Source organism: Mauremys reevesii, unplaced genomic scaffold (genome assembly GCF_016161935.1).
Source record: "Mauremys reevesii isolate NIE-2019 unplaced genomic scaffold, ASM1616193v1 Contig105, whole genome shotgun sequence".
NCBI lineage: Eukaryota > Metazoa > Chordata > Testudines > Geoemydidae > Mauremys > Mauremys reevesii.
This window is the reverse complement of record NW_024100722.1, coordinates 103,504-247,682: the sequence shown is the minus strand read 5'-3', so window position 1 is coordinate 247,682 and position 144,179 is coordinate 103,504. Positions and strand designations below refer to the sequence as shown.

Here is a 144,179-nt window from a genome sequence, read left to right as displayed (position 1 = left end):
AAGGGTGATATGCACTGGTGAGGCGTTCCTAGCTCGGGCATGGCCTCCCTCCTCAGCCCAGACTTTGGTATTAATTCCCGGCAGGTGATCCTCCCTAACCTCTTTGCATGGCAGGGGGGTTTTGTAGCAGCATTTAGTAGGGCCATTTGATAATTAGAAACTTGCTGTTTCGGAAGCCTAACCTCCATAGTCCCATTATCGAACGAGATCTCCGCCTGTAATTTAGTGAGGATATCTCGTCTTAGCAGCGCAATGGGACAGGACGGGCTACAAACAAATTGATGGGAAATTTGGTGGTCCCCTACTTTCACTAGGAGGGGAAGGGTTTTCTTCAATATGATGTGTTGCCCCTCTATCCCTTGGACCGTGACGCACCCTTGGGCTCTAGCTTGTGGTGCCATATTGAGGGGAAGTAAACTAAGAGTAGCCCCTGTATCAATAAGGGCTTTAATTGGACGGCCCTCTACCTTAATTTTCACCGTGGGATCCAGACTGGCGGGTTGTGCTGCCAGGAGGGGCCGTTGGGTCCCCCGGCCTCCCTATAGGGTGGATCCTTCCCCCGTGCCACTGTAGAAAACGGGCACGGGTGAAGTTTTATCCTTGCGTCCTTCTCCCTTAGCACGTCGCTGGGGGCAGTCATTTTTCCAGTGTCCCTCCTCCTTACAGTATGCACACTGATTCTGACCCAACCGGAGGCCCGTTCCCCTGCCCAGCGATCCTGGTCGTCCCTTCGCTTTGCCCCCCTTTTCCTCATTCCCTTCCCATAGGGCCATCGCCAACATGCAAGCCCCTTTCTTTTGTTCCTTATCGTCTCGGCGATCATAAACCTTCATCGCAATCCCCAGCAATTCCTCTATATTTTTACCCGATGCCCTGTCCAATTTTTACAACTTCCTTCTGATATCCTGTCCAATGAAGAGGGGAATCAATACCTGCTTTCCATTGTCATCCTCTGGATCAAGGTCAGTATATCTCTTACAGGTGTTACACAGGCGCTCATAAAAAGCGGCTGGATTCTCATTCTTTTCCTGTCTAACATTATACAATTTGGCCCAATTTGGGATTTTTCGGATACAGCGTTTCATTCCCTGAACTGCGGCCACGGCATATTCATGATGCTTTCGCTGATCCTCCTCGGAACTGTGCCCCCACGAGGGCGGTGCATCAGGGAGCCGAATGGCCATTTGAGGACTGGTTACTTCCCTTTCTTACGGGCCTGGGAGAGGACTAAACGCCTCTCCTCTGCTGTGAGGAGGGTGTTTAGGGCAACCCTCATATCACTCCAAGTAGGCTTATGGGCTATGATCAAAGTCTCAAATACGGCAGTCAGTGGGGCAGGATCCTCCGAAAACGGGGGATTCTGATGCTTCCAATTATACAGATTGCTGGTGGTGAAGGGGACATATACCATAGTTAGGACACTGCGACCATCTTCACCACCAGGAACTACAGTCTCCCTTAAGGGCATTTTGTGTACTGATCTACCTTGGGCAGTAGCATTTCCAAAAGGGGCAACAAATGTTGAGCTCCCTTCCCCCTCAGTATCCTTAAGGTCAGCCTTAGCCTTCCTCTGTATTCTGGTACGGCTAGCTACCGGGTCATCATCCTGGTCAGAGGATCCGAATTCTGGGCTAGGTGGTTCATCGTCCCTTGGCTCCCTAGCTGGGGCATCATTCTCCAGAGAAGAAGGACCATTGGTCGGGGCCGCCAGGGCTGGGAGACCAGGATACAAAGGAGGAGGGGGCATAGAGTCAGGGGCAGAAGGAATCACGGCTGGCGGACGGGGGGTATCATAAGGGGGACAGGGCTTTTTGACGGGAGCGCGGGCCAGTAAGGCTCTGATAGCCTGCGCTCTACACTCCCGTAACCATGGGGGGGGGGATTGGCCACAAGATCTTGCCAAATATCTATATAGGGGTACTGATCCCAATGCCCGTCCCGAGTGACAGTATTATGAACAGCTTGTACAGTTTCTAACTTAAGCGTTCCCCCTGCGGGCCATTCCACCCCAAATGTCGGCCATTCCAAAGTACAGAATTTCTCTAAATCATCTTTAGATAATACCATCCCATAATCAGCCTGGCGTCTAAACGCCGGCCAATTTTCCAGCATGCATCCTAAGGGTGTCCGGGAAGACATACTTTGTCCGGACCCCATTACACCTATATTCTTAATCAACCTGGTCACGGGTTCGACTGACCCCCCTTGCGTTCAAGATATTCTGGTCACGGGGGAATTCCCCTCGCGGAAGTCTTGGTGCGGCTGGGATCGGATTAAGTCCTAGACCAGGTTATTGCAAGCGCGGCTACCAATATGCCAATACAGTATAAACAAAAGCACCCCTATCAAGAACAAACACAACAGCGTAGTAGTCACATTCCCATAGTCGTTCGGCACGGCCCCCGAACTAGTGGAGTTAACAGAATTATTCATTAGCCGTGACTGTACCTAGGTATCTGAACCAAAAACCTGTTAGGGGCCCAAGGTCCAACCCGCACTTCAGGGGCGTTATTCCTCAAAACCCAGGAGGTAACGCACTTACCACGCCCGGAGAGGCTGCGTCCGGCAGGTGGACTCCCCTCTTCTGGTACCGTCTTGTCTCCGTGTCGGTTGGAGTTCTCTATAGAGGGGGCACAGCCGTCCCGGTCGATTGCGGCGACTCGGAGCTCGAGCAAACCAACAGCTCGAGGTGGCCACTCTCCAGAGTCGTCCTCGACCGCCGGTCAGCGCCCCCTACAGGGAGAGAAGTCCCGGCGGAGTCACCATTTGTTAGCCAAAAGGGCTCGTTTCTCCCCGGAGCTTACCTAATTACACCAAGGAGGCACGGAGACAGGAAGACAAGTACCACACCCTTTATTGATCAGTCAGCTGAGTGGTTGCTCCTCTCGGCTAGTGCCAGAGAAAGAGACACACCCTATGGCCAAACCGGCCCATCTTTATACCCAGCAACAAACAACTTTGTTGACGTCTTATTTACGTTATTTGGCTGACCTATAGACCCTGTAAATGTACCTATAGGGAATAATGGAGTACATATCATGCATATATCAATCAAAAAGGAACTTGATACATAGAACTGTCACGGATACATTTATCATGATAAGAGTACAGCTGTGGCGGATACACTTATCATTGTAAGGAAGACATAAGATATCCCTTTTGACCCATTATACTAAATACTTTTGGCTACAAGCATAAGAAGACAACTGCATTCATTTTATGCCAAGCGTAGGCCGACTGATAAGCGTCAGCTAACACAGGCCAAGCGTAAGCTGATAATAGCTGACACAGGCCTTTCTCCTTACTTATGTTCCAAGGCCTGTGTCTTACTTGTGTTCCAAGGCCTGTGTCTTACTTGTGTTCCAAGGCCTGTGTTTTACTTATGTTCGGGGGCCTGTGTCTTGCTCACAGGCCTCTATCCTGCCTATTTTCTAACAGTACCGTGTCATAGATTTATTCCCCACTTTGAACTTTAGCATCCACAAGATGGGGACCTGCATGGACTCCTCTAAACTAAAATCCTAGTTTAGATCTGGTAAAGCTGCCACCAACTAGAGATTCCAGTGTCTAGCACACTCCCGGTTCCCCCAAACTTTCCCTGAGAAACACAGATCCCAACATCCTTGGATCTTAACAGAAAGGGAAATAATCCATTCCCCCACCTTCTTCCCCTTCCCCTAGTCCTTGGGAGAGATCTTGATTCAAACTCCTTGAATCAAAACAAAGAGGGATTCACTTTTCCCCCTCCCCTTCCCCTGAAAATCCAAAAAAGGGAAGAAATCAATCAGTTTCTCAAAAGAAAAGGATTTTATTAAAAGAAAGAAAGAAAGTACGCTATTGCTGTAATACCAGGGTAAAAAAATATACAGGGTCTAGCTTATAAACCTGGAGAGGCTTTCCCCCCCCCTCCTTTCTCAGAATAATCAAAGTAACAGCAAACAGCAATAAACATATTTCTCCAGCAACACACAATTGCAAATGCAGAAATTAATTAGAAGACTAATTCGCCTTTCTAATAGTCACTATACTGAATAGTAGAAAATACTTCAGGCGAACTTGGAGAGCTTGGAAATACGTCTGGTCTCTCTTAGATCCAAAAAGAGAACAAAGAACACAGACAAAGACTTCCCTCCACAGAGATTTGAAATGATCTTGTCCCTTGATTGGTCCTCTGGTCAGGTGTTTGTCAGGTTACTGAGCTTGTTAACCCTTTACAGGTAAAAGAGACCTAACCCGTAACTATCTGTTTATGACAAACCCGATGCCCTAAGATTATGGGAAAAGAGGCACTAAGGGATAGTATTGCAAAAAATTACCCAGAAGTTTAATATTAGATCATAAAAACGCCGTTAAAGCACGCTTGTCTCAGACATGTGTCTTAATCACAGGTTACGGGTTGTTCTTCAATTGTAATGAGAATAACGGGAACTTATCCAACCTATAGAAGATTGGGGTCCCTTAAGTTTACAGGGCACATAGACCAATAAGAGAAAAGAGGGTGGACACTTTTAGGGACATGCGCAGAATGTAGGTATAGACAGAATCCCAGTATAAAAAGGGGATGCCCAGCGTGGGAAATTCAGCCCCTATGGGAGACTCCAGCAGGAACCACCTGTCTACTGATGATCGAGCTCTGAGAGACCCATCAGAGCCTAACACTATTGTTAAGGATGGGAATAGAACTAGATTTGTAACTGGTGCAGAGGTGTGTATAGAATTGCTATAGGCTTGGGTAATTGTAACGTTAATAAAACTTATCAAGTAGCTTAGCCCTTGTACGGATGAATGTATGTGTGGTCACTGCCTTTGGTCTTTACGTGTTCCTAGGGACTCTAAATTTGAAGCAAGACTGAAACTGTCACCAGAGCCGAAGTCACAGTGGAGTAACACCAGATTACAAAATTTACTTTAAATAAAATAAAAGGCTACAAAATCAATGTTCTGTCTTGTTTTTTTCCTAGCCATTTGCAGAATGAATTTTGTTATTTGCACCAATATCAAGGAAATGTGCGGATGTGCACCACCAGTAGAAACAGCAAGGTAAATATATATATATATATATACAGACACCTCTACATTAACACCACCTGATATAACACAGATTTGGATATAATGCGGTAAAGCAGTGCTCCGGGGAGGGGACTGCGTGCTCTAGTGGATCACTCACTACTCAAAGAATTAAATTTAAGCGTAAGAGAGAAATAAATTTTGAAATGCACCAACCACTCAAAACCCTAAAATAACAGCACTTGGGAAGAATAAAATTACAGAGCGTAGATGTGCACGTGCTTGAAGTAAGAACAACAACAACACATGTATGTATTGGGAAATGACTGTGAAAGGGAGAGAATGTGTGTGCATGTGACACTGAGACAGTGTGTGTGTGTGAGAAAGAGAGAGAGTGAGTGACAGAGATACACAGACACACATATGTACACACACACACACACATGTAAACACATGGATGCACATGCACACACACATTCCCAATCTGCAAGGACCCATCCAGGAGGTGTGGTCTGAGAACCCTAAACAGATCAGCCCTGCTGAGGAGATGAGGGGGCACACACCTCATTGGAGAAACCCACCAGAATGGAGGCCTGAGCGAAGACTCTGAGGAGCTCGTTAGCTGTGCAGGTTGCTTTGTGCAGGCTACTGACTGAGCCCTAGGCTCCCGCTGGGTCAGGCAGGAGATGAGCCGGGTTTGAGCAAGGCAGAGGTGCCTAAGTTCAGTATTTCCCTGAGTGCTTTCTGGATCTAGCCCTGGACACCTTTCTGGAAGATGCTTTAGTCAAACACAAGTTAAGGTTGCTCAAAGCCGGGGGGCTGGCTGGGGACACTTGGAGGAAACAGCCATTTCCTGGACATCCAGCTCTCCCTTTTAAAGACCCCTTTCCTCCTATCTTTGTACAAGGAGCAGGCTCCCTGGAGGAAAACAGGTTTTTATATGCTCTTCCCATCCTCCAGTGTTCCAGCTGCTTCCTCTGCAAGAGCCCTGGCAATGCCCCTTCCCTATGTGGCTTGCAGCTGTAGCACCATCTTTAATAACTGGAGATAGAATCATAGATTATTAGGGTTGGAAGGAACCTCAGGAGATCATCTAGTCCAACCCCCTGCTCAAAGCAAGACCAATCCCCAAATGGCCTCCTCAGGGACTGAACTCACAACCCTGGCTTTAGCAGGTCAATTCTCAAACCACTGGTGTGATGGTGAATTTTTAAATATGGCCATTTTTTATTATTATTCCATGTCTCATGGCCCCTGCCTGTTCCATGGCTTGCGTCTTTCCCTGACTCATGCCTGTTCCATGGCTTGTGGCTGTTCCACGGCGTGTGTCTGTCCCATGGCTCATGGTTTGTGCCTGTTGAGAGGCTTGTGGCTGTTCCGCAGCACACGTCTGTTCTGTGGCTCATGGTCCATGCTTCTTCCACTGCGGTTCCATGGATTACTCCGTGCCTGTTCAGTGGCTTGTGCCTGTTCCATGGCTCATAGCCCATACCTCTTCCATGGGGGCTCACTGCTGTTCCATGGGTCACAGCTGTTCTGTGTCCTGTGTCTGTTCAGTGGCTCGTGACTGTTCTGTGGGTGGTGGTTCCATGTCCCACACCTGTTCCGTGGTTCGTGGCTGTTCCATGGGGGTTGGTTCTGTGTCCCACACTTATTCAGTGGCTCATGGCTGTTCTGAGGCCTGAAGCTGTTCCATGGCTCGTGGCTCACACCTGTTCCGGTGGGCCATGGGTGAAACTGGCACCAGCCCTGGGAGCCCAGCTGGGTGCATCTCACGGGGAGCATAGAGCCACAGGGCAGGCTCCCTCCCTCAGCCTGTTGGGGAGCTGGCAGACTGGGCCTGCACTGGGCTGTCTGGAACCAGGTCAGAGCTTTCCCTGAGCTTGGGACAGTCAGAGCATGGGGTGGGGCCGGGCCCATCTGTGCTCGTTGCGTGGCTTTGGGCTGTCCTCTCTGGGAGGCTCATTCTCCCCCACCCCCGAGTTCCACACAGACTCCCGGCAGGTCCTGACCCCCAGCATGGGCAGAGCCGGTGGGACCATTAACTCTCCCTGCTCCCCTGCGTCTGCAGACACGGAGCTGGGGAGGGACGCTCAGGGGTGATCTAGGGCTGGAGAGTTTAGCTATGGGAATCCAAGCGCCCTCCAGCCGGGGCACTCATAATAGCATAAGAATGGCCATACTGGGTCAGACCAAAGGTCCATCTAGCCCAGTATCCTGTCCTCTGGCAGTGGCCAATGCCGGGTGCCCCCAAGGGAAAGAACAGACAGGTTATCATCAACTGATCCATGGCCTGTCACCCAATCTCAGCTTCTGTCAAACAGAGGCTAGGGACACCATTCCTGCCCATCCTGGCTAATAGCCATTGATGGACCTATCGTTCATGAATCTATCTAGCTCCCTTTTGAACCCCGTTATAATATTGGCCTTCACAACACCCTTTGGCAAGGAGTTCCAGAGGTTGACAGTGTGTTGTGTGAAAAAAATGCTTTCTTGTGTTTATTTTAAATCTACTCCCTATTAATTTCATTTGGTGGCCCCTTGTTCTTGTGTTAGCAGAGTGAGGATGAGCTCTACCCTGACATCTGGTGGTGAATTATGGGGAGTGTGGAAAGGAATTTCAGGTATTAGCATTGGCTCACCCACCCCACCTAGCATAGCCCACGGCAGCCTGGGATGGTTATTTTGACAGCTCTGGGATCCCCAATTTCTTTGTTATTGGGGCAGGAGGAATAAAATGTTGTCATCCTGATTATGTGAATGAGGAACTATGAGACTGCTTTATGACAGAGATGTCTCAACATCAATTAAGTAGCACTTGCTAGACAAGGAACATGGGTGACAAAACCCAGTGAAATGAGAGAGGTTGGGGACTGGTGTGTGTACTTGATGGTATGGGCTTAAAACCAAAAGGGGGAAAGGACATTGCCAAACATATTTGGAGGTGGGTTTTTTTTTGCTTATGGTTTATGTTATAATCCTGTTTGTGGTGTTTCTCCAACGTGATGCCGCATTGTTTTCCTCCTTAATTAAAAGGACTTTGCTACTCTCAGATTCTGCTTCCAAGTGGGGAAGTATTGACTCTTAGAGGTGCCCTGGGGGGTGGTATGTAATTGTCTCAGGTCACTGGGTGGGGGCTCGAGCAGGTTTTGCATTGTGTATTGAAACGGAACCCCTGGATACTGAACCCGGCCCTTGTTGCTGCCCACTCAGAGGGGCAGAAGGGTTACACTTGTATTATGAGAAGGAGTCAATAACACTTCCTTATTTACTTTCTCCACACCAGCCATCACTTTATAAATCTCAATAATATCCCTCTTTAGATGTCTCTTTTCCAAACTGAAAAGTCCCAGTCTTATTAATCTCTCCTCATACAGATTTATACAGAGGCACTATATTTTCTGTCTTATTATCTATCCCTTTCTTAATGATTCCCAACATTCTGTTTGCTTTTTGGACTGCCGCTGCACATGGAGTGGATGATTTCAGAGAACTATCCACAATGACTCCAAGATCTCTTTCTTGAGTGATAACAGCTAATTTAGACCTCATCATTGTATATGTATAGTTGGGATTATGTTTTCCAGTGTTGATTATGTTTTCCACTCCTGGAAAGTCTGACTCAGCCTGGAACATTCAACTTCAATTCCACCTGGGAGAGAGTGGGGGGAAATGAACTGAGAAGGAGAGAACAAATCCAACACAAAAACTAATCCAGTCTCTGTCCTGCCTATAGCCCCACCCCCCTCCGCCTTGTTCCAAGGAAGCTTTCGGGGGAGGGAAAGGTCTCTGTGCCCAGGCCAGAGCCCCGGCTACACTCCACCCACAGGTACAGGTACGGAGGGTTTTTATGCTACCCTTGGTTGTATATTTATGACAGATGTGTTGCCAGGTCTCTGAGTGGGAGCAGAAGTGGAGTCCCAGAATTCACACCTCAGAGGAGTGGGGAGCTCACAAACTGAAGCTAGTTCTGAAAACCTCAGATTCACCTTCAGAGGATGGCGAAGGCTCAGGGTCCCTCCTCCAGCCTTTCCTCTGCATCGCACCCAATGAACAGTCCCTCCCAGAGAAGGAGTCCATTTCCCTCTTGGTGTGACAGAGACCATGATTACAGAACGGGTTTCAGGACTCCTGGGTTCTGTCTGTCATCCTGCCACTTATATTCTCTTTGGCCTTGCCCAAGTCACTTCTCCCTGTGCCTCATTTTGCCTATCTGTATAATGGGGATATGTTCACAGTGACTTTGCTTTTCTAGGACTTTTCAAGATCTTTCATTGAACGGTGCTGCACAGTATGAGGATAGTTATGGAGGAGAATTACTGATCTCTGATCCCTTTGCAACAGCCCCGTGTACCTGCAGAATGTTCGTGTCTCCCTTCAGTCACCTTTCTCCAGATCCGCCTGTCTACAATCTACCTGGGCATTTACAGTGTATCAGACGCTATGGAGACCTAGGCATTATCTCTAGTTTTTGTTTTTTCCCTAATAAACTATAATTGTTCAATATACACAAATGCACAGAGCAGCCAACTCTTCTCAGACTCAGCACAGATCCCCAGAGTTCTCAACTCCCTTTGGGAAGGTCCCTTAATTACTGTTTACTCCTAAAGCTGGATAAAGAGCACAGACACCCAGACAGGCTGGTGTGCAAACTGTTTACATCCAGATGCTGCTTCTCCCCTAGAGGTTGAGAGAACCCCACTGGGATTGCTCAGAGCTATATTATAAACAGTGCACGCCCCTGTCAGCTCTCGGCGTGCAATGCTGCTGCAGATGCTGGGGTGAGAGAGGTGTGTGACACGGCTACCTGAGAGGGATTCCCAGGGAAGATGCTTCCATCTCAGGATTCACAGGTACCGTCTCTTGCTGAGGAGCTCACCTGCTTGACAAACCCAGTGCAACATGGACATGATGGGATAGAGAATAGTCTGAGGTCCTTTCTGCTCTGTGCTGCCATTAAACATCCCAAGGACCTTGTGTGACGTTATTGATATAAACTGGGACTGTATAGAACACGGTTTGCAACCAAGGTCCTGTAGTGGCACCAAATCGTAGGTAAAGGGGATCATCTAAGGTGTCTAAGACCAGGTTATGGGTCTAAAGGATTGGCAAGAGCGTGATTTGTGGATAAAATCTGATGTGTATATTGACCTGGGTCTGGGGCTTGATTCTTTGGGATCGAGAGAACCTTTTTCTTTTATTGGGGTGTTGTTTTTCATAACCATTCATCGCCAGGACAAGTGGAACTGGTGGGGATACTGGGAGAGTGGAGTGTCTAAGGAAATTGCTTGTGTGACTTGTGGTTAGCCAGTGGGGTGAGACAAAAGTCCTTTTTGTCTGGCTGGTTTGGTTTACCTTAGAGGTGGAAAAAGCCCAGCCTTGGGCTCTGACTGCCCTGTTTGAGCAATTGGTCCTGAATTGGCACTCACAGTTGGGTCCCGCCAGAACCGCATCGTCACACCTTGTCACAGGGAATGAGTTTACTCTGGTATCATGGGCCAAAAAGTCCCTCTTTTCTGTGCGTCTCTGCCCACTCCACACCAAGGTGGCTGCATTTCAGTGGCACAGGGGATCCTTCAGGAGGAAAGGCCGTAGTAGGTGCACAACAGAAGGCAAATTTTGATGCCCTGGCCCACAGTTTGCTTAGGCCACACTGAGGCAAAACTCCCCTTGGAGTAAGAAGTGAGTAAAGAGCAGACAATCCAGCTGTGTGTTAATGCACAGACATGGTCACCTCCTCCTCTTGCATTTCAGGGCTCTGGCTGTGAAGTGGGGGGCGGATGTTTTACCTGACTTTTACCTGGTCGAAATCACAAAGGTGGAAGGACTTCTTATTTGAACAACATAGGCAAGACATGTATTTTCCTAGCTTCATTGAAGAAGTCAGCTGAGCTGTTATGCTCAGTTTAAAGTTTGCTTAAAGTTTGGCAAATGTATAAAGAACTGAAAATGAAAACCAGGTCCCCTAACTGAAGGTGTCAGACAGCCTTAACTAAAGGTGGTGCCTTAATGGCCAACCCATTTGTGAATCCCATTCAGCTAAGCTCTGTGCTCCAGTAGTGTCGGTGGCAAGGAGTTCCACAGCCAAATATGGATTATGGAGACAATTTTCTTTTCTCAGTGTTATATGTTCAGACTTTCAATAGAATTGGATGTTCCCTTGTTTGTGTGTTGTGAGACACAGTGAATACAAATGTCTGTTCTACTCCCTTTATCGATGGGTGCAGAGGGATAAGGTGAGAAGGGACCATCCAGTCTGACCTACTGCATAACACAGGCCATTACATTTCACCAGTTACCCCTACACTGAACCCCTTGACTTGTGTGTCTCCAAGGCCTGGTCCGCACCAGGATTTGACATTGGAGAACCATAGAGCCACAGGGTGGGACGGAACCAAAGGTCAGCTAGCCTGACCTCCTGCCATGATGCAGGATGTGTCAGGCTCAACCATCCCAGCAGATGGTTTCCTGCCTCATTTGAAAAGCTTCCTGTAAAGGAGCTTCCAGAACCTCCCAAGTTGTCTGTTCCATTGTCCCGGTATTACAGTTAGGAAGCTTTTCCTGAGAGTTCATCTAAATCTGCTGTTCTGGAGTTTGACTCCACTGACTCTTTGTGATGGAGCAGGGTGGGGGGATGATTGACCTGGCGATGCTGCAGGGGAGTTTTACTGGGTCTGCCTGCATGGGAGATAGGAGAGCAGGGGGTGACTTCACTTGAGGGATGATACCTGAGCCCAATGATGAGCTGCCAAAATATTAACAACCGGTTCCCTCCTCCTCACCCCATGAGGGGGTCGTGCCCCCCCGCCCCCCCGGGACTCCTGCCCCGCCCCCAGGACCCCTGCCCCATCCACCCCCCTTCCCTGTCCCCTAACTGCCCCCCTGCTGCTCCATCCAACCCCTTCTCTTATTCGTGATACCCCCCTGGAATCCGTGCTCCTGACTGCCTCCCACCGCCCCATCCAACCCCGGTCCTTCCTGACTGCCCAGGCCCATTGCCACCATTCAATTCCCCTGTTCCCTGCTCTCTGACCGCCCCCAGTCCCGACCCTAATCCACCCCCCGACCTCTATCCAACACCGTCTCCCTGCTCCCTGCCCCCCTTACCGCGCTGCCTGGAGATGGGGGCCGTTGCACCCAGAGTTGCGGCTGGGAGCCGCGAGCGCTGGGCTGGAGTTCAGGACTGGGCCAGAGCCACTGGTCAGGACAGAGTTGAGGGTCGGTCCAGAGTCGGGGATCGGGGGATGGCCCAAAGCTGGGGCCTAGCCCAGAACTGGGGGCCGGAGCCGCACCGCCCGGCCGGAGTCGGGGTCCGGGTCCGGCCCGGGGGCCGTCCCGGCACCGCACCAACCGGCCGGAGTTGGGCTCGGGGCCTGGGCCGGGGCCAGGGCTGGCCCGGATCCGCGCCGCCCGGCCAGAGACAGGTTCGGGGTCAGGGCTGGGCCTGGGGCCAGGGACGCACAGCACCTGGAGCCCTCCTTGTGCCCCCCACCCCAGCTCACCTGCAGGAAGCTGCTGCTTCCTTCTAAGCCCTCCCAGGCTTCCCTCGCTAACAGCTGATTGGCGGGAAGCCCGGAGGGGGAGCCTTCAGAGTTGGAGGCAGAACTGGAGCCAGGTGAGCTGGGGCCGGGGACAGGACAGGGCAGGGAGCTGCTGGAGCTTTTCTTAAATTTAAAAGCCCTTTAGAACCGGTTCTAAAAGGGTTTCTAAATTTAACAACTGGTTCTCGCAAACTGGTGCAAACTGGCTGCAGCTCACCACTGCCTGAGCCTGTAACCTGAGCCAGGAAGGGGGTTGGTCTAGGTGACATCTTTGCCCGGGAAAGGCTGGGGGAGGAGCCGGGGGGTGGCTGGGTGAGACGTCTGGAGGGGGTTTCAGTTTTGGAGCTGGCTGGAGAAATAGAGGGAATCCCCCAGGACTTGGGGTCTAAGATTCCTGTGAATGAGCAGCTGTTTCTGTGGAGCTGCTATCCTTTCCCTGAGGTGTGTTCTAGTTGGATTGTTTGCCCCTGGCATGTCTTGGAAAAGGTTTGTTCTTTTTCCACTCTCAGATCTCCCTAGGCATGTGCACGCAGTTTCTCCTACTGACTTTATCTCTCCATCCAGATATTTGTCCTGCGACCAACACCCTAGACGCTGGGCACATTGAGGAAGTCAGGGGAACGTACAGTATATACAGGAGACACCGTTCTGCCCTAGAGTTGGACACCTTCTCCCCTACTCCATGCCCGATTCCAACACAACTGATTTCACCAACCCCTCCACCTTCATCCTGATGGGCATTCCTGGCCTGGAGGCTGCCCATGTCTGGATCTCCATCCCCTTCTCCGCCATGTACGCCATAGCCATCTTGGGGAGCTTCACCATCCTTTTCATTGTGAAGATTGAGCCGAGCCTCCATGAGCCCATGTACTATTTCCTCAGCATGCTGGCAGTCACCGACCTGGTCATGTCCACGTCCATCATGCCCAAAATGCTGAGCATCTTCTGGTTCAATTCCAGGGAGATCGATTTCAGTGCCTGCCTCACCCAGATGTACTTCATTCATTGTGCCTCAGCGATGGAGTCTGGGATCTGCGTGGCCATGGCTTTTGATCGCTATGTGGCCATCTGCCATCCCCTGAGACATTCCACCATCCTGACAAACCCCGTGGTGGCCAAGATTGGCCTGGCCGTGGTGCTGCGCAATGGTTTGCTTGTATTGCCCTTGCCCGTCCTGATAAGGCAGTGGCCATATTGCAGAACAAACATCATTCCTGAGTCGTTTTGCTCACACATAGCCATGGTGAAGCTGGCCTGCGGCGATACCCGCGCCAGTAGTTACTACGGCCTCTTTGTGCTATTCTGTGTGATGGGTCTGGATGTGATTCTTATCGCTGTGTCCTATACCCAGATCCTCAGGGCCATCTTCAGCCTCCCCATGAAGGACGCCCGGCTCAAGACTTTGCGGACCTGTGGCTCCCACCTCTGTTCCATCTCAAGCTTTTACATCCCAGGTCTCTTCTCCTCCCTCATGTACCGGTTTGGGCAGAATATGCCCCTGTACTTCCACGTTCTCATTTCCAACATGTGTTTCTTGCTGCCCCCCATGCTGAATCCCATAATCTACGGGGTGGGGACCAAACAGATCCGGGACAGGCTGCTCCGGCTCTTTACTCATAAAGGACCCTAAAGTTTTCTCCTGGTGCTCTGGCTCTCAGACCGAGCTCTGTGCAGAGCTGGCTGGTGACACGGTGCTGGGCCCCCTTCCCTGAGTCACTCACTGGGCAGCCAGAGAGACATTAGACCTTCCCTGACCTTACTGTGCTGTGTCAGTATGAGAAACTGGGGAATCAGTCTGTGTACAACTCATTAACTCATTGGGTTGCACCTTTTTAACTGCTGGTAACTGGACCCCGTGACTTCACCCTCTGCCCCACATTCCCTTAAGACCCTGACCTCTGCCCCACATATTTCCCCTAGGCCCCTTCCCATGCCCCACCTAGTCCATCGAGACCCAGCAGCCCCCTTCTCCATTTCTTCCACCATTGCCCTGCCCTTGTCCCTGGCTTCTCTACACCCCTCCCCGCATCACTCGCTGGATCTTCTCCACCTCCATCTCTGCCACAGCTGGGCTCCCTCTTCTCTGGGACTGGTTGGAGCTGCTGAAGCCGGAATAAGGGCCCTGCCTGTTGGTATGATGTGGCCCCGGCTGAGCAGGGGCAGGCGTGGGTTAATGACCCAATGCCTCCGCCCTGCCCTGCAGGAACCAGACACAGCCAGATCCCTTTCTTGGCTGCACTTTCTAGTTCAAAACCAGGCACTTGACAACCGTGCATGGCACCCAGACACAGAAGCCAAAAAACGGAGCGTCCGGATAGAACCTAGATGGGTGGAAACCCCATTAACTCACCCTTTGTTATAGAAATTGTCTGTATCCCCTATGTCTTTTGGCTTCTCCTGTACTCTGCTCTCACCCACCTTGTATGAAGGGGGTGAAGGCTGAGGCAGATACATCTCTCTGTGAATAGGTTGGTCATTGGCTCTCAGCCCCAGTGAGAGCTCGCCCAGTAGAAGGAGGGAGTAACTGAATTCTAGATAAAAGCAGATTTCTCCAGCTTCTCTTCAGAGGGGCGGATGTGGAAGGACTGGAAACTCCCCAGAAGCGGGAACAGAGAGAGGAAGTGTTGTTCCAGCCCTTCAAAAACACAGAGACTGGATGAGCCAGAAGAAGCTGGGGTAGGAGAGAGGCACCAGGGCATCAGAGGAGACTCTTTGGTTGCAGGGCTCTGGCTGCAGCAGAGACGGGTTCCAGCTGGAGGAGAAGGCCAGGAGTTCCAGGTCCCTGAACGCCCTGGAGAGCTCCGACCAATCCCAAAGATGCTCCAGGATGATGTGGACAGAGTAATACACATTGGAAAACATCATCCCAACCAGACATATAAAGTGATGGGGTCTAAATTGTAGCCAATAATTTTAGTTCATTATTCATTTATTTTATTGTGCTATGATTAATCAATATGTTATACTATATTTTCACTGTATGTTAATTAGGGTTAAATTGTGGAATTATAGAGGTGTGGGACTGATCTGTATTTAGAGGAACCAAGTACTAGACGTGTGTAAGACAGGCTGGAAAGCAAGAACTTGTAGGCTGAGGCCTGGGAGAGTTTAGTTTAGCTATTGTAGGCTTTGGGGACAAGAAATGATGACGTAAGTGACTGGAAAATAACCCGATGCCCTAAGATTATGGGAAAAGAGGCACTAAGGGATAGTATTGCACAAAATTACCCAGAACTTTAATATTAGATCATAAAAAGACCTTTAATGTACGCCTGTCTCAGACATGTGTCTTAATCACAGGATACAGGTTGTGTGTCAATGGTAATGAGAATAACAGGAACTTACCCAACCTATAGAAGATTGGCATCCCTTAAGTTTCCAGGGGACACAGACCAATAAGAGAAAAGAGGGTGGATACTTTTAGGGACATGCGCAGAATGTAGGTATAGACAGAATCCCAGTATAAAAAGGGGATGCCCAGCGTGGGAAATTCAGCCCCTATGGGAGACTCCAGCAGGAACCACCAGTCTACTGATGATCGAGCTCTGAGAGACCCATCAGACCCTAACACTATTGTTAAGGATGGGAATAGAACTAGATTTGTAACTGGTGCAGAGGTGTGTATAGAATTGCTATAGGCTTGGGTAATTGTAATTTTAATAAAACTTATCAAGTAGCCTATGCCTTGTATGGATGATTGTATGTGTGGTCACTATCTTTGGTCTTTACGTGTTCCTAAAGACTCTAAATTTGAAGCAAGACTGAAACTGTCACCAGAGCCGAAGCCACAGTGGAGTAACACCAGATTACAAAATTTACTTTAAATAAAATGAAAGGCTACAAAATCAATTTTCCATCTTGTTTTTTTCCTATTCATAGGTCTCACCCCCACTTGGAGCTGTTGGTTCCAATATGGGGACCTGCACTGGTTTCCCTCTAAACTAAAATCCTAGTTTAGATCTAGTAAAAGCTGCCACCACTCAATCAGGAAATGTGGATTGAAACACAGTCCTTCCCCAAATCCTAGGGGATTTCAAGAGCCCCAAATCCATTCAGTTCTTACACCCAGGAGAAATAAACCATTCCCCCCTGCTTCCTCCCCCCTCCCTTTTCCTAGGAGAGACACCGGGATTTAACTACAGACGGATCCCTCCCCCTCCCCTTTCCCTGAGAATCCACCCAAAGAAAGATCAACCAAGTCCTTAATAGAAAAGAATTTATTAAAGAATAAAAAGAAAAGTCACTGTCTCTGTAATCCAAGATGGAACAATACAGGGTCTAAACTTATCAATCTCTGGAGAGAATCCCCCCTCCCCCTTTCTTTCTCAGTGAAAGCAAAGTAACAGCAAACAGGAATAAAGAATTTCCTTTAGCAAACACACAATTGCAAATATAGAAAGCAACTCAAAAGACTAATCCGCCTTTCTAATTAATACTCACTATTAACTAGTAGAAACTACTCCAGGAGAACTTGGAGACATGACTGTCCTCTCTTAGATCCAAAAAGAGCTCTGAGCAAACAAGGAACACAGACAAAGGCTTCCCTCCACAGAGATTTGAAATTAATCTGTCTCGGATTGGTCCTCTGGTCAGGTGGTCATCAGGTACTGCATGTTAACCCTTTACAGGTAAAAGAGACTTTAACCCTTAACTGTTTATTTATGACACCTATGCAGAATGAATTTTGTTATTTGCACCAATATCAAGGAAATGTGAGGATGTGTGCCACCAGTAGAAACAGCAAGGTAAATATATATATACAAACACACACACCCCTCTACCCTGATATAACACAAATTTGGATATAACGCAGTAAAGCAGTGCTCTGGGGAGGGGAATGCGTGCTCCAGTGGATCACTCACTACTCAAAGAATTAAATTTAAGCGTAAGAGAGAAATAAATTTTGAAATGCACCAACCACTCAAAACCCTAAAATAACAGCACTTGGGAAGAATAAAATTACAGAGCGTAGATGTGCACTACAGGCAGTATGAAGTAAGAACAACAACACATGTATGTATTGGGAAATGACTGTGAAAGGGAGAGAATGTGTGTGCATGTGAGACTGAGACAGTGTGTGTGTGTGAGAAAGAGAGAGAGAGAGTGACAGAGACACACAGACACACATATGTACACACACACACACACATGTAAACACATGGATGCACATGCACACACACATTCCCAATCTGTAAGGCCCCATCCAGGAGGTGTGGTCTGAGAACCCTGAACAGATCAGTCCTGCTGGGGAGATGAGGGGGCGCAAACCTCACTGGAGAATCCCACCAGAATGGAGGCCTGAGCGAAGACTCTGAGGAACTCGTTAGCTGTGGAGCAGCGTCAGTACTCAGGTTGGTTTGTGCAGGCTACTGACGGAGCCCTAGGCTCCCGCTGGGTCAGGCAGGAGATGAGCCGGGTTTGAGAAAGGAAGCGGCATCTAAGTTCAGTATTTCCCTGAGTGCCTTTGTGGATCTAGCCCTGGACGCCTTTCTGGAAGATGCTTTAGTCAAACACAAGTTAAGGTTCTTCAAAGCCAGGGGGCTGGCTGGCGACACTTGGAGGAAACAGCCAAGTTCCTGGACATCCAGCTCTCCCTTTTAAAGACCCCTTTCCTCCTATCTTTGTACGAGGAGCTGGATCACTGGAGGAAAACAGGTTTTTATCTACTCTTCCCGTCCTCCAGTGTTCCAGCTGCTTCCTCTGCAAGAGCCCTGGCAATGCCCCTTCCCTATGTGGCTTGCAGCTGTAGCACCATCTTTAATAATTGGAGATAGAATCATAGATTATTAGGGTTGGAAGGGACCTCAGGAGGTCATCTAGTCCAACCCCCTGCTCAAAGCAAGACCAATCCCCAAATGGCCCCCTCAAGGATTGAGCTCATAATTCTGGGTTTAGCAGGCCAATGCTCAAAGCACTGAGCAATCCCTCTCTATCTCCTAAAACTGGAAGGGAGCTTGAAAAGTCATCCAGTCCACCGCCCTGCCTTCACTAGCAGGACCAAGTACCGATTTTTGCCCCAGATCCCTAAGTGGCCCCTTTAAGGATTGAACTCACAACCCTGGGTTTAGCAGCCAATGCTCAAACCACTGGTGTGATGATGAATTTTTAAATATGGCCATTTTTATCATTGTTCCATGACTCGTGGCCCATACCTGTTCCATGGCTTGCGTCTTTCCGTGACTCATGCCTGTTTCATGGCTTGTGGCTGTTCCACGGCGTGTGCCTGTCCCATGGCTCATGGTTTGTGCCTGTTGAGAGGCTTGTGGCTGTTCCGCAGCCCACGTCTGTTCTATGGCTCATGGTCCATGCCTCTTCCACTGCGGTTCCATGGATTACTCCGTGCCTGTTCTGCGGCTTGCGCCTGTTCCATGTTTTGTGGCTCATGCCTCTTCCATGGGGGCTCACTGCTTTTCCGTGGGTCACAGCTGCTCTGTGTCCTGTGTCTGTTCGGTGGCTCGTGGCTGTTCTGTGGGTGGTGGTTCCGTGTTCCACACCTGTTCCGTGGTTCATGGCTGTTCCGTGGGGGTTGGTTCCGTGTCCCACACTTATTCAGTTGCTCGTGGCTATTCTGAGGCTTGCAGTTGTTCCATGGCTTGTGGCTCACACCTGTTCCAGTGGGCCATGGGTGAAACTGGCACCAGCCCTGGGATCCCAGCTGGGTGCTCTCACGGGGAGCACAGGGCCACGGGGCGGGCTCCCTCCCTCAGCCTGTCGGGGACCTGGCAGACTGGGCCCTCACTGGGCTGTCTGGAACCAGGTCAGAGCTTTCCCTGAGCTTGGGGCAGTCAGCGCGTGGGGTGGGGCCGGGCCCATCTGTGCTCGTTGCCTGTTTTTGGGCTGTCCTCTCTGGGAGGCTCATTCTCCCCCCCCCCGAGCTCCGCACAGACTCCCGGCAGGTCCTGACCCCCAGCGTGGGCAGAGCCGGTGGGACCATTAACTCTCCCTGCTCCCCTGCGTCTGCAGACACGGAGCTGGGGAGGGATGCTCAGGGGTGATCTAGGGCTGGAGAGGTTTTTCTGCTCAGGTCGCTGGGGGTCAGGCAGGGAGGCTGCTCCATGGGGGTTCCTGGGATATGTTACTAACACTCCCGGGTTCCCAGCTGTGCAGTCGTGGCTCTTGGCCATTCCACGGCGTGCCAGGATCCCGAAGCTCCCGGACAATCCTCGCTCTGCTCTTGGGGTGAGTTTGCTGCCTGCCATATCCCAGCCCAGGCTGAGCTGCGCAAGGCTTCAGGGCAGTGACAAGGGGGTCTGAGTGGCTCAGAGAGGGAGGTGCCGGCATAGGTGGTTTGCTGGCAGGTGGTCCGATTCCACTGCCCTGGGTTTGGGAGGCAGGTTTTCTTCCCAGACCATAAACTTCAGCAGAGGAGGCCGGGCAGGGAGTGAGAACTCAGGGCCAGGTGGCCTGGCTGTGCTCGGCCTGGGCCTCACGCTAACAGCTCTCGCTCAGCCGCGGCATTTCCTCCCGAGTGGCTTTATCTGTGAACTCCTGAGCTCTGCAGACAGCCGGGTCCGCAGCGCTGGCAGGCAGCACAGGGTACGCGACCCTGCAGTCCCGGCCGAGCCCGCCCCTGGCCTGGAGACCCCTCCGCAAGGGGGCAGCGACTGCGGTGAAGATCAGAAAAGTGACTCCAGGGGCTACTTAGCACCTGATACTTCGTTTCTTCATCGGCGTAGTCTGTGTGGAAGCAGGGAAAGAATTAACAAGGATTTGAAGGGGATTTTAATGCATGTCAGTCAGTTAGCAAGAGTTAGGCCAGCTGTAACCCTAATGACGTGAGACTTCTAGAAGCAAGGATAGTGTGAGGCAAGAGGAAAAGAACTGTGTAAAAAGTTATTACGACTTTGTAACTGATAACCAAATATGCAGACTGGTGTCTTTTAGGAGTGAGAAAAATAAGATAGCAGGATGGCTTATGTATAAACAAAATGCAGCTGTTGCTCATTATTGTCTGTATTATTGCTAGTTATTGTCTGTAACAAAGGTATAAATGCTTGCTGTAATTGTTTACCAGTTGAGAGACCTGTCTGGGACTGGGGCGACCCTGTGTCCTAGGGCACTCTCTCCCTCCATTGTAATTACTGGAGAAATAATAAAGTATTTGATTTTGCTGCACCCAAAGAAAAAGCGAGAACTGAGTTTTTCTCCGACAATTTGGGGGCTCGTCCGGGATGGCAACGCCCACGGACCCACAGATGGCTACTACGGATCATTCCCCTTCGAACCCCATGGCACCACATGGGAGGTATGAGACCTTTTGAAATCTCTATTGGGGTATTGGAGGAGGACTGTCCGTGGGGACATCTGTCTCTGTTGGGCTCACGCCATCTGAACTTATTGACTCTGCAGCAAGATCAGATGCAGAGTGGTATTGGGGAAAGGCCTCAACAAGGTTAGTTTATAGCAGTATTGGGGAACGGCTGAGTTGGCCAACAAGGTAATACATAGGTAAATGCATTAGGTAATGCATAGGTAAATGCATTAGAATGCACCGGTGCTGAGGGGTTTTTACCGCCTCAAGAGGGGTTGTCATACCGCCTCATGGTATTGGGTCCGGACCAGGTAAAGATGCATTGTGGTTTAAAGAAAAAAAAAAAAAAGGAAAAAAAGAAAAAAAAAAGAGGCCTTGGTGTGTGTGTGTGTACACCAGTGTGAGTGACTGTTACCGGAAGACGCCCAGAGTACCCTGTTAAGCGAAAGCTCATGACCAGGACTACTCTAACGCAAGCCCGGTAACTAGTGGATCTTTAGGAGATCCGACCCACGGTGGGCTGACTCGGCCTGGCATCGTCCGGCGAGGAAGCTACCTGGGTCTAGGAGTGTGTGAACCCATCTTCCCTCCCCCCTTCCTTTCCGTGTGGACTACTGACAGTCTGATCATCTCACTGGACGCAATCAGAGTAAGCGGCGCCATCTCCCAGAGACTAGCCGACGCTCTTTGCTGAAGGGAGGTGTAGGAGAGTCATGGTCATCCTCATTAATCTCTCCTGTGTGAGTGCCCTGTAGGGAGAGATCCTTAGTTTATGTGCCGCTAGCGTGGACAGGGCACCCTGTGTGTGTAAGTGGAAAATGGGGGAGGGACAGTCTAAACATTCCACCTCACCCCCTAAGGGTACCCCAGCATATTACATGTACGTACATTATGGTCCTAAAACCTGTAGGTATTTAGAGTATTGGAATCTTCACACGCGTGAAGATCCATCTAAACAATGCCCATTAGAAGGTACCTTCAATCTAGATAAGATCATACATCTCAGAGGAGCTTTTAATCACCAAAAAGCCTCTGACACAGTGTGAGCAATTTGTCTAGGAACGGGTTAATTTGAAATTCAGCTTGGCTTAGAGATAAAGAGAAAGTTGCTCTATGTTCAAGGTCAAGAATCAACGCAGACTATGCTAAGTACAAAGAAAAACTGCTTTCGGCCCCAGCTGGCTGTGAGAAAAAATATAGACAGAGGCAAACCAGAGGCAATACAAGTTACAGAACTGAGATTGCATTTGCAAAGCTTAACTGTTCAGTGAGATCCAACAGTCTTTGCGACCCCGGAGCCGGTGTGGCTTGGTGACACTGGAGAAGCCACAGGCAGCCGACCTGGACTGGAATCTCTAAAAGAGACACCTCAGGAGAGTCCAGGGTGTAAAAGAACAGCTGTCCCAAGAGCGGAAGCATGTTGGAAATTCTGGACAAGCTGTATACAGGATAATCTCCCATCCACCTATTCCCCTTCTTTGAACGTTATACACAGACGTGGCCAGTCTGGACATGTGTGAGTATTAAAGTGGCTTAAGGCTTGGGGCATTCATGTTTTTCCTGAGTAATGTGAGAGCATTCCCAACACTCTCCATTGTTGTTTTATTGTTTTTAATGAAGCTTTAAAATTCGGTTATATGGTGTGTTTTATCTTCCCCCAAGGTCCTGCAATGTCAGCCTGATCACCTGACGTGAGAGAGGGATTGGTAACAGAAATTTGTCACAGTTTGGTGAGCAATTGAGAATGGGGGAGCCCTGCAGAATTTACACCATCTATCTGTTTTACCCTTGTTATTTTATGTTTGCTTTGTTTGGTATTGTTGGTGTTATATGTTAAGGATTGCATGATTAATGGTGAGCCCTAATAGAATAAGGAAACACTCTCTGGTTCTGTTCTGTTTAACCGGTTACTATTGTTTTTCTGCTCTGTTCATTTGGGCGTTAGCTGTGTGGGCGGAACTGAACTTCTCGTTCGTAATTCCGCAGAGTGGAAGCCATGTGTGCGATGAAGCTCTGAGGTTTTATTGAGATCCTTCTGTCCCGCCCCCTGTAACAGACAGTGTAATAGAAGTAGAAAAATCTGGCTTAGACCGTAATTCCCTCTGCTCTCTGTGTAATTTTCTTTTCTGTTTAAGTGTCAGCAGACAAATGGGTGGGTCTCTGGATAAACCCCCTAAAGTGGTTTGGATTATATGTTAAGTAAATGGCCTTTACCCAATGGCCATGTATTTTTGCCAGGTGGCAAGCCTCATGAGGGAGGACTCGGGTAGTCTTGTGAGTAAAAATGTTTTAGGGAAAAGACCAGAAGGGTGGGGGCTAGTTGAGAAGCTCACCCTCCTAGCTAAACTGGTAGTGGAACAAGTTGGTGCCCATGGAAGGGACGGTTCAGCAAGAAAAGCAGGATCGGGCCCAGGCGGGCAGGCAACAGACAGAGAGATTGGAAAACAGCTTGGAAACTTTTGAGGGTGTAGTGGAAGGAAGGAGTAAGTCAGTATAAGCATGGGAATTTCAAATACTCAGGAGGATATTTGGAATGGTGGGAAGCTATTGGACTAGAGGTTATATTAAGTGAACTCCTCAAAGTGGGTGTGCTTGTCCTGGCTTGTTGCTCCAAAGCTCTGTAATAAAGTTATTTTAGTGAAAGGGTATATGTGGCATACATTGAATACTAAGACTAATGTACTGTATAACAGCAATATTTATGTGTTCATGGTATGGAGGAAGGTGTATGAGTGAAGAGTGGAAGTTTCCTTTGTAGGTTAAAAGAAGCCAAGAAGGGAAGAAAAAAGAATAGCTAACATGCTCAGTCTAAGGATAAGGTGCTGGCCCCAGTCAAGGACACCGCTCACAGCTAAGACTTGGCTGACAACCAAGGAAAGGGGGGGATGGTTGCTGCAGTTAAACGAGATTGGTGTGCACCCAGTTTCCCTTCTGTAGCACATTCCTACTGTCAACACTGTGTGATCTGTCAACAGCACAACATTGGTAAAGCTGTTAAAGCTAAGCGGGCAGCCCACCCTCCTCCTTGGGGACCTTTTGTAAATATTCAGATTGATTTTATTCAAATGTCTAAATGTTGTGGTTCTGAATATGTATTGATTTTAGTAGATGTATTTACCAATTGGGTTGAAGCTTTTCCCTGCAGGAAAGCAGATGCCAGGACTGTTGTGAAACTTCTGCTTAAAGATTTTGTACCACGTTTTGGCATCCCTGTGAGTATCAACAGTGATCGTGGAACTCATTTTACTGGACAGATTGTAAAGGAGTTATGTGCAGCTTTGCAGATCCAGCACAACCTTCACTGCCCTCACCACCCACAGTCTGCTGGGACAGTGGAATACCAGAATGGGATTTTAAAAAAAATAAACTGGCCAAGATTTGTGCTGAGACAAACTCAGAGTGGCCAGATGCCCTTCCTTTGGCACTGATGAGGATGAAAGCCATTCCCAATCGAAAGACTGGACTCAGCCCTCATGAAATTTTGACAGGACGCCCTATGCGACTACCAGATGCACCCCTACTAACCCTAGCTCAGATGGACATTCATTTGATGGATAACTACCTGCCTGGACCCATGATTCTTACTGCAAAAAGACCCCTCCACCTTGGGAGGATTCTCCTACTGATGATTAGCCTATTCCTTCTTCTAGCTCTACTGTGCCTTCTGGACAGCAGGAGAAAAGGACAAGGTGACGTGCTAGTTAACCTCTCCCTTGTCCACTGACAGATCTACTGTGCCTTTAAACTTTTCTAGAAAAAAGCAAAACCATTACAGGGTGATGTGCTGGCAACCTCTCCCCTGTAGAACGCTGAACCACAACTGTTTTGGGAAAGAAGAAGAAACACTAACTCCACTGACATTGCCAAAGTCCAGGAATTCCTGACCAAAAAAGGACATTAAGAACTGACCCTGGTGAAGAAACAAAGAATTATACACTGGCAGGAAGAGATTTGTGGGACCCCTGCTTGGGAATGTGGTATTCATTGGATTTTGGGGTTTATTCTACAGGCTGCGCCCTGTGTTCTGGATAAATCCTTCAGCATGTATTGCCCTCCCTAATTGGATTTTAAATGACATTGCCCTTATCCAGTTTTCAGATCACTTTTACATACCCAAATTGCTCACCAGGGGCTGCCATTAGATTAGCACAACAGAGAGCCTGGGTTATTTCTTCTGGAAAAAGGGGGAATTGAGCAGATCCCTGTGGGCTGGGGCCAATAGTGTAGCAGCCATTTGGAATATTCTTAAAAGCCAAGATGTAGCAGGGTGCTGCTGCAGAAGCACCTAATCAGCCCCTGCTCAGCCAGCCTCAATCAGAGGAAATGGATTGGGGCTGGGGAGAAGGCTGGTGCCTGGCCCCAGAAACTGGCTGCACCTGTGGGCCTGCTCAGGAAGGAGCTATAAAGCCTGGCTGGCAGCCAGTGCAGGGGGGAATGGCCAGGGAAGGGTTAGTATCCAGACAGAAGGGAGAAACCCTGTAAAGAGGAGAAAAGCCTGTAAAGTTTGTATATAGTATTGCTGGTGGTGGGAACTATTCTGTGAATAAACCACGGGTGCTGCAAAGGAGAAGCCTGACGGAGCTTTATTAAAGGAGCCCAGAGCACCAGGGGGGCAGGCCAGGCAAGGACCCGGTTACACAAGAACATGATGAGAAATTGGGCCAACTAGAAAAGGCCACTAGCCTTATTTCTGGAGCTCAACTAACCCAAGTACAGGCTGGAGTTTGTGAGTTACATGTCATTTCCACCCTTAGTTCTATGACCCAGAAGTTACTGACAGAGATGGTATTGAATATCACTGAGGCTGGGAAGGCATTGCAGTGGGATCTAGTATGTTTAAAAATTCAGGATTTCCTGGATGACCAGCTGATGGCCATTCCGAGTGATCTTGAGCACCAGACTTGGCCCACTGACCTTACAGACACATCAGGAATCATCTGATCTATGGTCATGGAAACATACTTGGACACTTTCTGGATGAAAGTGTGGACATTCACAGTGCTCCTTCCAAGCATATGGACCGGTTAGGGGGGTGTGGGCTCCTACATACCGAATCCTGCCGGGTCCATGGAGAGGATGCATATGGGACTGAATTATTTACCGAGACATCTGGGAAATTAGACCACCTGGTATACCTAACTGATTTATAGACAGTGCCCCTAGAATAACACCTGACATTTTGGATAAGAATAGGGAGTCAATGGACATTTTGGCTGTTGGAACCCCTACAGCTTCAGGTTTCAGAGTAGCAGCCGTGTTAGTCTGTATCCGCAAAAAAAACAGGAGTACTTGTGGCACCTTAAAGACTAACAAATTTATTTAAGCATGAGCTTTCGTGAGCTAAAGCTCACTTCTTCGGATGCATAGAATGGAACACACAGACAGGAGATATTTATACATACAGAGAACATGAAAAGGTGGAAGTATGCATACCAACAGGCAGAGTCTAATCATCTCAATTGATTAGACTCTGCCTGTTGGTATGCATACTTCCACCTTTTCATGTTCTCTGTATGTATAAATATCTCCTGTCTGTGTGTTCCATTCTATGCATCCGAAGAAGTGAGCTTTAGCTCACGAAAGCTCATGCTTAAATAAATTTGTTAGTCTTTAAGGTGCCACAAGTACTCCTGTTTTTTTTTCCTACAGCTTCAGTGTATCCGTAACTGAAGCCAGGGGAAGTTGTCACTGTTCATGATAACATTTGCTGGAAGGGTAGAGGACAAGGAACTACCCTGACAGAACACCTACTTTTTTCAAGCTAATGATAGCTGTGTGTACGTTAAAGCCATCAGATTGCAAGATATACATATTAATCTTACCACTGCTGCAGGCAATCATATTGTTTACTGCCCTGCAGATAAAATTTTGCAAGTAGCCTTAGGTTCCAGATATTTTTTAATTGGACTAGTTTAGTACCTAAAAGGTTTTAAGATTTGCTTTCATTGTTACCAGAGGTTCAAAGAATCTCTGAAATACAAGGGCAAATTCATATGCTTCAGAATATATATCAAGTTGAAAAGTGTGCCTTTCATACAGCTTATAGGATGTTTACTTATGTACTAACTATGATGTATTGTGCTTTGTGACCAAAATTGTATAACAACCCCATTATATTATTGCTATGGGAATGTTATTGCTTGTATTGATATTAGATAGCTTAGGATTATGTTGTTGTTGTAAAGGATGTACTAAAAGTAATACCTTTCATGTCCATACTAATCATGCATTGTCATTACATCCAATGAAAACTCCTAAGGTTGAAACATCTGATGTAGAATCTGGAATCCTTGGTTTAATGCAAATAGAGATTTGAAAATATCTGTTGGACTGGAAGTACAAAAGGGGGGAGTGTGGAAGCAGGGAAAGAATTAACAAGGATTTGAAGGGGATTTTAATGCATGTCAGTCAGTTAGCAAGAGTTAGGCCAGCTGTAACCCTAATGACGTGAGACTTGTAGAAGCAAGGATAGTGTGAGGCGAGAGGAAAAGAACTGTGTAAAAAGTTATTACGACCTTGTAACTGATAACCAAATATGCAGACTGGTGACTTTTAGGAGTGAGAAAAATAACATAGCAGGCTGGCTTATGTATAAACAAAATGCAGTTGTTGCTCATTATTGTCTGTATTATTGCTAGTTATTGTCTGTAACAAAGGTATAAAGGCTTGCTGTAATTGTTTACCAGTTGAGAGACCTGTCTGGGACTGGGGCGACCCTGTGTCCTAGGCTAGGGCACTCTCTCCCTCCATTGTAATTACTGGAGAAATAATAAAGTATTTGATTTCGCTGCACCCAAAGAAAAAGCGAGAACTGAGTTTTTCTCCGACATCTGACTTCTACATCTGGGGGGACAGCGCTCCCCTCAACCAGCCACCCCAACTGCCTGGGATGGGGGGAGGGAGGAGCAGCCAAAAATAATAGCTCAAGGGGGGGCTCAGCTCCAAAAGTCTCAAAAACACCGTGGGCGCGGCTGGGGATTGCTCGGGGCTGGGGGGGGGCAGGGGTAGCTCAGGGTGCAGGCAGGGGGTCGCTAGGGGCTGTGTGGGGGCAGGGGTAGCTCAGGGTGCAGGGAGGGGTCGCTAGGGGCTGTGTGGAGGGTGGGGGCAGCTCAGGGTGCAGGGAGGGGGTCGCTAGGGGCTGTGTGGGGGCAGGGGGGAACTCAGGGTGCAGGAAGGGGGTAACTGGGAGTCACTGGAACCTCCTTTTCTCACATCGCCCACAGCTACCTGCTAGAGTGACCAGACAGCAACTGTGAAAAAACGGGACAGGGGTGGGGGGTAATAGGCACCTAAATAAGAAAACGTCCCAAAACACAGGACTTGCCCTTTAAAAATGGGACATACGGTCACCGTACTACGTCCTGACTACACCCTGAGATACACCCTGCCCGCATACAGCCCCGAGCTACCCCGTCCTCCACGCTAAGCTACCCCCTTCCTGCACACTGCCCCAGCCACCCCCTCTCTTCACCCTGCCCTACCTGTGCCCACGCCCTGCCCCAGCCACCCCTCTCTCCACCCTGCCCTACCTCCTGCCTGCACACAGCCCGAGTCACCCCCTACCTGCACCCCGAACGCAGTTTTCAAACTTCTGGAGCTGAGCCCCCTGCCTCTGCGTTCCCCTTCCAACTCCCCTGATATCCTGCTGCCCCTGTACAGTCCGAAGCCAGAAGGGGCCATTGTGATTACCTCGTCTGACCCCCTGCACAGCCCAGGCCAGAGCTCTGCCCCCAAACAATCCTCGAGCACAGCTGTTAGAACGACGTCCAGTTTGGGTTTAACAATTGTCAGTGATGGAAAATCCACCAGGACCCTTGGGAAATTGTTCCCATGGTTAATTACTGCCCCTGTTAAACACATATTCATTATTTCCAATCTGAATTTGTCAATCTTCAAATTCTACCAGTGGATCATGGCAACCCTTTTTTGGCTAGACTGAAGAGCCCTTTCTTAAATATTGGTCCCCCATGTTGATACTTATAGACCGTGATCAAGTCACCCCTCAACCTTCTCTTTGGTAAGCTAAAGAGTTTGAGTCCTTGAGTCTGTCCCCATCTTGAAGGGTGGGTCTTGGAACTGGACACAGGATTCCAGCAGCGGGTGCACCAGTGTCAGATACAGCAGGAAAATCACCTCTTTACCCCTCATGCAGATTGGATATCAGGACACACTATTTCACTAGGAGGATGGAAAAGCACTGGGATGGGTTACCTAGGGAGATGGTGGAATCTCCATCCTTAGAGGTTTTTAAGGCCCAGCTTGACAAAGCCCTGGTTGGGAGGATTTAGTTGGGGTTGGTCTAGATGACCTCCTGAAGTCACTTCATATATGTAGAGATAGTAGTAAATAGTAAATATGGCAGGTGACCAGCTTGGCTTAAGAGTGAAATCCTTGCTGATCTTAAATGCAAAAAAGAAGCTTACAAGAAGTGGAAGCTTGGACAAATGACCAGGGAGGAGTATAAAAATATTGCTCAGGCATGCAGGAGTGCAATCAGAAAGGCCAAATCACACTTGGAGTTGCAGCTAGCAAGAGATGTTAAGAGTAACAAGAAGAGTTTCTTCAGGTATGTTAGCAACAAGAAGAAAGTCAAGGAAAGTGTGGGCCCCTTGCTGAGTGAGGGAGGCAACCTAGTGACAGAGGATGTGGAAAAAGCTAATGTACTCAATGATTTTTTGCCTCTGTCTTCACGAACAAGGTCAGTTCCCAGACTGCTGCACTGGGCAGCATAGCATGGGGAGGAGGTGACCAGCCCTCTGTGGAGAAATAAGTGGTTCAAGACTATTTAGAAAAGCTGGACGAGCACAAGTCCATGGGGTCGGATGCACTGCATCCGAGGGTGCTAAAGGAGTTGGCGGATGTGATTGCAGAGCCATTGGCCATTATCTTTGAAAACTCATGGCGATCGGGGGAGGTCCCAGACGACCGGAAAAAGGCTAATGTAGTGCCTATCTTTAAAAAAGGGGAGAAGGGGGATCCAGGGAACTATAAGCCACTCAGCCTCATCTCAGTCCCTTGAAAAATCATGGAGCAGGTCCTCAAGGAATCAATTCTGAAGCACTTAGAGGAGAGGAAAGTGATCAGGAACAGTCAGCATGGATTCACCAAGGGCAAGTCATGCCTGACTAACCTAATTGCCATCTATGAGGAGATAACTGGCTCTATGGATGAGGGGAAAGCAGTGGATGTGCTATTTCTGGAATTTAGCAAAGCTTTTGATATGGTCTCCCACAGTATTCTTGTCAGCAAGTTAAAGAAGTATGGGCTGGATGAATGGACTATAAGGTGGATAGAAAGCTGGCTAGATCGTTGGGCTCAATGGGTAGTGATCAATGGCTCCATGTCTAGTTGGTAGCCAGTTTCAAGCAGAGTGTCCCAAGGGTCGATCCTGGGGCCGGTTTTGTTCCATATCTTCATTAATGATCTGGAGGATGGCATGGACTGCACTTTCAGCAACTTTGCAGATGACACTAAACTGGGAGGAGCGGTAGATATGCTGGAGGGTAGGGATAGGATACAGAGGGACCTAGACAAATAAGAGGATTGGGCCAAAAGAAACCAGATGAGGTACAAGAAGGAAAAGTGCAGAGTCCTGCACTCAGGACAGAAGAATCCCATGCACTGTTACAGACTAGGGACCGAATGGCTAGGCAGCAGTTCTGCAGAAAAGGACCTAGGGGTTACAGTGGACGAGAAGCTGGATATGAGTCAACAGTGTGCCCTTGTTGCCAAGAAGGCTAACGGCATTTTGGGCTGTATAAGTAGGGGCATTGCCAGCAGGTCGAGGGACGTGATCATTCCCCTCTATTCAACATTGGTGAGGCCTCATCTGGAGTACTGTGTCCAGTTTTGGGTCCCACACTACAAGGATGTGGAAAAATTGGAAAGAGACCAGCGGAGGGCAACGAAAATTATTAGTGAGCTGGAGCACATGACTTATGAGGAGAGGTTGAAGTAAGTGGGTTTATTTCGTCTGCAGAAGAGAAGAGTGAGGGGAGATTTGATAGAAGCCTTCCCCCCAACTGAAGGGAAGTCCAAAGAGAATGGAGCTCGGCTGTTCTCAGTGGTGGCAGATGACAGAACAAGGAGCAATGGTCTCAAGTTGCAATGTGGCAGGTCTAAGTTGGATATTAGGAAACACTATTTCACTAGGAGGGTGGAGAAGCACTGGGATGGGTTACCTAGGGAGGTGGTGGATTCTCCATTCTTAGAGGTTTTTAAGGTCCAGATTGACAAAGCCCTGGCTGGGATGGTTTAATTGGAGTTGGTCTTGCTTTGAGCAGGGGATTGGACTGGATAGCCTCCTGATGTCATTATTCTATGATTCTATGATTTGATGATCACCTGTTCAGTTCTTTCCCTCTGAAGCACCTGGAATTGGCCACTGTTGGAAGATAGGGTACTGGGAGAGATGGACCATTGGTGTTACCCACTATGGCCATTCTGATGTTCTTATCTAGATTGCAGATGTATCGCCTCCTGCTGTAATCTATTAGTCCCGTCTCCTTCCTAGAGCTGAGCTAGAACCCCGGAGTCCTCATGGGGCCTCTCTCTCTGCTGAGTTAATAACAAAGTAAGAATATACATTCACATTTTAAAACTCACCAGTGTTCCCTAAGTTACTTGATGTAAGATGTAAGAAAATGTTAGTGCCAAAGCTGAGTTGGTCTAATATTTTATTTTTCTTTCTTTTAGACAGGAATTAGATAAATTGTTCTCGTAGCTAATTGCTAATTTATCAGCCAAAAAACTAGCATTTTCAGATGTCCAATTAAGTAGAGACCCCCTCGAGACTGTCACTCGATGCACTGGGGTACCACTGATGATAACCCTCCTGCCAGAACGGGCGCCCTCCATTCTTGTCTTGCTGAGCCAGACACTCCAGTCAGCTTCAGCACAGACCCAGATGTTGGACCACACCCCTCTGCAGTTCTCAGTAACTGAGATTCACTCAGCCCAGGGGCTTCTCAATTAACAGGGACTTTCCCAGTGCCCAGTGTTCAGCCTTTCTGAGAGCCTGAACCCCAAATAAATCTATTTTACTTTGTATAAACTTTAAACAGGGTAAATTCATAAAATGTCCGCCCTCTATGTCACTGATAGAGAGATATGACTTACTCTGGGCTTATTAATAAACAAAAGTGATTCTATTAGTATACAAAGTAGGATTTATCTGGTTTCAAGTAATAACAGACAGAACAACGTAATTCACAAAGCAAAATAAAACAAAACAGGCAAGTCTAAGCCGAATGCATTAAGAAACTGATTACAGGTAATATCTTACCCTCAGAGACATTCCAATAAGTTTCTTTCACAGACTAGTCTCCTTCCTAGACTGGGCCCGATCCTTTCCCCTGGTACAGCCCTTGTTAGTCCCAGCAGACATCTCAGGCAGTAAGCAGAGGTTTCCTCATCACTGGCACCCCCTTTGTCCTGCTCCACCCTCTTTTGTAGCTTTGGCTCAAGGTGGGAGTCTTTTGTCGGTGCTTGGCCCAAACCCCTCCTGAATGGGAAAGTACAAGATTTAAGATGGATTTCAGTGTCAGGTGACATGGTCACATGTCCCTGTGAGACCCCATTCTTCATTGCCCATGCGCTGGCCGACAGGTACACAGGAAGGCTTACAGGTAAACGAGCCATTTACAACTCGTTGTTTCTGAAGCAGCCTCAATGGTCTCCACTTGATCTGACTACATTAGTTGTACAAGTTTAGACCTTATATTTCTAACTTCAGGTATAAGAATGATACCTGCATACGAATAGGAAAATCAAATTCAGCACATTATAACTTTTCCAATGATATGGTACAAGAGACCTTTCGCATAAAGCACATTCCAGCCATGTCATTTTCAGATTCATAAGCCTATTTCATAAAGCATATGAATTGGAACGTCACTGTAATTGTTAGGATATAGATATTCAGGCCTGTCTGCAAAGGTCTAGACTTTAAGGAATTTAGATGCTTATCACTTAGCTAGTTACAGAGATATAAAAGAAAGAATCAAAATCACTGTCTGTGGAATGACCTTCTCTTACTGTGACAGGCTAAGGCTTTCAGCTAAGCAGCAGAGGCAGCCATAAACTGGGATGTGTATGGTCACATCCTCACATCGCAAACCAGTCACATTGAAATAAGTTGCTATTGGGCTGTTAGGAAGATGATCCTGTCCTGATAGTACCCATCACCTCCAGAGAAAGGGAAGAGGCTAGAAGATGTAAAAGAAAACTTAGTTTGATAGCATCCTGACTGGCAAGAACTCACTTATCAATAGACAGAGCTGGAAAACCCTTCTGTCTGTATAGATGTAGTTGTGAAATCCTCACTTCTGTATTGTTTTGTATGTTTATTTGCATGGTCTCTGTCTGGTTCTGTAATTGTTTCTGGCTGCTGTATAATTAATTTTGTTGGGTGTAAACCAGTGAAGGTGGTGGAATATAATTGGTTAAATAACCATGTTACAGTATGTTAGGATTGGTTAGTTAAATTTCAGTAAAATGGTTGGTTAGGGTCTAGCTAAGCAGAACTCAGGTTTTACTATATAGTCTGCAGTCAATCAGGAAGTCGCGGGTGGGGGGGAATGGGAACAGGGACTGGGGATGGGGGAATTGGGATCATGTTTTGCTAAAGGGGGAATGGGAACAGGGGATGGGAACAGGAACAGGGACACAGGCCAGGCTCTGTGGTGTCAGAGCTGGGAAGGGGACACTAAAGAAGGAAACTGGAATCCTGCTTGCTGGAAGTTCATCCCAATAAACATTGAATTGTTTGTGCCTTTGGACTTCGGGTATTGTTGCTCTCTGTTCATGCGAGAAGGACCAGAGAAGTGGGGGGTGAAGGAATAAGCCCTGTAACAGTAATGAACTATAATTTTTAAACATACACAGATAAAGAGAGCAGCCAATTCCTCTCGGCCTCAGCACAGAGCCCCAGAGTTCTCACCTCCCTTTGGGAAGGTCCCATAATTGCTGTTTACTCCTAAAGCTGGATGAATAACACAGACGTGCAGACATGGAAGAAGAGACATTACCTAGAGTGTCTCCAGTCTCCAGCCTGTTTGCATCCAGATGCTGTTTCTCCCCTAGAGGCTGAGCAAACCCCACTGGGATTGCACAGAGCTGTATTATAATGGTGCACACCCCTGTGTCAGCTCTTGTCATGAAATGTTGCTGCAGATGCTGGAGTAGAGGTGTGGGACACGGCTACCTGAGGGGGATTCCCAGGGAAGACGGTTCCATCTCAGGATTCACAGGTACCATCTCTTGCTGCAGAGCTCACCTGCTCGACAAATCCGGTGCAACGTGGGCGTGATGGGACAGAGAGTAAGACTGTGCTCCTTTCCGCTCTGAGCAGCCATTGTATTTTCTTTTATCAGTGTTATCTGTTTAGACTTTCAGTGCAACTGAAAGTCCCCTTGTTCGTGCGTGGTGAGACAGAGTCAATATAAATACTTGATCTAGTTTCTTTATCAATAGATTCATAGGGTTCATGGTCAGAAGGCACCAGGAGATCATCCCGTATTACCTCCTGTATAATACAGGGTGTTACATTTCACCCAGTTTCCCCTGTATTGAGGCCAAAGACTTGTGTTTATCGAAGACCTGGTCTACGGTACGATTTCAGATACATAGTGTTTTTATCTGCATGTTTTCCCCGATTACATCAAATGCCTCAGAGACATCGAAGTCTATTGTACATGTGCAGTTCCCTTGGTCAACCAAACGTGTACAGCCATTAAAGGATGAAAACTTATTTGGCAAGACCTGTTTCCATAAACCCTGTTGGTGACTCACATTAATTATATCCCTAGACTTTTTCTTAACTAATCCCATGCCAGATTTTCCATTTTTTCCTAATCTTGTCAAATCTTTTTTTAAAAATCTTTCCCTTTAATTTTTAATAGTTGATGTTTCTGGTTTTCGTAACTCTCAGGTTCTACTGTAGATGCTGCTTAACATCCTCCTTGACTGCTAATGGACTAGAAAGTATTCCATCACCTCATCTGATATGAGTTCTCCACTTTCTGACTGTGGAATTGTGGCTTGTTAGCTATGTAATAAGCTCTTCTTAAAAGAACTCCCAATTTTCATTCCCATTTTTCTTAATAATTTTTTCCTCCCAATTGGTGTTGTGGATAATTTGTCATTTTTGATAAATTGTACGGGGAGACTTTGGCAAACCATAAAGTGCCTGAAACCACTATGGCTTATTGTTAAAGACAGCCTAGTCAGCAAGCTGTTAAAAGCAAGTCTCAGCTTGACCAAGGCAGGTGGGGAGGGGGATTTAGGGTGCCACCGAAAGGGCAGCTTGACCCTGCTTCCTTCCTGATAAGAATTGTGTTCAATTTGCTGATACATGCGTTTGAAAAGAGTAGGATATACGGCTCAGGAATGTCTATTGGGATCTCAAGGCTGCAGGTTCTGGAAAGACCCACACCTGGTTAATCAATAAATAGAATGAACCTCTTGCTCAATCATTAAAACTGCTTACTTAACAAGGTTTCTTTAATTCCTAAAGTATAAATAAGGGGAAAAAGCTTGAGATAGGTGGGACTCGTTTCACGACTGGCCTTTCCCTCTGGATGCATCTTGTGTTCCCCAGCGGCAGATAGGCTGCCACTGTATCACTTGAAAACCACACTCAGCTTTGGTAATTATCAAGGACTGGGGGTGTTTTACTAACTTGTTGCGGACATGTGTAAGTGCTTGGGTAAAGTTTGCTTTAACTGAAAGAGCTCTTGTGTTGTCCTGTCTGTGCCAGCCATCGATCGGTTGGACGGCCGTGTCTCCCCTGATTTATTTCCTGACACCTCCTCGCACAGAGTAAAGTTACCAAGAGCTTTGGTTTGAAGAACCCCAGGTAACAGAATTAGACCTTTTGAAGCACTAAGTGTCTATAGAAATTACTGGCTGGGAACTGTTTTCTGTTTGTCCATTGGAATGTAATCAGTTCGATTCTTTATTTTCCTCTACTCTATCATATGTCCCCTTCTTTGTGGCTTCTTTAATCTAAACAGTCCCAGACTTTTCAGTCTGTCGGCATATGGCAGCCTCCCCAATTCTCAAAGCCTGTTTTAGAACATAAGAACATAAGAACAGCCGTACTGGGTCAGACCAAAGGTCCATCTAGCCCAGTATCTGTCTACCGACAGTGGCCAATGCCAGGTGCCCCAGAGGGAGTGAACCTAACAGGCAATGATCAAGTGATCTCTCTCCTGCCATCCATCTCCATCTTCTGACGAACAGATGCCAGGGACACCATTCTTACCCATCCTGGCTAATAAGCCATTTATGGACTTAGCCACCATGAATTTATCCAGTTCCCTTTTAAACATTGTTATAGTCCTAGCCTTCACAACCTCCTCAGGTAAGGAGCTCCACAAGTTGACTGTGCACTGTGTGAAGAAGCACTTCCTTTTATTTCTTTTAAACCTGCTGCCTGTTAAACAGAACATTACATAAGATCATAAAAACGGCCGTACTGGGTCAGACCAAAGGTCCATCTAGCCCAGTATCTGTCTACCGAGAGTGGCCAATGCCAGGTACCCCAGAGAGAGTGAACATAACAGGCAATGATCAAGTGATCACTCTCCTGCCATACATCTCCATCCTCTGACAAACAGAGGCTAGGGACACCATTCCTAACATCCTGTTTGCTTTTTTGACCGCCTCTGCACACTGTGTGGACATCTTCAGAGAACTGTCCACGATAACTCCAAGATCTTTTTCCTGACTAATTGTAGCTAAATTAGCCCCATCATATTGTATGTATAGTTGGGGTTATTTTTTCTGATGTGCATTATTTACATTTATCCACATTACATTTCATTTGCCATTTTGTTGCCCAATCACTTAGTTTTGTGAGATCTTTTTGAAGTTCTTCACAATCTGATTTGGTCTTAACTATCTTGAGCAGTTTAGTATCATCTGCAAACTTTGCCACCTCACTGTTTACCCCTTTCTCCAGATCATTTATGAATAAATTGAATAGGATTGGTCCTAGGACTGACCTTTGTGGAACACCACTAGTTACCCGTCTCCATTCTGAGAATTTACCATTATTTCCTGCCCTTTGTTCCCTATCTTTTAACCAGTTCTCAGTTCATGAAAGGACCTTCCCTTTTATCCCATGACAGCTTAATTTACATAAGAGCCTTTGGTGAGGGACCTTGTCAAAGGCTTTCTGGAAATCTAAGTATACTATGTCCACTGGATCCTCCTTGTCCACATGTTTGTTGATCCCTTCAAAGAACTCTAATAGATGAGTAAGACACAATTTCCCTTTACAGAAACCATGTTGACTATTGCTCAACAGTTTATGTTTTTCTATGTGTCCGACAATTTTATTCTTAACTATTGTTTCGATTAATTTGCCCGGTACCGACGTTAGACTTACCGGTCTGTAATTGCCGGGATCACCCCTAGAGCCCTTTTTAAATATTGGCGTTACATTAGCTAACTTCCAGTCATTGGGTACCGAAGCCGATTTAAAGGACAGGTTATAAATCTTAGTTAATAGTTCCGCATCTTCACATTTGAGTTCTTTCAGAACTCTTGGGTGAATGCCATCTGGTCCCGGTGACTTGTTTATGTTGAGTTTATCAATTAATTAAAAAACCTCCTTTAGTGACACTTTAATCTGTGACAGTTCCTCAGATTTGTCACCTACAAAAGCCGGCTCAGCTTTGGGAATCTCCCTAACATCCTCAGCCGTGAAGACTGAAGCAAAGAATCTATTTAGTTTCTCTGCAATGACTATATCGTCTTTAAGCGCTCCTTTTCTATCTTGATCATCAAGGGGCCCCACTGGTTGTTTAGCAGGCTTCCTGCTTCTGATGTACTTCAAAAACATTTTGTTATTACCTTTGGAGTTTTTGGCTAGCTGTTCTTCAAACTCCTCTTTGGCTTTTCTTATTACACTCTTGCACTTAAGTTGGCGGTGTTTATGCTCCTTTCTATTTGCCTCACTAGGATTTGACTTCCACTTTTTAAAGGAAGTCTTTTTATCTCCCACTGCTTCTTTTACATGGTTGTTAAGCCAAGGTGGCTCTTTTTTAGTTCTTTTATGGTGTTTCTTAATTTGGGGTATACATTGAAGTTGGGCCTCTTTTATGGTGTCTTTAAAAAGGGCCCATGCAACTTGCAGGGATTTCAATTAGTCACTGTACCTTTTAACGTCTGTTTAACTAACCCTCTCATTTTTGCATAGTTCCCCCTTTGGAAATTAAATGCCACAGTGTTGGGCTGTTGAGATGTTCTTCCCACCACAGGGATGTTGAATGCTATTGTATTATGGTCTCTGTTTCCAAGCGGTCCTGATATAGTTACCTCTTGGACCAGCTCCTGCGCTCCACTCAGGATTAAATCTAGAGTTGCCTCTCCCCTTGTGGGTTCCCGTACCAGTTGCTCCATGAAGCAGTCATTTAAAGTATCGAGACATTTCATCTCTGCATTTCATCCTCAAGTGAAATGTTCCCAGTCAATATGGGGATAATTGAATTCCCCCACTATTATTGGGTTCTTAATTTTGATAGCCTCTCTAATTTCCCTTAGCATTTCATCATCACTATTGATGGTCGATAATAGATTCCTAATGTTATATTTTTATTAGAGCATGACATTTCTATCCATAGAGATTCTATGGAAAATGTGGATTCACTTAAGATTTTTACTGCATTTGAATCTACATTTTCTTTCTAGGGCCGCCCAGAGGATTCCGGGGGCCTGGGGTCTTCGGTGGCAGGAGGCCCCCACTTCAGCAGTAATTCGGCAGTGGGGGGTCCTTCCGCTCCAGGACCCGCCGCCGAAGTGTCCCGAAGTCCCGCAGCGGGAGCTTCCTGTCGCCAAATTACCGCCGAATCGGGACCCACCGCCGAAGTGCAGCCCGGTCTTCGGTGGTAATTCGGTGGCAGGGGGTCCCTGTCGCGGTGTTCGGGGCCCTTCGGTGGCGGGTCCTGGAACGGAAGAACACCCCACCGCCGAATTACCCACCAAAGACCGGGCTACACTTTGTCGGCGGGTCCCGCTTCGGCGGTAATTCGATGGCGAGGGGTTCTTCTGCCCCAGAGCGGAAGGACCCCCTGCCACCAAAGACCCAGAGAGGAAGAAGCTCCGGGGACCCAGGCCCTGTGAGAGTTTTCCGGGGCCTCCGGAGCGAGTGAAGGACCCCTCTCCAGGGCCCCCGAAAAACTCTCCTGGGGGCCTCTGTGGGGCCTGGGGCAAATTGTCTCACTTGCCCCCCCCCGGGCTGCCCTGTTTCTTTCACATATAGTGCCACTCCCTCCCCCTGCACGACCTGTTCTGTCCTTCCGATATATTTTGTACCCCGGAATGATTGTGTCCCATTGATTGCTCTCAGTCCACCAGGTTTCTGTGATGCCTATTATATAAATATCCTCCTTTATCACAAGGCACTCTAGTTCACCCATCTTATTATTTAGACTTCTAGCATTCGTGTACATGCACTTTAAAAACTTGTCCCTGTTATTTGTCTGCCCTTTTCTGATGTGCCAGATTCTTTTTTACGTGACTGTTTATCATCTGATCCGGCCCTTACATTATACTCTTCTGTCCTCTGCTCCTGACTATAACCTGGAGATTCTCTATCAATAGATCAGAGGGGTAGCCGTGTTAGTCTGGTTCTGTAGAAGCAGCAAAGAATCCTGTGGCACCTTATAGACTAATAGATGTTTTGTAGCATGAGCTTTCGTGGGTGAACACCCACTTCCTCGGATGCAAGCAGTGGAAATTTCCAGGGGCAGGTGTGTATATATAAGCAAGCAAGAAGCAAGCTAGAGATAACGAGGTTAGATCAATCAGGGAGGTTAGATCAATCCTCCCTGATTGATCTAACCTCGTTATCTCTAGCTTGCTTCTTGCTTGCTTATATATACACACCTGCCCCTGGAAATTTCCACTGCTTGCATCCGAGGAAGTGGGTGTTCACCCACGAAAGCTCATGCTACAAAACATCTATTAGTCTATAAGGTGCCACAGGATTCTTTGCTGCTTCTGTCAATAGACTCTTCCCTAAGAGAAGTCTGTGTCCAATCCACATGCTCCTCTGCAGCTCCTCTACAGAAATCTATGTTCCATCTGCTGTATCCTTTATAGAGACTGGGTGATCAAAACTGAGTGTTTCCAGAGCAGGTTGATCTCTCCCCATAAGATAAGATAAGATAAGAAAGGCCGTACCGGGTAAGACCAAAGGTCCATCTAGCCCAGTATCTGTCTACCGACAGTGGCCAATGCCAGGTGCCCCTGAGGGAGTGAACCTAACAGGCAATGATCAAGTGATCTCTCTCCTGCCATCCATCTCCATCCTCTGACGAACAGAGGCTAGGGACACCATTCTTACCCATCCTGGCTAATAGCCATTTATGGACTTAGCCACCATGAATTTATCCAGTCCCCTTTTAAACATTGTTATAGTCCTAGCCTTCACAACCTCCTCAGGTAAGGAGTTCCACAAGTTGACTGTGCGCTGCGTGAAGAAGAACTTCCTTTTATTTGTTTTAAACCTGCTGCCTATTAATTTCATTTGGTGACCCCTAGTTCTTGTATTATGGGAATAAGTAAATAACTTTTCCTTATCCACTTTCTCAACATCACTCATGATTTTATATACCTCTATCATGTCCCCCCTTAGTCTCCTCTTTTCCAAACTGAAGAGTCCTAGCCTCTTTAATCTTTCCTCATATGGGACCCTCTCTAAACCCCTAATCATTTTAGTTGCTCTTTTCTGAACCTTTTCTAGTGCTAGAATATCTTTTTTGAGGTGAGGAGACCACATCTGTACACAGTATTCGAGATGTGGGCGTACCATGGATTTATATAAGGGCAATAATATATTCTCAGTCTTATTCTCTATCCCCTTTTTAATTATTCCTAACATCCTGTTTGCTTTTTTGACCGCCTCTGCACACTGCGTGGACATCTTCAGAGAACTATCCACGATAACTCCAAGATCTTTTTCCTGACTCGTTGTAGCTAAATTAGCCCCCATCATGTTGTATGTATAGTTGGGGTTATTTTTTCCAATGTGCATTACTTTACATTTATCCACATTAAATTTCATTTGCTGAAATTCCTTAGGCATTCCTTAGGCATCTGAACATTTTCTTTGTTTTGGCCACTACTGTGAATGAGCAGGTGTGTCCATGGAACAGCTATCGATGACACCCAGGTCTTTTCCCTCAGGTGGTTCTACTTGGAATGTTTCCCCTTGATACATGGATTGGCAAAGCTTTGGGGGGAAGGGGGGCTTGGGTTTTTTTTACACTTTCAGATTTGGAAAATGAAAATGTGTGTGAAGAGGAACCAATCTGCTTGACCCATGAGAAAAGTATCCAGTAGTGCGTGTAGTGGCTCATATTAACATTGTCTCTCCATCCAGGCTGTTGTACTGCAACCATAACCCTGGGCCCTGGGAATGCCTCAGAGTTGAACACCTTCACCCTTACACCATGTCAGATTGCAACAAAACCGACTTCACCAACCCCTCCACCTTCATCCTGCTGGGCATTCCTGGCCTGGAGGCATCCCATATCTGGATCTCCATCCCCTTCTGCACCATGTACATCATAGCTGTCTTGGGGAACTTCACCATCCTCTTCATTGTGAAGATGGAGCCGAGCCTCCATGGGCCCATGTACTATTTCCTCTGCATGCTGGCCATCAGCGACCTGGTCCTGTCTACGTCTACCGTGCCCAAAACCCTGAGCATCTTCTGGTTCAATTCCAGGGAGATCGATTTCAGTGCCTGCCTCACCCAGATGTACTTCATTCATTGCTTCTTAGTGATGGAGTCTGGGATCTTTGTGGCCATGGCTTTGGATCGCTACGTGGCCATCTGTGATCCCCTGAGACATTCCACCATCCTGACAAGCCCCGTGGTTGCCAAAATTGGCCTGGCCGTGGTGCTGCGCGGCATCATGCTTGTACTGCCCTATCCCTTCCTGGCGAGGCAGTGGCCATATTACAGAACCTACATCATCCCCCACACGTATTGTGAGCACATAGCTGTGGTGAAACTGGCCTGCGCCGACACCCGTGTCAGTAGTTATTACGGCCTTTTTATGGTATTCTGTGTGAGGGGTCTGGATATGATTTTTATTGCTGTGTCCTATATCCAGATCCTCAGGGCCATCTTCAGCCTCCCCACAAAGGATGCCCGGCTCAAGGCTTTGGGGACCTGCAGCTCCCACCTCTGTGCCATCTTAGCCTTTTACATCCCAGTTATCTTCTCCTCCCTCACACACCGGTTTGGCCACAATGTGCCCCTGCATTTCCATGTTCTGATTGCCAATGTGTACCTCCTGGTGCCCCCCATGCTGCACCCCATCATCTACGGGGTGAGGACCAAACAGATCCGGGGCAGGCTGCTCCGGCTCTTTACTCATAAAGGGACCTAAAGTTTTCTCCTGGTGCTCTGGCTCTCAGACCGAGCTCCATGCAGAGCTGGCTGGTGACATGGTGCTGGGCCCCCTTCCCTCAATCACTGACCAGGCAGCCAGAGAGCCATTAGACCCTTTCCTGACCTTACTGTGCTATGTCAGTGTGAAAAACTGGGGAATCGGTCAGTGTAGGACTCACTGGTTTGCCACCCTTCTAGTTACTGATAACTGGACCTCTGAGAATATAAGAACATAAGAATGGCCATACTGGGCCGGACCAATGATCCTTCTAGCCCAGTGTCCTGTCTGCCAACAGTGGCCAGTGCCAAGTGCCCCAGAGGGAATGAACAGAACAGGAAATCAATTGATCCATCCCCTGGCACCTATTTCCAGCTGCTGGCAAACACACACCATCCCTTTCCATCTTGGCCATTGATGGGCCTTCACAACATCCTCAGGCAAGGAGTTCCACAGGCTGGCTGTGTGTTGTGCGAAGAAATACTTGCTTTTGTTTGTTTTAAACTGTTGCCTATTAATGTCATTTGGTGACCCCTAGTTCTTGTGTTATGAGAAGGAGTAAATGCCACTTCCTTATTTACTTTCTCCACACCAGTCATGATTTTATAGACCTCTATCATATCCCCCCATAGTCGTCTCTTTTCCAAGCTGAAAAGTCCCAGTCTTATTAATCTCTCCTCATACGGAAGCCGTTCCATACCCCTAATCATTTTTATTTCCCCTTTTGAACCTTTTCCAATTCCAAGTTATCTTTCAGCCAGTTCTGCACCTATTCCCCTGAGGCACAGCCCCTGCTCCACCTCTTGCCTCTGTGCCCCACTCCCCTCTCCGCCTCTTGCCCCAAATCCCTGTCACTGCTGCTCGCTCTTTTTCCCCCTCCCCGTCACTCGCTGGATCACCTCCCCCTCCATCTGCTCTGGGGCTGTGACGGCAGCTGCTGCAGCCTGACAAGGAGCCTGCAGTGAGGGCAGCGAGGATGCAGCGCTGGGGCTGACAGGCCAGTCGGGATCGGAGAGGGAAGCCAGGAAGTCGTATAAAAGCAGCTGAGGGTTGGGAGCAGGGCTGTGCTGCAGGTGGGTGAGACTGTGCATCCTACAGCTCCTGGGCCCTGGAGCTCATCTACAGAGTCCTGAGCTTTCAGCTCCCCTTTGTTCCTCCTGGCGGGGGGCCTGTAGCAGGCAGAGCCCTGCAATGGGGATGGGTTGGGAGCCCTTTGCCTTGAGCCAGGCCTCGGGGGCAGGGCCAGGGATCAGCTTTGGCGCTAGGAGGACAACAGCTGAGAGAGGTGGAAGGATCAGCCCCAGTGTTAGCTGGGAAGGCGAGATGCTGGGCAGAGTCCAGGGTGGCTGCGGTAGTTCACAGGGAGGGAGATCAGTGGCATAGCTGCCAGCCGTCTATTTCCACATGTACATGGCACCTTATCTGGAGCTACAGGGCCCACATTGCTGGACGGTGAAGCTGAGTCTAACGGACGCTCTGCGTGACACTTTTGATCACTAGATATAGAAGCTCTGTAGTTAGGCTGCTAGGCAGCGTTATCCCCGTGTCATGGGGATGGACTGATCCACGCAGAGGTAAAGTGATTTACCCAAGGCCACACAATGAGTTGGTGGCAGAGCTGAGAATAGAAACTGGGAGTCCCGACACCGCAACCTACCCTCCATCCAGCACCACTGCTCTGGCCATGAACAGGCATTGCTCCCCTGGGTTGTATTAGACGCACCGAAGCTATTTGTGTCTTGTGATCAGTGGACTTGCAGCTCTTCGACAAGAGGAATTTATCAAAGAAACAGCTAAAAACTCTGGCCACAAAACAGGTTTCCACACAGCTCAGTTTTCAGCCTTGTCTTGCTTGTTTACCAGGAACGACACACTACCTGGAACTCTGCACAGCGCATAGAACCCAGTGATGTGCTGCAAGGAACCACATCAGTGCAGTGTGTGACTCAGCAGCCCTGATTAGGGCCCTTTGGTAGCAGAACATGAAACCTAATTAATAGGCATCTTCCCTCCCAGCTCACCGGTCTCTATGATGCCTTATCTCTAGTTAAATGACTTGGGCCAAATCCTCAAATGGTGCAGGTGGGTTCATGGCCTGAGCACGACTAAGCAAGGGATTGGCAGCGAGGGACTTGTGGGCTGTTCTTGGCTCAAGACACTTCCTTTCATGCTGCCTCAACTCCCTCGTCTGTAGGAGGGGGCTACCTCCTGATAGTCTGTGAAGCACCTGTCAGTGGTGTCCATATGTCACCGTGCCTCAGTAGGATTCCGCTGAGGATGCCAGATTCAGAACAATCTGCTGAGAAATCGGGCAGATTCACCCCAGACTGGTGGTTGTACGCAAAGCGAGGAACAAAAGTAAACTTCTGTCTCACCGCACTGGTTAAGTAGAAGCCAAAAATGCCGTGTCCTGAGGCATCCAGCCCTTGGCTCACCACCCAGCAACCTTGGCTGTTTCCGCCAAGTGTCGCCAGCCAGCCCCCTGGGTTTTGAACAACCTTAACTTGTGTTAGACTAAAGCATCTTCCAGAAAGGCTTCCAGGGCTAGATCCACAAAGTACTCAGGGAAATACTGAACTTAGGCACCGCTGCCTTTCTCAAACCCAGCATCAGCACTCGGGTTGCTTTGTGCAGGCTATTGGGCGGATCCCTCGGCTCCTACTGGGCCAGGCAGGAGATGAGCTGGGGCACCAACAGTGGGGGCCGGGAAAGCTCCTAGGGCAGCTCCTGGGAACCCCCCGAGGGCCAGACATACCTGGGGCAGCTCCCGGGGATCCCCCAAGGCCCAGTCGTACCTGGGGCAGCTCCTGGGGCAGCACTTGGGAACCCCCCGAGGGCCAGTCATACCTGGGGCAGCTCCTGGGGCAGATCCCGGGGGCCCCCCGAGGGCCAATTGTACCTGGGGCAGCTCCCAGGGGCCCCTGGAGGCCAGTCGTACCTGGGGCAGCTCCTGGGAACCCCCTGGGGCCTGGCCATACCTGGGGTATCACGGGGCCAGTCATGGGGACCTCCGGGGACTGGTCGTCCTGTAAGGATCAGGCCTTTTTCTGTAGCCATATGATAAGGCCTGTAGCCATAGTGTAAGGCCTAAAAGCCTGTGGCCTTTGTCTGCAGCCAGACTGAAAGATCAGGTGGACACGGTACCCCCGTTGGGCTTGGACACAAGAATCATTCAGTCTCATTCCAGTGCTTAAAAACCCAGGTGCTCCGCACCGGAGAAATACCCGCAGTGAGCCAGATGAGCAGGCAGAGAGTTCAGCTGTGGGAATCCAAGTGCCTCCATTTTTTTAGTTTTGGCGTTGGGTGCCATTTAGGGTTGCCAGGTACTGGGCTTTCAGCTGCAACAGCTGCCCTCTGTCCACAGGGACGTTCTGTTGGTGCTGGTTTTCCTGAGTCTTCCCCTGAAGTGACCACAGTGACTGTGATGTGTTGGCAAGTTTCTGAGTGGGAACGGAAGTGGAGTCCCGGAGTTCACGCCTCACAGGAGTGAGGAGCTCACAACCTCCAGCTGGTTCTGAAAACCTCAGATTCACCTTCAGAGGATGGCTCAGGCTCAGGCTCCCTCTTCCAGCCTTTCCTCTGCATCTGACTCAATGAACAGCCCCTGCCAAAGCTGGAGTCCATTTCCCTCTTGGCGTGACGGAGAGACCGTGATTACAGCAGGGAAGTCAGGACTGCTGGGTGTAGTAAGAGGAGACCCTGAGATAGAAACCTTGGGATCAGAGGCCCAGTGTGAGGCCTAAGGCCTGAACTAAAGTAATGGTCAAGACTTTGCTAACATAAAGCAAAGTTAAGCTGTGAGCCAGAGGCAGGCCCTGCTCACAGAAGCTAGCAAGGAAAGGGCTGATGCTGCAAACAGAGACATACCTAAAAGGTGCTGGACACCAGAGATCAGAACATTCGCATACTCGTACACTCCACATAGATAACAAGGAACAGGCTGACTGTCATAAACAGATAGTTAAGGGTTAATGTCTCTTTTACCTGTAAAGGGTTAACAAGCTCAGTGAACCTGAAGGACACCTGACCAGAGGACCAATCAAGAGACAAGATAATTTAAAATCTCTGTGGAGGGAAGTGTTTGTTTGTGTTCTTTGTTTTGGCGGGTGTTCTCTCTTTGGATTTAAGAGGGGCCAGATGTACATCCAGGCTCTCCAAGCTTCCTGAAATATTCTCTTCTATTCAGTATAGTGAGTATTAGAAAGGCGGATTAGTCTTTTAATTAATTTCTGTATTTGCAAATGTGTGTTTGCTGGAACAATATTTTACCTCTTTGCTGTACCTGTACTTAAGTTAGAGTCCCTCTAGTTTTTATAAGCTGTATATCCTGTAAACTTCCATCCAGATTTTACCGAGCTAAATTTTACCTTTTCTTTTTTTCTTTAATTAAAAGCTTTACTTTTTAAGAACCTGATTGATTTCTTTCCTTGTTTGAGACCTCAGGGGATTAGTCTGACTCACCAGGGATAGGTGGGGGGGAAGAGAGGAGAGGGGAAGGTGAATCCCTCTTTGTTTTAGATTCAAGGAGTTTGAATCAAAGGTAATCTTCCCTGACGACCAAGGGAGGGAAAGTCTGGAAGGGGGAATGGTTTATTTCCCTTTGTGTTAAGATCCCAGGAGTTTGGATCTGTGTTCCCCAGGAAAAGGTTTTGGGAGGACAGGGAGTGTGCCAAAACACTATATTTTTGGCTGGTGGCAGTGTTACCAGAGCTAAGCTAGGATTTAAGCTTAGAAGGATCCACACAGGTCCTCATCTTTTGGACGCTAAAGTTCAAAGTGGGGAACAAACCTATGACACTGACCCATCCCAATGACAGGGCCATATATCTATCTATATGATGGATAGAGTTGTTTTGTTCGAACCAACATGTACAAGGTGAGAGGTGGCACCTTACTGCGTAGAGGGGCTGCACCTCAGTACATCAGGAGTGATGTGTAACTTGTTTGTACTGGTGTATAAGAATGCACCCCTGGGGAAGTGTCTTTGTCCGGCCTAGGGGGCAGTGGAAAGTCCCATCAGTGACTGAGCTGAGTCCATTGTCAGGGAGCACATAAGTACTAGGTAGTAGCACCTTAGCAGCACCTTGAACTTCTATGCCGGGGAGCTGGAGACTGTGTTTCTCTTTGACAATAAACCTGGCCCAGGTGCCTTCGTACCTTACTAGAGTCTGTGGTCATTGGGAGTCTCTCGGGGTCTGCTGGGTCAGCTCTCTGCGCAGAGCTGGGGCAGCACACAGAGGGAACACACACGCAACCGACTGATCTCAACATTGAATAGAGCAGAGCACCACACCGGGAGCGTCTGACAACACTTGGTTCTCTCTGTCATCCTGCCACTCTCTGTGAGACCTTGGCCAAGTCACCTCTCCCCATGCCTCAATTTACCTATTTGTATAATAAGGATAGTTTACCTATCTGTATAGGAGGGTGGTGAAGCACTGGAATGGGTTATCTAGGGAGGTGGTGGAATCTCCTTCCTTAGAGGTTTTTAACGTCAGGCTAGAAAAAAGCCCTGGCTGGGATGATTTATTTGGGGATTGGTCCCGCTTTGAGCAGGGGGTTGGACTAGATACCTCCTGAGGTCCCTTCCATCCCTGAGATTCTATGATTCTATAATATGTTCATAGTGACTTTCCTTTGCTAGGTGTGTTGAAGACCCTTCAGTGAAAGGTGCTGCACAGTGTGATGATAGTTACTTATGAGAAGTATTGATCTCTGAAAGTGTTTGTGTTTGTGTTTCCCCATAGTCATCTGTCTCCATATCTGTCTGTCTACTACCTACCCATCCATCTTGGGCATTTACAGGGTATCTGGCCCTATGGAGACGCAGGTCTTGTCCCTGGTTTTCTTCCTAATCAAATATAATTTTTAAATATTCACAAATGCACAGAGCAGCCAATTCCTCTCTGACTCAGCAGAGAGCCCAAGTGTTCTCATCTCCCTTTGGGAAGGTCTCTTAATTACTTTCTACTCCTAAAGCTGGATAATTAGCACAGAAGCTCAGACATGGGAAGAGAGACATTGGCTAGACTGTCTCTGATCTCCAGCCTGTTTACGTCCAGATGCCCCTTCTCCCCTAGAGGCTGAGCAAACCCCACTGGGATTGCACAGAGCTATATTATAAATGGTGCACACCCCTGTGTTGGCTCTCGGTGTGGGATGCTGCTGCAGATGCTGGGCTGAGAGAGGTGTGGGACAAGGCTACCTGAGGGGGATTTCCAGGGAAGACGCTTCCATCCCAGGATTCACAGGTACCCATCTCTTGCTGAGGAGCTCACCTGCTCGACAAACCCAGTGTAATGTGGGCGTGCTGGGATAGAGAGTAAGTCTGGGGTCCTTTCTTCCCTGCACAGCCATTAAACATCCCAGGGTCCTTGCCCCAGGCGATGGGGTTGTTCCAGTATCGCTGGCCAAAATGTCCCTCTTTGCTGGGCTTTCCCAGCTGATGGCCTCCAGCCCCAAGGCGGCTGCGTTTCAGTGGCACAGCGGATTGCTCGGGATGAAAGGTGTCAGTAGATGTACAATACAGGGCCAAATTCAGTGGCTCATACTTTCCTCAGGCCCCACTGAGGGAAAACTGCCCTTGGAGTAAGAACTCTGGAGCCAGCTGTCACCTGCCGCTCTTGCATTCCAGGGGCTGTTACCTGGCTCTTATCTGCTGCAAGGCCTGGAGGTGCTAGGGCTCCTCACTGGAGCAATTCTAAAAATTTTTAAACACGGGCAAGACATCATCTCTCCTGGCTTCACACGAGAAGTCGGCTGAACTGCTATGCCTGAAACTTTCAAAAAACAGTTCAGCTGGAAGCAGACACCCAGCGTGGGAAATTTCAATCCAAAGGGTTAAAGTTTGACAAATTTATAAGCAACTGAAAATGAGGTTTCCTAACTGAAGGTATCAGACAGCCTTCAGTAAAGTTGGTGCCACCAGCACCACCAATCTATTTGTGAATCACATTCAGCTAAACTCTTTGCTCCAATAATGTCTGTGCCAAGGAGTTCCACAGGCCAAGTACGGATTACATAAACAATTTTCTTTTCTGAGTGTTGTAAGTTCAGACTTTCAATGTAATTGAATGTTATATTGTTTGCGGTTTATGAGACAGAGTAAATATAAATGCCAGATCTTTCTCTGTTGATAGATTCTTAGGGTTTAAAATCACAAGAGACCATTAGATCATCCAGTATGATCTCATGTATTACAAAGGCAATTATATTTCACCCAGTCACTTCTGTATTGACTCTATAACTAGTATTTGACTAAGACATAGTCTACACTGGGATTTTTCATCATAGAATCATAGAGCCATGGAGTGAGAAGGGACAGCAGAGGTCATCTAGTCTAATCCCCTGCCAAGATGCATGATTTGATCTGTGTAAAACATCCAAGATAGATGACTATCCAGCCTCCTTTGGAAAACCCCCATTGAAGGAGCTTCCATGACCACCTGAGGCATCTGTTTCACGGTCCTCCTGGTCTTACAGTTAGGAAGTTTTTCCTGAGATTTCATCTAAATCTGCTCTGCCTGTTGTCCTGCCCTAAGTGACAAAGAGAACAACTTTTCTCCATCTTTTTTATGGCAGCCTTTCAAGTATTTGAAAAGTGCTGTAATGTCCCCCCTCAATTTCTTCTTTTCCAAATTAACATTCTTAGTTCCTTCAGCCTTTGCTCATATGGCTTGTTTTCCATCTCTTGGATCATCTTTGTCTCTCGCCTCTGGATCCTTTCCAGTTTCTCTACAGAGTGGCACGGTAGTAACATCTACCATGACTTTCATGTGCTATGTCTCCAGCTGAGGTGCCCATGACTAGCTGGATAGTCTCTTTTTGCAACAGCTAAAAATCCACCCACCTGAGAGATGTAGCTATATCAATCTAACCCCAGTGTAGACAGCATGAGGTCAGTGGAAGAATTCTTTCATCAACCTAGCTACCGCCTCTCGAGGAGGTGGGTTACCTGCACTGCTGGGAGAACCCCTGCCGTCAGTGTAAGTCGTGTCTACACTGAAGCGCTATGGCAGCTCTGCTGTAGAACTCTCAGTGTAGACAAGCCCTCGAGCAGATCTTCCAGAAATACATCCTGTCTGGGTCGGCAGACATGGGGAGCTGGAGAATCCACCACTTCCCTTCGCAGTTCGTTCCAATGGTTAATCACCCTCAGAGGTAAACATTTGGCCCTTATTTCCACCTGGAAGTTGTCTGGCTTCAGCTTCCACTGATTGGACATACCTCTGCCTTTCTCCACGACGTTACAGAGTCCATTATTACCCAAGGTTTTCTCCCCAGGAAGGTCTCTGCTTGATCATCTTTTTGTTGAGATAAATAGATGAAGCTCTTTAAGTCTCTCTCTGTCAGACATTTTCTCCAGCTTCCAATCATTTTTGTGGCTCTTTTCTGCACCCTTCCCAATTTCTCAAGATTGTTTTTGAAATGTGGACCTCATAACTGGAGGCAGTTGATTTCACCAGTGTCATGTGCAGAGGCAACATCCTTCCCCTGCTCCAACTCATCACTCGCCTGTTTATGCATCCCAGGGTGCATTGGCTCTTTTGGCCACAGCATCGCACTGGGAGCTCGCGATGAGTTGGTTGCCCACAATGACCCTAAATCCTTTCCCGGGTCCCTGCAGTCCATAAAATAGTGCCTTGTTGTGGGTTGAGCCTCCATTCCCAGTTCCAAGAGGATCACTTTGCATTTGTCTGTATTAACACATTATGTTTGCATGGGCCCAGCTCTCCAAATGCTCCAGCTCTATCGGTGTGCTGCCCTGGATTCCTCGTTGTAACCACTCTGCCAGCTTCTGGGTCATCACACATTTTATCTGCAGTGATTTTCTATTTGCTCGCAGGTCATTGATGAAAATATCGAACAGCATCCAGCCTAGAACTGATCCCTGCAGAACCTAACTAGAAACAGCCCCATTCACTGACAATGGCCCACTGACAATGGCTTTCTGAGATCTGTCAGTTAGCCAGTTTTTAGTCCATTTTATGTGCGCTCCACTAGTATTGCAGGGTTCATTTTGTTTCTCTCAATGTTTTCCTCTAATAAATGAAATGCCTGAGAAATTGAAGTGTATTGCATCTCCACAGTTCCCTTGATCAACCAAACATGCACTCTCATTATTTGACAAGGCCGGTTTTCCATAAACCATGCTGTTGACTGGCATTGATTATATTCCTAGACTATTTTTTACACTAATCCCATATCAGCTTTTCCATTCTTTCCTAACCTTGTCACATAATTTTTAAAACATTCCTTTCATTTTGTTAAATTGTTTACTTTTAACCCAGCACTGACCTGTATTTGTCTTTCTTTTCTTTGAGCTGCCAGACACCAAGGCCATTAGAGGGGCACAACAGGAGAAATCTGAATCAGGGAGGCTTTGAGGAAACACTTTGAAGCTGAGAACCAGTAATGTTTGTTGCTGTGCTTGGGACTGTACCGCATAATGACGTCCAGTGTCAGTAGGGTAGGAAGCAGTTGTGATTGTTCAGGCCCAGGATAAATGATAAAACCACTTGCTTGTTTGCTGCTGCCATCTGCTATCACAACTGGAATGAAAACAAATAAAGAGTGTGTATTATTCAAACAACTTTGCTTTTATAGCCCAAACCCCCACAACACCATGCACACACACACAGACACATGCACATTCCTGGTGGGGGAGGTGCCAGTGGAGGGCTGACGCAAAAGTCCCAGGTATCGGAGAGGAATGTATGCGTGGCATTTTGGGAGATCATGGGAAAGAGTTCTGAATGTGCCGAAGGGGAGGGTGGGTTGCATCTGCTAAGTCTGGAGTATCAGGAGGGACTTCAGGATGACGGGTTGCCACTCCAAAACTTTTATCAGCCTCTCTATCGTGTTTATGCCTCATTTTCTTCTTTCCTGCTTGTCACTTTCCCTCCACTGCCTGCATTCTGTCTTGTGGGTGTTACAATACTGCAGCACCTCCTGGAACATATTTTCCTTGCTATATCTTGGACACTTTCTTCTCCAGCAGAGATGCTCGGCTGGAGTGGAGTGGGAGCCTCCTTCCAAAGACTTGTCTGGTGAAGCACAAGTAACAATAAACAGAAGCATTCTTGTTAAGTGTACATACAGCATTGAAATGATATATTAAAATACACCCTTGGTAACACACCAATCACTTTCCTGCTGGCCCTTGGGAAGCACACATGCCAGCAAACACCACAAGCATGGTGCGTGCACCCCGGGACAGAGGACATTGTGCCTGGGATAAAAGCAATGTGAGAGGGGTGCGGGGCACTTCTCAGGGGGCAATTCTCCATAGTTTCCCATCCTTTTCCACAGGCAGGGGCAGGTATCCCTCTTCGGAAGGGAAGCAAAGAGGCAAGGGTGCAGCTACTACATGCTTATAGCTTCTGCCCAGGTCCCTGTGCTGCTCCCCTGGGTGCTGCTTTGGTCCTGGCCCAAGTAATTACCGAATGGCATGGAAAAGTGTCCCTCAGTAGGGGAAGGAACAAAGCAGCTCTGCCAAGGACCCTCCGGCAGAGGATTGCTGAGTACCGGCAGGAAAATGTCCTGAAGATCTCTCTGGAGGAATCCTGTGAAATCTCAGTGAGCATCAACAACCTGCCCCACCGCGCTGCCTAGCCGCACGGGGAAATACCCAGCACACAGAAATCCAGCCAGGGTCCTCTCTTCGCTTCTGACTCACCTGATTGTGACTGCCGAGACTACCTGGCCACCTCCTGGGCAACCCTGACCTGGGAACCACACCTTCTTCTGCCTCCACCTTTTCCTCAATGACTTCCTCCTTTGGGTTAGGTCCAGCTTCCGCCAGCTCCAGCCCAGCCGAAGCACCCACAGGACTCTTGGCCATGGAGGTGGGGTTGCTGCCAAGGATAACATCCGACTCCTTATAAAAATTGCAGTTGTGGAGCACTTGTCTCCTTCACCTTTGCTCTGCACTGCAGCATGTCCCAATCAGAGCTCTTTCCCCACAAGCTCCATGAAAACCGCCCTTGGTATTGAAATTCCTATGGCTCCAGTACAGCTCCTCCTCGTAGCCTCCTCTCCCCATATTCTGAGCATATCCAGCAGTTCTGCTGTGGTCCTAGCAGGAGAGCATTGTCTGCGTAGAGCCACCATGACCACCGGGAAGATGTGATATGAACACCCCACACTGAGCAAACAGGAGGGGGAATTTCAGAATTATTGGGCTTTAAAGGGGGAAGGACATAAGGTGTTTATCTGGATGCACAGCAGCTGAGTTTAAACTCTGCGAGCGTCTAACTAGGCACTTTGGTGACAAAACTTGTGTGTACAAACCCTTACAACTCTTGCCAAGGTGGTTTTACTACATCACTGAAACTGAGGAGTTGCATCATCGAAAGTGGCTTTGTAGCGTGTATAGCTCCATTGCTTCTTCACCAAAAGCTGCCTTTCTGCAAAAACATTTGGCAGTGTAGACAAGGCCTCAGGAACAATGAGACACATGTTTCCTGATGGTGCCTGTTAAGGTTTTCCACACCATGACATGTAGGAATTATTGACACAAGGAGCACCATGAAATATGGAATTGGCATTAGCAGGGTCAGTTGTTCAAATGTCATTTTTCAGTGTGTATAGAGCGACCAATCCGCTTCACCCATGAGAACAGCCTCCAGTAGTTTATGTAGTGTCTCATATTAACATTGTCTCTCCATCTAGGCATTTGAAAAGCGACCATCACCGTGGGGCCTGGGCACATACAGGAAATCAGAGGATCACACGGTACATGCAGGAGACACCGTTCCGCCTCAGAGTTGGACACCTTCTCCCCTACTCCATGACAGATTCCAACACAACCAACTTCACCAACCCCTCCACCTTCATCCTGCTGGGCATTTCTGGCCTGGAGGCAGCCCTTGTCTGGATCTCCATCCCCTTCTGTGCCATGTACGCCATAACCATCTTGGGGAACTTCACTATCCTGTTCATTGTGAAGAGGGAGCCGAGTCTCCATAGGCCCATGTTCTATTTCCTCTGCATGCTGGCCGTCACCAACCTGGTCCTGTCCACGTCCATTGCACCCAAGACATTGAGTAACTTCTGGTTCAATTCCAGGGAGATCAATTTCAGTGCCTGCCTCACCCAGATGTACTTCATTCACTGCTTTGCAGTGATGGAGTCTGGGATATTCGTGGCCATGGCTTTTGATCGCTACGTGGCCATCTGCCATCCCCTGAGACATTTCACCATCCTGACAAACCCTGTGGTGGCCAAGATGGGCCTGGCCATAGTGCTGCGTGGCAGCATGCTCATACTGCCCTATCCCTTCCTGGCGAGTCGGCGGCCATATTGCAGAACCAACATCATCCCCCACACGCACTGTGAGCACATGGCCGTGGTGAAACTGGCCTGTGCTGACATCCGCGTGAGCAATTACTATGGCCTCTTTATGGCATTTTATGTGCTTGGTCTGGATGTGTTTTTTATTGCCGTGTCCTATATCCAGATCCTCAGGGCCGTCTTCAGCCTCCCCACAAAGGACTCCCGGGTCAAGACTTTTGGGACCTGTGGCTCCCACGTCTGTGCCATCTTAACCTTTTACCTCTCAGCTCTCTTCTCCTCTCTCACATACCGGTTTGGGCAGAATGTGGCCCTGTATTTCCATGTTCTCATGGCCAACGTGTACCTCCTGGTGCCCCCCATGCTAAACCCCATCATCTACGGGGTGAGGACCAAACAGATCCGGGACAGGCTGCTCCGGCTCTTCACTCATAAAGGGACCTAAAGTTTTCTCCTGGTGCTCTGGCTCTCAGACCGAGCTCCATGCAGAGCTGGCTGGTGACAGGTGCTGGGCCCCCTTCCCTGAATCAGGGGTTATTTAAGGACATTAAATCCTTTCCTGATCTATCTGTGCTCTGAAAGCATGACAAAGAGGGAATCTGTCTATGTACTACTCACTGGGCTGCCACCTTTCTAACTGCTGGTAACTGGACCCCTGAGACCACATCCCTTACCCCACCTCTTCCCCGCCTCAGTCGCTTGCTCCTCTCCTCTCGTCTCCCTGTCAATTGCTGGATCCTCTCCATGTCTTTCCTCCCCAGCGGAAGGGCAGCAATTTTAGATTTTGGTGTGGAGGAGGCAACAATGACTGTGATTCCAGGGGCTACTTAGACATTTGAAAACTACATCGAATTCCCCAATCTAATAAATAAATATTATTTATATTTATATTTATATTTATACAAGCATTCTCAAAACTACAGTACCCGCACGAGGAAATAAGGAGACAGATCAACAGAGCCAGACGTGTACCCAGAAGCCTCCTACTGCAAGAGAAACCCAAGAAAGAAACCAACAGGACTCCACTGGCCATCACATACAGTCCCCAGCTAAAGCCCCTCCACCGCATCATCAGGGATCTACAACCCATCCTGGACAATGATCCCACACTTTCACAGGCCTTGGGTGGCAGGCCAGTCCTCGCCCACAGACAACCTGCCAACCTGAAGCATATTCTCACCAATAACTGCACACCACACCATAGTAACTCTAGCTCAGGAACCAACCCATGCAACAAACCTCGATGCCAACTCTGCCCACATATCTATACCAGTGACACCATCACAGGACCTAACCAGATCAGCCACACCATCACTGGTTCATTCACCTGCACATCCACCAATGTAATATACGCCATCATATGCCAGCAATGCCCTTCTGCTATGTACATCGGCCAAACTGGACAGTCTCTAAGGAAAAGGATAAATGGACACAAATCAGATATTAGGAATGGCAATATACAAAAACCTGTAGGAGAACACTTCAACCTCCCTGGCCACACAATAGCAGATCTTAAGGTGGCCATCCTCCAGCAAAAAAACTTTAGGACCAGACTTCTAAGAGAAACTGCTGAGCTTCAGTTCATTTGCAAATTTGACACCATCAGTTTAGGATTAAACAAAGACTGTGAATGGCTTGCCAATTACAGAACCAGTTTCTCCTCCGTTGGTTTTCACACCTCAGCTGCTGGAACAGGGCCTCATCCTCCCTGATTGATCTAACCTCGTTATCTCTAGCTTGCTTCTTGCTTGCTTATATTTACCTGCCCCTGGAAATTTCCACTCTTGCATCCGACAAAGTGGGTATTCACCCACGAAAGCTCATGCTGCAAAACGTCTGTTAGTCTGTAAGGTGCCACAGGAGTCTTTGCTGCTTTTACAGAACCAGACTAACACGGCTACCCCTCTGATAATAAATAAATATTAGACCCATTCAGCTCTAAGAGTAACATTTTCTTATATCTTATAGCAATTCACTTCTGGGACACTGGTTAGGCTTAAATTTAAAAATAAAATTAATGTGTATTCTTACTTTGCTCCTAACTCTGCAGAGAGAGAGAGGCAGTGCTGGGTTCCATCTCAGCTCTGGGAGGGGAGTGGGGTCTAGTGGGGTACAGCAGGGGGAAGATACATCTGCAGTCCATATAAAAACATAAGAACCTAAGAATGGACATTGGTCCATCTAGCCCAGTGTCCGGTCTTCATCAGTGGCCAGTGCCAGGTGCCCCAGAGGGAATGAACAGAACAGGTATAAAGATAATAGATAATAATATATGGAGCTATACCTATCTCCTAGAACTGGAAGTGACCCTGAAAGGTCCCTGAGTCCAGCCCCTGTTTTATTTCTTGAGGAATCTACATTGATCTGTACACTTATTACTTATAGCCACTTAAAATCTACCTTTCTGTAAAGAGAAATCTGCTCATGAAAAGGGGCTGGTGCATTGAGGGATGGGCAGGCTGGCTAATAAACAATAGTGTATATATATATATATATATATATATATATATATATATATATATATATATATATATATATATATATGAATTTTAAACCTAACCAGTGTCCCTCATGTGACTGGCCACAAGATGTGAGAACATGTTAGTATTAGAGTGGAGTGGGTCTAGTATTTATTTAATTTTCTTTCTTTTATATTAGAATTAGATACAGTGCTCCTGCCACAAATTTTGCTAAGTTATCTGCCAAAAAATAGAGTTTTTAAGACTCTAAGTAGCCCCAGGAATCACCGTTACGGTGGTCATCCCGAGTGAAATCTGAAACAACTCCCTTGCAGCTGGGGGTGGGTAAGGGAGGTGAAAATGATCCAGTGTGTGACGAGGGTAGGGAGTAGAGGAGCAAAATATGATGGAAAGAGGAGGCACAGGGACAGAGCCTTGGCAGAAGAGGTGGGGTACGGCATGGGGATTTCAGGGTCCATTACCAGCAATAAGAAAAGTGGCAACCCAATGAGTTCTACATAGACCAATTCCCCAGGTTCTAACGCTGACACTGCACAGTAAGATCAGGAAAAGATATAATGTCTCTTTGACTGTCCAGTCAGTGATTCAGGGAAGAGGGTGCGGCACCATGCACCAGCCAGCTCTGCACAGAGCTCAGTATGAGAGCCAGAGCAGCAGGAGAGAACTTTAGGTCCCTTTACAAGTGAAGAACCGGAGCAGCCTGTTTCTGATCTGTTTGGTCGTCACCCCATAGATGATGGGGTTCAGCACAGGGGGTACCAGGAAGTACACGTTAGCAATGAGAACATGGAAGTGCATGGGGACATTCTGGTCAAACCAGTGCGTGAGGATGGAGAACAAAGATGGGATGCAAAAGGTTAAGAAGCCAAAGAGGTGGGAGACACAGGTCCTAAAAGTCTTGAGCCGGGCATCCTTTGTGGGAAGGCTGAAGATGGCCCTGAGGATCTGGATATAGGACATGGAGATAAAAAAGACATCCACACCAGTTATCAAGAATGCCACAGAGAGGGTGTAGTAACTACTGACGCGGATGTCAGCACATGCAACCTTCAACACAGTTATGCCCTCACAGTACGTGTGGGGGATGATGTTGGTTCTGCAAGATAGCCACTGCCTTGCCAGGAAGGGATAGGGCAGTATGACCATGATGCCACGCAGCACCATGGCCAGGCCGATCTTGGCCACCACAGAGTTTGTCAGGATGGTGGAATGTCTCAGGGGGTCGCAGATGGCTACATAGAGATCAAAAGCCATAGTCACGAGGATCCCAGACACCATCACTGAGAAGCGGTGAATGAAGTACATCTGGGTGAGGCAGGCACTGAAATCGATCTCCCTGGAATTGAACCAGAAAATGTTCAGCATTTTGGGAATGGTGGACGTAGACAGTAAAAGATTGGTGACGGCCAGCATGCAGAGGAAATAGTACATGGGCTCATGGAGGGTTGGCTCCATCTTGACAATGAACAGGATGGTGAAGTTCCAGAAGATGGCTATGACATACATGGTGCAGAAGGGGATGGAGATCCAGACATGGGCTGCCTCCAGGCCAGGAATGCCCAGCAGGATGAAGGTGGAGGGGTTGGTGAAGTTGGTTGTTTTGGACCCTGACATGGAGTAGGGGAGAAGGTGTCCAACTCTGAGGCAGAACGGTGTCTCCTGCATGTATTGTAGATTCCCCTGACTTTCTGTGTGTGCCCAGGCACTAGGGTAATTCCTGGATGGAGAGACAGTGTTAATATGAGACACTACATGCACTACTGGAGGCTGTTCTCATGGGTGAAGCAGATCGGTCGCTCTTCACACACTGAAAAATTACATTTTCCTTATTCAGAGAAATGAATTATGAAGAACTGACCCAGATAATGCCCATTCCTACACATCATGGTGTGGGAAACCTTAATAGGCACCAGCAGAAAACACAAGCCAGGCTAGATAGCCACTGTGTGGACCGTTCCCCATATACCCAGTTCCTCAAAATGTGAGAGTACAAAAAACACGAAACCTTTTTCAAAACATATAGCAGAGAAAACATCCCAATTAGAACACACCACAGGGAAAATCTCTCGGTTTCATTGATAAACATCTGCTCAGTTGCAGAAATGGCCAAAACAAAGACAATGTTCAGATGCGTAAGCAATGGCAAAGAGAATAACCTGCTCTGGACATGCGCTCAGTTTGGTCACCCAGTCTCTATAAAGTATGTAGCAGATAGAAAGGGGGTTTTCCAGACAGGCTCTGAGAATGGGGGAGGCTGCCAGAGGCAGACAGAGTGAAATGTCTGGAACTGTTTGGGTTAAAAGAAACAAAGAGGGGGATCAGAAGATAGAGGAGAACAAGATTAAAGACTGGAAGAGATTACATTCCAATGGAGAAACAGAGAACAGTTCACACCGCAATCTCTATAGATACTTAGTGCATCAGAGGAGCCAGTTCCCCAGAGCTGACAGAACAAGAACAAGGAGTTATGGTCTCAAGTTGCAGTGGGGGAGGTAGTTCCAGGTTCTACATTTCAAAATTTGAAAATTTGGAGAACGTGCAGAAGAGGCACAAAAAGGATTGGAGGCTGCAGAAAATGCCAGCCAGTGAGAGACTTAAAGAGCTTCATCTATTTATCGTATCAAAAGGACAATCAAATGGAGAACTTCATGGGGAGAAAACCATAGGTAATAATGGGCTCTGCAATATAGCAGAGAAAGACAGAGGAAAGCCCAGGGCCAAATTTTCAGCTCTGAGGGTGATTAACTATTGGAACAAACTGCGAAGGGAAATGGTGGATTCTCCAAGTCCCCATGGCTGCAGATCCAGACTGGGTGATTTTTCTGGAAGATCTGCTTGAAGACTTGTCTGCACTTAAAATGCTACAGTGGCGCTGCTGTAGCACTTCTGTGTAGACACTACCTACACCGACTGTAGGGGTTCTCCCATCAGTGAGGGAAATCCACCTCCAGGAAAGGTGGTAGCTAGGTCGAGAGAACAATTCCTTCCCTTACCTCGTGCTGTCTGTACTGAAGTTAAGTTCATATAGCTTCATCTCTCAGGGGTGTGGATTTTTTTGCTATTGGAAAAACAGAAAATACAGTGTGGGTTGCATTATGAGAGGTATAGCATGCAAGACATGGGAGATGATATATGCCTCTCTCAGGGTAGGTCCTACTTTTAACAGGGCGTTGGACTAGATAACCTTATGAGGCTAATCTTTATAATTCTATGATTCTATGATGCTCAGCACTGGTTAGGCGTCAACTGGAGCATTGTGTCCAGTTTTGGTGTCCAATGTGTAGAAAGCATGTAGAGACACTGGAGAGGACCCAGAGTCAACAGGCAAAGCTGATCCAAGGGAAGGAATACAAACCGTACAAGAAAAGGCTGGTGGAACTGGGTATGTTTAGTTTAGAAAAGAGGAGATTGAGGGGGACATGAGAGCAGTCTCCAGATACTTGAAAGGCTGACAAAGAAAAGGAGGAGAAAAGTTGTTCTGTCTCACCATGGAGGGCGGGGCAAGAGTTCAAACTCCAGCATAGCAGATTTAGATGAAATTTCGGGAAAAGCTTCCGAACTGTCCAAACACGAGGACAATTGAACATGTGAGTCGCGAGGTTGTGGAAGCTCCTGCGCTGGAGGTTTTCAGAAAAAACTGGATAATCCTCTGTCCTGGATGGCTTAGATGCAAGAAATCCTCCATCTCAGCAGCAGGCTAAACTAGATGGCCCTTCTCAGCCTGTGCCTCTATGATTCAATGATGTAAAATCCTAGTCTACACTGGGTCTCAGTGTAACACAAGTCATTGGGCTCAATACTGGGGTAACTAGGTGAAATGTAATGGCCTGTGTTATACAGGATGTCAGAATGGATGATCTAAAATCTGAGACCCACCTCATAACACAGGGAGAGGGAAACATTCAGTCCCATCAAAAGACTGAACGTATAACACCTATAAAAGGAAATTTGTTACATTAATCATATTTGGCATGTGGAACTTTTTGACACCAACATTATTGGAGCAAAGAGCTTAACAGAACTGGATTCCTAAATGGTGTAGTAAGAGGAGGCCCTGACATATAAACCTTGGTATCAGAGGCCCGGTATGAGGCCTAAGGCCTGAACTAAAGTAATGGACAATACTTTGCGAACATAAAGCAAAGTTAAGCTGTGAGCCAGAGGCAGGCCCTCCTCACAGAAGCTGGCAAGGAAAGGGCTGATGCTGCAAGAAGATACGTACCTAAAAGGTACTGGACACCAGAGATCAGAACATTCACATACTTGCACATTCCACACAGATAACAAGGAACAGGCTGACCCATCCCAATGACAGGGCCAAAAGGGTAATATGATGGATAGAGTTGTTTTGTTCGACCCAACATGTACAATGTGAGAGGTGGCACCTTGCTACGTAGAGGGGTTGCACCTCATACATCAGGAGTCATGTGTAACTTGTTTGTACCTGTGTAAAAGAATGTATCTCTGGGGCAATGTCTTTGTCCGGCCAAGGGGGCAGTGGGCCGAGTCCATTGACCGTGGGCGCATACTCGTAGTATGCCCTGAATTAGACTAAGAAATCTACAGGGAACTATTATTGTGTCCAATATGGCAATAAACCTGGCTGAAGTGCCTTCGTACCTTATTAGACTCTGTGGTTATTGGGGGTTCTCATCGGATCTGCTGTGTCAGCTATCTGCGCAGAGCTGGGGCAGCACACAGAGGGAACACACGCACGCAGCCGAGTGATATCAACACTGAACAGAGCAGAGCACCACACTGGTAGCATCTGACAAATGGATCGACCATTGTAGGTGCTACTGGTGGCACCGCCGTCAGTTACGGCTGCCTGACACCTTCCATTAGAAAACCTCATTTTCAGTTATTTATGTTTGTCAAACTTTAACCCTTTGGACTGAAATTTCCCACACTGGGTGTCGGCTTCCAGCTAAATTGTTTTTTGAAAGTTTCAGGTGAAACAGTTCAGTCGACTTCTCAAATGAATTTAGTATTGAAGATGTCTTGCCCATGCTGAAAAAGGAGGAGCCCTCGCACTTCCATACTTCCCAGCAGATAAAAGTCAGGTAACAGCAACCCCTCTCCCCACTAACAGCCAGAGGGCTGAAATGCAAGAGGAGAAGGTTACAGTCTCAGTACATTAACACAGAAGGTCTTTACTCAGGTCTTTCTCCAAGGAGAATTTTGCTTCTGTGCAGGCTGAGTAAAGTACAGGCCACAGCCTCAGAATTTGGATTTGTACATCTACTAACATATTTCATCGTGAAGGATCCCCTGTGCCACTGAAACGCAGCGACGTCGGGGCTGGAGGCCATCAGCCAGAGTGGGCGGTGCTGCACAGCAAAGTGTGAGGTTTTGACCCATGATACTGGAACAAACTCATCCCTGGTGGGAAGGGCTCTGCAATGTTTAACCGCTGTGCTGAGTGGAAAGAACAACAGACCTATTCTCTATCCCATCATGCCCATGTTGTACCGGGTGTGTCGGACAGCAAGACATGGGTACCTGTGACTCCTCAGGTAGCCGTGCCCCACACCTCTCTCACATCAGCATCTGCAGCAGCATCCCATGCCGAGAGCCGACACAGGGGTGTGCACCATTTATAATATAGCTCTGTGCAATCCCAGGGGGGTTCGCTCAGCCTCTAGGGGAGAAGCTTCATCTGGATGTAAACAGGTTGGAGACCAGCCTGTCTGTGCTTCTGTGCTATTTATGCAGCTTTAGGAGTAAACAGTAATTAAGGGACCTTCCCAAAGGAGATGAGAACTCTTGGGTTCTCCTCTGAGTCAGAGAGGAATTAGCTGCTCTCTCTGTATTTGTGTATATTTAAAAATTCTAGCTGATTAGTAAAGACACTAGGGATAATGCCTAGATCAGCATAGGGTCAGATACCCTGTCAATGCCCAGAATAGCTGGATAGATAGTAGCCAAGGTCACACAGAGATTGAGTGGCAGGATGACACACAGGACCCAGGAGTCCTGACTTCCCTGCTGTAACCACGGTCTCTCCCTCACACCAAGAAGGAAATGGACTCCCGCTCTGGCAGGGCCTGTTTGTTAGTTGGGATGCGGAGGAAAGGCTGGAAGAGGGAGCCTGAGCCTTCACCATCCTCTCAGGGTGAATTTGACATTTTCAGAACAATCTGGAGTTTGTGAGTTCTCTGCTTCTGTGAGGTGTGAACTTCAGGCCTCCACTTCTGCACCTACTCAGAAACCTGCCACCGCATCACAGTTATAGTGGTTGCTTCAGGAGAAGAGACTTAGTAAAAGCAACACCAGCACGACGTTACGTGATTGGAGTGCAGCCGCAGGCCTGTCCTGGGCACAGAGGCCTTTCCCTCCCCAAACAGCTGCCCAGGAACAAAGGGGCCCCATAGGCAGGACAGAGACTGGATCAGTGTTTGCACTGGGTTTCTTCTCTCCCTCTCGGTTCATTTCCTCCCAGTCTCTCTCAGGGGGAATTGAAATCGAATGTTCCAGGCTGAGTCAGACTTTCCAGGACTGCCCCAGCTGGAGGGTCTTGGATTCCCATAGGTCAAGCTGAGCCTGAGAAGAAGCCAGAATCTCCAGTGCGGAGCACCTGGGTTTTTGACCACTGGAATGAGACTGAACGAATTCTCCTGTCTGAGCTCAGGAGGGTCCCCGTGTCCACCTGTACTCAGGTTACTGACACTCTGTAGCTGGCAAACATGGTTTGACCTTCCTCTGTAGCTAAAGGCAAAGGGGGGCTAGGCCCTGATTTGGCTGGATTGTTGTGCTGATTATTTATGATCATTATTTGTGTTATGGAAGTGTCCAGAATCCCCACTGCAGTTCAGGGCCCCTTGTGTTGGGCCCTTCACAGGAAATAATAGAATCATGGAATCATAGAACTGGAAGGGACCTCGAGAGGTTATCAAGTCCAGTCCCCTGCACTCATGGCAGGACCAGCATGATCTAGAACATCCCTGACAGGTGTTTGTCTAACCTGCTCTTAAAAATCCCCAGTGATGGAGATTCCACAACCTCCCTGGGCAAGTTATTCCACCTGCTTCCTGAGAGATACCATCAGCGGGCACCTTTCGCATTGGATGGTTCCTCCAGCCTGGTTTTCTGTGAATGGGAAATGCAGGCCACAGTCTCTGCATAACCACACCAGGATCTGGATAGAGGCATCCAGGGTCGGGCTCTCTGTCTGGCTACAGGCGCAGGTGGAGGAGACAGAAGCAGTGATGTTACAGGCAAGATGGCCCTCCCAGCACAGCTTTACCACCCAAGAGGAACCTGGAAGGGCTGCTGTTCCCAGTTCAAAAGCCCACACCCCCTTTCCATTGGTCTCCTGACATCCTGCCAACTCACTTCCTGCTACCCTAAGCATTCCTGGGACCGTGATAGCTTCCCTCTCTTCCTGGGGTCTCTCTCGGACTGCCTGTCTGTGTGCATGGAAGGCAATTAGGGTTAGGTCTAACGAATTAACACTTCTGAGAAAACTGAATGGCTGAAACGCCCAGAGAAATGGTGCTACCCCCTTCCCCGATTCACACCCCCCCACCTTCTTCCAAATCACAGACGATGCTGGGCAGCCTGGTTTAGGTTTGGTCCACTCTAGCTGTGGTTTCTTCCGGGAAGTCTAGGAAAAAACATTTAAGATACATGCCCATACTAAAATTACTGCGGATAACATGAAGAACTAAACAATTAGGGCTCGGGTGAGTGCACGGGAAATGTGTTGTACTTCAAAATCAGAGTCTTGGAGAGCTAAACTCCACTGATGAAGTTTCTTGTTAGTCTCTTTGACTGTGTGAAGCCACTTCAGCGCAGCATGGTCAGTCTGCAGGTGGAAACGCCGTCCCCAAATATATGGGTGTAGCTTCTCCAGAGCGCACTGTGACGGGTTGTATCACAGAACCCTCCTTGGGAGCTGCCACCTGATGTGCCAAGATACTTCTGCCCCTGCCTTCCCTACCAGCTCAGGACTTCAATATCCTGCCTGGTTTGAGGCAGACCCACTAGCCTGCTGCAAACCCAGACCCAGGTCTGAATCACATCCCCTAACCACTGTAGGTTTAACTGGAAGCAGCTCACAGAAGTGTTCTTGTCTTTAGCACTCAGATGCCCAACTCCCAATGGGATCTAAACCCAAATAAATCCATTTTACCCTGTATAAAGCTTATACAGGGTAAACTCATAAATGGTTCACCCTCTATAACACTGAGGGAGAGAGATGCATGGCTGTTTGCCCCTCTGGGTATTAATACATACTCTGAGTTCATTAATAAGTAAAAAGTGATTTTACTAAATACAGAAAGTAGGATTTATGTTGTTCCAGGCAGTGAAAAACAGAACAAAGTCAGTCATCAAGCAAAATAAAATAAAATGCACAAATCTATGTCTAATCAAAGTGAATACAGATCATCTCACCCTCAGAGATGCTTCAGTAAGTTTTTTTTCCTCAGACACCTTCCTAGTCTGGGCACAATTCTTTCCCCTGGTACAGCTCTTGTTCCAGCTCAGGTGGTAGCTAGGGGATTCCTCATGATGGCGCCACTCCCTCCCTTTCTTCTGTTCCACCCCTTTATATATCTTTTGCATAAGGCGGGAATCCTTGGTCCCTCTGGGTTCCCACCCCTCCTCACTGGAAAAGCACCAGGTTAAAGATGGATTCCAGTTCAGGTGACATGATCACATGTTACTGCAAGACTTCATTGCCCACTTGCCAGCACACAGGTACACAGGAAGACTTACAGGTAAAACACACCCATCTGCAGTCAATTGTCCTGGTTAATGGGAGCCATCAAGATTCCAAACCACCATTAATGGCCCACACTTTGCATAATTACAATAGGCCCTCAGAGTTATATTTCATATTTCTAGTTTCAGATACAAGAGTGGTACATTTATACAACTAGGATGATCACACTCAGTAGATTATAAGCTTTGTAATGATACCTTACAAGAGACCTTTGGCATGAAGCATATTCCAGTTATATTAGCATATTTTCATAAAATCATATAGAGTTCAATGCCACACATACACAATGGCATAACATTCTTCCTCGGAGGCAGACCGTGGCTTTCCCTCTCAGGGAGCTTAGAAACACGACAGGGTGAAATTGTTGATCTAGCCCTTTCTGCACTAAAACAGCTCCCGCACCGTGCTCTGCTGCATCCCTGGTTACGAGGAAAGGTTGGTCAAAGCCTGGGCGCAGCGCCTCCTGCTGGTCGTCTTGAGAATTAGCTCTACCAGCTGGTGTCTCACCTGCCGCTGGCCCCCGTGTCCCTCCCAGACTCCAGTGCCCTTTACATCTGATTATACCCCCCGCAGCAACCCACAATCTGGGTCTGCCCACCCAGAGGAACCCTCAACCCTCTATCCCCACTTTGCCTCAGTGGCTACTGCCACTCATCATCTAGCCCCCGCTCCCTGGGGCAGACACAGTCTGTGAACCACTCACCATTGGCAAGTGGGTTCGGACCGGCTGCCTCTGCCTATTCCTGGGCTGCTCCTCTGAAGCCTTAGTACCCCTTTGTGGGCCCTTATCTCTGCCTGCAGCCGGGGCTCAGCTAGGCTGGAGCTCCCCAGCTCCCTCTGCCCTTCCCCAGCACTGCTCCTCCCTAGGTACCCTGCTCAGCTCCCAAGCAGCCAGGTCCTTCCCTCTCCGAGGCTAGAGAGAGAGTGGCTCTGATAAGGGCCAGCAGGGCCCTGATTGAGCTGGCCACAGCTACCCAGTCATCTTCCCCGAGCTGTTCTGAATCCCTTTCCCTGCTGCTGCCCTCTGCAGGGCTGCTTTTAACCCCTTTTCTGCAGGAGTAACTCCAGGCTCTTAGTACAGGGTCAGGCCGAAGGGCAGCCTTAAGCTGCTTAAAGGCTCCCTGACACTCCCCAGTCCACTTAACTGCATTTGGTTGCTTCTCCCTCATCAGGTCTGTCAGTGAAGTGGCAATCTGGCTGCAGTGTGTACAGATTGCTGGAAGAAGAACAGGCAGACCCAGAGGCACATTTGAGTAGATGGGCTTCTTTACTGCGGTACTTGTTCCCCTGGACCCAACTGTTTAGTAAGCACTGGATTAGTTACAATTTACTTTTTTTGTTTACACTAGTATGTCAACTTTTACATTTATTACAACACCCCCAAAACCCTTCTGAAGTAGATGAACGCCCATACAATGAATATTGATAACTCTATATTGAATAGAATTATTTTGCCCCTGATTATTATTTATCTTATTAGCATATTTTACAAATAAGTTTTACTTTGAAGACAGACTTCTTTGCTCTAATTGCAATTATGAACTTTTTGGATTAGCGGTTTGCAGGGCAGGGAGGAAAGGACCAGTGCAGCTGGGAAAGAAAGGGAGACGGAGAGGGAGATAACACTTCTTCATCCCAAAAGACATTTTTTAGATCCCCACATTCCTTAGGCAGCTGCAACCTTATTAAACCCTTAACAAGGAGAAGGGAGGGGGAAGGGGTAAACCTAAATCTATCAGTCACAGAAAGATTTATTTAATGTATTTATTAAGCGCAGAAGCGGCACTCGCCCGTGCCTTTACTCCCTAAAGCCATCTCTGTTCAACAGCAGTGTTGCAGGCACAAAGGCCTGAGGCGACAGCAACAGTGGTTCGTTGCCCGGTGTGCCTCGCTCCAATAGACACACCAAGGTGGAGAAGCAAACAAAGGTTTATTTGAGATCTCAAAGCACAGTACTTGGAGACAGACAAGTCTCAAATCAAGCACACTCCATACAAGCAGCTCTCTCTCTTTATACATGATTTCAGCTAAGCATCTCTATTACCCCCACTGCCCAGCCCCTCCCCCCTTCCCCCCCTCTTCTTCCCTCCCTTCTAGTTCCCATATAGCAGATACATTATAAAGTAGCAATTACACTGAACAGGTTAAATCATACTTGGCAGAAAACAAATTATCTCGTTAGTAACTTTTTCCTGACCGGTTATTTTGTTTCACTCCCTTCAGCCAGGTGCAAGCAGGCTTTATAATTGCCTCCTGGTATCAGTGTTGCACTGATAACTAGTTGCCACACATTCCATTCTTTCCATCTGGCCTGTGGGGTTAATTAAAGTCTGAACATGGAAGCGGTTCGGGCAAGCAGAGGCCTGATACAGGGAGCCTACATTGGCACTGTTGTTTTCCACCCTTCTGTTAATACTGGGCCATTCCTGGTGCCACCAACAGCAGTTTCCCAGTTTTTTGCTTTGCCCTTACATGTTCCAACACAAATGACCTGTAATATCCTGCCAAGCCTAGGAAGGATTGGACCTGCCTTTTTGACTTAGGGACAGGCCAAGTCTGCATAGCCTCTACCTTAGCTTGTCAGGGGTTGATAGTTCCATGCCCCAGCTGGTGTCTGACGTAAGTCACCCTGTTTAGGACTATTTAACATGTTTTAGCCTTAACTGTCAGCCCTGTCTCCCGTATGCGCTGGAAGACGCTTGGAGGCGTTCCAGGTGTTCTGCCCATGAATCAGAGAATATGGCCACATCGTCAAGATAGGCTACTGCAAATTCACCAGATCCAGCCAGAAGGTTATTGACCAGTCTTTGGGAAGTAGCGGGTGCACTGTGCAGCCCGAAAGGCAGCACATTAAATTCATACAGCCCAACATGGGTGACGAAGGCTGAACTGTCCTTGGCTGGGTCATCGAGTGGCACTTGCCTGTACCCCTTGCTTAAGTCTAAGGTGGAGATAAACTGGATGTGTCCCAGGTTCTCCAATAGCTCATCTGTGAGTGGCGTTGGGTAGTGGCATTTAGCTCATGGTAGTCCACACAAAAGCAAATTTCTCCATCCACACAGTCCCACGGACGCAGACACACATGGATTCAGATGCACATACACACATACCCCCATGTGTACATAGGATGACCAGATAGCAAGTGTGAAAAATCGGGACAGGAGGTGGGGGGTAATAGGTATCTATATAAGAAAAAGCCCCAGAAATCGGGACTGTCCCTATAAAATTGGGACATCTGGTCACCCTATGTACACCACCCACAAAGATTCATATGCTCAAAAAGACACATGGATGCACATGCACACACATATTCCTGACCTCCAGGTCCCCATCCAGGAGGCATGGCCAGGGGAACACCTCACTGGAGAATCCCACCAGAATTGAAGCCTGAGAGAAGACTCTGAGCAGCTCATTAGCTGTGGCATAAGCACTGAGATCCTCTCTATCCAGGGGGTGCTTGATCCCCACTCCATGCCAAGCCCTGCCCCCACTCCAACCTTAACTGCAAGCCCCCACCCTTGCCCCGCCTCTTCCCACCCTGCTCCACCCCAGGCCCCACCCCCACTCCACCCCTTCCCTTGCTCTGGACTTGAGGGGTGTGTATACCCCAGCATGTGATCAACCTAATGGAAAACATATTATGTGCATTCAGCCACCCTGAATTAATGGAACAGAACACCACATAGCTAAGGGTAAATAAGGAGACAGGCTTTTAGAAACAAGGTCGTATGTAGCTGGAAGTTTCTGCTAACCTGAATGGGAGGAGGGGACAGACCAGTAAACAGCTGACACTGAAAACATTGGTGAATGGGAAACCTTGAGTCTAGACCCCTCTGATATTAAAAGTTTACTGAAAGTTAGAAAAGTGATGGTCCAGTGGGGTCATTATGACCTGTGTGTTTTGTAGAAGTTAGTTATAAAAGATTGGCTAATAGAGTGTACTTGGGAGCAGCCCTCTGAAGCCATCTTGAGAGACCTTTTTCCTGACACCCTTTCTCCTCGGTGAGTGAGCAACTGGCCAGCGCGAACCTGCTGGTAGTTACTCAATACCGTCCCCGATGTTAGGGCAATATCCGGGATGTTCTACGCCTATTGCTTATGCTTGTGTGTGCTTAGAATCATAGAATCACAGAATCTCAGGGTTGGAAGGGACCTCAGGAGGTCATCTAGTCCAACCCCCTGCTCAAAGCAGGACCAAACCCAACTAAATCATCCCAGCCAGGCCTTTGTGAAGCCTGACCTTAAAAACCTCTAAGAAAGGAGATTCCACCACCTCCCTAGGTAACCCATTCCAGTTCTTCACCACCCTACTAGTGAAAAAGTTTTTCCTAATGTCTAACCTAACCCCCCCACCCTGCAACTTGAGACCATTACTCCTTGTTCTGTCATCTTCTACCACTGAGAACAGTCTAGATCCATCCTCTTTGGAACCCCCTTTCAGGTAGTTGAAAGCAGCTATCAAATCCCCCCTCATTCTTCTCTTCTGCAGACTAAACAATCCCACTTCCCTCAGCCTCTCCTCATAAGTCATGTACTCCAGGCCCCTAATCATTTCTGTTGCCCTCCGCTGGACTCTCTCCAATTTATCCACATCCTTCTTGTAGTTTGGGGCCCAAAACTGGACACAGTACTCCAAATGAGGCCTCACCAGTGTTGAGTAGAGGGGAATGATCACATCCCTCGATTGGCTGGAAATGCCCCTACTTATACAACCCAAAATGCCATTAGCCTTCTTGGCAACAAGGGCACACTGTTGACTCATATCCAGCTTTTCGTCCACCGTAACCCCTAGGTCCTTTTCTGCAGAACTGCTGCCCAGCCATTCGGTCCCTAGTCTGTAACAATGCATGGGATTCTTCTGTCCTAAGTGCAGGACTCTGCACTTGTCCTTGTTGAACCTCATCATATTTCTTTTGGCCCAATCCTCTAATTTGTCTAGGTCCCTCTGTATCCTAGCCCTACACTCCAGCGTATCAACCACTCCTCCCAGTTTAGTGTCATCTGCAAACTTGCTAAGGGTGCAGTCCACACCATCCTCCAGATCGTTAATGAAGATATTGAATAAAACAGGCCCCAGCACTGACCCTTGGGGCTCTCCACTTAATACTGGCTGGCAACTAGACATGGAACCATTGATCACTACCCGTTGAGCCCGACCATCTAGCCAGTTTTCTATCCACCTTACCGTCCATTCATCCAGCCCAGACTTCTTTAACTTGCTGGCAAGAATACTGTGGGAGACCGTATCAAAAGCTTTGCTAAAGTCCAGAAATAGCACATCCACTGCTTTCCCCTCATCCACAGAGCCGGTTAACTCATTATAGAAGGCAATTAAGTTAGTCAGGCATGACTTGCCCTTGGTGAATCCATGCTGACTGTTCCTGATCACTTTCCGCTCCTTTAAGTGGTTCAGGATTGATTCCTTGAGGACCTGTTCCATGTTTTTTCCCGGGACTGAGGTGAGACTGACTGGCCTGTAGTTCCCTGGATCTTCCTTCTTCCCTTTTATAAAGATGGGCACTACATTAGCTTTTTTCCAGTCGTCCGGGACCTCCCCCGATCGCCATGAGTTTTCAGAGATAATGGCCAATGGCTCTGCAATCTCATCGGCCAACTCCTTTAGCACCCTCGGATGCTGCGCATCCGGCCCCATGGACTTGTGCTCGTCCAGCTTTCCTAAATAGTCCCGAACTCCTTCTTTCTCCACAGAGAGCTGGTCACCTCCTCCCCATACCGTGCTGCAGAGTGCAGCTGTCTGGGAGCTGACCTTGTCTGTGAAGACAGAGGCAAAAAAAGCATTGAGTACACTAGCTTTCTCCACATCCTCTGTCACTAGGTTCCCTCCCTCATTCAGCAAGGGGCCCACACTTTCCTTGACTTTCTTCCTGTTGCTAACATACCTAAAGAAACCCTTCTTGTTACTCCTAACATCTCCGGCTAGCTGCAACGCCAAGTGTGATTTGGCCTTCCTAATTTCACTCCTGCATGCCTGAGCAATACTTTTATACTCCTTCCTGGTTATTTGTCCAATCTTCCACTTCTTGTAAGCTGTTTTTTTGTGTTTAAGACGAGCAAGGATTTCACTGTTAAGCCAAGCTGGTCGCCTGCCATATTTACTTTTCTTCCTACACATTGGGATGGTTTGTTCCTGCAACCTCAATAAGGTTTCTTTAAAATACAGCCAGCTTTCCTCGACTCCTTTCCCCGTCATGTTATTCTCCCAGGGGACCTTGCCCATCAGTTCCCTGAGGGAGTCGAAGTCTGCTTTTCTGAAGTCCAGGGTCTCTGTTCTACTGCTTTCCTTTTTTCCTTGTGTCAGGATCCTGAACTCGACCATCTCATGGTCACTGCCTCCCAGGTTCCCATCCACTTAAATCCAATAAACTGCAGTGTGAGACAAGAGCCTGCTGACTTGCACTGCTCCTTGATCAGACAGAATCGCTGAGTTCCTGTTGATTTATTCCTTACACCTCCTGGAGTGAAATAATTAAGTTGCCCCTGTTGGGGGTTCTGACAACACCAGGTAACATTTCTCCCAGGCCCCAACCCTGCCCCATCTCTTCCCTGCATCTTTCTGCCCCCCCCGACACCCGTCGAGCATGCCCCATCTCCACACCTCCCAGCACCTCCTGCATGCTGCAAAACAGCTCATCTGTGGTGAGTGGGAGGCACAGGGAGAGAGTGGGAGGAGTTGATCCCCGGGGCCACCGGTGAGTGAGAGGTGCTGAAGGGAGGGAGGGAAGCTTGGCTGCTGACAGGGGCTAAGCACCAGCTCATTTTTTCCATGGATGCTCCTCTATGTACTGATCAAAAGCCACACAGAGCATACGTCAGACTAAGCTTCACTGTCCCGATTCATCCCCTGGGCAACGGGGGCCCTGTAGCTCCAGATAAGGTGCCGTGTACGTGTGGAAATAGCCGGCTAATGGCAGCTGTGCCACTGATCTCCCTCCCTATCAGCTACCACAGCGACCCCGGCCTCTGCCCAGCATCCTGCCTTTCCAGCTAATGCAGGGGCTGTTCCTTCCGCCTCTCTCAGCTGTTGTCCTCCTAGCGCCAAAGCTGACCCCTTGCCCTGCCCCGAGGCCTGGCTCAGGGCAAAGGGCTCCCAGCACATCCCCACTGCAGAGCTCTGCCAGCTACAGGCCTCCCGCCAGGGGGAACAAAGGGGAAGCTAAGGAAATAAACCACACAAGGGTCTCTGCCCTCAGGACTCTGTAGCTGAGCTCCAGGGCCCACGAGCTGTATGAGGCACAATCTCACCCGCCTGCAGCACAATCGTGCTCCCAACCCTCAGCTGCTTTTCTACGCCTTCCCTGTCCGCTCCTGATTTGCCTGTCTGCCCCAGCGCTGTCTCCTCACTGCAGGCTGCTTGTCGGCTGCAGCAGCTCCGGTCCCAGCCTTGGAGCAGAAGGAACCCAGCTGGCGGGGGTGGAAGGTGGAGATGATCCAGCGAGTGATGGTGGGAGGGGATGAGTGATCAATGGGGGGGGGTGTTGGGGGAAATGGCACAGAAGTGGGAAAGGCGTTGAGGGAAGAGGCAGGGCAAGGGGGTGTCAGGTGTCCAGTTATCAGCAATTAGAAAGGTGGCAACTCTATGAGTTAGTGAGTTGAGCACAGTCCGATTCCCCAGTTTATCAGGCTTACACAGCACAGTAAGGCCAGGAAAGGGTTGAATGTCTCTGTGACTGTTCAGTAAGTGATTCAGGGAAGGGGGCCCAGCACTATGTCACCAGCCAGCTCTGCACGGAGCTCGGTCTGAGAGCCAGAGCACCAGGAGAAACCTTTAGTTCCTTTATCAGTAAAAAGCTGGAGCAGCCTGTTCCGGATCTGTTTGGTCCTCACCCCATAGATGATGGGGTTCAGCATGGGGGGAACCAGGAGGTACACGTTGGCAAGGAGAATGTGGAAATACAGAGTCACATTGTGGCCAAACCGGTGCGTGATGAAGGAGAAGAGACCTGGGATGTAAAAGATTAAGATGGCACAGAGGTGGGAGCTGCAGGTCCCAAAAGACTTGAGCCAGGCGTCCTTTGTGGGGAGGCTGAAGATGGCCCTGAGGATCTGGGTATAGGACACGGCGATAAAAAACACATCCAGACCAGTCAACAAGAATGCCATAGAGAGGCTATAGTAACTTATGACACGGATGTCTGCGCAGGCCAGTTTCACTACGGCTATGTGCTCGCAGTACGTGTGGGGGATGATGTTGGTTCTGCAATATGGCCACTGCCTCGCCAGGATGGGATAGGGCAGTATGAACATGCCACCACGCAGCACCACGGCCAGGCCGATCTTGACAACCACAGGATTTGTCAGGATGGTGGAATGTCTCAGGGGATCACAGATGGCCACATAACGATCAAAAGCCATGGCCACGAAGATCCCAGACTCCATCACTGTGAAGCAGTGAATAAAGTACATCTGGGTGAGGCAGGCACTGAAATCGATCTCCCTGGAATTGAACCAGTAGATGCTCAGCATTTTGGGCAGGATGGACGTAGACAGGACCAGGTCGGTGACGGCCAGCATGCAGAGGAAATAGTACATGGGCTCATGGAGGCTGGGATCCATCTTCACAATGAACAGGATGGTGAAGTTCCCCAAGACGGCTATGACATACATGGCGGAGAAGGGGATGGAGATCCAGACATGGGCAGCCTCCAGGCCGGGAATACCCAGCAGGATGAAGGTGGAGGGGTTGGTGAAGTCGGTTGTGTTGGAATCTGACATGGAGTAGGGGAAAAGGTGTCCAATTCTGAGGCAGAATGGTGTCTCCTGCATGTACCGTATGTTCCCCTGACTTTCTGTATGTGCCCAGGCTCTAGGGTGGTGGTCACTTTTCAAATGCCTGGATGGAGAGACAATGTTAATATGAGCCACAGCATGCACTACTGGAGGCTGTTTTCATGGGTGAGGCAGTGTTTGCTCTACACACACTGAAAAATGATATGTTTATTACTCAGATAAATGAATTATGAAGAACCCACCCTACTAATATCAATTCCATATTTTATGGTTCTCCATTCATCAACAATTGCTACACATTATGGTGTGGAAAACCTTAATGGGAACCAGCAGGAAACATGAGTGTGGATACTGGTTATCCATCATTGTTCCTTACGCCTTGTCTACACTGCAAAGATTTTTAGCCAAAAGGCAGCTTTTGGTGTTAAACAGTGGAGGTGTATACTCTGCAAAGCCACTTTTGATGATGGAACTCCTCAGTTTCAGTGAGATTATAAAACCACCTTGACAAAAGTTGTAAGGCTTTTTAATCAAAAGTTTTGTCACCCAAGTGCCAATATAGACATTTGTACTTGATTTTATCACAGTAATAGGCCTCCGGAAGACATCCCACAATGCCCATCCTGACCACTCTGGTCAGAAGTTTCAACTCTGCTACCTTGCATCCAGGCAAACACCTTCCACACACACACACCCTTTTAAAGCCATGGGAATTTTGAAATTCCTCTTCCTGTTTGCTCGGCATCGAGAGCTCATATCATAGAATCGAAGAATCATAGAATATCAGGGTTGGAAGGGACCTCAGGAGGTCATCTGGTCCAACCCCCTGCTCAAAGCAGGACCAATTCCCAACTAAATCATCCCAGCTAGGGCTTTGTCAAGCCGGGCCTTAAAAACCTTTAAGAATGGAGATTCCACCACCTCCCTAGGTAACCCACTCAAGTGCTTCACCACTCTCCTAGTGAACTAGTTTTTCCTAATATCGAACCTAAACCTCCCCCACTGCAACTTGAGACCATTACTCCTTGTTCTGTCTTCTGCCACCACTGAAAACAGCCGAGCTCCATTCTTAGGTAGTTGAGGGCTGCTATCAAATCCCCCCTCACTCGTCTCTTCTGCAGACTAAACAATCCCACTTCCCTCAGCCTCTCCTCATAAGTCACGTGCTCCAGCCCCCTAATCATTTTTGTTGCCCTCCGCTGGACTCTTTCCAGGCAGGAGCTGTCCTCCATTCCGGAGGTGTCCAGCCAGTCTCGGCAGTCACAATCAGGTGAGCGAGAAGCAGGACATGAGACCTCTGGGAAGTGATTTTGCTTTGTGAAGTTTGGAGGTGGGTTGAGGGCTGAGAAAAAATAAATAAAAATAATTGGAGATCTACCTATTTGCTAGAACTGGAAGGGACCTTGAAAGGTCATCAAGTCCAGCCCCCTGCCTCCACTAGCAGGACCAACTACTGATTTTTGCCCTAAACCCTAAATGGCCCCTCAAGGACTGAACTCACAGCCAGGGTTTAGGCCAAATGCTCAAACCACTGAGCTATCCTCCCCTCAATGTGCACAGCTGGCTAGGTTTCTGTGTGCTGGGTATTTTCCTGTGCAGCTAGACAGTACGGTGGAAGAGGGTGTTGATGCACACCGAGATGTCACAGGAATCCTCCAGAGAGATCTCTAGGAAACTTTCCTGCAGATGCTCCGCAATCCTGTTCTGGAGGCTCCTTGGCAGAGCTGCTTTGTTCCTTCCCCCATTGATGAACACTTTCCTGTGCCATTCTGCAATTACTTGGACAAGGACCAAAGCGGCACACAGGCGAGCAACACAGGGACCAGGGAGGAAACCACAAGTGTGTAGTAGATGCACTCTTGCTTCCTTGCTTACCTTCAGGAGAGATGTATCTGCTACAATGACCTCCACCTGTGGAAAAAGGTGGAAAACTTTAGAATATTGCCCCCTGAGAAGTGCCCCACGACCCCTTAAACATTGCTTTTCTCCCGCACACAATGTCCCCTACTCCTGGGTACACTCACGATGCTTGTGGTGTTCGCTGGCATGTGTGCTTGTCAAAGGTCAGCCAGAAAGTGATTGTTGTGTTACCAGTGGTGAATTTTAGTGAAGTGTTTCAATGCTGTATGTGTACTTAGCAATAATGCTTCTGTTTATTGTTACTTGTGTTTCATCAGATATTTCCTTGAAAGGAGGCACCCCATCCACCCCAGCCGAGTGTCTCCACCAGATAAGAAAGAGCCCAAGACAGAGCAACGAAGATATGTTCTGGGCAGAGGCGGCACTAGGAATTTGGCCGCCCCAAGCAAGGCGGCATGCCGCAGGGGGCGTGCTGCCGGTCCCGTGGCTCCGGGGGACCTCTTGCAGACATGCCTGCGGAGGGTGCGCTGGGAGGGCGGCAGGCGGCTCCGGCAGACCTTCCGCAGTCATGCCTGTGGCAGGTCCTCCCGAGCCGCGGGACCAGCGAACCCTCCGCAGTCATGCTGCCGTACTGCTTCCGTGTAGACACGACTTACACCGATGGCAGGGGTTCTCCCGGCAGTGTAGGTGATCCACCTCCCCGAGACGTGCTATCTAGGTCGATGGAAGAATTCTTCCATTGACCTCATGCTGTCTACACTGGGGACAGGTTGATATAGCAACATCTTTCAGGGGTGTGGATTATTTTGCTGTTGCAAACAAAGCAAATGCAATTTTGGGTTGCATTAACAGAGACACAGAATGCAAGTCATGGTAGGTGATACTACCGCTCTACTCAGTGCTGGTTAGGCCTCAGCTGAAGTACTGTGTCCAGTTTGGGTCACTAAGGTGTAGGAAGGATTCAGAGAAACTGGAAATGATCTAAAGGCAAGCGAGAAAGGTGATCCAAGGGATGGAATTCAAGCCATATGAGCAAGCTGAAGGAACCAGGTATGCTGAATTTGGAAAAGAGGAGACTGAGGGAACATGCCAGTGGTCTTCAGATCCTTTCAAGGCAGTAATGAGAAAGATGGGGAAAAGTTCAAAGAGGGTAGTACAAGAGGCGATGGGTTCAAATTACAGCACAGCAGTTTTAATGCAATCTCAGTAAAAACTCCCTAACTGTAAGAATAGGATCCAGGATGGTTTAGACACAACAAATCCTGCAGCTTGGCAGGGGTTATACAAGCTGACCCTTGTGGTGCCTTCTCCCCCTGTGGACTTATGATTCTATGATGTAAAATCTTAGTGTAGACCAGGCCCTAGTCAAACACAAGCCATTGGGCTCAATACAGGGGTAACAAGATGAAATGTAGTGGCCTGTGTTATACAGAAGGTCAGACTGGATGATCTAATGGTCTCTTCTGACTATAAACCCTATGAATCTATGGCCTGGTCTACACTACAAGTTATTTCAAATTTAGCAGCGTTAAACTGAATTAAGGCTGCACCATTCCACACACCGAAGCCCTTTATTTTGCTATAAAGGGCTCATAATATCAATATCTGTACTCCTCCCCGATGAGGGGAGTAGCGCTGAAATTAGTATTGCCATTTCGCATTAGGGTTAGCATGGCCATAATTCGATGGTATTGGCCTCTGGGACCTATCAAACAGTGCACCATTGTGACCGCTCTGGACAGCAATCTGAACTTGGATGCACTGAAAACCATTTGAATTCTTGGCTGAGCTCCCAAAGCCTGAAGGGTCAAAAACATTGTCGCGGGTGGTTCAGGGTATATGTCGTCCCCACCCCCCCACACACACACACATGAAAGCAAAGGGAAAAAAATCCTTTCTCGCCTTTTTTCAATGTCACCGTATGTCTACTGGATGCTGCTGGCAGACACGGTGCTGCAGCGCTACACAGTAGCATCTCCTTCCCTTCCCCAGATGGTACAATATGACTGGTATCCATCACTGTCATCCCGTGAGTGCTCCTGGCTGGCCTCGGTGAGGTCGGCCGGGGGCACCTGGGCAAAAATGGGAATGACTCCCGGTCATTCTCTTCTTTAAGCTTTGTCTAATGGAGATTCAGTCCTGCCTGGAATATCATAACAGCTGGAAGCTGCTCTCCTCTTCCCCCTTTGATCTCTGCTTGCAGAGGCAATAAAGTCAGTGTTGTTTCAAATTCATGAATTCTTTATTACTTCATCACACAAATGGGGGGATAACTGCCACGGTAGCCCAGGGGGGAAACAACGGGTAGGGTTGTTGCAGGGGCAACCCCTAGAATGGCATGCAGCTCATCATTTCTGCGGGATGTCTGGGGCTCTGACCCGGAGCGGCCGTTTGCCTCTTTGGGTCTTTAGTAGGCTTGCCTGATATTCTAGGCAGGACTGACTCTCCCTTTAGACAAAACTTAAAGAAGAGAATGACCTGGGGAGTCATTCCCATTTTTGTCCAGGAGCCCCCGACTGACCTCACCGAGGCCGGCCAGAAGCACCCATGACAGCAGCAGACGGTACAAAAGGACTGTTAACCGTCATTGTCAACTTGCAAAGCAGCAGATGGTACAGCTATGGGATAGCTACCCACAGTGCAACGCTCTGGAAATTGACGCTAGCCTAGGTACATGGACGCACACCGCCGAATTAATGTGCTTAGTGTGGCCGCATGCATTCGACTTTATACAATCTGTTTCCAAAAACCGGTTTCTGTAAAATCGGAATAATCCTGCAGTGGTAATAAAAGGTAATAATTGGAGATATACCAATCTCCTAGAACTGGAAGGGACCTTGAAAGGTCATTGAGTCCAGCCCCCTGCCTTTACTAGCAGGACCAATTTTTTGCCCCAGATCCCTAAGTAGCCTCCTCAAGGATTGCACTCACAGCTCTGGGTTTAGCAGACCAATGCTCAAACTACTGAGCTATCCCTCCCCCCCTAGTGCAGACATACCCTATGAATAAAGAAAGTATCAGGGGTAGCCGTGCTAGTCTGTATCCACAAAAACAACAAGGAGTCTGGTGGCATCTTAAAGACTAAGATTTATTTGGGCATAAGCTTTAGTGGGTGAAAAACCTCACTTCTTCAGATGCACTTTTGTGAATAAAGAGAGTAGATCAGACGTTTATATTTACTCTTTCTCACAACACACGAACAAGGGAACATCCAATTACATCAAAAGTCTGAACATATAACACTGATGAAAGAAAATTGTATACATAATTCATATTTAGCCTGTGGAACTCCTTACCACTGATGTTACTGGAGCAAAGAGTTTAGCTGAATGGGATTTACAAATGGATTGGCCATTATAGGTTGTGCTAGTGGCAGCACAGTTAGTTAAGTCTGTCTGACGCCTTCAATTAGGAGACCTGATATTCAGTTGCTTATAAAGTTTGCCAGTCTTTAAATGTTTGGACTCAAATTTCCCACACTGGGTGTCTGCTTCCAGCTGAATTGTTTTTTCAAAGTTTAAGATATAAAAGTTCAGCCGACTTCTCGAATGAAGCTAGGAGAGAAGATGTCTTGCCCATGTTGAAAATATCTTATAGCTGTTCCAGTGAGGAGCCTTCGCACCTCCAAGCTTTCCAGAAATTAAAAGTCAGGTACAGCCCCACCTGTTAACAGCCATCTTGCCCTCCTCCTCCATCTTGCCCTGAGATGCAAGAGGAGGAGGTGACAGTGTCTGTGCATTAACACACAGCTGGCTCCCACTCCAAAGGGGTTTTGCCTCAGTGGGGCCTGAGCAATGTACAGGCCTTGTACTGTACATCTACTGACGCCTTCCATCCTGAAAGATCCCCTGTGCCGCTGAAATGCAGCCGCCTTGGGGCTGGAGGCCATCAGCCGGGGAGGCACATCTAAGAGGGATGTTTTGGCCCATGATACTGGAGCAAACTAATCCCCTCTGGCAAGGGCCCTGGGGTGTTTAACAGCTGCACAGAATGGAAAGGACCCCAGACCTATTCTCTGTCCATTCATGTCCACATTACACTGGGTTTGTTGAGCAGGTGAGCTCCTCAGCAAGAAATGGTACCTGTGAATCCTGAGATGGAAGCGTCTTCCCTGGGAATCCCTCTCAGGTAGCCGTGTCCCACACCTCTCTCAGCCCAGCATCTGCAGCAGCATCGCACACTGAGAGCTGATACAGGGGTTTGTGCTGTTTATAATATACCTCTGTGCAATCCCAATGGGGTTCGCTTAGGCTCTAGGGGAGAAGGGGCATCTGGATGTAAACAGGCTGGAGACCGGAGACATTCTAGCCAATGTTTCTCTTTCCATGTCTGTGCTTCCTTGCTCTGTATCCATCTTAAGAGTAAACAGTAATTAAGGCACCTTCCCAAAGGGAGATGAGAACTCTTGGGCTCTCCGTGGAGTCAGAGAGGAGTTGGCTGCTCTGTGCATTTGTGTATTTTTTAAAATTATAATTGATTAGTAAGAAAACCAGGGATAATGCCTAGATCTCCCAAGGGTCTGATACTCTTCAAATACCCAGGATAGCTGGCTAGATTGTAGACAGACACATCTGGAGATTGACAATGGATGGGAGACAAAAACACTCTCTGCAGGCACATGGGGCTGTTGCTAAGAGGTCAGAGATCAGTAATTCTCATTTGTAACTATGACCATACTGGGCAGCACCTTTCACTGAAGGATCTTCAAAACACTTAGTACTATGAATATATCCCCACTATGCAGATAGGTAAACTGAGGCATGGAGAGAGGTGAAGTGGCCAAGGTAAAACAAAGACTGAGTGGCAGGATGACAGACACAACCCAGGAGTCCTGACTTCCCTGCCATAACCACGGTCTCTCCGTCACACCAAGAGGGAAATGGACTCCAGCTCTGATAGGGCCTGTTCACTGGGTGGGATGCAGAGGAAAATCTGGCAGAGGGAGACTGAGCCTTCATCATCCTCTGAAGGTGAATCTGAGGTTTTCAGAAACAGCTGGAGTTTGTGAGCTCCCCGCTCCTGTGAGGTGTGAACTCTGGGACTCCACTTCCCCTGCCCCTCAGAAACCTGCCAACGCATCACAGTCACTGGGGTTGCTTCGGGGGAACAGACGCAGTGAAACCAACACCAACAGAATGTTCCCGTGGACAGAGGGCAGCCGGGGCCTGTCCTGGGGACAAAGGCCTCCCCCTCCACCCAAAGCTACTGTGGAACAAGGTGGGGCCCTATGGGCGGGATAGAGACTGGTTCAGTGTTTGCACTGGATTTGTTCTCTCCCTCTCGGTTCCTTTCCTCCCAGTCTCTCCCAGGGGGAATTGAAATCGAATGTTCCAGGCTGAGTCAGACTTTCCAGCACTGCCCCGGCTGGAGGGTGCTTGGATTCCCACAGCTGAACTCTGTGCCTGCTCCTCTGGCTCATCGGGGGTATTTCTCCAGTGTGGAGCACCTGCGTTTTTCAGCACTGGAATGAGACTGATTGAATTGTCCTGTCCAGGCTGAACCGGGGCCCCGTGACCGCCTGTACTCAGGTGACTGACACTCTGTGGCTGACCAGCCTGGTTTGACCTTCATCTGCAGCTAAAGGCAAAGGGTGGGAAGGGCTAGGCCCTGATTTGCCTGGATCACTGTGTCTATCATTTATTATTATTGTCTGAATTGTGGAAGCCTGCAGAGGACCCGCTCCAGTTCCGGGCCCCTCGTGCTGGGCCCTTCGCAAACCCAGAAGCAGAAACAGCCCCTGCCCCAGGGAGCTTAGAAATCAAATTCAGACAAGACCCAGCTACTGTGTGTAACACACCAGAGAGGGGGCAGGCGGGAGATGGGGGAGGAGCAGCACTCAGAACGGGTGGTTCCATAGGCTGCTGGGTGGGCGTGAGACAGCGGAAATGCACAGCCCGGCCCTGGCTGTTGGAAGTGAGTCCTGGGCCGTTAAGAGCAGATCACGTGTTTGGGGAACTAGACTGGGGTGAGCGAGAACCGGCCATTGAGTGGCGGCTGCAGCAGACACACAGCTGGGAGCGCGTGACTCTCCGTTAGCTTTTGTAACCTGCTTTAGTTCTACTCACGCCTCCCTCCTTCCAGTGCAGACTGAGCCTCCTTCTCATGAATTCCCAGGACAACCCCCGGTACCGGAGGGGAGACCAGAGGAGAGGGCAGAGGTAACAGGGCTGTGGGGAAGGAACGAAGGAGCCACCTTGGAGATGGAAGAACTGGAAGCCCCCAAGGAGTTGAAACTCTCAGGCAATGCAGCAGACTCCGGGAAGAGATTCAGGCAGAGTTTTGAGATATATCTGTGCAAGCAGCTGGGTTTGGTGCCAGAGACCAGTAGAAAACTGCAATCTTCTTAAACAGTGCAGGGCTTGAGGCAGTGGGCGTCTTTACTATCACACAGCTCTGGCTTTGCACTGACACTATGTCAGTAAAACTCTTATCAGTTACGGGTGTAAGCAGAGTCAGGATGAGCTCTACCCTCATATCTGGTGGTGAATTATGGTGAGTGTGGAAAAGAACTTAGGGGGCTGATCTTGTTTGCATAGGCACACCCACTCTGCCTAGCATGAGCCAATGGCAGCCCAAATTGGTCACTTTGACAGCTGTGGGATCCCCAATTTCTCAGTTATTGGGGTAGGAGGAATAAAGTGTTGTTACCCTCATTATGTGAATGAAGGACTATGAGACTGTTTTATGACAGAGGGTCTCACCATCAACTAAGTAGCACTCGCTAGATAAGGGACATGAGTTCCAAAACCCAGTGAATTGAGAGAGATTGGGGACAGGTGTGTGCATCTGATGATATGGGCATCCTTTGAGGGCCTGGAACACCAATTGCACTTCATTTTCTCTCCACTGTTGAAGAGCAGAACTAATTTTGATTCCATTAGGAGTCCAGCTAAAGGCTGCTGAGCTGCATTCACTTTAGGCCAATGGTGCACCCGCACTGGGGCTCCCCTACTACAAGCTGAAACTACTAAAAAAGCTAAAATTACTGAGCTGAGATTATTGAGTGCTGTGTTAATTAGTGGGGGAGCCTGAAAATATATTGCTAAGTGGCAAGCAGAGTTCAAAAGTTTATCTGCCAAGTTTTACCCCCCCAACCTGGGTTGAAATGGGGTGGGGGGGCACACAGGGTTTTAAGGGGCACCTTACGTGGGCCGGGGCTGACTGCTCCGCCTCTCCGTGGAGTTCTGCTGCAGCCTTCACCCAAACGGCTCCACTCCGCCAGCTGTGCCGCTCCTCCAGCCAACCCATGAGCCGCTCCAGCTGACCCCACAAACCGCTCCACTCCGCTCACTGTTCCATGGGCTGCTCCAACACGCCGCAAACTGCTCCGCTCTGCCAGCCATTTAGCAATAGACCTTCAGGCTCCCCCACTAGTTAACACAGCACTCAGTGATCTCAGCTCAGTAAGCTTAGCTCTTTTAGTGAGTTCAGCTCTTAGTGACTTCAGCTTGTAGTAGGAGAGCCCCAGTGCTGGTGCAGCATTGGCCCAACGTGAATTCAGCTCAGCAGCCTCTAGATGGACTCCTAATGGAATCAAAATTAGTTCTGCTCTTCAACAGTGGAGAAAGGAAGATGTGCAATCGGTGTTCCAGGCCCTCAAAAGGGGCCCATACCATCAGGTACACACACCAGTCCCCACCCTCCCTCAATTCACTGGGTTTTGGCACCCATGTCCCTTGTCTAGCGAGTGCTACTTAACTGAAGGTGAGACTCTCCGTCATAAAGCAGCCTTATAGTTCCTCATTCACCCAATCAGGGTGAAAACACTTTATTCCTCCTGCCCCAATAAGAAAGAAATTGGGCATCCCAGAGCTGTCAAAATAACCATCCCAAGCTGCTGTGGGCTATGCTAGGTGGGGTGGGTGTGCCAATGCAAATACCTGAAATTCCTTTCCACACTCCCCATAATTCACCACCAGATGTCAGGGTAGAGCTCATCCTGACTCTGCTTACATATATTTTACTTTAAAGAGTGTGTTTTGCTTGCAGTGCTTGGGAAATCTCAGCTCAGGTTACAAAGGCTAGTGTGTGTCCTCTCCACATGGACTGGGTAACAATCTTACCCTGACCAGGCTTTGGATCAGGGCAGGACGGTGCAGATCTGCGGTGCAAGGCTGGGGAGCTGGGGGGAATCGTCTGGAGCCTCGTTAGTGTTAGGTCATGAGGGGCGGGGACATTATTCATGTAACTCAGCTGGGTGTGTCCCTGCCTGTGGATGGCTGGGTAAGCCTGGAACTGCCAGAGGTTTGTGGCTTGACTCAGCATCACATGAGAGAGGGACATGAGTCTCAGCATCATAGTGAGAGAGGGACACCCCAGGTTGGTGGGACAGAGGGCTCAGTGGTCTCACAGTCCAGGCTGTACCCTGGGGACCCATCCCAGGAGGTCTGTTTTGCGGTTAGTCCCAGAAAACACAGGGACTCTCCAAACAACCCCTGTTTGGGCTGGTCGTTCAAAGCCAAGGGGGCTGGCTGGCGACGCTTGCAGGAAACAGCCAAGTTCATGGGCACATACTTTGTACAAGATTTGTTGCAAATGAATAACAGTGGTAGCAAAAATAATAGAAATGGTCATATTCAATCATGCAGCATCACGCCATGTTCTCGTCCCATGATGGTGCGACAGCTGCTACCCACCAAGGAGGGGACATTGCCCGAGATCTAGCAGAGCAAGCAGCTGGGACACTACAGCCACTGGAGGGTGGGAAGAGCAGATAAACACTTGTTTTCCTCCAGAGTTTTTGGGGCCCCTGGAGCAGGGTCCTTCACTCGCTCCGGGGCCCCCGGAAAACTCTCGTGGGGCTCGGGCCCTGGAGCTTCTTCTGCTCCGGGTCTTCGGTAGCAATTAGGCGGTGGGGGGGGGTCCTTCCACCCCGGGACCCACCGCCGAAGTGCTGGGTCTTGGGCAGCAATTCGGCGGCAGGGGCTCCCCGGCGCTGAAGACCCCAGGCCCCCTGAATCCTCTGGGCGGCCCTGTCCAATATTCCAGGTGGGGGCATTAACCACTGGGCTCTGGAATATTCTGGTGTTCACACACATGGCTGGACATGAACACACACACACACGGAGTCACAGGCACACACATACACGTTCCCGACCTGCAAGGACCCATCCAGGAGGTGTGGTCTGAGAACCCTGAACAGATCAGGCCTGCTGGGGAGATGAGGGGGCGCACACCTCATTGGAGAATCCCACCAGAATTGAGACCTGAGCAAGACTCTGAGCAGCTCGTTAGCTGTGGAGCAGCGTCAGTGCTCAGGTTGCTTTGTGCAGGCTACTGACGGAGCCCTAGGCTCCCGCTGGGTCAGGCAGGAGATGAGCCGGGTTTGAGCAAGGCAGCAGTGCCTACATTCAGTATTTCCCTGAGTGCCTCTGTGGATCTAGCCCTGGGCACCTTTCTGGAAGATGCTTTAGTCAAACACAAGTTAAGGTTGTTCAAAGCCAGGGGTTTCTGGCTGGGGACGCTTGGAGGAAACAGCCAAGTTGATGGACGTCCACCTCTCCCTTTTAAAGACCCTTTTCCTCCTATCGTTGTGCAAGGAGCAGGCTCCCTGGAGGAAAACAAGTGTTTATCTGCTCTTCCCACTATCCAGTGGTTGTAGTGTCCCAGCTGCTTGCTCTGCTAGATCTCGGGCAATGCCCCCTCCTTGGTGGGTAGCAAAGGGTACCCTTGGTGGGTAGCAGCTGTCGCACCATTGTCGGTACCAGGCAAATTAGTTGAAACAATAGTTAAGAACAAAATTGTCAGACACATAGAAAAACATAAACTGTTGAGCAATAGTCAACATGGTTTCTGTAAAGGGAAACCGTGTCTTACTAATCTATTAGAATTCTTTGAAGGGGTCAACAAACATGTGGACAAGGGGGATCCGGTGGACATAGTGTACTTAGATTTCCAGAAAGCCTTTGACAAGGTCCCTCACCAAAGGCTCTTACGTAAATTAAGCTGTCATGGGATAGAAGGGAAAGTCCTTTCATGGATTGAGAACTGGTTAAAGGACAGGGAACAAAGAGTAAGAATTAATGGTAAATTCTCAGAATGGAGAGGGGTAACTAGTGGTGTTCCCCAAGGGTCAGTCCTAGGACCAATCCTATTCAATCTATTCATAAATGATCTGGAGAAAGGGGTAAACAATGAGGTGGCAAAGTTTGCAGATGATACTAAACTGCTCAAGGTAGTTAAGACCAAAGCAGATTGTGAAGAACTTCAAAAATATTTCACAAAACTAAGTGATTGGGCAACAAAATGGCAAATGAAATTTAATGTGGATAAATGTAAAGTAATGCACATTGGAAAAAATAACCCCAATTATACATACAACATGATGGGGGCTAATTTAGCTACAACGAGTCAGGAAAAAGATATTGGAGTCATCGTGGATAGTTCTCTGAAGATGTCCATGCAGTGTGCAGAGGCAGTCAAAAAAGCAAACAGGATGTTAAGAATCATTAAAAAGGGGATAGAAAATAAGAATATATTATTGCCCTTATATAAATCCATGGTACGCCCACATCTCGAATACTGTGTACAGATGTGGTCTCCTCACCTCAAAAAAGATATTCTAGCACTAGAAAAGGTTCAGAAAAGGGCAACTAAAATGATTAGGGGTTTGGAGAGGGTCCCATACGAGGAAAGGTTAAAGAGGCTAGGACTCTTCAGCTTGGAAATGAGAAGACTAAGGGGGGATATGATAGAGGTATATAAAATCATGAGTGATGTGGAGAAAGTGGATAAGGAAAAGTTATTTACTTATTCCTATAATACAAGAACTAGGGGTCACCAAATGAAATTAATAGGCAGCAGGTTTAAAACAAATAAAAGGAAGTTCTTCTTCACACAGCGCACAGTCAACTTGTGGAACTCCTTACCTGAGGAGGTTGTGAAGGCTAGGACTATAACCATGTTTAAAAGGGGACTGGATAAATTCATGGTGGCTAAGTCCATAAATGGCTATTAGCTAGGATGGGTAAGAATGGTGTCCCTAGCCTCTGTTCGTCAGAGGATGGAGATGGATGGCAGGAGAAAGATCACTTGATCTTTGCCTGTTAGGTTCACTCCCTCTGGGGCACCTGGCATTGGCCACTGTCAGTAGACAGATACTGGGCTAGATGGACCTTTGGTCTGACCTGGTAAGGCCATTCTTATGTTCTTATATTCTCGTGGGGGCCTGGGGCAAATTGCCCCACTTGCCCCACCCCAGGCGACCCTGATGTGGGAGACCCAGATTGAAATCTCTGCTCCACTGAAGGTTTATTTGTAGAAAGTGGAACAGCTGCAGCTGGAAAGACTGAGCGCCCCACCAAGAATAGCCATTTGCCTGATGCTCAGGGCACTCACGTGGGAGACCTGTGTTTAACACCCTGCTCCAAATCAGGGACAGCAGAGATTTTGGATCTGGGTCTCCAATGTCTCTCTTGGGTCTCTCACGAGAAGGCGCTGACCTGCCCTAGGTAGCTCGCTCCAGGAGAGGGCTCAGAGCTGGCAATCCCACGTTGAAATAGGCATCTCTCTTCAGCCCATCTACCAGGCCCCTAGAGACCCGAATCAGTGGGAGTTAGGTGCTTAAGGACCTTTTGAACCACTAAAAAAAAGCCCTGTTGGATAATGATTCCCCACAGACATCTCCTTTCTGAGATCTATCAGTTAGCCAGTTCTCACTCCATCTAATGAGTGCTCTACGGATACTGTCTAGTGCTAATTTGTTAATCTGAATGTCATGTGGTACTAGGTCAAAAAACTTGCAGTGGTCTATATCAATCTCCCCAGTTACCTTTATGAGTCAAATTTGTTATCACCTAAAAAATCACGTCTGTTTGATCTGCCAGATTTTCCAACAAATCTTCTTCACTGGCATGAACTGTCGTCCTACCCTTTAATTCTTTATTGACTAAATCCCCTCTCCGATTTTCCATTATTATGCCCAGGACTGATGTCAAGCTAACAGGCCATTTTATACCCAAGTCAACCCTTTCTGAATCCTGGCATGACACGAGCACTCCATCAGTCTTCTAGGTGTAGTCTGATTTGGGGTGGGTTAGCAGTGTTGATATAATTTATCAACTTAATTTAATTAACCATTTTAATTAATTAATAATATTAATACTATTTAGTGGATATTAATTAGTAGGGTTTGGCTCGCCAATGTTTGATCAGAAGATAAAGTTCGTCCTGAATCAGGCTTCATAGAGTTTGTAAAAGGAACTTCGGGGTATATGACAGGAGCTTACACTGAGACAGATATAGTCATGAAGACCTTTTTATTAAAATCAATGAAATAATAAGCAAATGTTTAAACAGTTCAAGATACAAAGTTACAAAATATCATAGTTCTATAAGAGATATATTTATGATAATACACTGTTATAAGCTGCAGACTTAATTGATACTCACCCTGTGTGGTGCAGTAGTGCCCTGGGCGTTTTTCACACCTCTGGCAGAGGAAGTTACTTCAAGATTGTTTGCGTTCTGATTTAACTCTATATATACTAAATGCTTTAACTAAAATGAAGTATAAGGGAGATTAAATCCCTTTTCACTTACTGTTTTGAAAAGAAATAATACTATGGCCTATTAATAGTTAATAGACTTTGTAGGTGGGTGACATCGATGCGTAGATGAGGGTATCGTGGAAGGTGGAGGCAATGAAGGTGTAGACAGGAGCAGATTGATGGGTAGAATTGCCAGTCTGATGGTGAGCTGTTTCACGTTTTTATAGAGCATTGGTCAGAAATCTTGCCTCCTATGCTCAAATTTCATCTTTTCCCCCACGGAAATGTTAGGGTACGTTTGTCTCATAGGCCAGTGTCATGAATAGTTAGTAAAGGGTTAAAAATAGTACCTGGTAGGCACCTGACCTGAGGACCAATCAGGGAAGAGAATTTGAAATTTCTAGGAGGGAACTTTTTCCCTCTGATCCTGTGTGTTTTGTCTTTAGCCGTCTGGAGTTACAAGAGTCCAGATGTTTTAATCAAGTCTACAAGTTTCTACCTTTCTGAACTAATTTCTTCTAGTCAAGATAGTGAGTATTAGAAAGATACTTTGTGTCCTCATCTAATAATCCTATGTTTGCAATTCTGTGTGTTTGTTATTGATTATTCTTAATTCTACCTGTATTGTTGTACTGAGAAAGAGAGAGGATTCTCTCCAGAACTTAACAAGGTTATACCCTATGAGTGTCCAGCTTGGACTCATAGAGATTCTGTATTTTCTTGTTTTTCTTTTAATAAATTCTTTCTATAAAGATTTGATTAAATCCCTTCTACTGTGGATATAGGGGAAGGGGCTAAGACATTCTCTCTCGGTGGTGAGACAGCTTATCTCCTGGCAGAGGAGGGAGGGGGAAGAGAGAATTCCTCCTGGGTTTGATTCAAGCAGTTTGAATCAGGTATCTCTTTCCAGTGGCTAGGAGAGAGGGAGGGGGGAGGTTTCCCTCCTGTGGGTGGATCTGTGTTCCCCAGGGAAAGTTGGGGGGACAGGCAGTGTGTCAGACACTTTAAACCTGACTGGTGGCAGCGACAAGGAGACCTACCCTAGGATTTTGGGGTGGGGGAAGACATGCGGGTCCTCACCTTGAAACCCCCCAGTTTCAAGTGAGGGTAGACCAGGACACAGTATGTATGTGTATATGAATGACAGGAATGTACGCATTTGTGGTGTACTTGTTAGATTTGTGGGCAAAAATCCCCTTTTTCCACCCTTTACTGTTATTGGTTCAGTTAAAGGTCTCCAGACATCTGCGTAGGTATTTTGTCTATTATCACTTTTCTGAGTAAGGGTCCCAAAATGTGCTGAAGTTGCCTTAGCGTCACATACAGGATGTTTGACCTGTAGGTATCTTGCATTTCTGCCAAACTTATTCTTAATGTAAATCTATAAGCCTATTACATCAGATACTTAAATTCATAAGAAAGATATTTATACAGGCCCGCAGATTAATTCTCAGGGCTACATAGGATATCCCTGGTGTTCCAATATTTATTAAAAGTTAACATCAGCAGGACTGCAAAGAAGCTCATGTTCAAGAGTACAGCATCCTGCTTCTTTCACATACAGCACAGGAAGGTTTATTGAACATTTTTATCCTTTCAGCATCATCAACAGTTTTACTATCTCCATCTAGTAAAGGCCGATACAGCTCTCAGGATTTCCTTTGTTTCTAATATACATAAAAATCCTTTTATTTTCCTTTGCCCTGCCAGCCACAGATTTGTCTCTGGTGTCTTTACGTCTATTACCCATTTTCTATAGTTCAACACTTCTAATTTGTACTAGTTGCTATCCACTTCCCATACTTTAGAGGCACTGATGGATGATCTTCTGTCCATGGATGGGGGCAGATATCCATGCTCAGCCTCCTGGACACTGTTGGCAGTGAGATGATGCTGTCTCACCTGAGAGGCAGTGGGAGTCCAGAGGGATGCACTAAAATGGTCTGAATCCTTCTTGGAGGGATGCACCCAATTAGCAGTGATGGGAAGCTGCACCTCCAGCACTAGACCCCTCGTAGCTGGAGTCCCACAAGCATCAATTCTCTCTCGGGGGCTTTTCAGCATCTCCAGGCAGCTGCTATGGGAACTGGACACACAAGATGGACTCAAACGCTAGCAATATGCAGGTGACATCGAGCTCCTCCCTCTCCTTCCTGTACAACCACACCACTATCTCCAGGATGGCCCAGTTCTTGGACGGAGCAGCCGGCTGAAGCTGACCCCAAGCAAGACAGAGGCGATGCTGGTGGGCAGAGCAAAGCACTTTGAAGGGTTGGCAGCTACGGTGCAACGTCCTTTGACTGAAGGTTCACACCCACACCTGGGCATTTCACTCCGCAGTCTAGGAGGGCTCTTGGTTGCCTTGCTGATGCTGAGCTCTCTCATAGCAGCGTCTGTGAGTAGTGCTTTCTACATTTCTGGTTGTCTAGGGTTGTGCCATTGGAACAGCTGAGCAAGGATCGTGGTGTGTCTCCATCACTGGCCACGTTTCAGTCAAGATGGGACGTTTTTTCTCAAAGATCTACTCTAGTTCAAACAGGAATTAATCAGGCCTGTGCAATCAGGGGCGGCTCTTTGTATTTTGCTGCCCCAAGCACTGCAGTCAGGCGGCTTTCAGCTGCTTGCCTGCGGGAGGTCCGCTGGTAACACAGATTTGGCGGCATGCCTGTGGGAGGTCTGCCGGACCCGCGCATTCGGCGTAACTTCCGCCAAATTTCCGCCAAATTTCTGATGAAGCCACGGGACCGATGGACCTCCCACAAGCATGCCGCCGAAAGCAGCCTGACTGCTGCCCTCACGGTGACCGGCAGGCCGTGCCCCCCGCAGCTTGTTCCCCCAGGCACTCGCTTGGTACGCTGGTGCCTGGAGCCGCCCCTGTGTGCAAATGCAGGAGGTCAGAGCAGAAGATCATCATGGTCTCTCCTGGCCATATAATCTACAAATCTCTTTAGAGTCCCCTGCAAGGATAATATTTGTGTGGGCCTCAGTCTGGGTCCTTGTCACAGCCTGGGTGCCACATTTCGGCTCTGGCCAGGGTGGAAGGAACACAGGAAATTCAAAGCTCAATGGCGCTTGCTGCTCAATGCCGCTGATAGGAAATGATCCGACTTCCTGTGATTCTTTGTACACCCCTACGTCTCTCTACATAACACTCCCAGTGTCCTTCAGTGCACAAACCAACCCGCTGTGTGTCTGGTGCTTTGTATCTATCATTCCAGGTGCACTGAATTTGGGCTGAACTCCAGAGTGTGACTGAGGAAAGGGATGGGCGCCATCTCCTGCTCCGACCCCACCGGGCTGAGCTCTGAAGGCTTCTGTTAACTGTGAAGAGCTGCAGGTTGGGCTCATTAGCTTCAGCTCTGTGTACGGGGCCTGTTGGACGCTAACTAAAACTTAGTGGGGTGGGGGTTGATTGGCAGCTCCCAGGACCAAAAGGAAGGGGGAGGGTGAATGAGTGAAGCGCCCGGAGCAGAGAGAGCACCCCAAGAGTGGGGACACCCTAGTCCCTGTCCTAAGTGACCATGACAAGGTTGAGGCGTGAGCCCCCAGGAATCCTGGGCCCAACCTGGTCGGGGTTACAAGGACTCTGCCACCCAGGGGAGTGGAAGGGGAGTCCTTGGGGTCAGGCAGGCTGCTGGGTAAAGGGAGTGAGAGTCAGGAGTCAGATCCTTTCGCTAGCCCATTGCATCGGGGCGGTGTATCAGCCAGGGAAGTTCCCCACAAGATCGGGGCCATTCCCCCGCTTACGTCTGTTAGGAATTCTTCACAGAGCTTCCCTCACTTTTGACTTCTAAGGGGAAACTTTCACCCTGGGAATGTTTTGCTCTTTTGTGACACGCAAGGCTCTTCAACTCTCTGCAAACTGTCGAATAACCTGCTCCCTCTGCCTGACTGACAGGGCCGGCTCTAGGTTTTTTGCCGGCCCAAGCAAAAAAAATGTGGCTGCCCCCCATCCCAGCCCTGGGCTCCCCCCCGAACCCTCCTGCTGCCCCAGCCCTGGCCTCTCCTCCCCAACCTGCACACCCTGCCGCCCCAGATCTGGGCCTCCCCCCACCCACACCCCCTTGCCACCCCAGCCCTTGGCTCTCTCCTCCCACGCACTCCCTGCTGCCCCAGCCCTGGGGTCTCTCCCCCCACACACACCTGCACCCTCGTTCCGCCGCAGCCCTGGGTCACTGGTAACTCGCTCCCAGGGCGGGTCATTCAGCAGGAATTTTGGACGTGCACAGAACACAGACAGGATTGGTTCCCATATGGTTACAGAACTGCAGTAAAGTGGAACAATTTTCAGCTTGTGTGATTGGAAGATATCTGGATGCATATTATAAGACTGTCCTCCATAAATGAGGAAAAGTTGAGGTGCCTTTATTATTCTTTTGTTCCACTCTTTCTTTCCATGGGGAATTTGCCAATGCAGTATCACTGTCTTCCTTTTAAACAAATAAAACTTTAAAAAAAAAAGGCAATGGCTGTTGAAAATAGCAATTCCAGTCCTAAAAACCACTGGGAAGCATTTCTTGCTCAATTTTATCCCACTTTTTCTACAGCAAGTTACAGTGGATCAGTATATTTGATTTGGGAGAAATGAAGTAACACCTGCCCAAATTGAGCATGAGCACTCCTGAATTTTGAGGTGTTCAAATCTGGAAGGCAGGGGCTAGATTCCCTTTCTGAATATTAGCTACATCTGGAAAGGAAAAGTCAATTTCTGCTTCCATGGCTCAGAAGTGGAAATCATACTCCTTGGGCACACTTGTTCCCCATTCACAGTGCCACCCCGCTCTAGCAGTGAGCTCTCCAATCACAATCCCCTCTTCACGCCCCCTCCTGAGCCTGCCATGCCCTCGCTCCTCCCCCTCCCCAGAGCCTCCTGCACCCCACAAAACAGCTGGGAGCAGAGACAGGGATGATGGGGGAGCTGCTGATGTATTATTGTGGATCTTTGGCAAGGTACATTGGTAAATTCTGGCTCCTTCTCAGGCTCAGGTTGGCCACGCCCGTACTACCCACACTGATAATGCAGCTTCCCAACACACATTTTTATGTGCACTTGAGCCGAAGGCACAAGGATTTTTTGACCTCCTCTTCTAGATGCTCTACCATCTGTCCTGGCAATATGTCACCTTCTTCCTCTATACCCTGCTAACCACAAAAACCTCTGCCCCTGTATCTTCCCACCTAAAGTTTTCCCTGCAATTAATGCTAACATCCTTGGTGTGCCTCATATGTGATTGTGTAGAGGATAATTTTACAAACCCAGAATGATAAGTGACAGGTGACTGAGGAGTTTCTGTGCTCGGGATCGCAGCATTCACATGGCTTCCATGCTGCCTGCTTCCTTCTAGCACAGGCATTTGTTCCTCATGTGGTCAGTGGAATTACAATGGTAGAACCTGCTGGACTCTTCTGATTTTACAGGAGATTTGAGTCGAGGATTAGAGGAATGGGGTAAAAGAGAACCCTGCTTTCCAACAAAATTAAACTGTGGTTTATTCACAAGAGATGCTCGTGTCTGCTTGAAATCAACTTCTGGAGAAGCCATCCATAGTTTTCACTTTTTTGTCACATAGACACTGCTTTACAGCATCTGTACATATTTTTAAGAAACACTCCTGAGCAAAAAGTTCAAACATTCCTTCAAACCTGTACCACCTTTGCTCCTTACACAGTTTCCCATCAGATCTTTCAGTTTGTTTACTTGTTACACATTACTCATCCCAGCCCCCCTCAGAAGATTCCTTGTAGTAGCTTTGCAGTGGAAGGGCACTCAGCCTCATTACACTGCTTGGTGTCACCCACAGTTAGGGAATTTCCCAGGCAACCTACAGCCTGTGTCTCTGGACAGCAGGCCGGGCAGGGTTTCTAGCCAGCAATCAGGGCAAAGGAGCAAAAAGTTATGAGTCCAAGCCCTTCATCAGGGCAGGGCAGCAAAGAGTCTATGGCTTGGGCCTGTATTCAGGGCTGAGCAGCAAGCAGTCAGTTCTGAGCCCCTGGCCCTCAGTCAGGGCGGGTAGTAAGGGGTCTATGGCTCCCCAAGTCCTCAGTCAGGGTGGGCAGCAAAAAATCTATGGTTCAGGCCTTGTCATAACTATGAAGGGAAGGGAACAGCCCTCCTGTGTAGAATACTATAAAATCCCTCCTGGCCAGAGGCACCAAAATCCATAAGGGGACAAGATACTTTCAAATCTTGGTGGGGGGAGGCTTGTGTTTGTGCTCTTTGTTTTGGGGGTTGTTCACTCTTGGGACTAAGAGGGACCAGACATCAATCCATGTTCTCCAAAACTTTCTGAACAAGTCTCTCATATTTCAAACTTGTAAGTAACAGCCAGGCAAGGAGTGTTAGTTTATCTTTTTTTTTTCTCAACTTGTGAATTTTCCCTTTGCTAGAGGGAGGTTTGTCCCTGTTTTGTTGTAACTTTGAACCTAAGGCTAGAGGGGGTTCCTTTGTGCTCTTTGAATCTGATTACCCTGTAAAGTTACTTTCTATCCTGATTTTACAGAGATGATTTTTTTTCTTTTTAATAAAATCCTTCTTTTAAGAACCAGACTTATTTTTCCATTGTCCAAAGACCCAGGGGTTTGGGTCTCTGATCACTTTGTAACCAATTGGTTAGGATATTACTCTCTAGCCTCCCCAGGAAAGGGGGTGTAAGGGCTTGGGGGGATATTTGGGGGAAGAGGAATTCCAAGTGGTCCTTTCCCTGTTCCTTGTTAAATCACTTGGTGGTGGCAGCGTACCAGGTTTTAACCTAAGCGGGTAGAAATAAGCTTAGGGGGCTTTCATGTGGGTCCCCACATCTGTACCCCAGAGTTCAGAATGGGGAAGGAAGCCTGACAACAGGTTTCCCAAATCCCACGTGAGTGCCCTGAGCAGCAGAAAAATGGTTATTTTGCATGGGGCTCACAAGCTCTCCAGCTGGAGCTGTTCCACTTTGTACAAATACAGGGCTGAGCAGAAAGAGGGTTGGGAATCCTAGCTCCATCGGATGGTCGACAATTGCAGGCTCAGGAGCAAGCAGAGGGGGGACTGCTACCCTAGGGGTGTAGTGGCAGGGGTATGGGGATGCGTCCCTGCTCCAACAGTGGTGTAGAATTCCGCCACTGGGTCGGCTGGGAATCCACCCAAAACTCGCTGACTGGATCTCTGGCCACAGGGTTTGCTGCCCCAGGCCACTTGCTACTCTCCCGTCGGTTGGTACCTGGGTCTCTAGGGGTTTCTCTGGTTCATCTGAGTAGCCGCCCTGAGTGTGGTGTAGAATTCCACCACTGGGTCAGCTGGGAATCCACCCAAAACTCGCTGACTGGATCGCTGGCCACAGCACAGTCAAACTAGAGTCGGCTGCCTGGCGCCTGGATTGATAGGGGTTCTTCTGGTTCATCTGAGTAGGAGGCCAGAGCCAGTCCCAGTGGAGCCTTGGTCAGGGGGTGGCTCCAGCAGCTCTGGCCAGTCCTGTAGCCAGCTCAGTGGGGATCCACACTCAGGAGAGGGCAGGAGGCATCTGTCTCCTTCAGTGGCTTCAGCCTAAAAAAGCCCCCAGACCCGCCCTTTATAATTCCTGTTCCACCCTCTGACTTCCAATGGGAGGGGTCAGCATGTCCTGGCTCTGCCCACTAGGGTTCACAGAGTGTATCTCCCCCTCTGGCTCCGTGTGAGGACCCCCCGTCTCCGCTAAATGCCTACATTTCCAGCTATATGTTTCAGGGGTAATCTGAAATTGTTTCCAAACCATTCTTTTGGATTTACAATAATCTAAAGAATCCTCAATTGGCATTTTATTGAATATAGCCACAGCTTTACCAGTTAACTTTGCAACTCAAGTGGGCATCTTCTGGTCATCAGGAATCTTATGAATCACACAAAGCCTCTCAAAGGTACTGAAGTATTCAGCTATATCACCTGCCTCTTTGTATGCAGGATACAGCTGTTCCCATTTGTGGATTTTTGGAGAGGTGAAAATCAGTGGAGTAAAGAGATTCTGGTTCTGCTTTTTCAGCAAATCCAATTGGTGTTTTGACTCTCTCTCTTTCTTCTCAATTTCTTGTTGTTTTAGTTCAATAGCCCTCCTGTGTTCAGCCTCCTCTCTGGCAGCCTCTGCCTCTGTCAGCTCCAAAATTCCCCTATGTTCTTTTTCTTTTTCTACTGCCTGCAATCTGAATAGCTCCAATTTCACCATTGTTTCCCTATTTTCACTGATCGTGCTGCTTCCTTTCTGTACTTCCTTCCCTTTCCTGAAATATCCAAACAGAAAATAACAAACTGGCACTCCAGCCTCTACATTCAAGTTTCATTAAAATCTCTACACCAGCGTATGAACTGCAAGTCTCACTCAGAACAACGAGCTGTGCACCAGCCCCTGTTCCTGAGCAGATTTCCCTTTACACTTTAAAAAACATATTGTTTTAGGCAAAAAAATATAAAACAGATGTATTAAGTTCAGAAATATAGGTTTTAAGTTATTATTAGCAATAAGTGTACAGGTGAGCCTCACCTTACGCGGGGGTTCCATTCCGCGGTTAGCGCATAAAGCGAAAACCGCGTATAGTCAAAATTACATTGAGTTGAATGGTGGGCGGAATCACCTGCACTACAGAAACAGTATTTAAATTGTTATTTTTCTCTTTTTTTGTTGTTTTTGCCGACCGCGTAAAGCTGAAATCGCGCATGTTAAATGTGCGTAAGATGCGACAGACCTGTATATAACAAAGCATATTACCCAAGAAATAAAACAAAATCATAAACTGAGTTCTTAATACTAGACAGGATTTGAATCAAACAGTGTCTCAACCTGATGGTACAAACTGTTCACCAATCTTCCACACAGAGACTGCTAATTCTACTTTACATCCTGGGACAATCTTCTTCGTCGAAGTTTTCTTCCTCTAACCCTGTTTTCAGGTGTTGAGTTGTAAGGAGTGAGACCAAGTGGTGATGTCACTTCCACTTTTAACAGCTTCTGCCATGTGGACGGAACTTCATTCCTCCAAATGAAGCCCAAAGCACAGTGAGTGTAAAAGTACAGACACAAGATGGAGTCCAGCATCACAGGAGCTAATCACATGCCCTTGCATGTTTTGATTGGTCATAGAAGGAGCCATTAGCCATATCTTGGCAAGCATCTCCCCAGAAAAGTCCATCAGGTGGGGACAAGCTTCTTCCATCATCCATTGTGTACATTGATGGGTCACAAACGTGAATAGTGCATTGACAATGTGCTAGGTAGACTGGATGTAAACTACCATTTGGGAGCTACCACAGGAGAAAACACATTTGAAATACAGATACATAGTCAATATTCATAATTTCAGGTATAAAAATGAGACATGCATACAAATAAGATAATCATGTTCAGCCAACCACAACTTTTCCATAGACAGCTCACGTGACATATTTTGTACAAGATTTATTGAAATAATATAACAGTGAGGAATATGGGGGTGCCAGGGTCTTGCTTTGGGGAACAGAGTGTCACAGCAATATGTCTATTGAACTGGATCTCTCTGAGATACAATTTTCTATTTTTATATAAGCTTCTGATTTAGGGTGTACTGATAATATTAATTTGGATAATATGGGAATTTAGTTTATTAATGTAATTTTATTTGATGTTCATAATAATAATAATAATTAGTATGGGTTTAGGCTCACAATCTGTTTGATCAGAAGATTAAAGTTCTTGTCCTGAATCAGGCTCCACATAGTTTTTAAAGGACCCTTGGGGGTATGACAGGAAGCTCACACTGAGACAGATAGAGCCTTAAAGAGTTTTTATTAAAATCAATAATAGTAAGTAAACGGTAAAATACTGAAGAGTTACAAAGTTACAATTACATTACTGCTATTCAAAAGATACATATGGGAATATAGTAATATATACAACAAAGCTTTGGTTAATATACTCACACCCTTCCTTGACACCCTGGTGGTAAGAGACACAGGACCAACCTTGCGGTTCAAGTTTCTCAATTCTTGAGTGAGGGATGCAGTGCTTAGAAAATGCTAAGGGCTGTTAAAACTGACTAAGGTTTACTTGACTATCTTAAACTTAAATCAAAACCTAATAAACAAAGAATAAAAATTAGGGAAACCAAGCTTAGCCTACTTCCCTTGAAACTTAAAGTTTAAGAAGAACAAGTTTAGCCTACAAATAGTAGCAGTCATCGTAGCTAGATAGAGTGGAAGAAGTAAGTGAGAAATGGAGACAGAGAAAAATGGAGATTTAAAGCTAGTAAGAAAATGGAGATGAATGGAGATTGTCTATTGAGGTGGTTGCCTCTTTTATAGGACAAATGCCAGACCTCCTTCCTCTTATGCCCAAAATTTAATTCCTCACCACAGAAATGTTGGGGTACATGTCATAGGTTTATTCCCCACTTTGAACTTTAGAGTCAAAAGATGGGGACCTGCATGGACTCCTCTAAACTAAAATCCTAGTTTAGATCTGGTCTTCGCTGCCACCAGCTAGAAATTCCAGTGTCTAGCCTACTCCCTGTTCCCCCAAAATTTCCCTGGGAAACACAGATCCAAACTCCTTGAATCTTAACACAAAGGGAAATAACCTATTTCCCCCACCTCCTTCCCCCTCCCTTCCCCTAGTCCTGGGGAGAGATACCTTGATTCAAATGCCTTGAACCAAACAAAGAGGGATTCACTCTTCCCCCCTCCCCTTCCCCTGAAAATCCAAACAAGGGAAGAAATCAATCAAGTTCTAAAAAGGAAAGATTTTATTAAAAGAAAGAAAGAAAGTACACTATCTCTGTAACACCAGGATGGAAAATATTTTACAGGGTCTAACTTATAAACCTGGAGAGACTTTTCCCCTCCCTCCTCCTCAGAATAATCAAAGTAACAGCAAACAGAAATAAAGATATTTCTTCAGCAGACACACAATTGCAAATTCAGAAATTAAATTATAAGACTAATCCGCCTTTCTAATACTCACTATACTGAATAGAAGAAAATACTTCAGGAAACCTTGGAGAACTTGAAGATATGTCTGGTCTCTCTTAGATCCAAAAAGAGAACGGAGAACTAAACAAAGGACTCAGACAAAGCCTTCCCTCCACAGAGATCTGAAATTATCTTGTCCCTTGATTGGTCCTCGGGTCAGGTATTCATCTGGTTACTGAGCTTGTTAACCCTTTACAGGTATAAGAGACTTTAACCCTTAACTATTTCTTTATGACAGTACACTTACCCAATAGGCAGTATGTATGTGCGTATTGATGACAGGTATGTACACACATCAGTCTTTGTGGTGTACTTGTTAAGTCTGTGGGAAACCCCCCTATGCCATTTGTCATTGTCTATTGGTCTAAATAAAAGGTCATAGACATAGGCGTGGGTACTCATCTATTTAGGTAACAAGATATAGGTCAGTTTTGCTTTCTGAATAAAAGGTCTTAATCTAGATATGCTAACTTTGCTTTAGCTTAACATAGAGGATATGGCCTGTAGGTCTCTTGCATTACAGCCAAACTTACTTTAATACAAATCTATAAACCTAATACAATACATCAAATAAAAAAGATATCTATATATATGCAAGCAGGTTAGTCCTATAGGCTACAAAGATATTCATCAATGTCTTGAAAAAGACCACATTCTGGTATGTAATACAGGAGAAAAACAATCAGAGGTACAGAGCAAAGGAAAACGAAAGAGTGTTTTCCCCGTTACTCATCTCACATGTAATAGGTGATCCCTTAAAAATGTCCCTTTAACTTTCTTGTTCAGTGACAGTCACCTGCACTTTCTGTTTGTCAGACCTCAGACTCACACACATTACTGGATTAACAGACCTTTTCCCACAATATATGGAGAGCCATTCGTCCTCTCCATCATCATCATCATCTTCATGGGAAATCCCAAAGGAATGTAGCCTCCTTGAAAATTGAGTGCTGCCCCGATCGACCACTGGGAAGTTGCTTAAGGGGGTCTGGTTGCATAGTCACGCAGGGTCTGTCTTGTTGTGCTACCGAAGCTTTTGGCGCCCACGTGATTGCTGGCCATTTAACTGCATCCCTTGGTAGGTCCACTTCAGAATTTGCTGATCATTTAATCTAGTACTGTGTCCCCAGCAAGAAAGCTGCCAAAACTGACACAGCTGATGGGGGCAGCTGTGGGTTCAATGTATCCTCACTCCTAATCTTGTGCTGCCCCTTGATTCGGAGCAGCTGCTGGAGACCAGGAGCATTGAAAATGTCAGGCCCGGGTGCTCAGCCTTCCTCAGCTACTGGAGCTGGGGTACCCATTGCTTTATAGACTTGCAGCTTTACAGCAAGCCTGATGCCACGAGATCCCCACAAAGGCTGCAGAAGGGAATAGGGCAGCAGCTGCCGCTCTCCAAGCGCCACATCTCGAGCAGCCTTCCACGTGCTCAGAAATCCCTCCTGACAGGTTAATACCAATCAGGTTACAGTTTCAAGTTATAGGCTGCTTGATGGTAATGACCAGGGACTTCGTTTTACCTGGATGAATAACCAGACTAATGTGTACGGCTTCTTGCTCAGCCAGATCAGCTCTCAGATGCAGCGATTCCCAGTGCTGCACCTGCAATGGCCACTGAAGTCAATGGAATAACAGTGCCTAGAGTGTTTGTAACTGGCACCTAGTATGGGATGTAGGAAAGAATTGGCAGAGAGTGAGAGGCATCTGGCGAGGCGAGGGGTTGAATTACAAAGGAAAGGGAGAGATGGACCTCAGTGAATGGAGAGAGATGGGATGAAACCCACTAAAACAGGGACTTCCTGTCTCTTCCATTCCAGGGAGCACTTTCCAAGGGAGAAGAGAAATCCTCTCCCTGACCCGAAACCAGCACTGCCTGGCTGAGGAAAAATTTCCTTCAGGGGACCCCAGCTGGATAAGTCCTGGAACCTGAGCACTTGGGAAAACACGGAGGGCAGAGGAGCCATATTTGGTTGAAGACAATGTCTTGTGGACATCTCCCTGCCCAGATCCACTCCCCTTCCACTCACAGTCCACCAGAATCTGTGAAGCAGCTCCACGTTTGCTGTCACAGCCCCGCTCCAGCTCTTGTGGCTGGACACCTGCCAAGTGGCTGTGTTTGGGTCCCACTCACTGGACCCATGTGATTTTGATTTGGAGCAATATTCAGGCCTTCTCTGGTTTTGCGTTTCGAGGCCACTCTCGGGATGCAGCTTCCATTCTAGCACCTCCATCTGGGAGCAGAGACTGTGCACCAAGCTCCAAGTCCCCGAGACTAATTTTGGCCTGGATCCCCCAGACTCTCCAGTTCTTTCAGCACACCCTTCCGAGAGCTCCCCCTTGGGCCCACTCTGTTTCCAGTTTCTCTCTTTCCGTGCACATAATGGTTAAAGCAAACAGACCTGTGGCCACCTTGTACCTGCAGGCATTCTCCTTGTCAGACAGCAATCGCTTCCATCCCAGCTCCTGAGCAGCTGGAAAGAGGCACCATTTATGAAGGTCAGGGGCCTCTAGGCCCCTTGAGTTTCATAGCTCAGTCCTGTTCACAGCGCAAGCCCTAGACCCAGATGGAGCTGTTACCTGCAACACAGCTTGAGTGTCATATATGATGAGTTCTGTGATGCTCTGTGATGAAAATTTAAAGAGGTAAACAGTGGTGTCCCCCAGGGTTCTGTACTGGGACCAGTGCTGTTCAGCATTGTAGCAGATTTTATACCTGCTCAACTCCTTCAATTTAAGGGGGGGGCGAGGTTAACCCTACCTCCCTGTGTCTACGTCAGTTCAGATTTTCCTAGATGCAATAGCTGATGGATTCCTTCACCAAGTAGTTGCTGAACCAACAAGAGGGGAGGACATTTTAGATTTGGTTTTGGTGAGTAGTGAGGACCTCAGAGAAGAAATGGTTGTAGGGGACAACCTTGTTTTGAGCGATCATGAACTAATTCAATTTAAACTAAATGGAAGGATAAGCAGAAATAGATCTGGGACTAGGGGTTTTGATTTCAAAAGGGCTAACTTAAAAAATTAAGGAAATTAGGGAACTGGATTGGATTGAAGAACTTGGGGATCTAAAGATGGAGAAGGCCTGAAATTACTTCAAGTCAAAGTTGCAGAAACTATCAGAAGCCTGAATCCCAAGAAAGGGGGAAAAATCATAGGCAGGAGTTATAGACCAAGCTGGATGAGCAAGCATCTCAGAGAGGTGACAAGCAGAAAGCCTACAAGGAATGGAAGATGGGAAGGATCAGCAAGGAAAGCTACCTTATTGAAGTCAGAACATGTAGGATAAAGTGAGAAAGGCCAAAAACCATGTGGAGTTGGACCTTGAAAAGGGAATTAAAACCAATAGTAAATAACAAGAAAATGAAGAAAGAAGAAGTGAGACCACTAAACAGTGAGGATGCAGTGGAGGTTAAGGATAATCTACGCATGGCCAATATCTAAACAAATACTTTGCCTCAGTCTTTAATGAGGCTAATGAGGAGCTTACGGATAATGGTAGGATGACAAATGGGAATGAGGATATGGAGGTAGATATTACCACATCTGAGGTAGAAGCCAAACTCGAACATCCAGGCAACTACAGGCCTATTAGTTTGACATTTGTAGTATGCAAGGTCTTGGAAAACAATTTGAAGGTGAAAGTAGTTAAGGACATTGAGGTCAATGGTCATTGGGACAAATTACAGCATGGTTTTACAAAAGGTAGTTCATGCCAAACCAACCTGATCTCCTTCTTTGAGAAGGTAACATATTTTTTAGACAAAGGAAATGCAGTGGATCTAATTTACTTTGGCATTCGATTCGGTTCCACATGAGGAATTATTAGTTAAATTGGAAAAGATGGGGATCAATATGAACATTGAAAGGTGGATAAGGAACTGGTTAAAGGGGAGACTACAACGGGTCATACTGAAAGCTGAACTGTCAGGCTGGAAGGAGGTTATTAGTGGAGTTCCTCGGGGATCAGTTTTGGGACCAATCTTATTTAATCTTTTTATTACTGATCTTGGCACAAAAAGTGGGGATGTGCTAATAAAAGTTGCGGATGACACAAAGCTGGGAGGTATTGCCAGTACCGAGAAGGACTGTGAAATCTAGATGAACTTGTAAACTGGAGTAATAGTAATAGGATGAAATTTAATAGTGAAAAGTGCAAGGTCATGCATTTAGGGATTAAAAACAAGAATTATAGTTATAAGCTGGAGATGCATCAGTTGGAAGTAACAGAGGAGGAGAAGACCTCGGAGCATTGGTTGATCACAGGATGACTATGAGATGTCAATGTGATATGGCCATGAAAAAAGCTAATGCAGTCTTGGGATGCATCAGCCGAGAGATCTCCAGGGCCCCTGTAAAGCTCTTGTGGGGGCCTCTGCCCCACTTGCCCCCCATCTGGGCGGCCCTGAGTCACTCCCCGTCTTTGGCAGCACTGAAGGGCCCCCTGCCGCCGAAATGATGCCAAAGACCCGAAGCGATTGAAGGGCCCCCCGCCGTCGAAATGCCGCCGAAGACCTGGACCGCTGCCAGCCCAGGGCTCTTGGGGCTCCCGTGGGGCCCAGAGCCTGGGGCCAATTGCCTCACTTGCCCCCCCCCCGGGCTTCCCTGGACCCCAGATTGTAGCCCAGTGGGCTAGCTTGCCTTTATTATATTCACTGATTTGCATTATATTCATTATAACTGAAGGGAAGTAGCTCCCTTTTATGGACCCTGCCAGCCAGTTGGCTATAATATCCCTCTTAGTAGCTGTTCTATACTTGCTTTACCTGTAAATGGTCAAAAATCTCACTGCAATGAAAATCGAAAAGGAAGTGAGTTGGCACCTGACCAAAAGAGCCAATTGGAAGGCTAGAACTTTTTTAATTGAACTGCATTCCGGGGGCGGGGGGTAGACATTGAACAGATGCAATATCAACCCGTCCACACAGGCCTGGCGGTGCAGCAGGTGACCTGGGACGATCTCAGCAACTCCCAGCATCTCAGGCTGTAGTTGGGGAGAACTGGGTTGCCACCCCAGCCAAATGAGTGCTGAGGTATCTAAAATATACCACTCCAGTTGACAACTAGTGGATGGATCCTTGTGAGTTTCCTGCAGGCAAACCACAGAGTACCCTACATTATAAAGGAAGGAGAGCACCTGTGGAGACCCACCCAACAGCCTCTGATGTTCAATGTTGAAAAGATGGTTGACTTCATTCTGCAGGCTGAGGAGGATCCCCAGCTGGCCTTGCAACAATTGCTGACCAACCTGAAGGGCTTGTGACAGAGGTTACAGGCCCACTGACAGACCAGGATGACCTGCCTCCAGATTAATTTAATATATGGAGATATACCTATCTCATAGAACTGAAAGGGACCCTGAAAAGTCATTGAGTCCAGCCCCCTGCCTTCACTAGCAAGACCAAGTACTGATTTTGCCCCAGATCCCTAAGTGGCCCCCTCAAGGATTGAACTCACAACTCTAGATTTAGCAGACCAATGCTGTACTGATGGTGATGCACAGCCTGTCTCTAGCTCCAGAAAGGGAAAGAGAGCAGCCCCTAAATGGTCAGGGAGGGGAGACAAAAAAAAGCACCCCCTGAGATTCGTCCAAGAACAGGGGAAATGAGAAAAACCCTGGGTGGGAACAGTATGGAAGATGGAGAGGACAAAAATGAGTAGGGCTTCTCCCCCCCCTGCAGCTCGGTCTCAGGGCAGCCTGAGCTCAGGGCTTTTTCTCCCACTCCACCTGTGGGCCTTCCCTTCCCCAGCAGCTTCTACTGGGCTAGAGGCTTGAACTCCTGCTTGCTGAAGCTAAGCAGTCTGGATTCAGGGCTTCTGCCAAGATACACCACATGAATCACAGGCTGATTGCCATGTTCTGTTCATTCCCTCTGAAGCACCTGGCACTGGGCACTCTCAGAAGACAGGCTACTGGGGTACATGGACCATTGGTTTTACCCAGTGTGTAGGCCTGTAGTTGCCTGAATCACTTTTTCCCCCTTTCTTAAAGATAGGAACTGTATTAGCAATTCTCCAGTCGTACGGTACAACCCTGAGTTTACAGATTCATTAAAAATTCTTTCTAATGGGCTTGCAATTTCATGTGCCAGTTCCTTTAATATTCTTGGATGAAGATTATATGGGCCCCCCAATTTAGTCCCATTAAGCTGTTCGAGTTTGGCTTCTACCTCGGATGTGGTAATATCTACCTCCATATCCTCATTCCCATTTGTCATCCAACCATTATCCCTAAGCTCCTCATTTGCCTCGTTAAAGATTGAGGCTTTTACCCAGTATGGCCATTCTGATTGTCTTCTTTAGACTCCAGATGTATCTACCTCCTACTGTAACCCACTATACCCCACCCCGCTCTCAGAGCTGAGATAGATCCCAGGAATCCTGATGGTGCCTCTCTCTCCACAGAGTTAGTAACAAAGTAAGAATAAATATTAAAATATTAACACTAACCAGTGTCCTTAAGTGACTTGCCATAAGATGTGAGAACACATTGGTTTTAGAGATGACTGGGTCGCAGCTGTCTGTCCAGTAAGAGATTCAGGGAAGAGACCTCATCACCATGCACCAGCCAGCTCTGCACAGAGCTCAATCTGAGAGCCAGAGCACAAGGAGGAAACATTTAAGTCTCTTTATGAGTAAAGAGCTGGAGCAGCCTGCCCCGGATCTGTTTGGTCCTCGCCCCATAAATGATGGGGTGGAGCACAGGGGGCACCAGCAGGTAAACATTGACAATGAGAATGAGGAGGTGCCGGGGCACATTGTGGCCAAACCGCTGCGTTACAGAGGAGAAGAAAATTGGGATGTACAAAGCTGAGATGGCACAAAGATGAGAGATGCAGGTACGAAAAGTTTTGAGCCGGGCATCCTTTGTGGGGAGGCGGAAGATGGCCCGGAGGATCAGAGTATAGGACACGGTGATAAAAACCACGTCCATTCCAATCTCAGAGAAAAGATCAAACAGGCCATAGTAACTACTGATGCTGATGTCAGCGCAAGCCAGCTTCATCACAGCCATAGGTCCACAGTAGGAATGGGGGATGATGTTGGTTCTGCAGTATGGCCACTGCCTCGCCAGGACGGGATAGGGTAATGTGATTATGCCACTTCGCAGCACCACGGCCAGGCCTATCTTGGCCACAACAGAGTTTTTCAGGATCATCGAATGTCTCAGGGGATGGCAGATGGCCACATAGCGATCAAAAGCCATGGCCACAAGGATCCCAGACTCCATTGCTGAGAAGGAATGAACAAAGTACATCTGGGTGAGACAGGCACTGAAACTGATCTCCCTGGAATTGAACCAGAAGATGCTCAGCATTTTGGGTACGGTGGATGTGGACATGACCAGGTCGGTGATGGCCAGCATGCAGAGGAAATAGAACATGGGCTCATGGAGGCTCGGCTCCCTCTTCACAATGAAAAGGATGGTGAAGTTCCCCAACACGGCTATGGTGTACATGGCACAGAAGGGAATGGAGATCCAGATATAGGCTCCCTCTAGGCCAGGAATGCCAAGTAGGAAGAAGGTGGAGGGCTTGGTGAAATTGGTTGTGTTAGTATCTGACATGGCGTAGGGGAGAAGGTGTCCAACTCTGAGGCATAAGGGTGTCTTCTGCATGTACTGTATGTTTCCCTGACTTTCTGTGTGTTCCCAGGGTCTTGGTTGATGGTCACAGTAGAAATGCCTGAATGGAGAGAATGTTAATATGAGACACTGCATGCAGTAGTGGAGACTGTTCCCATGGGAGAAGCAGATTGATCGCTCTTCACACACTGAAAAATTACATTTTTATTATTCAGAGAAAATAACTTTGAACAATGACCCTACTCAATCTAATTTCATATTTTATGGTGCTCCCTGAGTTAATAGTTCCTACACTTTGTGGTGGGGGAACCTGAAGAGGGACCAACAGGAAACACAAGTGTGGATACTGGTTATCTATCATTGCTCCTTTATGCAATGAGAGCCAGGATAGTGAGTCCATACTGCAGTGAGTTCTCCATTCATCCAGTTGCTCGAAATCTGAGAGTGGAAAAAAACAAACTTTGGGGATGATGTGCTGAGAGAAACATCCCAACTAGAACATACCTCAGGGAAAAGACCTGGGCCCCATTGATAGCAGCTCAACACAAACACCTGCTCATTCCCAGCAGTGGACAAAACAAAAGAATGTCCAGATCTGTAAGATATGGGATGGAGCATAACATATTTGGGAATGTGCTCAGTTTTAGTCACCCGGTCTCTATTAAGGATATAGCATATATAAAAGGGATTTCCAAGACAGGCTTTGAGAATGGGGGAGGCTGCCATATGCAAACAGATAGAAAAGTCTGGGACTTTTTAGGTTACACAACAGACAAAGAAGAGAGCATATGATATAGCAAAGGAAAATAAAAATTTAAACTGATTTTCATTCAAATATACAGTTCCCAACCAATACTATCTATAGACCGTGCTCCAAGACGACAAATTCCCCAAAGCTGAGGAAAACTGTCAACAAAACTGATTGGAAAGAAAAAAATTAGATGGAAAAATATGAATGAAAATTGGTGATTCTTTGATAACAGTTTATTAGATAATGGAAAATTCATGATTCCACAGTCAGCAAAGTGAGCAACTTTGGAAAAAAAACCCACTTCAGTGGGAAAGTGAAGGCAGCAACTGGGAGAGGAGAGGGGAAACAATATGCAGCAAAGTGGAGATAGGGAAAATAGATAGCTAAGAATAGAGTTCGGAAAGTATGAAAATTGATAAGGGACATTAAGTCATCAGGGAAAACTCCATGTTTGGCAGGGCCATGGATCACAAAAGGAGGTTACTAAGTATGTTAACAAAAAGTGAAATCCTAGAAAAGTTTTATGTCAATTCCTGTGTTGTAAAGTATTAAAAAATAAAGGGAAAGGGTGTTTTTGTTATAAAAGAATTTACAAGGTTAAGAAACAATGGAAAAGCTGGTATGGGATTAGTTAAAAAATTAATCTAGAATTGTAAGTATTGCCAGTCACCAACAGGGTTTATTTTAAACAGATCTTGTCAAATAAACCTGATTTCATCCTATTATGTGAGTTGATCACATTGGTTGATCAAGGATACACATTTGGTGGCTCAAGGAAACAACACAGATGTAACAAACCTTTGATTTAGTAGGGGAAATATTGACTTAAAAATTAATACTCTACAGAATCAGTAGCAAACATGTAAAATGGACTGCAAGCTGGCTAACTGATGGATCTCAGAAAGCAGTTGTCAATAGGCCTTCATCAGTAAATGCAGCTGTTTGTAGTAGGGTTCTATAGGGATCAGTTCTAGGCCGGATGCTATTCAATATTTTCATCAATGATCTGGAAGCAAATTGAAAATCACTGCAGATAAAATATGCAGATGATCCAAGGACTGGCAGAGTGGTTGCAATGAGGCGGCCAGGGCAGGCACACGGATTGATCTGGAGTGTTTGGAGGGCTGGGCCCATACAAAGGAAATGATCTGTAAGGAAATAGAAAATCACTACAGATAAAATGTGCAGATGACCCAAAGATTGAATCCAAAGATTGGAGCATTTGGAAAGTGGGCCCCATGTAAACAAAATGTTTTAATACAGGCAAATGTAAAATGATCCTCCCAGAACAGGCAACGCAGGCCCGACCCACAGGCTAGGGCACTGTATAATGGAACCCAAGGATCCTGAAAAGGATTTAGGGCACATTGTGGACAACCAGCTCTTTGTGAGCTCCCAGTGTGACACTGTAGCATAAAGAGATGATATGGTCCTCGGTGTGGTGAGTTGGAGCAGGGGAAGGATTTTTCTTCTGCACATGGGATTGGTGAAACAAACTGCATCCAGTTCTGGGGTCTACATTTGAAAAAAAGATGTTGAAAACTTGGAGATGGTGCAGGAAAGAGCCACAAAAATGATTGGAGGATACAGATAAAGCCGGATTGTTCAACTTGAAGGTGTGTATCTCTTTAACTTATCAAAAAGATGATCAAGCGGAGACTTTCATGGGGAGAAAATCATGGGTAATAACGGGCTCTGTAATCTACTGGAGAAAGGCTGAGCGAGACCAAAGGGCTGGAAACTGAAACAGGGCAAATTCCAGCTAGAAATTAGGGCCAAATATTTAGCACTGAGGGTGATTAACCACTTGAACACACTGAGGAGGGACGTGTTGGATTCTCCAGTTCCCCATGTTGGCAGATCCAGACTGGGTGATTTTTCTGAAAGATCTGCTTAAAGGGTTGTTTACACTTAAAATGCTACAGCCGTGCTGCCATAATGCTTCAATATAGACACTACTTAGACAGATGGAAGAGTTCTCCTCTCAGCACAGGTAATACTCGAGAGGTGGTAGCTAGGTCGATGGAAGAATTCATCTCATGCTGTCTACACCAGGGCACAGACTATCCAGTAAATTCTTGGAATGTATTGGAGGGAATTTTTTGTTCCAGAAGCTGGAGAACCCTACTTGGAGAGAGGCTGTTCTAGACTTGATTTTGACATAAAAGGAGGAACTGGTTGAGAATTTGAAAGTGGAAGGCAACTTGGGGGAAAGTGATCATGAAATGATAGATTTTATGATTCAAAGGAATGGTAGGAGGAAGAATAGCAAAATAAAGAAAATGGATTAAAAGAAGGCAGATTTTAGCAAACTCAGGGAGTTAGTAGGTAAGATCCCACGGGAAGCAAGTCTAAGGGGAAAAACTATAGAAGACAGCTGGCAGTTTTTCAGAGAGACATTAGTAAGGGCACAAGAGCAAACTATCCCACTGTGTAGGAAAGATAGGATGTATGGCAAGAGACCACAGTGGCTTAACTAGGAGATCTTGAATGATCTAAAAATTAAAAAAAAAGGGATCCTAAAATAGTGGAAACAAGGTCACATTACAAGGGAGGAATGTAAACAAATAGCACATGTATGTAGGGGCAAAATTAGAAAGGCCAAAGCACAAAAGATCAAAATAACTAGAGACAAAAGGGTAACAAGAAAACATTTTACAAATACATAAGGAACAAGTGGAAGAGCAAGGACAGGGTAGGTCCCTTACTAAATGAAGAGGGGAAAACAATAACAAGAAATGTGGAAATGGCAGAGGTGTTTAATGACTTCAGCTTCACTTCTGTACCAGGTAAGATAATGGAGCAAATAATTATGGGATCAATTTGCAAATATATAGAAGATAATAAAGTGAAAAGTGACAGTCAGCATGCATTTGTCAAGAACAAATCATGTCAAACCAACCTGATAGCTTTATTTGACAGGGTAACAAGCCCTGTGGATGTGGGGAAGCAGTAGATGAGGTATATTTAGACATTAGTACAGCTTTTGATACAATCTCGCATAAACTTCTCATTAGGAAGCCCAGGAAATATAACCTAGATGGAGCTACTATAAGGTGGGTGCATAATTAGTTGGATAACTGCTTCCAAAGAGTAGTTATCAATGGCTCACAGTCAGGCTTGAAGGGCATAACAAGTGGGGTTCCGCAGGGATCAGGTACGGGTCCCGTTCCTTTCAATTTCAGAGTAGCAGCAGTGTTAGTCTGTATCCGCAAAAAGAACAGGAGTACTTGTGGCACCTTAGAGACTAACAAATTTATTTTAGCATGAGCTTTCGTGAGCTACAGCTCACTTCTTCGGATGCATAGAATGGAATACACAGACAGGAGATATTTATATTCCTTAGATCTCGTTCCCTAACGCCCCTACTCTACTTGCGCTACATTGATGACATCTTCATCATCTGGACTCATGGAAAAAAAGCCCTCGAGGAATTCCACCGTGATTTTAACAATTTCCATCGCACCATCAACCTCAGCCTAGACCACTCCACACAAGCGGTCCATTTCCTAGACACTACTGTGCTAATAAGCGATGGTCACATAAATACCACCCTATACCGGAAACCCACTGACCGCTATACTTACTTACATGCCTCCAGCTTCCACCCCGGACACACCACACGATCCATTATCTACAGCCAAGCTCTAAGATACAACCGTATTTGCTCCAATCCCTCAGACAGAGATAAACACCTACAAGACCTCTATCAAGCATTCTTAAAACTACAATACCCACCTGCTGAAGTGAAAAAACAGATTGACAGAGCCAGAAGAGTACCCAGAAGCCTCCTACTACAGGACAGGCCTAAAAAAGAAAATAACAGAACACCACTAGCCATCACCTACAGCCCCCAACTAAAACCTCTCCAGTGTATCATCAAGGATCTACAACCTATCCTTAAAGATGATCCCTCACTCTCACAGATCTTGGGAGACAGGCCAGTCCTCGCTTATAGACAGCCTCCCAACCTGAAGCAAATACTCACCAGCAACCGCACACCATACAACATAAACACTAACCCAGGAACCTATCCTTGCAACAAAGCCCGATGCCAGCTCTGTCCACATATCTATTCAAGTGACACCATCATAGGACCTAATCACATCAGACATGCCATCAGGGTCTCGTACACGTACACATCTACCAACGTGATATATGCCATCATGTGCCAGCAATGCCCCTCTGCCATGTACATTGGCCAGACCGGACAGTCTCTACGCAAAAGAATAAATGGAAACAAATCTGACATCAGGAATCATAACATTCAAAAACCAGTGGGAGAACACTTCAACCTCTATAACCACTCAGTGACAGACTTGAAGGTGGCAATTTTGCAACAAAAAACCTTCAAAAACAGACTCCAAAGAGAAACTGCTGAACTCAAATTAATATGCAAATTAGATACAACTAACTCTGGCCTAAACAAAGACTGGGGATGGTTGGGTCATTACACTAATTGAATCTATTTCCCTATGTTAAGTTCTCCTCACACCTTCTATGGGTCATCTTTATTATCACTTCAAAAAGTTTTTTTTCCTCCTGCTAATGATAGCTCATCTCAATTGATTAGACTTTTCCTGTTGTTATGCATACTTCCACCTTTTCATGTTCTCTGTATGTATAAATATCTCCTGTCTGTGTATTCCATTTTATGCATCCGAAGAAGTGAGCTGTAGCTCATGAAAGCTCATGCTAAAATAAATGTGTTAGTCTCTAAGGTGCCACAAGTACTCCTGTACTTTTTGTTCATTTCAATGTTTTCCTCAACGGTTTATATCATGGCCTGCAGAGTACACTTATTAAGTTTGCAGATGATACCAAGTTGGGAGGGGTTGCAAGTCTTTTGCAGAATCGGATAAACATTCAAAATGATTTGGAAAAAATGGATAAAGGGATGATTAGGGATCTTGAAAACTTGACTTATGAGGGAAGACTGAAAGAACTAGCTTTGTTTAGTCTGAAAAAGAAAAGACTGAGGGAGGACATAACTGTTCTCAAATACCTACAAGGTTGTTACAAGGAGGGAGAAAAGGTGTTCTCTTAACTTCTGAAGAGGAGACAAGAAGCAATGGACTTAAATTGCAGCAAGGGCGGTTCAGGATGGACATAAAGAAATCTTCCTAACTGTCAGGGTGGTTAGGCACTGGAATAAGTTGCCTAGAGAGGTTGTGGAATGTCAGCGATGTTATAAATGCTGCTGCTTCTGCCATGAGTGCAGGGGACTGGACTTGATGACCTCTTGCGGTCCCTTCCAGTTCTTTGATTCTATGATATAGCTTCATCTCTCTGGGGTGTGGATTTTTTTGCTGTTTCAAAAAAGGCAAAGGGAATGTTAGGTTATATTAGCAGAAGTACAACATGCAATTCACGGCATGTGATAGTATTCCTCTACTCTGTGTGGGTTAGGTCTCAACTGGAGTAATGTGTCCAGTTTTGCTCACCAACGTATAGAGAAACTGGAAAATATCCATAGGCAAGTAAGAAATGTTATGCAAAGGAATCAATGCAAGCCATATGAGCTGAAGGAACCAGTATGTTTATTTGGAAAAGAGGAGATTAATGGGGGACATGATAGTGGTCTTCAAATACCTGACAAGCTGCCTTAAAAAGGTGGAGGAAAGTTATTCTGTCTTACCAGAGAGCAGCAGGACAAGAGGCAATCAGTTCAAAATTCCAGCATAGCAGATTTAAATTAAATTTCAGGAAAATTTTCCTAACTTTAACAACAGGAAGCCAATGGAACAGACTCCAAGGGAATTCAGGGAAGCTCCTTCTGTGGAGGTTTTCCAAAGTCATGTGAATAGCCATCAGTAGATCAGACATTTATATTTAATGTGTCTCATAACATGAAGAAGGGAACATTTAGTTAAATTAAAGTCTGAATATATAATGGTGAGAAACGATAATTGCTAACATAATTCATATTTGGCCAGTAGAGCTCCTTGCAACCAATATTATTGGAGCAAAGAGCATAGAAGAATGGGATTCACAAATGGATTAGCCATTGTATGTGGTGCTGGTGGCATCACCTGTAGTTTAGGCTGTCTGACACAATCCATTAGAAGAACTCTTTTTCAGTTGCTTATAAATTTTACAAATTTTCGGTGTTTGGACTGAAATTTCCCATGCTGGGGTCTGCTTCGAGAAGAATTATTTTTGGAAAGTTTCAGGCATACCAGTTCAGCCGCTTTCTCGAATGAAGCTAGGTGAAAGTATATGTTACCCATGTTGAAAAATTCTCATTATTGTTCTAGTGAGGAGCCCTAGCACCGCCAAGCTTTCCAGCAGATAAAACTCAGGTAACCGCCCCGTCCCTCTGTCCCATTAACAGACAGAACCCTGAAATGCAAGAGGATGGTGTGACAGAGTCTGTGCATTAGCACACAGCTGGCTCCTGACATGTGTATTCAGAACGGGCCATGGTCTCAGAATTTGGCCTTATAGTGCACATCTACTAACATCTTTCATCCTGAAGGTTTCACTGTGCCACTGCAATGCACCACCTGGGGCTGGAGGCTATCAAGCGGGATGCGCAGGGGTGCACAGAAATCAGTGACATTTTGGCCACATTTGATTCTTTAGCAAACTCATCATTTATGACAATGGCCCTGGGAAGTTTCATGGTTGTCCAGAGCGGAAAGGACCACAGACTTACTGTCTATCCCACCACATCAGTGTTGCAGAAGGATTGTTGATCGGGTGAGCTCCTCAGCAAGAGATGGGTACCTGTGAATTCTGAGATGGAAATGTCCTCCCTGGGAATCCCCCTCAGGTATCCATGTCCCACACCTCTCTCACCCCAGCATCTGTGGCAGCATCCGACTCCGAGAGCTGACAAAGTGTGTGCACAGTTTCTAATATAGTTCTGTGCAGTCCCAGGGGGGTTCGCTCAGCCTCTAGAGGAGAAGGGAGCATCTGAGTGTAAACAGGCTGTAGACAAGCCTGTCTCCACTTCTGTGCTAATTATCCAGCTTTAGAAGTAAACAGCAATTAAAGAACCTTCCCAAAAGGAGATGAGATCTCTTGGGCTCTGTGCTGAGTCAGAGAGGAAGTGGCTGCTCTGTACATTTGTGTGTGTGTATTTAAAAGTTATAGTTGATGAGTAAGGAAACTAGGGATGAGGCCTAACTCTCCAGAGGATCTGATGTCCTGTAAATTCTCAGGATTCAGTGAGATATGGAGAAAGTTGACTAAGATGAGACACAAGCACTTAGAGCAAACATATGGGGCTGTCGCTAAGGGATCAGATATCAGTACTTCTCATCAGTAATTATCATCAGACTGCGTAACACATTTCATTGAGTGATCTTCAAAACACCTAGCAAAGGAAAGTCACTATGAACCATCCCCATTTCATTGATCTGTAAACTGAGGCACAGGGAGATATGACTTGTCGAAGGTCACATAACCATGCTCTCTCTGTCAGTAAGTGACCACATGACAACAGAGAAAGGACTCATGGTCTTCAAGGGCTTCTTCACTGGAGGGGGGGAAGGAATTCCCTGGGGTGAAACCTGGAACTGGGTAACGCCGAGCCCTCTGGCATATCAGTCTGGGCCCCTTCTCACACTGTGAGGCTGTGACAAGCTGCAATCCTCTCAGGACTTGCACTTACACAGCCATACACAGACAGGGACACACCCAGCTGCAGTTACATGAAAGCTTTCACTAGCCAGCCATGAAACTACAATACAGAGGCTCCAGCCAGCTCCCCCCGGCTCCCCAGCCTAGGACCCAAGAGCTGTTCCGTCTTGCCCTGACCAAAAGCCTGACCAGTGTCAGTTTATTTCCCAGCCTGCCCCTCCCTCAGTGTGGAGAGGACAATGCACCAGCCTGAGCAGATTTCCCTTTTACGTTTCAAACAACATCCTGTAGTAAGTAAAAATATCAAACAGATTCATTAATTACAGTAAGATCGGTTGTTTAAATAAGTGACAGGTGACTGAGGAGTTTCTGTGCTCAGGGTCGTAGCATTCACATGGCTTCCATGCTGCCTGCTTCCTTCCAGCACAGGCATTTATTCCTCATGTGGTCAGTGGAATTACAATGATAGAACCTGCTGGACCCTTCTGATTTTACAGGAGATTTGAGTGGAGGATTAGAGGAATGGGGTAAAGGAGAATCCTGCTTTCCAACAAAATTATACCCCTTTTTCTGTAGTTTATTTACAATAGATGTTCGTAGCTGCTTGAAATCAACTACTAGAGAAGCCATCTCATCCATATTTTTCACTTTTTTGTCCCATAGACACTGTTTTACATCATCTGTACATATTTTTAAGAAACACTCCTGAGCAACACGGTTAAACATTCCTTCAAACCTGTAACAACTTTGCTTCTTACACAGTTTCCCATCAGATCTTTCAGTTTGTTTACTTGTTCCACATTTCTCATCCCAGCCCCCCTCAGAAGATTCCTTGTAGTGGCTTTGCAGTGGTTCCTCACCCTCTGGGTCAGTGGAAGGCCACTCAGCCTCACTACACTGCTTGGTGTCACCCACAGTTAGGGAATTTTCCAGGCAACCCACAGCCTGTGTCTCTGTCCAGCAGTCCGGGCACAGCGGTTGTCAGTTAGGGTCTCTAACCTGCAATCGGAGCAAAGGAGAAAACAATGTTTTGAGTCCAAGCCCTTCACCAGGGCAGGGCAGCAAAGAGTCTATGGCTTGGGCCTGTATTCAGGGCTGAGCAGCTCCACGACATCCCACAAAGGCTGTGGAAGGGAGCAGGGCAGCAGCTGCCGCTCTCCAAGTGCCACATCTTTCGAGCCACCTCCAGCTCTGTCTATGAATCTGCCACATGCTCAGCTACCCCCCAGAGAGGTTAACACCAATCCGGTTACAGTTTGAAGTTGCAGGTTGCTTGATGACAGTAATGGCCAGGGACTTTGTTTTACCTGGATGAATGACCAGAGTAATGGACACGGCTCCCTGCCCAGTGTAGACGTGCGGTCTCACCCCCGTGGCGCCTCCTGCTGGCCTCTCAGGGAATTAGCTCTTTTTCCAGCCAGGAGCGCCCTCTGCAGGGCGGTGACCCGCCTGTCCTCTGCCCCCCGTGTCCCTCCCTGGACCCCGGTGCCCTTTTAACTGGGATGCTGCCCCCTGGCAGTACCCCACCAATCTGGGTCTTCCCTCCCTAGGGAACCCCCACCCACTATCCCACCTCGCCTCAGTTTTGGCTACTGCCCAGTCTCCATCTAGCCCCCGTTATCTGGGGCAGACTGTGGTATCAGCCACTCATCATAGGCAAAGAGGTTTGGACCTGCTGCCTTGGCCTACCCCTGGGCTGCCCTCTGCAACCCCCAGTACCTACTGGCCTTGTGCTAGGCCGCAGCCTGGGGCTTTCCAGGCCGGAGCTCCCCAGCTCCTCTGCCTTTCCCCAGCCCTGCTCCACTCAGGTACCCTGTGTCTAGCTCCCTGCAGCCAGGCCCTTCTCCCTCTACAGCCAGAGGGAGACTGACTGGGCTCCTGGCTCACTGCCTCTTATAGGGGCCAGCTGGGCCTGACTGGGGCATGGCCACAGCTGAGCCTGCTTTCCCCAACCAGCCCAGGCTTCTTGCCCCAGCCCCAGACCCCTCCAAGCCCTTCAGGGCAGGAGCAGGGGGACCACCCCGCTACACCCAGCCAGATCAGCTCTTAGCTGGAGCCATTCCCAGGGCTACACCTGCAGTTGACACTGAAGTCAAGCCAATAACAGCCCCTTGAGTGTTTGTAACTGGCACCTAATGTGGGATGCACGTTAGAATTGGCAGAGAGAGGGAGGTGTGTGAGGTTAGTTACAAAGGAAAGAGAGAAATGGACTTAAATGCACGGAGAGAGACAGAGAGAGAGATGGGATGAAACCTACTAAAACAGGGACTGCCTGTATTTTCCATCCTGGGGAGCAAGTTCCAAGGGAGAAGAGAAATCCACTCCCTGACCCCAAAACGGTACTTCCAGAAAGAGAGAGAAAGAGAGAGAGAGAGACGGGATGAAACCCACTGGAACAGGGACTCCCTGTCTCTGCCGTTCTGGGGAGCACTTTCCAAGGGAGGCACAAACTCTCTCTCTCACCCCAAATATGCACTGTGTGTTCCAGAAACATTTCCTCCAAGGGAGCCCGGCTGGATCAGTTCTGGAACCAGAGCACTTGGGGAAACACTGAGGGCAGAGGAGTCATATCTGGGTGAAGAGAACATCTTGGGACACCTCCCTGCCCAGACCCACTCCCCTTCCACTCACAGTCCACTAGCATCTGTGCAGCAGCTCCACGTTTGCTGTCACAGCCCTGCTCAAGCTCTTGTGGCTGGACACCCAGTAGGTGGCTCTGTTTGGGTCCCACACACTGGACACGTGATTTTGAGTCAGAGCAGGATTCAGGTGTTCGCTGGTTCTGGGTTTCTAGGCTCACGCTCGTGGGGCGACTTCCATTCTCGCACCTCCATCTGGGAGCAGAGACTCTGAGGGCAATTTTGGCCTGGATGCCCCAGACTCTCCCATTGCTTCAGCCCACCCTTCCCAGGGCTCCCCTTGGGCCCACTCTGTTTCCAGTTTCTCTCTTTTGGGGCACATGACTGTTAAAGGAAACAGACCCAGGTCTTGCAAATGAACTTTCTAAAACAAGTACTCTACTTGAGAGAGCACAAACGATACCCAGATCCAGGTAATCGCTATACGACACCTGCACGCCACTCCCTGCCTCTGTGTACTCACCATGCTGGAGCATCTTTGGGATTTTGTCAGAGCCCTCCAGGGCGTTCAGGGGCCACTTCCTGGCTCTCCTGGCTTCTCCTCCAGCTGGAATCTCTCTCTGCTGCAGCCAGAGCCCTGCAACCAAAGAGTCCCCACTGCCATGTTTGTGCCTCTCTCCTGCCCCAGCTTCTTCTGACTCATCCAGTCTCTGTGTTTTTGAAGGTGTGACGGGTTGAATCACAGAACCCCCCTTGGGAACGGCCACCTGATGTGCTAAGACTACTTCTGCTCCTGCCTTCCTGCCCTGGCAGCTCGGGACTCCAGCACCCTGTCTTGTTGAGCCAGACATGCCCACCTACTCCAACACAGACCCAGGGTCTGAATTACTCGCCCCACAGCTACAGACTTAACTGAAAGCAGCTCACAGAAGTGTTCTCATCTTTAACACTCAGATGCCCAACTCCCAATGGCGTCTAAACCCAAATACATCCATTCACCCTGTATAAAGTTATACAAGGTAAACTCATAAATTGTTCGCCCTCGATAACACTAACAGAGAGAGATATGCACAGCTGTTTGCCCCACTCCCCCAGGTTTTAATACAGACTCTGGGTTAATTAATAGGTAAAAAGTGATTTTATTAAATACAGAAAGTAGGATTTAAGTGGTTAAAATAGTAACAGGCAGAACAAAGTGAATTACCAAGCAAAATAAAATAAAACACACACGTCTATGTCTAAGAGAGTAAGAAATTGAATCCAGATAAGATCTTCACCAGTTCTAGAATCCTCCCTTTTACAGACTATTCGCCTGTTAGTCGGGGTCCAGCAATCACTCCCACCCCTTACACTCACTGTCCTTTGTTCCAGGTTCTTTCAGGTATCCTTGGGGGTGGAGAGGCTCTCTCTTGAGCCAGCTGAAGACAAAATGGAGGGGTCTCCATAGCTCTCTCGTGGGCAGTCTCTTCTGCCTCCATAGCTCTCTTGTGGGTGGCTTCCTCTCTGGCTGGTTCTGCCTCCAAAGCAATTAATTTCTAATTGTCTTAATTCCATCCGTCTTTTCTGTTTGTTTTCTTTCTCTTGTGCTTCCCGTCTGGCCAGCTCTACTTTATTAGATGCTTTACTGGAAGTCATTTTCCTGCTTTCTTGCGCTGGGCCTTGTCCCCTCTGCAGGGGATTCTTAGTTAACCTGGGACTTTCCCAGCACCCAGAGTTCAGCCTTTCTGGGCAATTTGCAACCTGTGCAGTTCCAGCTTGTTCAGATCTCCACTCTTACTTATTTTGCTTCCTTTTCCATCCCTTCTTCCCTTACCCAAAATAAACAAACAAAAAATAACAAACCAGTAACCACTTTGTCTGTTCTCCGGCCACCACACTTAAAACTCACTTAAAATCACTACCAGTGTCTCAAAGCCACCAGCGGTGCCCAGACCCTGCTCGACTACGCCACTGTGACGGGTTCAATCACAGAACCCCCCTTGGGAGCTGCCAAGTGACGTACCAAGACTACTTCTGCCCCTGTCTTCTCTGCCCTGGCAGCTTAGGACTTCAGAGCCCTGCCTGGTTTGAGCCAGACCCACGAGGCCGCTGCAGACCCAGACCCAGGTCTGAAACACGTCCCCTAACAGCTGTGCGCTTGACTGAGAGCAGCTCACAGAAGTGTTCTTGTCTTTAACACTCAGATGTCCAACTCCCAATGGGGTCCAAACCCCAAATAAATCTGTTTTACCCTGTATAAAGCTTATGCAGGGTAAACTCATAAATTGTTTGCTGTCTATAACTCCGATAGAGAGATATGCCCGGCTGTTTGCCCGCCATCCCCCCGCCCCAGGTATTAATACAGACTCTGCGTTAATTCATAAGTAAAAAGTGATTTTATTAAATACAGAAAGTAGGATTTATGTCGTTCCAAGTAGTAACAGGCAGAACAAAGTGAATTACCAAGCAAAATAAAACAAAACACGCACGTCTCTGTCTAATACAGTAAGAAACTGAATACAGATAAGAGCTCACCCTCAGAGATGTTTCAATATGTTTCTTTCACAGACAGCCAAGTTACATAATATGATGGTTATTGAACATCTTGTTCAACATGTAATAAAGTTCTACTTATCCCAAAGGATAAATAATAAAATATAAAATAAAAAATAAATTGATACACCAGTTCCCACGTGAATGAATATTTAAGGTATAACCCAAATACTCACTTAGAATCAATTCTTATTAACTAAACTAAGATTTATTAAAAGATAATTACACATGGAGACATGATTAGAGTTTTAAGTCAAAGTATTTAAGTCAGTTTCATAGTGGAGATGGCTGGCCTCAGAGTTCCACCGAGTTCTTTCAGAATTAGTCAAGAGATTATAGTCCAATGTTGAAATATTCATTATCAGGGCGGTCCAGGGTGTAACTGGAGACCAGAGTCTTGTGACTTGAGTTTCTCCTGATGATACTTAAGCAGGGCTGAGATTAAAAGATCAGGTTCGAACAGACCTTAATACAATTTCTGGGCAGCACAGCAGTACTTGGGTGAACAATAGGCTTTTGAAGTAACCTTGTATTTCCTAAACATCACTAGAAATTAACTACCTGGATTAACATAAGGTTGTTATCCATTAAGCAGTTTATAGAATGTTCACAAGAAACTATAAAGAGACTTACAGAAAATGATATTGCATGCAAGTTCCATCTAATAATATTTCCTTTTCATCTCTGAATTAACCGAATACAGCTCTAGTCAGGAATCATTTGGTTACACTGCTAACCTCTAACAAGCTGTCGGTAAACAGAGACTACTAGAGTCACAAACTTCCTCCAGTTCTTTCATAATACAAGTCTACATTTCAAAGCTCGAGTCTCTCTAAGATGGAATGGTCCTAATTACCATCTACATACTTTTCTAACCTGTCTCTAAAGGGTGAATCTGGGTCAATAGCCTGCAAGTTGCTTAAGTCTTTCTGGACATGTGTCACACAACCCCTTTTGCAAGGCTTGGGGCTGTTTGCTTTAGCGATCACGTGACCCAAAAAGGAGAAATTGGAACCAGCGTGCGCCCAAGGGGAGCCCAGGGAAGGGCCGGCTGAAGCAATTGGAGAGTCTGGGGGAGCCGAGCCGAAGCTAGTCTCAGGGCCTTGGTGCTTGGCGGGCAGGTTTCTGCTCCCAGAGGGAGGCACTAGAACGGAAGCTGCACTGCGAGAGTGGGCCTGGAAACCCAGAGCCAGAGGCAGGGCCTGAACAGTGCTGTGACTCTTGTTTGTGGGCCCCAAACACCCTCGGCTGGTGAGTGTTCAGCTTCACAAGGTTGAGTGGGGTTGTGACAGAAAACCTGGAGCTGCTACTCAGATGTGGACGGGGAGTGGCCCTGGCCAGGGAGGTGTCCACAGATATTTTCTTCACCCATATGTGGCTCCTCTGCCGTCTGTGTTTCCCCAAGTGCTCTCGTTCCAGAACTGATTGAGCCGGGCTCTGGAACACACGGTGCCTGTCTGGGGTCAGGGAGAGAGTTTTTGTGTCCCTTGGAAAGTGCTCCCCAGAACGGCAGAGACAAGGAGTCCCTGTTCTAGTGGGGTTTGTAACATCTCTCTCTCTCTCTCTCTCTCTCTCTCTCTCTCTCTCTCTCTCTCTCTCTTTCTCTTTTCTTCTGGTGTATTTAGGTCCAGGTCTCTCCTTCCTTTGTAAATCACCCTCCCCCCAGCCCCACACACACACACATGCGTCCCTCTCTCTGTCACTTCTAATTCCCAAGTCCCTGGCCATTTCTAATGGGTTTGATTATTTGTTTTATTAATAAGTTTACAGATTAATATTAGAGTATATTTCACCTGTAACAAAAGGGACCTGCAGGCCACATCCTGTATGTTGAGCTAAAGCAGGTAGCAGATATGAAAAGGTGTTGGGAAAAGTACAGCCAGAATCTCCTGTTGAAGTTGTGGAGGAGTTGGAATAGGGGCTGCAACCTTGCACATTCTAGACAGGCATGTGCCAGGGTCTGCCTCATGCCACAAAATGGGCAGGCATCTGGACTGGGGGTGAACTGTGCCATGTACATGCCTGTGCTCATGGCTCCATGAAGGAGCTACCAACCAATATCCCCAGTGGACCATGGTACCAGGATGGAGTACTTTCTGGAACACCCTCTGCAGGTGGGACTAGGTTTCTCCACTTGGTATCAGGGTATCTGAGGAAGTGAAGTGTGTGGAGCATGAGCATGTAAAGTTGTGTCCTTGATGGAATTCAGAAATGAAATGGATGCAGGTTGTTCAGCTGGCTTGGGTTGTGATAGTGAGGGGGGCTGGAGGGACTCATAGGACAGGAGCCCAATCAAGAATTCCAGAGGTCCTGCAGTGAGGGGGTGAATGGGGATCACCCTCTCGTAGGACCGCTCATGGAAAACCTGAGCAGTAGGCAGTAAGGTGACCCACACCTGCTGGAGTATGTGTAGAGCGATATGAAGAATGAAGAGCCCCAGGTGAGCTCCGAGATGAAAGAGGCCATCATGGCCACTAAATGGTGGGCTGACAACTGTGCCGGTTGAATGCTGGAGGAGTGGGCCCAGGCAAGACAGAAAAAAATACATACATGTGGTCGACCACAAGTTGCTCAACCAATCAACCTCCAACTGGACAGAGAATCACAGAATATCAGGGTTGGAAGGGACCTCAGGAGGTCATCTAGTCCAACCCCCTGCTCAAAGCAGGACCAATTCCCAACTAAATCATCCCAGCCTGGCTTTGTCAAGCCTGACCTTAAAAACCTCTAAGGAAGGAGATTCCACCATCTCTCTAGGAAGCCGATTCCAGTGTTTCACTAACCTCCTAGTGATAAAGTTTTTCCTAATACCCAACCTAAACCTCCCCCACTGCAACTTGAGACCATTACTCCTTGTTCTGTCACCTGGTATCACTGAGAACAGTCTAGATCCATCCTCTTTGGAACCCCCTTTCAGGTAGTTGAAAGCAGCTATCAAATCCCTCCTCATTCTTCTCTTCTGCAGACTAAACAACCCCAGTTCCCTCAGCCTCGTCTCATAAGTCATGTGATCCAGCCCCCTAATTATCCTTGTCGCCCTCAGCTGTACTCTTTCCAGTTTTTCCACATCCTTCTTGTAGTGTGGGGCCGAAAACATGACACAGTACTCCAGATGAGGCCTCACCAATGTCAAATAGAGGGGAATGATCACGTCCCTCTATCTACTGGCAATGTTCCTTCTTAGGCAGCCCAAAATGCTATTAGCCTTCTTGGCAACAAGGACAAACTCTACATAGGTAAAGGAGGAATTGTCATCTGTGTGTTGGTCTTGCAGACGTCCACCAGGGAGTGATGATTGACAATCTCTCTGAGGATGCCTGCAGCAGCCTGGCTGCTCTCTATCCTTAAGTGTTCTGGTCCCCAGAGATGGTATTAAAATCCCCACCGAGGACCAGGCACTAGTGGGGATCCAAGGTGCCAAGGATGGCAGACACCTGTTGATAGAAACACACCCACTCTGGGTCTGCATTCGGTGGGTAGACATTGGACAGATTCAATGTCAGCCCCTCCACACTGGACTGGAGGTGCAGCAGGTAACCTGGGATGGCTTTGGGAACTCCCAACATCTCAGGCTGTAGGTAGGGGGAGAACAGGGTGGCCACCCCAGCCAAATGAATGCTGAGGTGTCTACAATATACCTGGTCTTCCCACTCCAGCCACCAGCTAGTCTTGGCAGCTAGCTCCATGTGGGTTTCCTGCAGGCAAACCACAGAGTACCTGTCATAAACATACAGCTAAGAGTAACACAAAATCCCTTCTTTACCGGTACTTTCAAATCGGGCGGTGGGAGGGGGGGTTGTTCTTTGTTCTCTGTGTTTTGTCCCCTCTCAGGGCAAAGAGAGAGACCAAGCAGGTAACCCAGCTTCTACTGAAATGACACATATAAAATTGCAGAAATTGTAAGTAATAGCAAGGAAATGCATTAGATGATCTTTTCGTTTAGCTTGCGAATTTTCCTTATTCTACGAGGAGGGTATATTCCTGGTTTTGTAACTTTAAAGTTGAACCTAGAGGGGAATATTATTCTCAACTCTTCCCAGGAAAGGGGATGAAGGTGCTTGGAGGGATATTTTGGGGTGGGTAGGGCTCCAAGTGGCCCCTCCCTGAATGTTTGTTTAAATCACTTGGTGGTGGCAACAATACCATCCAAGGACGGGGAAAGGAATTTGTGCCTTGGAGAAGTGTTTAACCTAAGCTGGTAGTTATAAGCTCAGGGGGTCTTTTATGTGGGTCCCGACATCTGTACCCCAGAGTACTGTACATAGACTGATACCTCAGTTCATCACATTGACACAGCACAGTAAGGACAGGGAAGGGTTTAATGTCTCTGTCTGTCCAGGAAGTGATTCAGGGAAGAGGCCCCATCACCATGCATCAGCCAGCTCTGCACAGAGGTCAATCTGAGAGCCAGAGCACAAGGAGAAAACATTTAGGTCTCTTTAGGAGTAAAGAGTTGGATCAGCCTGCCCCGGATCTGTTTGGTCCTCACCCCGTAAATGATGGGGTGCAGCACGGGGGGCACCAGCTGGTACACACTGGTAATAAGAACGAGGAAATGAAGTGGCACATTCTGGCCAAACCGTTGAATGACAGAGGAGACTAAATCTGGGATGTACAAAGCTGAGATGGCACAAAGATGAGAGATGCAGGTACGAAAAGTTTTGAGCCGGGCATCCTTTGTGGGGAGGCGGATGATGGCCCGGAGGATCAGAGTATAGGACACGGCGATAAAAAACATGTCGATTCCACTCACCGAGATAAGATTAAACAACGCATAGTAACTACTGATGCGAATGTCAGCACAGGCCAGCTTCACCACAGCTATATACCCACAATAGAAGTGGGGGATGATGTTAGTTCTGCAATATGGCCACTGCCTCACCAGGAAAGGATAGGGTAATGTGATTATTCCACTACGCAGCACCACGGCCAGGCCTATCTTGGCCACAACAGAGTTTTTCAGGATCATGGAATATCTCAGAGGATTGCAGATGGCCGCATAGCGATCAAAAGCCATGGCCACGAGGATTCCAGACTCCATCTTTGAGAAGGAGTGAACGAAGTACATCTGGGTGAGGCAGGCACTGAAACTGATCTCCCTGGAATTGAACCAGAAGATGCTCAGCATTTTCGGTAGGGTGGAGGTGGACATGACCAGGTCGGTGATGGCCAGCATGCAGAGGAAATAGAACATGGGCTCATGGAGGCTCGGCTCCCTTTTCACAATGAACAGGATCGTCAAGTTTCCCAACACGGCTATGGAGTACATAGCACAGAAGGGATGGAGATCCAGATATGGGCTGCCTCTAGGCCAGGAATGCCAAGTAGGATGAAGGTGGAGGGGTTGGTGAAGTAAGTTGTGTTAGTATCTGACATGGTGTATGGGAGAAAATTTCCAACTCTGAAGCATAAGGGTGTCTCCTGGATTTACCATATGGTCCCCTGGCTTTCTATGTGTTCCCAGGATCTCGGGTGATGTTCGCAGTAGAAATGCCTGAATGGAGAGACAATGTTAATATGAGACACTGCATACAGTAGTGGAGGCTGTTCTCATGGAAGAAGCAGATTGAGCACTCTTCACACACTGAAAAATGACATTTTCATTATTCAGAGAAAATAACTTTGAACAATGACCCTACTAAATCCAATTCCATATTTGTATTGTGCTCCCTGCATTAATAATTCCTACACTTTGTGGTGGGGGAACCTTAAGAGGCACCAGCAGGAAAAACAAGGGTGGATACTGGTTATCCATCATTGTTCCTTAAAGCAATGAGAGCCAGGATAGTGAGTCCATACTGACGGGAGTTCCCCATTCATCCAGCTGCTCGGAATCAGAGAGGGCAAAAAAGAAACATAAACCTTTTTCGAAGACGTGCTGAGAGAAACATCCCAACTAGAACATACCTCAGAGAAAAGACCTGGACACCATTGATAACAGCTCAAGAGAAACACCTGCTCATTCCCGGAAGTGGAAAAAACACAACAATGTTCATATCCCTAAGATATGGGATGTTTTACTTTACACATGAGACAAAGATGAGGATATATGATATAGGAGAGGAAAATAAAAAATGAAACTGATTTACATTCAAATGGACAGTTCCCAACCATTACTATCTATAGACACTTAGTGCTCCAAGAGGACTAATTCCCCAAAGCTGAGGAAAATTGTTAGCAGAACTGATTGGAGGGGTGGGGGGTAATTTAGACAGAAAAAATATTAATGTCTTCATCAACGATTTAGAATATGGCCTAGAGAAAACACTTATTAAGTTCGCAGAGGATACTAAGTTGGGAGGGGTTGCAAGCTTTTTCAGAATCGGATAAACATTCAAAATGATCTGGAAAAACTGGAGAAAGGGATGATTAGGGTTTTTGAAAACATGACCTATGAGGGAAGACTGAAAGAACTAGGTTTGTTTAGTCTGAATAAACGAAGACTGAGGGGGGACATGATAATTTTCAAATACCGAAAAGGTTGTTACAAGAAGGGACAAAAACCGTTCTCCTTAAGCTCTGAAGAGAAAACAAGGAGCAATGGACTTAAACTCCAGCAAGAGTGGTTTAGGTTGGACATTAGGAAAAATATTTCAAAAAAGGCAAATACTATGTTTTGTTATACTAGCAGAATTATAACATGCAAGTCATGGTCCGAGATAGTATTCCTCTACTAGGTGTGGGCTAGGTGTTAGTTAGAGAAATGTGTCAAATTTTGCTCAAATATTGCTCAAATTTTGCTCAAATGTGTCAAATGTGTCAAATTTTGTATAGAAAGGATGTAGAGAATCTAGAAAGGATCCATAGACAATTAACAAATGTTATGCAAGGGATGGAATGCAAACTGTATGAGCAAACCTAAGAAACCAGTATGTTTACTTGGAAAAGAGATTACTGGGGGACAGGATAGTGTTTTTCAAACACTTGAAATGCTGCCATAAAAAGGTGGAGGAAAGTTTTTCTGTCTTACCACAAAAGAGCAGGGCAATAGGCAATGGGTTGAAATTCCAGCATAGCAGATTCAAATTAAATTTCAGGAAAATCTTCCTAACTTTAAGGACAAGAGGCCAATGGAACAGACTCCCAGGGAAGTCATGGGAGCTCCTTCTGTGGAGATTTTCCAAAGATGTGTGAATAGGTATCCGTCTTAGATGACTAGGACAAAACAAACCCGTGAACACAAAGGACAGCTAGGGCCTGTGTTTTACAGCAGGTCAGACTGAATTCTCAAAAGGTCCCTTCTGACCTTAAACCCTATGGATCTATTGATAAAGAAAGTAGATCAGGCATTTATATTTAATGTGTCTCATAACATGAACAAGGAAACAGTTAGTTAAATTGAAAGTCTGCGCATATAACATTGAGAAAAGGTAATTGCTACCATAATTCATATTTGCCCTGTAGAACTCCTTGCTGCTGACATTATTGGAGTGAAGAGCATAGAAGAATGGGAATCACAAATGGATTGTCCATTGTATGTGGTGCTGGTAGCATAACCTTTAGCTAAGTTTCTCTGACACCTTCCATTAGAAGACCTCATTTCCAGTTGCTTATAAATTTGCCAAATTTCAGGTGTTTGCACTGAAATTTCCCATTCTGGGTATCTGCTTTGAGCAGATTTTTTTTGAAAGTTTCAGACATAACAGGTTAGCTGACTTCTTGAATGAAGCTAATAGAAAGTATATGTTACCCATGTTGAAAAATTCTCATTGTTCTAGTGAGGAGCCCTAGCAACTCCATGCTTTGCAGCAGATAAAAGTCAGGTAACAGCCCCTGTCCCTCTGCCCCATAAATAGACAGAGCCCTGAAATGCAAGAGGAGGGGGTGACAGTGTCTGTGCATTAACACACGGTTGGCTCCTGACGTCTGTACTCAGTTCTTGCTCCAAGGGGAGTTTTGCCTCACTGGGGCCTGAGCAAAGTATGTGCCATGGTCTCAGAATTTGGCCTTGTATTGCACATCTACTAACATCTTTCAGCCTGAAGAATTCACCATCAGGTGGGATGCGCATGGGGTGCACAGAAAAGAGTGAGATTTTGGCCAGTGATTCTTTAGCAAACTCATCACTTATGGCAAGGGCCCTGAGATGTGTCATGGTTGTGCAGAGCGGAGAGCACCACAGACTTACTCTCTATCCCACCACACCCACGTTTCACAGGGTTTGTCAATCAGGTGAGCTCCTCTGCAAGAGATGGTACCTGTGAATCCTGAGATCGAAGTGTCCTCCTTAGGAATCCACCTCAGGTATCCGTGACCCACACCTCTTTCACCCCAGCATCTGCGGCAGCATCCGACTCCAAGAGCCGACAAACTCTGTGCACAGTTTCTAATATAGCTCTGTGTAATCCCCGGGGGATTTGCTCAGCCTCTGAAGGACAAGGGAGCATCTGAATGTAAACAGGCTGTAGACAAGCCTGTCTCCACTTCGGTGCTAATTATCCAGCTTTAGGAGTAAACAGCAATTAAGGAACCTTCTCAAAGGGAGATGAGAACTCCTGGGCTCTGTGCTGATTCAGAGAGGAATTGGCTGCCCTGTATGTTTGTGTGTATGTATTGAAAAATTATAGTTGATGATAAAGAAAATTAGGGATAATGCCTAATTCTCAGGATAGATGGGTAGATAGTAGACAGAGATCTGGAGAAACTTGACTAAGAGGAGACCCAAGCACTTACAGCAAACACATGGGGCTGTTGCTAAGGGATCAGAGATCAATACTTCTCATCAGTAACTATCATCAGACTGTGCAGCACCTTTCATTGATGGATCTTCAAAACACCTAGCAAAAGAAAGACACTATAAACCATCCACATTTCATTGATAGGTAAACTGAGGCACGGGGACACATGACCTGTCCATGTCCACACAGACACTGGCTGACAGAACCCAAGTGTCCTGACTTCCCTTCCACAACCAGGGTCTCTCTGTCAGTAAGTGACCACATGACAACAGGGAAATGGACTTACGGTCTTGCAGGGCCTGTTCACTGGGCCGAAGGCGAAAGGAATTCCCTGGGGCAAACCAATCTGGCCCCCCACTCACAGTGTGAGTCTGAGACAAGCTGAAATCCTCTCACGTCTTGTGTTTACATAGCTATATCTTCATTTCCCAGTCTGCCCCTCTCTGAACGTGGAGAGGACAATACATCAGCCTGAGCAGGTTTCCCTTTTACATTTAGACTTTGAATCAAACAGTGTCTCACACTGATGGTACAAACAATCCACCAATCTTCCATGCACAGGCTAGAAACCCCTTCAGCCTGGGACCACAGCCCCAGTTCAATCCCAGTTTCTAACGTCTTTCGTGTTTAGTTGTTTGGGGAGTGAGGCCAAGTGATGATGTCACTTCCACATTTTATAGTTTCTGCCATGTAGAGGGAGCTTCATTTTCCCAAGCAAAAGCCCCCAGGACAGTTACTGGAAAAGAACAGCCGCAAGATGGAGTCCAGAGTCACAGGAGCTGGTCACATGCCCTTCCTGCTTTCAGAACATTAGGTACAAAAATGATACATGTATACAAATATATCACATATTTTATATACTTTATAAAAATCACAGCATAATCATGGTAAATATGGGGCTGCCAGGGTGTTGTTTGGGGACAGAATATCACACCTCCCCCCTTAGTTCACTGCAGGAGAGTTTGTGGAAATCATAGGCAACCATTTATAGTCCATTCCGTCGCATCATCAGTTCTTTGCCTTTGTTTCCTAGGACTTCTACCCACACAACTGCAAAGAGACGATCCAGGGCAGGCTACCATGAGCCAAGGGGTGCCATTTCCTTCAATTCTTACACAATTTTATATCAGTCCAGCTGGTGTTGTTTCCTTTTCTGCCTCAATGACCTATAACCTATTAAACAGATATATAAATCACTGTATATATAGTGGACTTTTTCCATGGGCATAACCCTGGGATGGGAAGCTGTGGTGGAGTAGGGACTGTCTATGTGGGGGAGGGGAGAGCCAGGGAGGATTTTAGGTGAGATGCAGGTATTCAGCCGTAACATGAGCTAGGCCTGGGGGAGGGGAGGTGACACCTCTGCCCAGGAGCGAGACAAAGGAAAGGGGTGGAGGGGAGGGTTGAGTCAGTCTTCGGTTGGGGAACTGGGTGGTGGGTTTTCAGGGGGTCCTAGGCTGGGATCCAAGCACCCTGAACCCCCCAGAAAGGCCAGATTGAGGGGTCCTGGCTCTGAACACGAGCAGGGCTGTATCTGGTGTTCCTGTTGTCCAATAAACCTTCTGTTTTACTGGCTGGCTGAGAGTCACTGTGAGTCCCAGGAAGAGGGGTGCAGGGCCGGACTCCCCCACACTCCGTGACAGAAGCAGCTTCAGTGAGGGCTGGACAACATGCAAAGTGCCCTTACATCCTTACCTCATCAGAACCTTAGATACCAAGTATCTCAGGAATCTCAGTTCAAGGTCATCATTGAGTACTTGGTATTCAAGGCTCTGATCATTTAAAGATGTAAGAGCACTTTGCATGTTGTCCAGCCCTCACTGAAGCTGCTTCCCACCCCAGGGTTATGCCCCTGGAAAAAGTCCACTCCCCCCTCCTGGGGTTTCCCTGTGATCCCCACTCCAAACACTTTTCCTAGAGGGTTGTGATGGTGATCTGTGCTCTCTGGGCAAAGCATTGTGCCTTCTACCAGCAGCTCTGTCATGGCCTCTTTCTGTCTCTTAGCAGCCCAGAGAATTTCCTCCTCCTCTCTGTCAGGTGGGTCATTAGCATTTTCACAGACAACAATTTATTCAGTCAGATCTACATCCTCTCTAAAAGCTGGGTTTAGAGGTAGATATTCTGGAAGGGTAGAGATAGAGTCCAGAGTGACCTAGACTAATTGGAAGATTGGGCCAGAAGAAATCTGATGAGGTTCAGCAAGGATAAGTGCAGAATCCTGAAATTAGAACGGAAGACTCCCATGCACTGCTCGAGGCTGGGGACAGAGTGGCTAAGCAGTATTTCTGCAGAAAAGGATCTGGGGATTACAGGATATGAGAAGCTGGATATGAGTCAACAGTGTGTCCTTGTTACTGAGAAGGCTACTGCATATTGGGCTGCATTAGTTGGAGCATTGCCAGCAGAGCAAGGGAAGTGATTATTCCCCTCTAAATATAGAATATCAGGGTTGGAAGGGACCTCAGGAGGTCATCTAGTCCAACCCTCTGCTCAGAGGACAATTAACCCCCAGACAGATTTTTTACCCGAGTTCCCTAAATAGCCTCCTCAAGGATTGAATTTACAAACTCTGGGTTTAACAGGCCAATGCTCAAACCACTGAGCTATGCCCCCCCAATTGTCACTGGTGAGGCCACGTCTGGAGTATTGTGTCTAGTTTTCAGCCTCCACACTACAGAAAGGTGTGAACAAATAGGAGAGAGTCCAGCAGAGGGCACCAAAAATGATCAGCGAGTTGGGGCACATGACTTATGAGGAGAGGTTGAGAGATCATCCTTGGTGTGCCTCATATGTGATTGTGTACAGGATAATTTTACAAACCCAGAATGATAAGTGACAGGTGACTGAGGAGCTTCTGTGCTCGGGATCACAGCATTCACATGGCTTCCATGCTGCCTGCTTCCTTCCAGCACAGGCATTTATTCCTCATGTGGTCAGTGGAATTACAATGGTAGAACCTGTTGGACCCTTCTGATTTTACAGGAGATTTGAGTCGAGAATTAGAGGAATGGGGTAAAAGAGAACCCTGCTTTCCAACAAAATTAAACTGTGGTTTATTCACAATAGATGCTCGTGTCTGCTTGAAATGAACTTCTGGAGAAGCCATCTCATCCATAGTTTTCACCTTTTTTGTCCCATAGACACTGTTTTACAGCATCTGTACATATGTTTAAGAAACACTCCTGAGCAACACGGTCAAACATTCCTTCAAACCTGTAACACCTTTGCTCCTTAACAGTTTCCCATCAGATCTTTCAGTTTGTTTACGTGTTCCACATTACTCATCCCAGCCCCCCTCAGAAGATTCCTTGTAGTAGCTTTGCAGTGGAAGGGCCACTCTGCCGCTTGGTGTCACCCAACTGTAGGAGAACACTTCAACCTCCCTGGCCACACAATAGCAGATCTTAAGGTGGCCATCCTGCAGCAAAAAAATTCAGGACCAGACTCCAAAGAGAAACTGCTGAGCTCCAGTTCATCTGTGAAGCAGCTCCACGTTTGCAGTCACAGCCCCGCTCCAGCTCTTGTGGCTGGACACCTGCCAAGTGGCTGTGTTTGGGTCCCACTCACTGGACCCATGTGATTTTGATTTGGAGCAATATTCAGGCCTTCTCTGGTTTTGCGTTTCGAGGCCCACTCTCGGGATGCAGCTTCCGTTCTAGCACCTCCATCTGGGAGCAGAGACTGTGCACCAAGCTCCAAGTCCCTGAGACTAATTTTGGCCTGGATTCCCCAGACTCTCAAGTTCTTTCAGCACACCCTTCCGAGAGCTCCCCCTTGGGCCCACTCTGTTTCCAGTTTCTCTCTTTCCGCGCACTTAATGGTTAAAGCAAACAGACCCACCTTGTACCTGCAGGCATTCTCCCTGTCAGACAGCAATCGCTTCCATCCCAGCTCCTGAGCAGCTGGAAAGAGGCACCATTTATGGAGGTCAGGGGCCTCTAGGCCCCTTGAGTTTCATAGCTCAGTCCTGTTCACAGCGCAAGCCCTAGATCCAGATAGAGCGGTTACCTGCAACACAGCTTGAGTGTCATATATGATGAGCTCTGTGATGCTCTGTGCTGAATATTTAAAGAGGTAAACAGTGGTGTCCCCCAGGGTTCTGTACTGGGACCAGTGCTGTTCAGTATTGTAGCAGATTTTATACCTGCTCAACTCCTTCAATTCAAGGGGAGGAGTGGAGGCGAGGCTAACCCTACCTCCCTGTGTCTACGTCAGTTCAGATTTTCCTAGATGCAATAGCTGATGGATTCCTTCACCAAGTAGTTGCTGAACCAACAAGAGGGGAGGACATTTTAGATTTGGTTTTGGTGAGTAGTGAGGACCTCAGAGAAGAAATGGTTGTAGGGGACAACCTTGTTTTGAGCGATCATGAACTAATTCAATTTAAATTAAATGGAAGGATAAACAGAAATAGATCTGGGACTAGGGGTTTTGATTTCAAAAGGGCTAACTTAAAAAATTAAGGAAATTAGGGAACTGGATTGGATTGAAGAACTTGGGGATCTAAAGATGGAGAAGGCCTGAAATTACTTCAAGTCAAAGTTGCAGAAACTATCAGAAGCCTGAATCCAAAAAAAGGGAGAAAAATCAAAGGCAGGAGTTGTAGACCAAGCTGGATGAGCAAGCATCTCAGAGAGGTGATTAAGACAAGCAGAAAGCCTACAAGGAATGGAAGATGGGAAGGATCAGCAAGGAAAGCTACCTTACTGAAGTCAGAACATGTAGGATAAAGTGAGAAAGGCCAAAAGCCATGTGGAGTTGGACCTTGAAAAGGGAATTAAAAACAATAGTAAATAACAAGAAAATGAAGAAAGAAGAAGTGAGACCACTAAACACTGAGGATGGAGTGGAGGTTAAGGATAATCTAGGCATGGCCAATATCTAAACAAATACTTTGCCTCAGTCTTTAATGAGGCTAATGAGGAGCTTACGGATAATGGTAGGATGGCAAATGGGAATGAGGATATGGAGGTAGATATTACCACATCTGAGGTAGAAGCCAAACTCGAACATCCAGGCAACTACAGGCCTATTAGTTTGACATTTGTAGTATGCAAGGTCTTGGAAAACAATTTGAAGGTGAAAGTAGTTAAGGACATTGAGGTCAATGGTCATTGGGACAAATTACAGCATGGTTTTACAAAAGGTAGTTCATGCCAAACCAACCTGATCTCCTTCTTTGAGAAGGTAACATATTTTTTAGACAAAGGAAATGCAGTGAGTCTAATTTACTTTGACATTCGATTCGGTTCCACATGAGGAATTATTAGTTAAATTGGAAAAGATGGGGATCAATATGAACATTGAAAGGTGGATAAGGAACTGGTTAAAGGGGAGACTACAACGGGTCATACTGAAAGGTGAATTGTCAGGCTGGAGGAAGGTTACTAGTGGAGTTCCTCGGGGATCAGTTTTGGGACCAATCTTATTTAATCTTTTTATTACTGATCTTGGCACAAAAAGTGGGGATGTGCTAATAAAAGTTGCGGATGACACAAAGCTGGGAGATATTGCCAATACCGAGAAGGACTGTGAAATCTGGATGAACTTGTAAACTGGAGTAATAGTAATAGGATGAAATTTAATAGTGAAAAGTGCAAAGTCATGCATTTAGGGATTAAAAACAAGAATTATAGTTATAAACTGGAGATGCATCAGTTGGAAGTAACAGAGGAGGAGAAGACCTCGGAGCATTGGTTGATCACAGGATGACTATGAGATGTCAATGTGATATGGCCATGAAAAAAGCTAATGCAGTCTTGGGATGCATCAGCCAAGAGATCTCCAGGGCCCCTGTAAAGCTCTTGTGGGGGCCTCTGCCCCACTTGCCCCCCCTCTGGGCGGCCCTGAGTCACTCCCCGTCTTTGGCAGCACTGAAGGGCCCCCTGCCGCCGAAATGACGCCAAAGACCCGAAGCGATTGAAGGGCCCCCCGCCGTCGAAATGCCGCCGAAGACCTGGACCGCTGCCAGCCCAGGGCTCTTGGGGCTCCCGTGGGGCCCAGAGCCTGGGGCCAATTGCCTCACTTGCCCCCCCCCGGGCTTCCCTGGACCCCAGATTGTAGCCCAGTGGGCTAGCTTGCCTTTATTATATTCACTGATTTGCATTATATTCATTATAACTGAAGGGGGGTAGCTCCCTTTTATGGAGCCTGCCAGCCAGTTGGCTATAATATCCCTCTTAGTAGCTGTTCTATACTTGCTTTACCTGTAAATGGTCAAAAATCTCACTGCGATGAAAATCAAAAAGGAAGTGAGTTGGCACCTGACCAAAAGAGCCAATTGGAAGGCTAGAACTTTTTGAATTGAACTGCATTCCGGGGGCGGGGGGTAGACATTGAACAGATGCAATATCAACCCGTCCACACAGGCCTGGTGGTGCAGCAGGTGACCTGGAATGATCTCAGCACCTCCCAGCATCTCAGGCTGTAGTTGGGGAGAACTGGGTTGCCACCCCAGCCAAATGAGTGCTGAGGTATCTAAAATATACCACTCCAGTTGACAACTAGTGGATGGATCCTTGTGAGTTTCCTGCAGGCAAACCACAGAGTACCCTATATCATAAAGGAAGGAGAGCACCTGTGGAGACCCATCCAACAGCCTCTGATGTTCAATGTTGAAAAGACGGTTGGCTTCATTCGGCAGGCTGAGGAGGATCCCCAGCTGGCCTTGCAACAATTGCTGACCAACCTGAAGGGCTTGTGACAGAGGTTACAGGCCCACTAGCAGACCAGGATGTCCTGCCTCCAGATTAATTTAGTATATGGAGATATACCTATCTCATAGAACTGGAATAGACCCGGAAAAGTCATTAAGTCCAGCCCCCTGCCTTCACTAGCAAGACAAAGTACTGATTTTGCCCCAGATTCCTAAGTGGCCCCCACAAGGATTGAACTCACAACTCTAGATTTAGCAGACCAATGCTCAAACCACTGAGCTATCCCTCTTCTGAAACAGCACTTGTGGCCCCATAGATGAGCTGGAAGTCTCCCCAATGCTGGAGCGGGAGCTTCACCTTACCCTTGAAATTGCAAGTGTCCACCATAAAATGGCAAAGCTCATCCCGCAGCACAGTGGAGGATGTTGTTGTGGACCTATAATAATCCTCAGACTGGGGCCCCGTTACGACCCTGTAGCCCACGGTGCTTCGTCTGTACTGATGGTGATGCACAGCCTGTCTCTATCTCCAGAAAGGGAAAGAGAGCTGAAGGGAGAAGAGCAGCCCCTAAACGGTCAGGGAGGGGAGACAAAAAAAAGGACCCCCTGAGATTCGTCCAAGAACAGGGGAAATGAGAAAAACCCTGGGTGGGAACAGTATGGAAGATACAAAAGTGAGTAGGGCTTCTCTCCCCCTGCAGCTCGGTCTCAGGGCAGCCTGAGCTCAGGGCTTCTTCTCCCGTTCCACCTGGGGGTCTTCCCTTCCCTGGCAGCTCCTACTGGGCTGGAGGCTTGAACTCCTGCTAGCTGAAGCTAAGCAGTCTGGATTCAGGGCCTCTGCTGAAATGCATCAGATGCTGATTGCCATGTTCTGTTCATTCCCTCTGAAGCACCTGGCACTGGGCACTCTCAGAAGACATTCTTGCTAATGGGCTTGCAATTTCATGTGCCAGTTCCTTTAACATTTTTGGATGAAAATTATCTGGGCCCCCCAATTTAGTCCCATTAAGCTGTTTGAGTTTGGCTTCTACCTCGGATGTGATAATATCTACCTCCATATCCTCATTCCCATTTGTCATCCTACCATTATCCCTAAGCTCCTCATTAGCCTCATTAAAGACTGAGGCTTTTACCCAGCATGGCCATTCTGATCGTCTTCTTTAGACTCCAGATGTATCTACCTCCTACTGTAACCCACTATACCCCACGCCGCTCTCAGAGCTGAGATAGATCCCAGGAATCCTGATGGTGCCTCTCTCTCCACAGAGTTAGTAACAAAGTAAGGATAAATATTAAAATATTAACACTAACCAGTGTCCTTAAGTGACTTGCCATAAGATGTGAGAACACATTGGTTTTAGAGATGACTGGGTCGCAGCTGTCCATCCAGTAAGAGATTCAGGGAAGTGGTCTCATCACCATGCACCAGCCAGCTCTGCACAGAGCTCAATCTGAGAGCCAGAGCACAAGGAGGAAACATTTAAGTCTCTTTATGAGTAAAGAGCTGGAGCAGCCTGCCCCGGATCTGTTTGGTCCTCGCCCCATAAATGATGGGGTGGAGCACAGGGGGCACCAGCAGGTAAACATTGACAATGAGAATGAGGAGGTGCCGGGGCACATTGTGGCCAAACCGCTGCGTTAGAGAGGAGAAGAAATCTGGGATGTACAAAGCTGAGATGGCACAAAGATGAGAGATGCAGGTCCCAAAAGTTTTGAGCCGGGCATCCTTTGTGGGGAGGCGGAAGATGGCCCGGAGGATCAGAGTATAGGACACGGTGATAAAAACCACGTCCATTCCAATCTCAGAGAAAAGATCAAACAGTCCATAGTAACTACTGATGCTGATGTCAGCACAAGCCAGCTTCACCACAGGCATATGCCTACAGTAGGAGTGGGGGATGATGTTGGTTCTGCAATATGGCCACTGCCTCGCCAGTAAGGGATAGGGTAATGTGAGTATGCCACTGTGCAGCACCACGGCCAGGCCTATCTTGGCCACAACAGAGTTTTTCAGGATCATAGAATGTCTCAGGGGATGGCAGATGGCCACATAGCGATCAAAAGCCATGGCCACAAGGATCCCAGACTCCATCGCTGAGAAGGAATGAACAAAGTACATCTGGGTGAGGCAGGCACTGAAACTGATCTCCCTGGAATTGAACCAAAAGATGCTCAGCATTTTGGGTATGGTGGATGTGGACATGACCAGGTCCGTGACAGCCAGCATGCTGAGGAAATAGAACATGGGCTCATGGAGGCTCGGCTCCCTCTTCACAATGAACACGATGGTGAAGTTCCCCAACATGGCTATGGTGTACATGGCACAGAAGGGAATGGAGATCCAGATATAGGCTGCCTCCAGGCCAGGTATGCCAAGTAGGATGAAGGTGGAGGAGTTGGTGAAATCAGTTCTGTTAAAATCTGACATGGCGTAAGGGAGAAGGTGTTCAACTCTGAGGCATAAGGGTGTCTTCTGCATGTACTGTATGTTTCCCTGACTTTCTGTGTGTTCCCAGTGTCTTGGGTGATGGTTACAGTAGAAATGCCTGAATGGAGAGAACATTAATATGAGAGACTGCATGCAGTAGTGGAGACTGTTCCCATGGGAGAAGCAGATTGATTGCTCTTCACACACTGAAAAATTACATTTTTATTATTCAGAAAAAATAAGTATGAAGAATGACCCTACTCAATCTAATTCCATATTTTATGGTGCTCCGTGAGTTAATAAAGAATCCTGTGGCACCTTATAGACTAACAGACGTTTTGCAGCATGAGCTTTCGTGGGTGAATACCCACTTCTTCGGATGCAAGTAGTGGAAATTTCCAGGGGCAGGTATATATATGCAAGCAAGAAGCAAGCTAGAGATAACGAGGTTAGTTCAATCAGGGAGGATGAGGCCCTGTTCTAGCAGTAGAGGTGTGAAAACCAAGGGAGGAGAAACTGGTTCTGTAGTTGGCAAGCCATTCACAGTCTTTGTTTAATCCTGAGCTGATGGTGTCAAATTTGCAGATGAACTGAAGCTCTGATTTGTGTCCATTTATCCTTTTCCTTAGAGACTGCTTCAGGTTGGTAGGTTGTCTGTGGGCGAGGACTGGCCTCAGATCAACAGAGCCAGACGTGTACCCAGAAGCCTTCTATTGCAAGACAAACCCAAGAAAGAAACCAACAGAACTCCACTGGCCATCACATACAGTCCCCAACTAAAACCCCTCCAATGCATCATCAGGGATCTACAACCCATCCTGGACAATGATCTCACACTTTCACAGGCCTTGGGTGGCAGGCCAGTCCTCGCCCACAGACAACCTGCAAACCTGAAGCATATTCTCACCAGTAACTGCACACTGCACCATAGTAACTCTAGCTCAGGAACCAATCCATGCAACAAACCTCGATGCCAACTCTGCCCACATACCTACACCAGCGACACCATCACAGGACCTAACCAGATCAGCCACACCATCACCGGTTCATTCACCTGCACGTCCACCAATGTAATATACGCCATCATATGCCAGCAATGCCCCTCTGCTATGTACATCGGCCAAACTGGACAGTCTCTAAGGAAAAGGATAAATGGACACAAATCAGATATTAGGAGTGGCAATATACAAAAACCTGTAGGAGAACACTTCAACCTCCCTGGCCACACAATAGCAGATCTTAAGGTGGCCATCCTGCAGCAAAAAAACTTTAGGACCAGACTTCAAAGAGAAACTGCTGAGAGAAGCTGAAGCCAGGCAAATTTCAGCTAGAAATTAGGGCCAAATATTTAGCACTGAGGGTGATTAAACATTGTCAGGGCCGGCTCCAGGCACCAGCCAAGCAAGCTCGTGCTTGGGGCGGCAGATTCCAAGGGGTGGCTTCCACCCAATATTTTTTTTTTGCTTCGTCACTTTGGCCGCCCCTGCAGGTTTTTTTCTTTTTGCTTCGCTGCTCCAGCTGCCCTGTAGGGGGCGGCAGCGCAGAGGAGAGGCGCGCCCTGCTGGGAGCGGTGCCAGGTCTATAGAAAGTTCTGCAGGGCAGCCCGCGTCCTTCCCTGCCCGCCCACCGGAGCACCGCAGAGCCCTCCTGGCAGGCGGCATGGCGGGTGCCCTGCTGAAGGAAGCCCTGGCTGCCCCCCTGCTCTCTCTGCCCCCCCGCTGCCCATGGCACATCTGCAGGGCTGGGAGTCCCCCGGCACCTGCGCTCCATCTGCCCCACAGGTTATTTTGTCCCCCCGCCCCCTTCGCCGCTCTGGCCGGCCCACAGGTTTGTTTGCTTGGGGTGGCAAAAAAGCCAGAGCCAGCCCTGAACATTGGGACGCACTGAGAAGGGAAGTGTTGGATTCTCCAATTCCCCATGTTGGCAGATCCAGACTGGATGATTTTCTGGAAGATCTGCTTGAAGGGTTGTTTACACTTAAAATGCTACAGCCGTGCTGCCATAGAAAGCAACTAGGACAGTTGCTGTTGTAAACTTGATTTTGACATATAAGGAGGAACTGGTTGAGACTTTGAAAGTGGAAGGCAACTTGGGGGAAAGTGACTGTGAACTGATAGAGTTCATGAGTCTAAGGAATGAAGTCTAAGGGGAAAAACAATAGAAGACAGGTATATTTTTTTAATTGGAGATAAACCAATCTTCTAGAACTGGAAGGAACCTTGAAAGGTCATTGAATCCAGCCCCCTGCCTTCACTAGCAGGACCATTTTTTGCCCCAGATCCTTAAGTGGCCCCCTCAAGGGCTGAACTCACAAACCCTGGGTTTAGCAGGCCAGTGCTCAAACCACTGAGCTATCCCTCCCCTGTTAGTAATATAGAGCAAGAGCAAACTATCTCACTGTGTAGGAAAGAGAGGCAGTATGGCACGGGACCACAGTGGCTTATCCAGGAGATCTTGAATGATCTAAAAAACAAAAAATGATCCAACAAAAAGTGGAAACAAGGTCAAATAACAAAGGAGGAATATAAACAAATAACACATGTATGGAGGGGCAAAATGAGAAAGGCCAAGGCACAAAACTAGATCAAACTAGGTGGAGACATAAAGGGTAACAAGAAAACATGCTACAAATTCCTTAGAAGCAAGCGGAAGACTAAGTACAGGGTAGGTTTGTTACTAAACGAAGAGGAAAAAAACAATTAAAAAATGTGGAAATAGCAGAGGTGTTTAATGGCTTCTTTGTTTTGGTTTTCACCAAGACAGTTAGTGGTGTTTGGACACCTAACATAGAGAATGCCGGTGAAAATGGGATAGGTTCAGATGCTAAAATAGGAAAAGAACAAGATAAAGGTTACCTGGACAAGTTAGATGTCTTCAAGTCACCAGGGCCTGACAAAATGCATCCTACAGTACTCTGAAGGAACTGACTGAGGAGATATCTGAGCCATTAGCTTTGAAAAGTCATGGTAGACAGGGGAGATTCCAGAAGACTGGAAAAAAACAAATATAGTGCCTATCTATAAAAAGGGAAATAAGGGAAACCCAGGCAATTACAGACCAGTCAACTTAACTTCTGTACTAGGTAATATAAAGGAACAAATAATTAAGGAATCAGTTTGTAAACATCTAGAAGACAATAAGATGATAAATGACAGTCAGCATGGATTTATCAAGAACAAATCATGTCAAAACAACCAGATTGCTTTCTTTGACAGGGTAACAAGCCTTGTGGATGGGGGCAAGCAGTAGATGTGGTATATGTAGACATTAGTATGGCTTCTGATACTGTCTCTCATGATCTTCTCATTAAGACACGAGGGAAATACAACTTAGGTTGAGCTACTATAAGGTGGGTGCATAACTGGTTGTAAAATCACTCCCAGAGAGTAGCTATTAATAGTTCACAGTGATGCTGGAAGGACATAACAAGTGGGGTTCCCCAGCGATCAGTTCTGGGTCCCGTTCTTTTCAATGGCTTATTCAACGGTTTAGATCATGGCATGGAGAGTACACATTAAGTTTTCAGATGATACCGAGTTGGGAGGGATTGCAATTCTTCTTGAGAATCGGATAAACATTCAAAATGATCTGGAAAAACTGGAGAAAAGGATGATTAGGGGTCTTGAAAAAATGACATATGAGGGAAGACTGAAAGAAATGTGTTTGTATAGCTTGAAAAAGAAAAGTCTGAGGGGGGACATGATAACTGTTCTCAAATACCTACAAGATTGTTACAAGGAGGGAGAAAAGCTGTTCTCCTTAACCTCTGAAAGAAGACAAGGAGCGATGTACTTAAACTGCAGAAAAGGCAGTTTAGGTTGGACATTAGGAAAAATTTCCTAACTGTCAGGGTGGTTAAACACTGGAATAAATTGCCTTGGGAGGTTACGGAATCTCCATCATTGGAGATTTTTAAGAGCAGGTGAGACAAACACCTGTCAGGGATGTTATAGATGGGGCCGATCCCTCCAGGAGTGCAGGGAATGGACTTGATAACCTCTTGAGGTCCTTTCCAGTTCTATGATCCTATGAGTCTATCGTATAGCTATATCTCTCTGGGGTGTGGATTTTTTTTTGCTGTTTCAAAAAATGGAAATGCAATGTTAAGTTATATCAGCAGAAGTACAACATGCAAATCACGGCATGTGATAGTATTTCTCTACTCTGTGCGGGTTAGGTCTCAATTGGAGTAATGTGTTCAGTTTTGCTCACCAATGTATTGAAAGGATGTAGAGAAACTGGAAAGGATCCATAGACAAGTAACAAATGTTATGCAAGGGATGGAATGCAAACTGTGTGAACAAACCTAAGAAACCAGTATGTTTACTTGGAAAAGAGGAGATTACTGGGGGACAGGATAGTGGTCTTCAAACACTTGAAAGGCTGCCATAAAAAGGTGGCGGAAAGTTTTTCTTTCTTACCACAGAGGGGCAGGACAAGAGATAATGGGTTCAAATTCCAGCACAACAGATTTAAATTAAATTTCAGGAAAATCTTCCTAACTTTAAGTACAGGAGGCCAATGGAACAGACTCCCAGGGAGTCATGGAAGCTCTTTCTGTGGAGATTTTCCAAAGTCGTGTGAATAGCCATCAGTCTTAGATGACTAAGACAAAACAAATCCTGTATCTTGTCAGGGGGATAGACTAGTTGTCCTTTGCGTTCCCTGATATCTCTATGGCTCTATCATTCTATGATGTAAAATCCTAGTGTAGACCCGGCCTTAGTCACACATACGTCTTTTGGATCAATCCAGAGGTAACTGAGTGAAATTTAATGGGCCTGTGTTTTACAGCAGGTCAGACTGGATGATCAAATGGTCCCTTCTGACCTTAAAGCCTATGGATCTATTGATAAAGAAAGCAGATCAGGCATTTCTATTTAATGTGTCTCATAAACGAACAAGGGAATATTTAGTTAAATTGAAAGTCTGAACATATAACACTGAGAAAAGGTAATTGCTACCATAATTCCTATTTGGCCTGTAGCACTCCTTGCTACCGGCATTATTGAAGTGAAGAGCATAGAAGAATGGGATTCACAAAAGGATTGGCTATTGTAGATGGTGCTGGTGGCATCACCTATAGTTAAGACTGTCTGACACCTTTCATTAGAAGACCTCTTTTTAAGTTGCTTATACATTTGCCAAATTTTAGGTATTTAGACTGAAATTTCCCTTGCTGGGGTCTGCTTCAATCAGAATTGTTTTTTTGAAAGTTTCAGGCATAACAGTTCAGCCAACTTTTCGAATGAAGTTAGGAGAAAGTATGTGTTAACCACGTTTTTAAAAAATCTCATTGTTCAAGTGAGAAGCCCTACCACCTCCAAGCTTTCTAGCAGATAAAAGTCAGGTAAAAACCCCTGTCTCTCTGCCCCATTAACAGACAGAGCCCTGAAATGCAAGAGGAAAGTGTGACAGTGTCTGTGCATTAACACACAGTTGGTTTCTGACATCTGTACACAGTTCTTGCTCCAAGGGGAATTTTGCCTCACTGGGGCCTGAGCAAACTATGGTCTTGTATTGCACATCTACTAACATCTTTCATACTGAAGGATTCACTGTGCCACTGAAATGCACCACCTTGTGGCTGGAGGCTATCAGGCAGGATGAGGAGAGGTGCCCAGAATATCAG

The 144,179-nt window shown here is 47.3% G+C and overlaps 6 protein-coding genes across 6 annotated transcripts; 3 read left to right on the top strand and 3 right to left on the bottom strand.

The window, feature by feature from the left end:
* Positions 1–13,230: 13,230 nt before the first annotated feature.
* Positions 13,231–14,166, top strand: LOC120392626 (olfactory receptor 52M1-like; the record flags this gene model as incomplete). The annotated part of the gene is made up of 1 exon (XM_039517386.1): positions 13,231–14,166. A coding segment is annotated over exon 1 (936 nt), but the record flags the coding sequence as incomplete, so codon positions are not given.
* Positions 14,167–41,261: 27,095 nt separating this feature from the next.
* Positions 41,262–42,209, top strand: LOC120392631 (olfactory receptor 52M1-like). The gene has a single exon (XM_039517390.1). It carries the CDS (start codon positions 41,262–41,264, stop codon positions 42,207–42,209), a length of 948 nt encoding a protein of 315 aa, XP_039373324.1.
* Positions 42,210–54,000: 11,791 nt separating this feature from the next.
* LOC120392627 (olfactory receptor 52E4-like) lies at positions 54,001–54,948 on the top strand. The gene has a single exon (XM_039517387.1). The coding sequence runs from the start codon at positions 54,001–54,003 to the stop codon at positions 54,946–54,948; it is 948 nt and encodes a 315-aa protein (XP_039373321.1).
* Positions 54,949–57,649: 2,701 nt separating this feature from the next.
* On the bottom strand, positions 57,650–74,444 carry LOC120392629 (olfactory receptor 52M1-like). Its single transcript, XM_039517389.1, has 3 exons — positions 73,496–74,444; positions 58,010–58,215; positions 57,650–57,895 (listed from the first exon to the last, which is right to left on the bottom strand). The coding sequence occupies exons 1-3, from the start codon at positions 74,442–74,444 to the stop codon at positions 57,650–57,652; spliced, it is 1,401 nt and encodes a 466-aa protein (XP_039373323.1).
* Positions 74,445–106,371: 31,927 nt separating this feature from the next.
* LOC120392624 (olfactory receptor 52E4-like) lies at positions 106,372–107,319 on the bottom strand. The gene has a single exon (XM_039517385.1). It carries the CDS (start codon positions 107,317–107,319, stop codon positions 106,372–106,374), a length of 948 nt encoding a protein of 315 aa, XP_039373319.1.
* A 30,280-nt stretch (positions 107,320–137,599) lies between these two features.
* Positions 137,600–138,547, bottom strand: LOC120392621 (olfactory receptor 52E4-like). Its single transcript, XM_039517382.1, has one exon. It carries the CDS (start codon positions 138,545–138,547, stop codon positions 137,600–137,602), a length of 948 nt encoding a protein of 315 aa, XP_039373316.1.
* Between the last annotated feature and the right edge of the window lie 5,632 nt (positions 138,548–144,179).

Excerpts from the sequence above, each read along its gene's own strand:
- LOC120392624 (XM_039517385.1), bottom strand. The coding sequence starts at position 107,319 with ATGTCAGATACTAACACAACCAATTTCACCAAGCCCTCCACCTTCTTC.
- LOC120392631 (XM_039517390.1), top strand. The coding sequence starts at position 41,262 with ATGTCAGATTGCAACAAAACCGACTTCACCAACCCCTCCACCTTCATC.
- LOC120392629 (XM_039517389.1), bottom strand. The coding sequence starts at position 74,444 with ATGTCAGATTCCAACACAACCGACTTCACCAACCCCTCCACCTTCATC. Across the intron at positions 58,216-73,495 it reads TACTGATAAAGGAACTAAAG|CCATCTGCGACCCCCTGAGA; the intron begins GTTTCTCCTGGT and ends ATCTCTATGTAG. Across the intron at positions 57,896-58,009 it reads TTGCATGTGCTGACATCCGC|GATGCCCGGCTCAAGACTTT; the intron begins GTCAGTAGTTAC and ends CTTCCCACAAAG.
- LOC120392627 (XM_039517387.1), top strand. The coding sequence starts at position 54,001 with ATGACAGATTCCAACACAACCAACTTCACCAACCCCTCCACCTTCATC.
- LOC120392621 (XM_039517382.1), bottom strand. The coding sequence starts at position 138,547 with ATGTCAGATTTTAACAGAACTGATTTCACCAACTCCTCCACCTTCATC.